Source organism: Pipistrellus hanaki (genome assembly GCF_964339955.1).
Source record: "Pipistrellus hanaki genome assembly, chromosome: 2".
Taxonomy (NCBI): domain Eukaryota; kingdom Metazoa; phylum Chordata; class Mammalia; order Chiroptera; family Vespertilionidae; genus Pipistrellus; species Pipistrellus hanaki.
Window position 1 is genome coordinate 84,751,912 of NC_140504.1, and position 144,179 is coordinate 84,896,090.

Below are 144,179 nucleotides of genomic sequence, written 5' to 3' on the forward strand. Positions count from 1 at the left end.
CAGGACTGCAGGCTCCTAACTGCTCACCTGCCTTCTGGCCTTATTGGCCCTAACTGCCCTCCCCTACTGGCCTGGTTGCCCCTAACCACCCCTGACTTGGCCCTTACCACCATGGCTTTGTGTAGAAGGACATCAGATGGTCTAATTATCATATTACCCTTTTATTAGTATAAATGGTCCTTTTCTTTCAGTCCTAAGCCTGCTAATTCTAAGATATGGTTTATAATATTGTATTTCTTCTAAACACTTAGCTATTTTGGGGGGGATTTATTCATTTTATTAACTTTTATGCCAAACTTGGGTACTTTCTTTGGATGTGGCGCAAAATGGTGTCAATGTTATCTCCCTTCTTCTCCATCTTACTAGCTATTTCCCTATATTGTGCTTAAAAAGTCTTTTTTTTTTTCCTATGACTAACCCTCAGCATTGTGGCATAAACAAGTCCAATCACCAAGCTGCTCTAATGATTAAATTATTCTAGGAACAATTATCTATGGTATGTCCCTGACATTCCTCTTTATTGTTGCTTTATCTAATAAGGAAAGATAGCAGTTTCTTTCTTTCCTTTTTTTATTTTTATTTTTTACCAAAAAGTGTTTTTCTTCTTCCTCTACATGTTTCTCATTGCATTCTTTCCCTATTCATTTGTTCTGGAAATAACCTGATCTGGCTAATATATTTAAAACTGATGAAGGATATTTTGTTTTTGCATAATCCTTAAATTTTACTACATATCAATTTACCTTCCTATAAAATAGGTAATAATGCTTATCTAACTTCATGGCCTACAGATGTTTATTATTGACTAAGATCTCTGGGTCACATGAATGCAAAAAGGTCGTGAATTCCAATACATTATTACTGTTGTTATACAGCCAAATGATATTAAAATACAAGTGTATCTTAACACTTCCCCTGGGTCATGGCTCTTTATTTCCCACTCTGCTCTGTGTAAGACAGCCATGAGTAAAATTTCATAGTAGATCAAAGGCTACTAAGCACAATGTGTGTGCTTGAAATACCCCCTGTAAGGCAAAAATTAGTTAAGCTTCTTGGTCTTTTCCTCCTAAATTTATAGAAGATCTGTGCCTTTTGTAAGTATATTTTATTTTTATGGGAGTATGACTTAGTCGGCATATTTAAAACTACATGGAGATACTGAATGTGTTGGAAAGATAAAATATGTTAGCTTAAAATCTAATTTTTCACATGAATTACTTGCCTTAGTAGACTGGATGATGCTTTCTTAAATCATGCATGACAGAATTTTATTTTCTCTTTTCAGCCATTTGCAATAAATGTTTTGTTATGTAATGGTTTTAATATCAGTGCTTATAGATTTAGAATACAATTTTTAAAATACACCTAAGAGAGGAAAGTTTATGGATTGGCATAATTTTAGATTACATTTTGACCCACATTTGCAAGAGATACTTGATTACATTTTGTTATTCCCCTGGTTTCCTTTCAGAGCAATAGGTCCTGATTACTTGAACAAAGAGATGGTTTTGTGTAAAAAAATCAGTTGCCAGGTTGCTTGGATAAGAATAGCAATCTCTCCAGCCTCCTGAGACTGATGGGTGAGGTCAAAATGTGCCTATGAATGTCAGAAGCATGGACACAAATTAGTTAGGAAAGGAAAAGAGTAAGAAATCTGTGTAAAGAGTTTCACACAGTGAGAGACAGTAGAATTAACATTAGTGATTTAGTTTTGAGTGCTACAAGTTTCATGAATTTCAGAGGAAATAAAATAATGATGCATATTGTAGATTAATATAAAGCTTACAGTTTTTAATTTCATTTCCTTTGTGTTTGACATTCAATAATTTGAGATAAGAAAGAAGGGTTTATTCTTTAAGAAAGAAAAAGTTTGATTGCTATAAGTTTCTTCTTTTAAAATTATTATTTAATGTAATTTCAAATTTTTAGAAAATTGCAAAAATAGTTCAAAACGCTTTATTAATTTCTTTTCCAATGTTAACACTTTATTATATTTGAGAATAAATTGTAGATAAGGTGCTCCTTTGGCTTTATATACTTCAGTATATATTTTCTAAAAACATGGGCCAACAATGTAAAACTCTTTTACATTATCACAGTACAAGCAACAATTTCAGAAAATTAACCTCAGTACGGTTCTATTTTCTAATATACAGAGATTATTCAGCTTTTACCAAATGTCCCAGTAATGCCCTTTAGATCAAAAGGAAATGCAGGAGCAGGTATTACAGTCAATTATCATGTCTCTTCACTCTTTCCATCCAGATAGTTATTCAATCATTAATTTCTGTTTCATGGATTGATACTTTCAAAGTTCAAAGGCCATACATTTTGAATAGTGTCCCTCAATTTGGGTTTCTCTGATAATATTTTATTATGATTATATTAAAGGCATGCAGTTTTGGCAGGGATACTTAGCAGCTCTCTGTACTGTGCTCTCCTTTTGGGAGACACAGGAGGTTAATCTGTTCCATTCCTGGTAACGTGAGCACTGGTCACCTGGGCACAGTGCTGCCTGGTGTCTGTGAAGTTAAATGTGAACATCTTTACAGACAGTTTGTGAAAAGATCAGCCAATCCTCTTTCATCACCCCAGCCAAAATCATTCCTGGTTCTATCCACAGTGTATGTAAAGATAAGGTACAACAGATATATTTTTAAAGTTAATAGTGTGAAGAAGTACAAAAAAAAAAAAGAGAAGGAAAGGAGAAAAAGGGAGAAAAAAAACAAAACAAACACGTGGCTTTGGATTTAGGCAGATCTGTGTTTAGATTACATTTTGCTACTATGTTGTCAGTTTTTTTGTTTCTTTTCTTTTTCTTCTGCTATATGAGGATAAGGTTTTCCACTTTACTGGGCTGTTTGTAGATTAAAAATCAGATATGACAAGAAGATGGGAAAAAGCAAGTGCTCAGCTCTCAGTTTCATATGTTAGCTATCACAAGTATTGTGAGCTCTGATAACTTGCCAAAATAATTAGAATAAAAATAGTGTGAATTTATATTTTAATCTCAATGAAGCAAAGATACCTGAAAACACCCAGCAGAACTTATGCTTTTTGAGGTTCCTTTGTTTGTCCTGAGAATTCAAGCTGGAAAACACATGTGTTGAGCAGTGTCTACTGACCATTACTTAAAAAAAAACCTTTTATTTCTTTTGCATCTGACCATTTGAAATATACCAAAATATGCAACTCTTGCCACCTTAACATTAAAAACTCATGGCAAACATATTTTAGCCATGAAATATGATAACACCATAACTCTCCTTTCTTTAATTTTCACCTTGGGACTTCAGAAAAAGATGATACACAACTTTTAAAGTATTCTCAATTTTGTTGCCAGTCAGTGTGGCTCAGTGGATTGACCATTGTCCCATGACAATGCTCACCATCACCAGTTTGATCCAGTGGAGGGCACATAACTGATTTTCAGGCTTCATCCCCAGTCGGGTGCTTTCAAGAGGCAGCTAATGGATGTTTTCCTCTCTCATTGATGGATGTATCACTTTCTCCCTCTCCTTAAAATCAGTAAAAACATATTAAAAAAGTATTTTCATCTTTTGTTATAAAAACACAAAATATATAAATATTATTTCTAAAGTAATAAAATATCCATGGGAAGTAATAAAGTTAAAAATATGGAGGTGGACTCTCTTTTAGATTTCAAAGAAAAATGTATAGAATATGTACATAGTTGTGTAATAAATAAAAAAATATGATCAGTTTTTCAAAAAGTTATTTGTATTATCTAAACTAAAATTAGCAAATTCAATGTACCTATCAAAGTAACTATCAAAAATTCAATATTTTTATTTCTTTGTATTTAATTTATACAGCATAATACATTTAAACTCAGATTAGATGCTTTGTAAAAATATTGAGCATGTGGTCCAGCTGACATGGCTCAGTGTTTGAGCATCAACCTATGAACCCGGTGGTTGAGACTTGATTCCCGTCAAGGCACATGCCCAGGCTGCAAACTCCGTACTCAGTTTGGGGAGTGCAGATGAGTGATTCTCATCACTGATGTTTCTCTCTCTCTCTTTCCCTTCTTTTCTGAAATCAATAAAAATATATTTTTAAAAAATGGAGCCTATGATAACTGTAGTAGTGTTTCATTTAGAATTCCTCAAAAGCTAAATGGCAATTCTCTATCCCAGGGGTCCTCAAACTTTTTAAAGCGGGGGCCAGATCACGGTCCCTCAGAGAGCTGGAGGGCCGGACTATATGAACTACTAATTCCTACTGTAACACCTCGGCTGCGCTCACTGCCCAAAAAACCTGGCGGGCAGGATCAGACACCCCTGGGGGCTGCATGTGGCCCGCGGGCTGTAGTTTGAAGACACCTGCAGTCTATTGAGTTACATGCAGCAGAAAAAATTATTGTAAAGTTTATCAAAATGATAGAATTTTGATGTATTTTTCTGTGCTTACTTGAGGATATTATCTGGCATACATTGTTGGTAGCTTTCCAAATGTCCTCTTTCTTCCTTGCTAGCAAAAATACATACATACATACATACATACATACATAAATAAATAAATAAATAAATAAAATCACTTTTTATGCCAGGTGGCCATAGCTTCCAAGAAAACGTTCTGGTTCCAGGATATAAGTTTTGATAAATTAAGACTAGGAGTGTCTCACAATAATGAGGATATGATGCATTTCTGTCCAATGTGTCAGGAGGTGATGTGTGCTAAGACCAATATAAAAAAGATAGAAGATGTGATATAAGTTAACTCCCTATGTTGCTGCAATTTCTGTGACCACAGAAAAAACAGCTAGAACATTAAATATGTAATACTAAGGATAACAAAACAGAAAGATCTCAGGGCCAGATAGAAAATCTGAGTAAAATACTTGAAAATGTTAAGCTGTTTAATGAACCAATCCTAGAACTGAGACTTTTAATATAGGAATTTGGAGGCCCAGTGCACAAGTTCATGCATGGGTGTGGTCCGGCCAGCCTGGCCCCAATCAGAGCCGGGTCTATTGGGAGGAGGAAGTGTCAAGGCAGGATGTTGGCCAGATGGCCCACTCCAGATCAGGGTCCAATCTGGAGTGGGCTGTTTGGGAGGAGGAACCATGGGCGATTGGCCCATGGGCCCTGCCCCCCAACTGGAGTGAGGGTGCCCATTGGGGGTGGGGCTGGCCATGAGGAAGTGGGTGGTGGTGGGCCAGCCCACCCCTGTCCCAAAATGGGACTGGGAGAGGGTCCATGAGAGGTTGGCTGGCCAGCCCCACCTGATTGGTAAGGGGGGGCCAGTGGGGAGAGGGGGAAAGGCCATGGGTGGTTGACTGGCCGGCTCTGCCCCTGATTGGAGTGTCCCAGCCAATTGGGGACAGAGATGGCTGGGGGGAAGGGCTCTGGGTCAATTGGGTTGATGGGCGCCTATTGTGGGTGATGCTGGCCTGGCAGAGATGCTACAGGAGGATGGCCAGCTGCCCCATCCCTATTGGGTTGGGGGGAAATCACAGGTGGGGCCAGCTACGGGGAGGAGCTTCAGAAGGTTGGCCAGCCCTGCCCCTGATCAAGGTGGTAGGGGCCCTTCTGGGTTGGAACTGGCCAGGGGGAGGGGCTGCAGGATGTTGGCTGGTGGGCCCCACCCCCTATTGGAGTAAGGGGGTACAATGAGGGGGTGGATTGGCCAGGGGGAGTGGCTAAAGTTTGATCAAGGTGGGGCGGACCCATGGAGGTGGGACTGGCAAGGGGGAAGGGCAATAGGGGGTGTCAGAGAGGCTGATATGGGATGGGGCAAGCTTGGAGGAGGGACCACGAAAGAGGCTGACCAGCTGGCCCCACCCCCAGATCAGGCTGGTTCACTTGAGGCAGTGGGTGTCATAGCAACCAGTTGTTAAGGTCCTTAGGGCATTTGGGTGGCTGGTTTTTTATTTATACAGTATAGATGATATAGTCTTACTGTCTAAGTCATTTATGGTTTGCATTTTTGTTAACTGCACCCAGAATACACTATTTCAGATGCTTTGGTAAAAAAAAAAAAAAAAAAATAGTAAAAAGATAAATGACATCATTCACTCAAAAATATTTTGAGTACCTATTCTAGTTGCAAATCACTTTCTAGGAGCTAAGGATGTATTAGAATAAGACATTCCTTTAGCCATATTCTGGTTTTCCTACAATTAAAACAAAAATATATAAAGAAAAAATAAGAAGTACACATTAAATTTTTTTAAAAGTCAATGAAGGAACATAATATTGCACAACTCTGAACTAGTTTTAAAAGGAATTAAGTGAGATCATCTTGTAAATTTCCAGGCATACCTTGGCATATGGTACACATGGAGGTAACTAATAATAGTAACATTTGAACTATAATTATTACTAGGAAGAACTTTTGAAATATAATGATGAATTCTGAATTGGATAAGAAAGTTCTTTTAAATATTAGAAAAAGTCTGTAAAACTGTAAACACGAGTTTAAACTATACATTTTAAATGAAGTGTCGCTTTTGAAAGGAAAAGACTGTCAGCTTGAGCCACACTTTAAAAATCCTGACCACTTAAAATTTAAACACTGTAATAAAAAATGTGCAGTCTCTAAAATTAGGGTGGTCTTATGCAAACACTACATGAAGTTCCATGAGGTGGGAGACTATAGAATTCCAAATATGCCTTACAGAAAATATTGCATTTGTAGTTTCTCCAGGTAGCTTGTCTTTTTTGCATAAGCAATATTAATAAGAAAAACAAAACAAAACAAACAAACAAAAAAACCACATTGAACCTGTAAATAATTTTTATGAGTTTATTTGAACCAAACTGTCTACATATGCAGGGAAGCAGGACCTCAAGGAATTGAGATAATGCTCTGAAGAATGGCCATTACATTTCTATTTATACATTGCAATCAAAGGAGGGACATAGGTGGGTTACATGAAATTCATTGGTGATAGATTAAGGGGGTGGGATAAAGCAAAGCTGAGAAAACCCCTGGGATTGGATAAAAAGTAAAATGATGGACTCTTACTTAGGTGAGTGCAGGAACAATTAACATGATAATGAAGGAATTTGTGGTATCTGTCCTGGAGCCCACCACATTTGGTTGTGCCCCAGGGGCTCCAGAAAAAAGGGAAGTTACAAGTTACCCAGACATCTTACAGATACATTATCTTAGAGGCAAAAAGGCAAATGGGCTCAGGAAAGATCTAAGTTGATCTTTGTCAGGGAAAATATTGACCTAGGACATGACTGCCCACTATAACCTGTTTGTAGTGTCAGACCATCTTTTGTGGTTACTTTAGGTCTCTGAGTTTGCAAGACTGCCATGCAGGCCTCCCCTGAGCCTGTCAGGTTAGCATGTGGCTCCTTTCATCCACAGCAACATAGTAGCCTTCTCTAACATGTTTTTTCAAAATCTTGCATAGGCAAGTAAAATTAAGGCACTCTCTGATTCTAGCAAAAGAATAGTAGTGTCATAAATAGTAGTATCAATGAATATTAATTTAATATTAATGAATCACTACACCATAGGTGGAAAGATAATCGTACCATAAGATTATTGAGTGCTTTATCAAAACTACCAAATATCAGAATTTGCATTTCTGTTTATATTTCCTTCTGTCATAATTGGTAGTTTGTCACTATTTCTTAACTTGCTTGGAGGCATTTTTCTAACTGAATACATTCTGCGAGTACAGAAGAATCCTCACTCATCAAGGCTGTCAATTTAGCCAGCTCCTCTTTTAGTTTTTCTTGTTAGTTACCCTCCATCTGCTTTTACTTACTTAAGTCATGTCACTCACTCAGCAGATGCACTGACAGATATTTGACTGACGTGTGAATTTAGTCACAGAAAAGAAAAGAACATTTTTGTTCTTGTGTTTTATTTTTATCTCTGTGTGCCATCTTTATTTGACATATTATAAAGCTATATCCATATTAAAAAGCATCTTTAAATAAAAAGCAATTTGCCATATCAATATTGCCTTCCACCTCTTTTATTTCTATGGCCTTAGAAGGCTCACTGAATATAACTCTTCTCACATTTAGAGACAGTAACCCAAGTAATGGTGAATAGCCTCCCTTTCTTTTTCTTTCTTTCTTTCTTTTTTTTTTTTTTTTTTCTGGAGGAGGGGCTTATTTCTGACTTATTCAATGAACACAGGGAAAATGTGTTGTTTTCCTATACCATGGAAACAAGTGGATTGGAGATTGGCATACATTTTGCTTGCACTTTTCTAAAATGCTTTAAGAGATTACAACTCATGTGCATAGGGAATAAAGTAGTCAAATTCAACAACTTAAGAACAGGAGTCAAGAAGAAAATCTGAATTATATCTAATTTAAGAAAGATCACACACACACACACACATATGATATATATATATATATATTTATTTTTACAGAGAGGAAGGGAGAGGGATAGAGAGTTAGAAACATAGTTGAGAGAGAAACATCCATCAGCTGCCTCCTGCATACCTCCTACTTGGGATGAGCCCACAACCAAAGTACATGCCCTTGCCCAGAATCGAACATGGGACCTTTCAGTCCACAGGCCAACGCTCTATCCATTGAGCCAAACCAGTTATGGTAAGGAAGACCTTTTATAAAAGTAGAATCAAGCTATCCATTATATGTCAGTGAAATTGGAAAAAAAAAGTTTTTCTATAATTAAAATATATAGGCTCTATTTGTTTTCTTTAACAATTTTATGTGTGGGAGTTGAATATTGCTTTTTGTAAAATGGTGTTTGAAAAAGATATTTTCTTTATATTTAAAGAATGTATATTTAGTGTAATTATCATTTGAGAAAGAAAAATAACAGACCAACATGCTCATAGAATCAGTCATCCTGGATGTTAGAAATGAGCTGTGTAGACACGTTCACTGCACACCTGTTAAGCCAAAGGCAACAAACACACAGCACTCATGGATAGTCTAGTAGATCTGAACACAAGTAGAGTAAATAATGTGAATATTTATCAGATGCCATAAATGACATTTTATTCCATTAAGCTAATTCTTTCTGTGATTAGTAATGCTCAAGTAGTCCTCAAAAGCTAAAATGTCTCCATTTGCCAGCCCACTTAATTCTTTCTAAATGTCTTACAATTTAGATATTTAGGGGTTATCTCAGTCAATATGATAACTGATATGAATAAATGAGCACTCTACCCAGTATTTGTTAGGTATGTCAGAATAGTTTAACACTTATGTAACTTTTCATAGAGGTATTTAATTTTGGAGCATGTTTATTTGACCCTGAATCAGTGCTCTAGGATCAAGAAACATCAAAAGTTTCACATATAGACTTTACATCATCACAATGTAAATGCATTGTAGATAACTCAAAAAAAAAATCTGAGGATAATTAACATGACTTAATATAAGATAATAAAATTGAAAAAAAGATTAACAAAGTGTTTCTTATAAGTGTATAAAGGTTAAAATTGATCTTTTGTTTAACATTAAATCTTGAGTATATAGTGCACATGTTGCTAGCATAGAGTAAGCACTTAATTAATGATTAAGTGAATGAATAAATAAGTTCATTCAAAGCTACATTTTAAAAAGACTCAAACAATTCACTGTCAGGTTAAGTTCTTATTAATTTATCTTTTCAATTTGCAATAGTTCAGTGATCTTAAAACTAAGTAAAATAATTATTAGTTTTTTACTTTCATTTGGGTAACTCAGTAGCAAGAAAAGGTATGCTTTTTTTCAGAGTTCTGTTATCTCTGGTACTCTTTACGTAAGGTTAAAATCACTGCTTGTTGGAAGCCAATTCCAACATGTCAGCAGGGCTGAATCATCTGGAAATGGCTGAGGCCATTTCCCCAAACCTGAAAACGATGCATAAAATGATTGCTTGCTGCCAGACAGCTGAGGGCATTTCAATCTACATGTTATTGCCTCCTACTGGCCAACCACCTGAACAGCTGAAGGCAATTCTTCCAATCTAACAATGGATCCTGTGTGCCAAACCCTGTCCTTTGATGTATATCTACTTTGCCTTAGGTTTGTCTCTGGATTCTTGATTAATTTATACACAGTGCCTTCTCCAGATTCCTGAACCTAGATTCTAGACTCTGGATCAAGACCACCAGGCATTAGCTGCTCCAATAACTTATTCACATTTTGGACAACTGATTAACCTGTTTTAAAGAATTTGTTAAAAGAAAGGACCAACAAACAGCAATCATACTTATTTGGACATTATCCTTTGAATACATGTTGAGCTATTGAAATCTGTCTTCAGAGGGCCCAAATGAAAATCCTAACATGAGGCAATGCAAACATGTTACTAACAATACACAGAGTTCGTTTTTTTTTGTTTGTTTGTTTGTTTTGTTTTGTTTTGCTGTGTGTGTGTGTGTGTGTGTGTGTGTGTGTGTGTGTGTTTTCTGATTCTAGATTGGCAAAAGAATTTGCATCTCAACTTTTAATTACATTATTTTTCCTGTTACCTGGAGACATAATTGTGAGCTGATACCTGTCAAGTTTTCCTGACCCTTTCATTCAACTCATTCTCCTGCTATATTTGTAGTCACACACCAGCTGTGCTCATAGAACAACTGATTTCCTGGGCATGGCTGCAAATGCTTCCTCATGCACTTGGATAGGAGTTTTACATACAAATTAGTGAAGCAGTCATTTCTTTTGCATGAAAAATGTCCAAAACCTCACAGTTGCATGATACAACAAAATGACTTATGAATTATAATTTCTAAGAAAAGCTGACTTGGAAAAAAAAATAAATGTACCTCATGATACCTATATAGGCCCAGTTCCTTGGTATTTACAACATTTCCATCCCAAATCCAGGGTTAAATTCATCTCATTTGTGACCATTTTTGTAGATAGTGCCTTCATGTACTTATTTCCTAATATACATTGCTTTAACAATATTTGTTCACTGTGACTTTAGTATAAATATTTGTTTAATGTTTCTACAAGAGTTCTTATTCAGGAAACTATTTTCTGAATAATTTTAGAAATATTTTTAAAATAATGGCTTTATAGAGGAAGAAAATATTGTTTTATAAAGGAGTTGAATACTTTATATGCATTTGTGTGATTTTTTAACATTTGTTATTGAATATTTATTCATTGCAGAATAGGAGAGTAATGAAGAAAAGTAGCAAAAAGAAAAAGGTATATTTAACAAGTTTGTTCTTTCTGTTTATTTTCTTTATGTATATACATTATCAAAATATGGCAGTAGTTATAATGTGTAAGTGGGTATATCTTACAAAAACATATTGCCATTTTCCCATGTTATTATATATTTCCATTAGTGCCAACTTAATAATTTTCATTGCACTTTTTTTATGAATGCTACATACAAGGTGGGGCAAAAGTAAGTTTACAATTGTGAGTATGCAAAAGAGTTTGTTCCTGTATTATTAGTTATTAACTAGAGGCCCAGTAAATGGAATTCATGCATGGGGGGAGTGTCCGTCAGCCCAGCCTGCACCCTCTCCAATCTGGGACCCCTCACAATGCAGGACTGCTGGCTCCCAACCACTCACCTGCCGGCCAGCCTGATCACCCCCTAACTACTCCTGTGCCAGCCTGATCAATGCCTAAATGTTCTCCTGCTGGCCCGATTGCCACTGACTGCCCTCCCTTGCTGCCTGGTCCCCCCAACTGCCCTCCCCTGCAGGCCTGGGTCCCCTTTAACTGTCCTGCCTCACTGCCCTGATCACCCACAATACCCCTCCTTGCCAGCCATCTTTTGGCAGTCATCTGTGTCCACATGGGAATAGCCATCTTTGTCCACATCGGGGTGGCCATCTTGTGTGTTTGAATGATTGTCAATTTTCATATTATCTCTTTATTATATAGGATTGTTGTATTATTTCTATATGAATAACTGTAAGCCTACTTTTGACCCACCCTGTATTTCTAATCATATTTGTAGTTCCATAACTTGTTCTTTCTTTTATAATTAAAACTATGATTTTTTTCTTTCTTGTATTTTCTATCATTTTTATTTCTAGAAATTCCACTCTCTTCCATATTTTGTCTTATTTTTGTAACAATTTTATTTAAAATATTTAATTATTAAATGCGTGTGAAATTAGTTTAACTGCAAATTGTTGATAAAATTTCTAGCTAGGTTGAGAACCAAGATGGCAGTGTAAGTAACTGCTGGTACTTGCCGCCTCCCACAACCACATCAAAATTATAACTAAAATACAGAACAACCACCATTCAGAACTGCCTGAAAGTTGGCTGAATGGCAGCCCTACAACTAGAGAACTAAAGAAAAAAACATTGAGACTGGTAGGAGGGGCAGAGGCACAGGACGGGCTGGACCCGCACCCATGTGTGCTGCTTTTTTAATCAGGAGGGAGATCATCTCTGTGGAGACCCCCGGAGGTGCAAGGGGTCCCAGGCCCACACCAGATTCCCAGCCCAGGCTTTGAGAGTTGGGAAACGAAGTCCAGTAACTAAGGGCTGTAAAAACCAACAGGGATTTTGGCTGAGTGACAAGGAGGCTGCTGGAGACCCAGGTGTTCCTCTTAAAGGACCAGCACATGAACTTACATGGACTCACTCCCTCTGAGCTCCAGTGCCTGGTGCAGGGCAGTGACTCTAGGGGACCCAACACCTACCAGGAGGAACTGGATTATCTGTAATGGGGCAGTAACTATCAATAGTAACTTTCTCCCTAGAGCCTTGCTTCACAGCTGGGCTTTGCCTGGGCCCTTCCAAACCCAATGCAAATGGGTGGCCCTAGACAGTGGCTGACTTTGCAACTCCCTGGAGACCCAAGAGCCAGCGCAACCAGTGGTCAGAATCAGACCATTCCAGATTACAACTCTACACATCCATAAGGGACACACTCAAGGGGCAGACTCAGTGAGCACCAAAGTCCCACTGAAGCAAGTCCTCAATAAGAGCTCCTGCACAGCAGCTCTCCAACTGAAGCCATACCTACTCCTTATAGCCAATTGGCCTGTAGGTCAATTCCTCCCAGTGACACCAACAGCAATCAAGTTTTAATTCCAATAAGACTATTCACATAGCCTACAAAGGAGTGCACCTAGAGTTCTCAACTCAGGTGACTACTCTCCCGTGGGGAGGCTAAGCCACTGGGCCCTATAAGACTCCTACTACACAAGGCCATTCTACAAACTCCAGGAGATATAGCAGCTCTACCCAATACATAGAAACAAACACAGGAAAGTAACCAAAATGCAGAGATATAGAAACATATCACAAATGAAAGAAATGGAACAAAACAAACTACTAGATATAGAGTTCAAAACCAGGGTTATAAAGTTACTCAAGAATCATCTTGATACTTTCAAGAGACTTAGTGAGATTTTCAAGGAACTTAGTGAGAATGCCAAAAATAATTGGAAAAGGACCAGTCAAAAATTAAGCATTCACTAAGTGAAATAAATAATAATGTACAGGGATTCAACAGTATAGTAGAGGATTCACAGAATCAAATCAACAACTTGAAATATCAGGAAGAAAAAAAAATAAAAGAGCAAAAAGAACAAAGAATAAGAAAAATATAAAGATAGTGTAAGGAACCTCTGGGACAACTTTAAGCCTATCAATATTCATCTTATGGGGATGCAGGAAGAAGAAAGAGAGAGCAAGATATTGAAAACTTACTTGAAGAAATAATGACAGAAAACTTCCCCTACCTGGTGAAATAAATAGACTTATAAGTGCAGGAAGTACAGTGAGTCCCAAATAAGAGGAACTCAAAGAGGACCATAGCAGATACATCATAATTAAAAAGCCAGGGGCTAAAGACAGAGGGAATCAAATGCAGCAAGAGAAAAAGCAGTTAGTTACCTACAGAGGAGTGCTCACATTATTGTCAGCTGCTTTCTCAAGCGACACTGTGTAGGCCCAAAGGGAGTAACAAGAAATATTCAAAGATATGAATATCAAGGACCTACAACCAAGATTACTCTACCCAGCAAAGTTATCATTTAGAATTGAAGGTCAGATAAAGTGCTTCACAGATTAAAAAGAAAAAAAAAAAAAAAAAAAAAAAAAGCTAAAGGCATTCACCACCAAAACAGCGTTAGGAGAAAAGTAGTCTTTAAGAAGAGGAAGAAGAAGATAAAGAAAAAGATAAAACATATAAACAATGACATTGCAATAAATACATATCTATCAACAATTGAATCTAAACATTAAAATAAACAGATAAGAAATCTTATGAACAGAATAAACATGAATAAAATAGAATCAGAGGAATGGAAATGTAATAGTCTAATGATTCTCAGAGGGAATGGGGGTGGGGGAGATGAGAAGAGATTAAACAAAGATTTTATATACATATATGCATTACTTATGGACACAGACAATAGCGTGGTGAAGGCCTGGGGCAGGGCAGGAACTGGCTATAGGGGAGCAATGGGGCTGGGGGGGTTGCGGGGAGGGGCATCTTTAGTACCTTCAACAAAAAGATAAAAATAATAATTACAAAATGAAAAAGACAGCTTAAAAAATATAAAACCACACACAAAATAATTCTAGATAAGTTAATATAGGTAATATACATTTTTCTTTTTCCTTTCACTGACATTGCTATTGAGATTTTGAAGTAATGTTTTACACAGGGTATTCTCACTGGTACTCTAATGTATGTAGAAATATATTTTGGTTTGTGTTTATTATTGTTATATCTATATTATGAATCAGATTCCTGATTTATTTGATTATTTGAAGTTTTTGGTCATATACCTATGCAAATAACATGAAACCTTCTCCATTTTATAGTGTTTGTTAGCATTCAAAAGATAAAACTCTAGCTTTTACTGTGTAAGTCCAGATTTACTATTGTTCCCATTTTTTGTGGGTGTTTATTTTGAGTTATTTCATCAGGAAGTTTATTTGTTTCTCTGTGTCTAGAGCAGTGATTCCCAAAGTGGTCTATATCGACCCCTAGGGGTCTATGACAACCTGCAAGGGGTCTATGTCAGCGAAAAAAAAATTTGGGGGTCCATGAAATGAAAATGGGGGTCCACGATAGTGGATCTCAACATACACTGATAGTACCTATTTACTTACATCATATTATCTTATAATATAAAAACATATAAATTATTTATAAAAGTACCTATGAAGTAAAAAATTTATTATATATGTTTATAAAATTGTGTAAGTTGTAGGATAAAAACCTGCACATAATGATATACCAGTATCATCTTGTTACAAGCAGACGCGCAGTAAACATTCTTGCCAATTTTTGTCTCAAAGCTTCGCGAACTTGCACCGACTTGTTCAATTCGTCACTCTATAAATATGAATGTGAGAAAAATACGTTCATTCGTTTCCTGAATCTTGAATAGGAAAGTGCTGAGAAAATATTTAAAAAAATATAAACTGGTAGTTTATCATACAAATTATAGTGAATCAGTGTTATTTTGTTTGAGAATGCCGGAGAAAAGTAGGTGCATTATTTTTTATTAAATTTTAACACTAAACTTCACTACAGTTAGAAATTTACAAAAAAATCAATATCAGGTAAGTAGGGGGTCTACCCAAAACCGAAAAACATGGCAAGGGGTCTACGGCACAAACAAGTTTGGGAACCTCTGGTCTAGAGTGTTAGTATTCAACCTCTCAAGATTGAGAATTTTAGTGTAATATAATGAGCAAAGACACCCTTGTTAGTAGATAAGCATATAGTTAAAACAGAAATCAAAGCATTTGTTCCTCAAAGTGGATTCCTCAAGAATAAATATTTAGAGTTATTTATTCTTTAGTTTTTAAATAATTAGAGTTGGATTTGATTCCACAAATAATAAAAAAAAACAATGATAGGTAATTTATAGTTAAATTATTTCACATTTTTATTTATTTATTTATTTATTTATTTATTAAAAAATATATATTTTATTGATTTTTGTACAGAGAGGAAGGGAGAGAGATAGAGAGTTAGAAACATCAATGAGAGAGAGTCATTGATCAGCTGCCTCTTGCACTCCCCTCACTGGGGATATGCCCACAACCAAGGTACATGCCCATGACCTGAATTGAACCCGGGGCCCTTCAGTCCCCAAGCCGACGCTCTATCCATTGAGCCAAACCAGTCCCGGCTATTTCACATTTTTATATAATAGGACAATAAAATAAAGGAGCAGAGGAAGCAAAAATGCTTCATATTTTTAATGTTTTTTTTAAGAACTCTTTTAAACAATCAAATCCATTGAAGAACTTCAAAACAGATATTTGTGTAAATAAACATGTTTAATTTGTGATTTTATCACATTATTAAATAAATTAAACTGTGAGCAGAAACTCAATTCAAACTGGATTTTTCACCAGTCTAGTGAGAATAAAAATGTTAGCTTTGACTTTGCCAATTATCCAACAACTACTCTTTATGTGGCTCTATGTATTTTCACTAAATTATATCATTTTAAGTCATTTTAATTAATTACATTTTTAAAATACTTTCTGGGAATTTTAAATAATAGAGTGTTTTCAACAATATTAAATGCTCATACACTTAGTAAATATATCAAAAAATTATTTTTTACTAAAAAAGATATGAACAATATACACTACCAAATAAATCACAAATAATTATAAAGTGCTTTAGGTTACAAGGATGTTTGAAAAACTTACATTTTTAGAATATTTTCAGAAATTTTATTTCTGAATTTCATAGTTAGCCCATATATGTGCTTAGTATTTTTCAACAGATCTCAAATCTCTCCATACAGAATTATCTTCAGAAAGCATTGTTTTCAGGAAACATGTTGCAAGTAGTGTCTGTCTGGTGGTTCTGCCTCAAGGCTACACATTAAACTACCAATTTCTACACCGAAAAGTTTTGCCTAAGTATGCTAATGACTTTACTTGAGGGACAACAGTAAAAATAAAGATGATGCACCCATTCCTGGTGTGTGTCCATACACCTACTTCCCCATTTTGTCTTCTCCAAATGAAGCTCAGGTTCAGCCTTTACATTGGTTTGATTCCTCAATCTTAAATAAAATATATCTCAGACCAAACTAAGACCTGAAGAAAATCAGAAGAGTTTTATAATCTGGTAGCCAAAGAGTGTAGTATTTATATAAAGGTTTGAAAAGAATTGATACTGTCAGATGACTTTCTAACTAAAGAATAGTACAATATGAGAAGAATAGTTTTATAAATGTTTTTTGTTTGTTTGTTTGTTTCAATGTTATTTATATGGCTTTACTTCCTACTGTTAATAAAATATTTCAACTATCCACCCAATATTTTAAGTCTTTGGACTACAACTCTAAATTAAAATCCATATACTTAAATTATTTAAAAATTGTTCACATGAAAGTATTAATTATTTTTAATCTTGCATAAATGTTGAATTACATTAAGTAAGCTATCAGTTAAAATATTATTTGATTAAAATAAAGCTTTATAAATATACCAAACTAGCTCATTAATATGAGAGACTGGACTTTTTTGTCCATTGTAGCATATTATTTTCTTGTTTTAAATTGTGAGAATGCACTTCTTTAAAAAAAAAAAAAAAATATATATATATATATATATATATATATATATATATATACATATATATATATAATTATTGAATTTTTACTGAGAGGAAAAGAGAGAGATAGAGAGTTAGAAACATCAATGAGAGAGAATCATCAATCAGCTGCCTCTTGCACACCCCCTACTAGGGATGTGCAGGCAATCAAGTTACTTGCCCTTGAGCAGAATCAAATCTGGGCCTTTCTGTCCGCAGGTCAATGCTCTGTATCTACTGAGCCAAACCGGTTTCGGCGAGGATGCACTTCTAATATTTTCTCTCCTGTTACTATAAACAGAGTCTTAGAAATCATATTTTTCTTGCTATTAATATTTAGGAAACCATATGCAATATTTTCCAAAATCACATCTGTTTAAATAAGTATACTATGCGATAATGTTTAGTTTTGAAATATAAAGTTGGTGTTTTTGTTTCATTGTGACTAAATAGGGCACACACCAGTTTCATATCAATAAATAATTCGTATAATGTTAACACAATTAGTGTTGTATTTGACAAAGTATAATAAACTTCTTTTAATATGATTTTAATGCTTATTAAGGTTGTTATCAGTTTCTAAATATATAAGGTCCCAAAAATATGTACACACCTAACACCTTATTACATTTTGAAAATGAATGTATTTTAACAAACACTGCCTTTATAATCATTCAAAATTTGTATACATTGTGACACCCTACATATTGTTATTAATTATTGATAAACACTTGATGAACCTAGCTAAATTACTTCATTTTAGAAATCACTCACTTATTTAGTAAATATTAACTGCACACCTAATGAAACTGAGGGTCCTTATGATTTTGATTAAAGTTTGTTTTAAATCATAGCTCTAGAAATAAGATCTTGCTCTCTCATTCTATACTCTTCAACATTCTAGCCTCCCTCCAGATAATTAGCAACACTGGTGGCAGCCTGGACATGACTAATGTTCACAAAGTTCAGACCTTGGCAAAAGATAGCATCTTGACCCAAGTTATGTTTCAGCTCATGAGCCATAAACTGGCACAACCCCCTGCTACTTTTCTATGAGACCAACAAAAGCATACTGGAAAAGAACTCAGAGTTATCCTTAAGACCTATAGAAGGTCCTGGCTGTGTAGCTCAGTTGTTAAGAGCACTGTACTGATATACCACGATTGTGGGTTTACTTCCTGGTCAGGACACATACAAGAATCAACCAAGGAATGCACAAATAAGTAGAACAACAAATCTATGTTTTTGTTTCTGTTTCTCTCTTCTCCTATTCTCTCAAATCAACCAATCAATAATTTTTATTATACAGATTGGTTGCTAGGGACAGAAAATCCAACCCTAAGTGGCTTAAAAGGAAGCTATTGACTCATGTGATGAAAAGTCCAATGGTAAGTTGTCTTTGAGGAGAGTCCTTATCCAGAGGCTCAACAATATTGCCAAGAGAGAGATTAAAAATGGCAGCAGAGTAAGTTGATGTTTCATGGACATGCTCCCAGGAACAAACTGGAATTACAACTAAAACACAGAAAATATTTCTAAATAATCAACAGAAGACTTGCTGGAGAGAACCCTAATAAATGAGGACCAAAAGTGGAAACTGCATAAAAACTGGTAGGAGGGGCGAGGTACAAAAGGGCTGCTTGGTTCTGTGAGACAGAAATTGAAGTTCTGGAAAGAGATCTGAGTTGTTGGGTGTGGTCACTGAGAGCTACTGAGACTCGTCAGCAGAGAGCACCAGAACTGAAAAGGGGGCCCACATAACATCTGGCTGTGAAAAGCAGTGGGGTTACAATCTGCCAGGGAGATATGGCTGGAAATTCAGGTACCCTCTTTATGTGCCAACACACAAAATTCCCTGTGGAGCCATCCACCCTGTGCTCTGGCACAGAGAGGGCACAGTGTACTGGAGCTGTGTAAGCAGAATCCAGGGTCAGGGGCTCTGAGGATAGAGCTCAGAAGGCAGACAACCTTGTTTCCTATGCTGAGTCATTCCCTCATGCTTCAGAGGTCATCTTTCTCACAAAGACATTTGCTACACAGATGACTTTCACTAAGGGGAAGATAGTTGATCCACCTTATTGGAAAATACCATGCCCCACAACGTGGAGTTGCTCAGGTCATTTAGACTGAGAATAACAATTAGCCTCCAGGCAAAAGCAATTGTCCCACCCTATTGGAAAAAACTCTTGCCTACAGCTGTAGACAATTGCCAATGGGCTATTCAAGACAAAATCCTATCAGTGTGTAGACAGAGGTGGTCTCAGGAGGCTTTGAAACTTGCCTGATCTAATTAATCAGAAAAATCATTTGACACTGTCCTGCACTAGAGATTGAGAGATGTAGCAGATCTATGTAATACATTCATAAACCCAATCAGGCAGCCAAAATGAAGAGACAAAAAAACAAAACATAGAAAGAACAAGAGAATCCTCCAGAAGAAGAGATAAATAAAATGGAGATAAGAAATTTATCTGACACAAAGTTCAGAATATTGAGGATAATGTTGCTCAAGAGCATGAGAAAAGATACAGTAACTATGAAAACAGAAATAAAGGATGACATAGTACAAATGATGATCACCTTGGAATGAAAGCACAACAAATTAGAGGAAGCCAGGGATCAAATTAGTGAATTAGAAGACAGGGTTGAAAAAAACCACCGAATCAAAAAATCAAAAGTAAAAGACAATTAAAAAAATAGTAGGACAGCTTAAGGGACCCATGGGACAATAGGAAAGGCAACAATATTCAAGTAGCAGGTGTTCCAGAAGAGGCAGAAAGGAGAAAGGAATAAAAAATGTGTTTGAAGAAATAATGGCAGAAAACCTGGTAAAGGAACAAGTGAAACAAGATAAAAATGCACAGAGAACTCTAAGAAAGAAGAACCCAAGCAGTCTCATGCCCAGATACATCATAAATAAAATGCCAAAATTAAATTCAAAGAGAGAATCTTAAAGGTAGTGAGAGAAAGGCAAACTGTTACCTACAAAGGAGGTCCCATAAGATTCACACCTAATTTTTCATTGGAAATTCTACAGGCCAGAAGAGAAAGGCATGAGTAATTCTTTCTCATTATTGATGTTTCTCTCTCTCTCTTCCTCTCCCTTCCTCTATGAAGTCAATAAAAATATCCATTAAAAGAATAAATAGCCGAGACTGGTTTGGCTCAATGGATAGAGCGTCGGCTTGGGGACTGAAGGGACCCGGGTTCGATTCCGGTCAAGGGCATGTGTACCTTGGTTGCGGGCATATCCCCAGTAGGGGGTGTGCAAGAGGCAGCTGATCGATGACTCTCTCATCGATGTTTCTAGCTTTCTATCTCTCTCCCTTCCTCTCTGTACAAAATCAATAAAATATATTAAAAAAAAAAAGAATAAATAAACATCTTGTGAAAAGCCATAACACACACACACACTCACACACATGCACACACACACACACATACACACACACATTATGAAGATTTTTTAAAATTGATTTCAGAGAGCCAAACCCGATTTGGCTCAGTGATAGAGCGTCGGCCTGCAGACTGAAAGGTCCCAGGTTCATGGGGGTGTACAAGAGGCAACTGATCAGTGATTCTCTCTCATGAATGTTTCTAACTCTCTATCCCTCTCTCTTCCTCTCTGTAAAAAATCAATTAAAATATATTTAAAAAAAAACACTTTATTTAAAAATAAATGAATGAATAAATAAATAAATAAATAAATAAATAAATAAATTTATTTCAGAGAGAAAGGTAGAGGGAGAGAAAGATAGAAATATCAATAATGAGAGAGAATCATTGATCACCTACTAGGGATTGAGCCCAAAACCCAGGTATGTGCCCTTGCCTCAAACCCAGGTATGTGCCTTTGACTGGAATCAAACTCAGGACCTTTCAATCTAGAGGCCTACACTATCTACTGAGCAAATATAAAGCATGTATTTTTGTATCATCTTTTAGTCTGGATCAGAAAGCTCTTCTTAGAGCTTTGAAAACACTTCTATCAGAGAACCATAGGATTTTATTCAAATCCTACCTAATAAAAGAGTAATATGCAAATTAAGCATCACTCTGCTACACCCACCAGCTACGCCCACCAGACACACCCCACCAGCCAATCCGAGCGAGTATGCAAATGAACTCCAACCAAGATGACTGTGGCCACAGAGAACAGGAGGGAGGTTTGGCAATGGAGGAAGCCAAGCTTTTTGCACACCCTGGCCTTCACTCAAAGGTACAAAGTTTCAATTATAGAAGGTAAATAAATTCCAACAGAAATGGCTGCTGCCACTGGGTGAGCAGGAGGCTTGGCTCTGCTCTAGGCTACAAAGTTTTAATTGTAGAAGTTTAATAAATTCCTGATACCAGGGCCGCTGCTTGGGTCGCTGGGGGGCATGGTCAGCCTGCAAACCACCACAGGCCCCTTGCCCAGGCTTCCCCACACCCCAAGGGCACCCCCACCCTGATCCGGGACACCCTTCAGGTATTCCCCACCCATGCACCAGACCTCTATCTTATTGGATAAAATGTAATATGCAGATTTACCATCACTCCAGCGCACAAGATGGCTGCCTCCATGTGGTCAAAGATCCTGCCCTAATATGGAAACAAGATGGCCACCACAAGATAGCCAGCAGAGGAGGGTAGTTGGGAGGGATCAGGCCTGTTGGCAATCAGGCAAGCAGGGGAGGGCAGTTGGGAGGCACCAGGTTTGCAAGGAAAGGCAGTTGGGGGCAATCAACCCTGTAGGGAAGGGCAGTTAGGGGTGACCAGGCTGGCAGAGGAGGGAAGTTGGGGGCAAACAGGCTGGCAGAGGAGCAGTTAGACATCAATCAGGCTTGCATGGGAGTCCTTAGGGGGTGATCAGGCTGGCCAGCAGGTGAGTGATTGGGAGCCAGCAGTCCTGCATTGTGAGGGATTCCAGATCAGAGAAGGTGCAGGCTGGGCTGAATGACACACCACCACCCTGTGCACGAATTTTGTGCACCAGGCCTCTAGTGTAGGATATAAACTGAACTCATAGATATAGACAGCAATATGGTAGTTACCAGAGGAAAGTAACGGGGACCAAATGTTTGGTAATGGAATATGATTTAACTTTGGGTGGTGGATACACTATGCAATATGATGTTTATATGTCATAGAAATGTACCCTTAAAACTTATATGATCCTATTAATCAATATCACTCCCAAAATGTAATAAAAAAATAACAGTTCTATCACAATCCAGACTATGCTGTACTGTAATTGTCATTCTATTTGTGAAGAGTTAAGTATATTTAGAATTTATTATTGTATCCTTATTTAAGCCATTAGCATTTGGAACTCATACTGTGCAATAAATATGTGATAAATGAAAGAAAAGAAAAAAACAATGCACAGATCTCTATCATTTTGGACAAGCTACTGTTTAACCTACAGCTTCTAAATAAATTAATTTGTAGCTCAAAGTCTGAGTATATAGAAAAAAAAATAAGTAGCACATGTGTTTTGTAACTTTGGCAAGTTGCTTCACTTATCTGGGTTTCAATATGTTTCACAAAGTGAAAAAGAATTTTTAAAAAGTACTCAGACTGATTACATTTATATCTTATGCTATTTTGGGAGTGTTTTTATCTATTGCTTTCTTTGACCAATTATGTGTTGGTTTTCAGATAATGTTTAGTTATGTTGATAGAAAACTGTATTTTAAGGTGTTATGTCTGCCTATATGACATTATGGTGATTAAATACTAAAAGACTTTAATTAATGAATATTATATTGTATTATTTTGTGTTATTAGACATTTCCTAATGACACACCACCACCCTGTGCACGAATTTTGTGCACCAGGCCTCTAGTGTAGGATATAAACTGAACTCATAGATATAGACAGCAATATGGTAGTTACCAGAGGAAAGTAACGGGGACCAAATGTTTGGTAATGGAATATGATTTAACTTTGGGTGGTGGATACACTATGCAATATGATGTTTATATGTCATAGAAATGTACCCTTAAAACTTATATGATCCTATTAATCAATATCACTCCCAAAATGTAATAAAAAAATAACAGTTCTATCACAATCCAGACTATGCTGTACTGTAATTGTCATTCTATTTGTGAAGAGTTAAGTATATTTAGAATTTATTATTGTATCCTTATTTAAGCCATTAGCATTTGGAACTCATACTGTGCAATAAATATGTGATAAATGAAAGAAAAGAAAAAAACAATGCACAGATCTCTATCATTTTGGACAAGCTACTGTTTAACCTACAGCTTCTAAATAAATTAATTTGTAGCTCAAAGTCTGAGTATATAGAAAAAAAAATAAGTAGCACATGTGTTTTGTAACTTTGGCAAGTTGCTTCACTTATCTGGGTTTCAATATGTTTCACAAAGTGAAAAAGAATTTTTAAAAAGTACTCAGACTGATTACATTTATATCTTATGCTATTTTGGGAGTGTTTTTATCTATTGCTTTCTTTGACCAATTATGTGTTGGTTTTCAGATAATGTTTAGTTATGTTGATAGAAAACTGTATTTTAAGGTGTTATGTCTGCCTATATGACATTATGGTGATTAAATACTAAAAGACTTTAATTAATGAATATTATATTGTATTATTTTGTGTTATTAGACATTTCCTACATATATTTTGTGTTAGTGATGATCTAAATTGAAATGGTTTGCAAGTCACTACATAATAATTTTCTTAATTGTTCTGAAAAATATTAAGAAATAAAAGCTATATTTTTACAAATAAAGGTGTTTATACATTATCTACTTTATGTCATATTAACCTACTCCTGCTAAAATCAATATGACATTGAGACCTAAAGAAGATTCAGGCTTACCTCATATCACACAAAATTGTCATGATTTATTACACTTGGAATAATCTACAAAAGGAATATTTGTAGGTATAGTCTAAGAGATTTGATGAAGATTATTTTCTTTTCTAGTTGATGTAAAAGAGATACAAATTTATGATTCTGACAGTTCAATGAGAATGATTCATGATCCTTTCTAATGAAAGGCTAAGTAATCATCAAGCCCTCACATGTGATGCCCTCATGCCATCACAAGATGGCTGCTCAGAAGGCGGGTACAGACTATTTCTTTGGGCAATCCATTGAGGAGCCCCAGATAGGTGAGTGGGACCTACCTCTTTGGGGCGATTGATCGTGGAGCTCCTGCTCTATGAGAGAACACAGGCCAGACTGTGGCCCCCGCCCCCCCTCCTTGAGTGCACGAATTTCATGCAGATGGCCTCCAGTATTCAAATATTAAAATTATTTTTGCAGTGTTACTACTTTTTAGACCAGGATGGACTCTAAGACACTTTACCATTTAAAAACTGATTAACTGTTTTGTAACTTAAAAATAAAAAATTGTATCAGATTTAGAAAATCTGTTTCATGGATATTTATTGTGCAAAAATTCATGATGGAGCAAAGAGTAATAATCATTAAAATTTTATGTTGAAAATCAGTGCTTCATTGTTCTAATACAGATAGAACATGTGCTTTTTCCATGTTGGAAGTCCACCCTCAAACCCAGTAATACAGCACTTAGTTCATCACTTCTAGCAGCAGGGGTATGTTGGTGATTGGCCACTGGCAGGGAGATCACATAGATTCGCCTGAGCTTGGAGTTTTGCAGACTTCCTCTTGCTGTACATGTAAATTTATGGATGTACCCATATAAGGTGCAGTTGGTGCATGAATTAAAGCTCAGGACTATCAAGCAGCTGTCCTGAAGGACAATGTTTAGGAGGAAATTGAAGTGCTAGAAACAGACACCTAAAGATCCATCATGAATAATGCCTTAGAAATGTTGTGCTTGCAAAGTGGAAATTGAGGTCATTTAAGAGACATCATTTTAAAAATATAGCTAAAAATAATTCACATTTCCTGCACTTTATATTATAAAAAAACTAGTGGCCTGGTGCACAAAATTCATGCATGGGAAGGGAGGTGTCCCTCAGCCCAGCCTGCACCCTCTCCAGTCTGGGACCTCTCAAAGGATGTCCCACTGTCCATTTAGGCCTGATGGGATTGGGCCTAAATGAGCAGTTGGACATCCCTCTCACAATTCAGAATTGTTGGCTCCCAACTGCTCATCTGCCTGCCTTCCTGATTTCCCCTAACCGCTTCTGCCTGCCACTCTGATCACCCCCTAACCACTCCCATGCCAATCTGATTAATGTCTAACTGCTCCCCTGCCATCCTGTTTGCCCCCAGCTTCCCTTCTCTGCTGTCCTGGTCACCCTTAACTGCCCTCCCTTGCAGGCCTGGTTCCTCCCAACTGCCCTCCCCTGCTGGCCATCTTGTGGTGGCCACCTTGTGTATTGGAGTGATGGTCAATATGCATATTATTCTTTTATTAGATAGGATAGAGGCCTGGTGCATGGGTGGGGGCTAATTGGTTTGCCCTGAAGGGTGTCCCAGATCAGGCTGGCAGTTCACTTGGGCATGGGTCGCCAGGGCGAGAGGCCTGTGGTGGTTTGCAGGCTGACCACACTCCCTGGCAATCCAAGTAGTGGCCCTGATATCTGGGGTTTATTTACCTTCTACAATTGAAACTTTGCAGCCTGGAGTGGAGCCAAGCCTTCTGCTTGCTCAGAGGAGGCAGGGGATTTATTTACCTTCTATAATTGAAACTTTGTAGCCTTAAGCAGTGGCCTGGGCTGGGCAGGGCAGGTAGAAAGCTTGCCATCCTCCATCGCCTGGAAAACACAAGCCTCCCTCCTTCTTTCTCCATGGCTGCATCCATCTTGGTTGGGTTAATTTTCATACTGACTTTGATTAGCTGATGAGTGTGGCTTTTGGGTGTAGCAGAGTGGTGGTTAATTTGCATATTACTCTTTTATTAGATAGGATAATAAAACAAAAATAATTATTCAAATTTAAATGTTAAAGTGACTTATGGGCCACTCTATTTTATTTTTTTATTTTTTTAGAAGATTTTTATTATTTTTATTAAATTATTATCTGTGTACATATTTTAGAGAAATGAAACATTTTTATATCTGGTATTGTGAAAACAAACTTATTCTAAAAGTTTTTTTTTTTTAAATATTTTTCACAGCATCAATCAATGATTTATTTTAAATATTACTCAATCATATAAGGGAAATAAATAATAGAACGTGTCTGATTTTAATAGTTATACATGGTTAGTCCAGCCACTGTAGAAAGCAGTATAGAGTTATCTCAAACAATTAAAAATGAAACTGCCTTATGATTCAGTGACTCCACTTCTGAGAATATATATGAAGAAATTCAAAAACTAATTCCAAAAATATATACACCCCTATATTCATTGCAGCACTATTTATTTATTTATTTATTTATTTATTTATTTATTTAAAATATATTTTTATTGATTTTTTACAGAGAGGAAGGGAGAGAGATAGAGAGCTAGAAACATTGATGAGAGAGAAACATCCACCAGCCGCCTCCTGCACACCCCCTACTGGGGATGTGCCCACAACCAATGTACATACCCTTGACCGGAATCGAACCCGGGACCCTTCAGTCCGCAGACCAACGCTCTACCACTGAGCCAAACCGGTTTCAGCAGCACTATTTACAGTAGCCAAAAATTGGAAGCAGCCAAAACCGGTTTGGCTCAGTAGATAGAACGTGTGTCTGTGGACTGAATGGTCCCAGGTTTGATTCCAGTCAAGGACATGTACATTGGTTATGGGCACATCCCTGGTAGGGGGGTGTGCAGGAGGCGGCTGGTCAAAGTTTCTCTCTCATGGATGTTTCTAGCTCTCTATCCCTCTCCCTTCCTCTCTGTAAAAAATCAATAAAATATATTAGAAACCAACCAACCAAACAAACAAACAAAAATGGAAGCAGCCTAAGTGCCCATCACTAGATGAGTGGATAAAAATACCAATTCCATCAAGTACTTTGTTTCATACGACTAAATGTTTTTAATAATATAGTTGTCTTATTTGACTATCAAAACCACACAATAAATTCATAACAGTTAGTTAATAATGAGTCATAACAAAGGTTGAGATACAGCAAAAAGTATCTTAAAGTATTTGTAAAAAGCAAATATTTTCATCTGCATAAGGAAACAAAACAATATTTTCCTCCAGAAAATCATCTTGAGTTTTAAGAACAGTGAGATGTGTTTCATTTTTTAAGTAATCTACTGTTCAATGAAGAGCATAATTTCCTTCATCCTTGGTATGTTTATTAAATAATCGGCTGCTGGGATTTAGGCAATTGCAGTGACTGGAAGGAGGAAACACATCATGAGAGATTATTTCAAAAACAAGCACAAAAAAGCTGAGGGTGTCAGAGATAGAATAAAGGTAACTCTGTTTCCCAAGGAGATAATAGGAATTTGATCTTCAAAGAAGGAAGGGATCAATATTTAGATTAGATCTTACTGTAATCATGTCTAAGTTATCACTTTGTTTATATCATTATTTCATGTAAATTATATTAGTATAATTTGTTAGTTGAATATCCATTATTAATTTAGAAGAATTTCTAGCCCATAATCCTAATTTCATTACTCTCTACCATGGGAGTATAGTGACCTGTTTTTGAGGTCAGGTTTCCAGGTGGTCAGCATTGGCAAGGGATTTCATGAGGAACAAAGGAGACAATGGAGATAGGAATAGATAGATGATATAAATAGATGATAGATATAGATATAGGTATAGGTATAAATATAGATATAGATGTAGATGTAGATATAGTATATATAGATATAGATATAGATAGAGATAGAGATAGAGATAGAGATAAAGATAGAGATAGAGATAGAGATAGAGATAGAGATGATAGAGATAGAGATAGAGATAGATATGAAGCTCCTTAAAAACTAAAAAGGGAATAGTTGAAGAACAATGTTGTATTACTATTATTTTATCTTCTTTTTGAAGATATATCAATGCCTTAAAATTTCTAGTAGAATCTAAACCTTGATTATTATACTTATTCTTATTACTGTTTTTATTAGCATTTAATTTAATTATTGGCACAACCCTTTCATTTAATGTAAAAATATTCAATCTAGATCAGTTTCAAATTGTATTAGACTTTTTATAATCTTTTTTCTTATTATTAATCATTAATTTTCATCTCATTCTAGTCTAATTAACATAATTCCATAAAATTATAGCTGCAGAAATGACAACTTACTTTACTCATATCATATCATAGAAAATCCTAAAATAACATCATATTTCAATTTAATTTTATATTATAAAACATTTTGAATTTTTAATTTTTTATTGATCATTATATAGTTCTTGTTACAAACAAGAAATTAGAAAATAAATATTGAATATTTTCTCAAATGTTAATGAGTCAGTTTATATAAGACATAAAAATCAGAACCCTCCTATTAATCCAGATACAGTTTTCTTCTGCAAATATATACCACATTTTATCTGTTAGTTAAAATTTCAAAATATAAGGTCATAACAAAAATGGTTTATTGCACCTACTACAATTCTCTTCAAGCTCTGATATTTAGAAGAAACTGAATAAGGATTTTCAACACTAATCATTTTTTAAAACTACTATTTCCAATACTATTAAATGGGGGAAAAATAAGAAAGAAAGAAAAGAGCAATGGCAACTGTCATTTCATGGACATGCTACACACTGGAAAAGATAAAACCAAAAGGTTATTTGCTGATTTCATTTCAGGCTAATAATGACTGTGTTAATGGGCTGAAAGCATTTTTATAGTTTTAAAAGTTTTTATTCCCCTTAAAAAGTCCATCACCCCAAGAAAAAAAAAAAAAACAACAATACACCAACTAACTTAATTATAAAATGTCAAAACTCAAGATCAAGTGTTCACAAAGCACCATGGTGAAACTGCAATAGCTCTGAGCCCTGCTCAGGTTAACCTGCCAACTATATATTCTATTTGCAAGTAAAATTTGCCCTCTATCCTAATCAACTGCTCTAGAGCTGATTAGTTCCCATTTATTCAGTGCTATCTGCCAGGCCTCCCAAATGTTTTAGTCCTTATTTTAGGACCATCTCAGACTCATTAGCCTTTTGCCTGACAGTGCCAAAGTGACTGTCTGACAGTCTGAAATGTGGAGACATTATGCTATTGAGTGTCAAGATCTTTCCAGGAAAACGTATTTAAAAAATATGTGAACATATATTTAAATAATGCCAATTTATACAGCAAGGGAAGAAAGTCAAGTATTCTATATCATCATGGCTGATATATCAGGAAATTATTATTATTTTAAAATTCAACCAGAATAAAATAATGTTTGTTTTTCATAATTCTGGAAGCAATATCCCTTTTGAATTTTTTCACAACCAAGTGTTTTTGCAAGAAGTTATATGCTACAAACCCTATGTAAAATAATTAGTTTTGATTATATTAAGTTCAATAATATGCAACTACACATCTTTATCTTTCCCCAAATGATCAAATGATAGCATTTTCATTATTCAGTTCAATATACTACATATGAACTATATTATAGAGATACATTTTTGACATTTATAGATAAATTTTAATTTCACATGTCCAAAAAATTTTCTATTTGCTAGCAAATTATTTTACATTTCTTAAAGAATCAAAATGAATCCATCAATGATTTAAACTAAGAAGAACTAAGCACAATAGGAAAAAAGGGCTTCATTATCTAATTATGAAATTATGAGTCACTGAATTTTAATTTTGATTCAGACCTACAGAAATTAGCCATGTGCTTAGTTCATTTAAATTAGGTTTTCATGATGTCTGGCACTACCAGCAGTTACCCCAGATTGATAACCTAAATCTTTTTACATTATTTTGATCTGGGAGGAAAACAAGTCAACTTGAGGAAAATAAAACCTTACATTATGTCGTAGATTTACTTAAAAGAACTATAAAATTCGCACTGGCTTACAACTTTGTCCCAGCCACTCTGAGCATAATTAAGTAGAGCTTCAGAAATGCTAAAGAACCTATCAAAGGTTACACATGTAATCTTTGCTGCTGAAATTAGAATTAGGTGTTCCCAACCCTGCATCTCTTCATGCAACTCAGATATTTTTTTAAAAAATCTTCCCAGATGCATCTGCTGGTGAAGAGTATAGTTAAGCTGCCCCAGGGTTTTGTGGCCTGGCATCCTTTTGGTTTGGATAAGCACCCTGCAAGGAGCTTTAAAGGGCATTAGCCATTCATGCAAGCAGATGCCCCTAGACAGCTGCATTGTCACAGCAACTCTTTTTTTTCACTTAATTCTTATTAGGACTTATCCAACAACCCCTACGATCAACAGTCTCCCCTGCCTCCTAGAATCTGTATGCCTTGTGTATCCTGTAGATAAGATCCTTGAAAGACTTATCAAAACCCCATTATGACCCTCTCCTCTCATCTCTCTCTCCCTTTGTCTCTCTCCCCTCTGCTTACTTCATCCAAGTTCTATGAGTTGTGAATAATAAAGTTCTCTATTTCAATGTCTCTTGTGGTCTATAGTTGAACTGTGACTCATCATCTAGCATCCTGTATTTCACTTAACAAATATTAATTTAAAAAAGGGGGAAAATAAAAGTTTATCTGACCTGACAACAACTATGTATAGGAATATAATTAAAATAATTTAAAACATAGGCCATAAAAGCACATTACACATCAGGTTGAGGATTCATAAGGTGCATTTTGTATGCTTCTCAAATGAAGCACACTCTTATTCTAAGTTCATTACTCAAGTATATTCAGACCAAAATTTTGCTTGTTATATGAGTTGTGGACCATGTGCCAATGATATATTGGTACACAATTTCAGTAACTAGATAAAAGTCACTGGTTAAAACATGTTCCAAAAATCACTTTGCACAGGAAAATAAATAAATTTCAAATGGGAATCTTAGGAGTATAATTATCAGGCAACTATAATAAAAATCAATCAATCCTATATAATAAAACCCTAATATGTAAATTGACAGAACGGTTAAATGACTGGTGGAACAACCTGTTCCTATAACATGCAATGCTGTGCCCAACCCCCCCAGCAACATGCAGCAGTGATGAGGGGGGCGGGGTCAGCCAGTGGGTGGCACCAGGCTGCCAGCCAAGGTAGGTGCAGGTGCCCCTCCCCCATTATCCTGCCCATTGGTTGCCCACTGATGGCCCTGATCACCGGCCAGGCCTAGGGACTCTACCCTATATATTGGGAACAGTCTCTCAGATTTAAAATTTAAAACCTGGCAAGGCTACTGTAACAATGAAAAAACAGAATGATGCAGCGATGAAATACATGGACTCTGGCTTGCACATTTTGTGATCAGCCCTGATTCTGATACTTATAACTGTGACAAAGCCAATTATTTAACTTCTCTCTGCTTCAGTTTTTTTTTTTTCACCCATAAGATGGGGAAAATGGTACTACTGCCTCAGAAATATCATGTTATGTACTACCTTTTTATATTCATGGGATAAAAATGTAGCTGCCCATACAAGAGCAAGATGCCTTTCACCTGTATGAAAGTATGGTTGTGGGAAGCCGTGTTCCGTGGGGCCCGAGGGCAAGGATGGAGCATAGGGTAGGGACGCCTACCTGCTCTCCTGCAGGGGATTGAGCGCAGGGTAGGGACGCCTACCCGCTCTCCCCTAAGCCTTCAGGGTCAACCAAGGACAGGGCAGACCATAGCCCCATTGTTAGAGAGTGAGCGTGATGCACGACTTATCTGGATGTTCTCAGCTAGGCTGTTCTCAATGATATCTAACCAGACGCTTGCTCTATGTATCTTTTCCAAGAATGTCTTGAGGGGCTGACGGGCGGCCTTGTCCTGGGAAAGGGGCACTTGGAGAAATGCCCAGAAAAGCCTCATAAATGTATGCTTGCAACTAATAAAGCTGCTGCAGTCTCATCATGGACTAGCAGTCCTCCTGAAGTCCCGCTTTCTCTTTGTCTTTATTTCTCTTAAACCTCCTAGCCCTACCTCCAGGACCTGTGATGCCGGCTGGATCCGGTATATGGTCACTGATGCATGTAGTATTCCAGATTATGATAGGGATGTCCAGTTGCCGGTTTGGGTCCAACATCCCCTGAAGGGTCCCAGATTGCAAGAGGAAGCAGGCTGGGCTGAGGGACTCCTCCCCCATGCAAGATTTTGCACCGGGCCTCTATCTTACCTAATAATAGACAAATATGTAAATTGACCCTGCTTTCGCTATGCCTATAGTCAATCAGAGTGACTATGCAAATTAACCCCAAAATATGGTAGTTAATTTGCATACATAGGTGCCCAGGGCCTGAGTCCCAGGAATATCCTGGCACCAGGTCACTGTGAGGTAAGGCCTGGGCAGGAGTGGACCCCCTGCAACTGATTGCAGGAAGCTGGGGCTCTGCTCCTGACCAAGAGGCGTTTGGCCTGGGCAGAGCTGGGCAGGGGCTGAGCTGGTGATCAGAGGGAGCTGGAGGGGCCCTTCCCAGGCCTCAAGCTTCAGCCAGAGGCTTTATTCCTGGGCAGGGCCCAGCCCTTGATTGGTGTGAACTATAGAGGAAACACCTTTTCTGTCTGCACATTGGCTAAGCTCCCTGTATGCCACTGGTGATATTCTTAGTAACTTGGGTAATAAGAATCCAGAAAGGTGATCTAAGGTTCCCCCCCCGCCACATTTCTGGAGGAAAAAAATGAAAGTCTGCTGCTGGAGGGCTAAGAAATGTCATATCCTGCCCTAGCCGATTTAACTCAGTGGATAAAGCCCCGGCCCGCAGACAACAGGGTCTGGTTCGATTCTGATCAAGGGCATGTACCTAGGTTGCAGGCTTCTCCCTGGCTGGGGCCCAGATCAGGGCTCATGCAGGAGATAACCAATCAAAGTGTTCCTCTCACTTTGATGTTGCTCTCTGTCTTTCCATTCTCTAAAAGTCAATGGAAACATATCCTCAGTTGAGGATAAATAAAAAAGAATGAAAGAAATGCATATCCTATGAAAGACACATTTGAAAATGCCTAAAGAAAGTTGTAATTTTTTCTTGGTGAAGGGACAGGAGTCCATGTTGATGAAAACACTTTGGTGGTGGTGGTGACTGGCAGTGGCTGCAGCAGCAGGGTGATGGGGCTGGTGCCTTCCCCTGATCAGCCAGGTTGCCTCCCACATATGGAGGCCAGACTGTGGCTTAGGACATCCCCTGAGGGCTCCCAGTACGTGAGAGGGGCCAGGTTGGGCTGAGGGACCACCCACCTCCAGTGCACGAATTTCATTCACTGAGCCCCTTGTTATAAATAACAGAGAACCAGTGAAAGACTAGTATAAATTCAAAATACCACAGTTAGCCAGCAGAGTTAAAAAGCTTAACAGAATAATCCTAAAATAGATGTTCCAATATGGTTCCTAGATGCAAATACAAAGTACTCTTATGATCTTTAACAGTTGAGAAATTAAACTGCAACTTACAAACATGGTAAAAATGTTAAAAATAGGTGAAACAAAGTTAAGGAAATACAGTAAGCAGATTACTATAGGAAATTTTAAACAATAAAACTCTAAACCAATTTGAACCAAAGTAGTTAATAAGAGGAATTTGAAAAAGTGACATGTCAATATATTTAAAATGATTTTCAATACACAAACACGCATAGATGCATATATTATGTGTATACACATATACCTATATATTTATTTATGTAATCTGTGGAGTAAACAGAAAGATAAAGATGAGAACCATTTTAAAATTGATCAAAACCCAAGAATCCTTTTAAAGGATATCTGCAAATTCCATTCAACAAATACATCGATTGCACAAACATTGATTGTTATAACTCTAACAGTACTTAGTAATATATTATATTTACAGTGTCAACTCTAAAACTGACAACAACAAAAAAGATATAGACCTGGCCTGTACCATGTTTCGGAAAGGCAACAGCCTAAATTGGCTCCAATCTGATAAACTTTTCAAAAAATGGTCCTTTTTCTATAATTCTTTTAATGCTTGCATTCTATTTCATTTTCCTTTCTTCTCCCATTTCATGCCATTGCTTACAATTGTGGCACAGTTTTGTTTTCTTATGTAAAAGTTATTTACCAATGCTGGGCAGGTTTTTGGTGTCCCTGCCCTTCTCTCCTTTCCTCTGGTTAGCTTAGGACTCACACTACCATGTCAGGAGGGAGGATAAAGGCCAGAGTCATGCTCACCTTTGTGCTCCCTGCAGAGTCATTATGGATAGGCTTACAGCAAGTTCAGGCTAGAGAGCTGTGAGCACCCTGCTTCACACTGAGAACAAAGTCACCTTCACAGTATGCAGAAACCTTCTGCCACTCTCTCTTCCCCTCTCTGTGGAGAGGTACCTGCCTGGTGAGTCTCTAACCCTGACCTTCCAGCGTGACAAGACAATCTTCAGGATACCATGCTGCTGCTAGCATGGCTAAAGCCACTGCTTCACACTGTTTGGACTCTCACCCTTTGACACACTACACTACCTTCAGAGTTTAGAAATTTAGTATTACAACGGTCTTGCCTTTTTATAAATTAGTCTGTTATGGTCTTTGCCTTTCTTAATTTTAATGGTTAAAAAAAATATTTCACATCTTAGGGGCATGATTCTCAACCTAACAAGCTCATAAGAAGCTATATAGCCATGGCAAATAGCATAGCCTTATACTTCTTTTAATTTTGCTAATTAAAAAATACTATTATATATATATATATATATATATATATATATATATATATATATATATATTGCTTTCAGTGAAGATGGAGAAATAATACTTAGATTTACACCTCTGCCAAAAACATAAACCAATAATAAAACAGACAAGATATAAGCACAATGTTTTTTAACACAATGAACATCAAACAACAAAGGTTAAAGAATGTGTATCCACACATAAATGTTATAGCAACTTCATTTTAATGGACAACTTGGATGTCCATCAATAGGTGAATAAAAAATGCTTTTGTTATATTAATATAATATAAAATAAATATATTTAGCATATTAATAAAATATTAAGTAATCAGCTACTGAACCATGAATTTTAATAAAATATTAAGTAATCAGCTACAACATGAATGAATTTCAAAATAAATTTGCTGAGTATAAAAACCAGATCAAAAAGTACAGTTTATTTAATTACATTTATAGAAATATCTAAAAATGTAAATTAATCTATAGTGATAAAGAGCAGATCAATTTTTCTTGACAGGAAGAACAGGGAAAATGGAAATCATTACAAAGGTCACAAGAACTCTTCTTGGGGTTCTAGACAAGTTCACAATCTTGATTGTGGTGGTGAGTTCATCACATATATCAAAACTTTTCAACTTCTACAATTTAAATTTAATGCATTTTGCTGAGATTAATACCTTAAATAAACTATAAGAAATACTATTTAATAATGAGCACTTGTTTGTAGCAACTCACTATATACATAGTTCTGTGTGTCCTAAAAAAATGTATTAAATTTTGATATAAAATCATTTACCTATATTAATAATATTAGCCATTTTTTCTATACTTTAAGATTTATTTTAATTTTATAAACATATTAAAATTTTATATGATGACTGGACTCTACATAGTCGAAAAGGGAAAAATGAATATTTATTATAGTGACTTTGGAAGGTATTTTATTTTCAAGAGCAATATATAAAAATTATCTTTTGTAACAACTGTATGGTTTTTAAGGTTTAAATAAAATCTTAAATACATTATTAGATTTGTTTTGGTTTCTGATTTTTAATGTAATCATTTAAAAATAATATAATAATTTAAAAGGTATGCAAATCTGGCTTTAATAACATAAATCAACATGATGAATTCTAGTTTTAAAATAAAGTATCCAATTTTTAATAAAAGATGGGATTATATTTAGCATTCAGATATGCTGGACAAAGACAATAAGGATGTTGACATAATTCCTTTGCTATTATATTATAAAAATATGAATGTGAAATGTATAGGTACATTGTTGAAATTACAATTTGCAATTTTAAAAAATTTACAAAGGGAATAAAACACTCACATTGATTTACTCAAAGGTTAAATAAACACATAAAGAAACAAATGAATAAGCATTTTGGTCAAATAAAAATATTTATTTTTATAAGAATTAACATATAAATAGAATTATAATACACATATATAAACACATTGCAGGATAATCAGTTCTGTCACTCTGTAAAGGGATCACTATTTCCATTCTATATATTTTCCTATCTTAGATATTGACTATGCTATATTACTACATCAAACTTTGTTATTTTATATTTTATCTTTAATAATTTAAACAAAGTCAATTTTGGGGAGGGTTAAACTGTTTTACATTAAAAATTGATACATTCAGAGGTGCTTAAGACAACATAATGTCTAATATAATGTTGTATATCAATTATCTATACTAATAAAAGAGTAATATGCAAATTGGCCAGGATGCCTTCACAGTAACAACTGAATAGCAGGCTGTGTGGGGTGACCTGCTGGCAGGGAGTTAGTGAGGGATGACCAAACGACTGGACAACAGGCTGCATGGGGCAACTAGGCTGTCGGGGGGAGGGGGCAGAAAGGGGCGACTAGGCTGCCCAAGGGGTTAGTGAGGGGTGACCATGTCAGCAGGGGCGGCAATTGTAGGTGACCAGGCCAGCAAAGGGGCAGCTGGGGGCGACCAGGCTGGCAGGCAGAGGCAGTTAAAGGTGATGAGGCAGGCAGGCAGATGAGTAGTTAGGAGTCAGTGGTCCCGGATTGTGAGAGGGAAGTCCAACAGCCTGATTAGGCCCAATCCCCAGCAACGGGCCTAAATCAGCAGTCAGGCATCCCCCGAGAGGTCCTGAATTGGAGAGGGTTCAGGCTGGGCTGAGAGGACCCCCCTTCTGTGAGTGAATTTCTGTGTCAGCCTCTAGTACTTTAATAAAAGGAAAATATAATCATTTATTTTCTTTTCTCTATATACCATATACATTGTATATGGGGGAGGGGCTATGGGTGGTTGGACAGCCTGCCCTGCCCCTGATTAGAGTAGGGTGTTGATTGGGGGTGGAGCTGGCTGAGGGGAGGGGATGCAGGATGATTAGGTTGGGTCAGGCCAATCAGGGGCAGGGCCAGTCAGGGGGAAGGGCTGCAGGGAGGTTGGCTGGTTGCCCTCCACCTCCACCCCCATCAGAGTGGAAGAGACCAATTACTGGTAGGGTGGCTGGGAGGAGGGGTTGGCTGGCCAGCCTCAACTCTCGGTCGGGCTGGTTGGCTGGCTGCAGGGGGCATCATAGTGACTAGTCATTCCAGTCATTCCCGTCTTTCCAGCGTTCCAGTCACTGTCTTTAGATAGATAGATAGATAGATAGATAGATAGATAGATAGATAGATAGATAATGGAACATCAATAATTTCCTTGATTACAAGGCTATTTCTGGACATACAAATAAAATTTATTTTCAAAATAAAAGTAATGAATCACTTTAAGAGAAGACAAGAGAAAAATAGGTAATTGATGTATCTTTTTTTTGTCAAATCTACACTCTACTTTTTGATATATGATACTATTCTTATTGGCTGGTACCTCTCAAAGAATTAAAAGCAAAATCTAGACATTATTTCCAAGAGCTCTGCATGAAACACCGAGCTGATCCTGTTAAAGCATTGTCTGCCATGACCCAGAAACTAAGTAACAGAAAGAAAATGAAATCCTCTTATTGACATGTGCTTCACATTATCTGATGCAATCTGAATCCCATATTGAGACACCGTATGTGTGACATTTTCTGCTTTTTATAAAGTATTCGAAACACTAATAAAAATATCAGGATTATGTAAAAGATTGTCAACTGTAAGAAGATTCATTTCTGTTGAGTTTCTGTTCCCTAGGGGAAAAGTAATCACCTGAGTCACATTGTACGTGTTTGTCACCACAGCCGGTATGAGGACTTTTACTCGCGATGATTATTAACATCCTATCTCTGATTTGGAAGCCAATTTGAGCGACAGGTTGTTGTTGTTGTTTTCCTCTGTATCCACAACTGTCAGATGTTCAAAAAAAAAAATAATTTATGACATGTTTGTATGTTGCTTTATGACTTTGAAATAAATAAAATTCTGTATCATTTAGATGACTTAAAATGTCTTCTTGATGCTTCTAAACCTAAATGAGTTGTATGAAATTTTCCATTTGAAGTTAGTTTCCTTTCCCTTTAGCATTCACACTCTGCTTTTCAACTCCTCCAGGCCCAGAGGAAGTGGAAAGCGAATGTGTCAGCTTTGTCTCTTTTCCTTTATTTCTTGACTAGTAGCCCTGTGCACGAATCCCTGCGAGAGTAGCTTGCTGCTTCCTGCCTCAGCTGGCCACCCCGTTCACCACGGCTCATAGCTCTCCGCCACACATGGCTCGCTGCCCCTCCCTCCTGTAGCTCTCTGCTGGTCCTTACACTTCATGGTGGAACAACATTTGCATATTACTTCTTTATTATATAGGATGAGTGATCTGGAGTAGTCTATATTCGTGTTTTTCAGTGGTCTCACAGTAACTATTTTAATCAAATAAATGAAAACAGGGATGATTCAACATCATGTAAAGAGAAGAAGAGTAGGCTCTATGGACTAATAAGTGAAGGTTAAAGTACTGTGTGTGATCTTTCAGGCTTAGGGGCCATTACAAAGGTTATACTGGTCATGTTTGAGGGGCAAGACTGCCCTTCCCGCAACAGTCTTGGTGTGTGGCTTTGCACTGCAGTCTTTGAAGGGAGTTGTAAATAAGGATTTGGGGACCTCCTTTTAGACACAACGAGAGAATATTGAAGATATTCAGTGTCCACTAGTTCTCTAGTCCTCATGCTTACCCCCTCTCCCTCCTCACTGGCCCTTGGCAATGAAAAGACGCTTGTGTTGTGCAGCCCACCTGACCCTGGCCCAGCACTGTTCCCTGGGAAAAACTGGATAGTGAAAATGCCAGCACTTTTGATCAGTTTAGCCTCCCTCTTATAGTATGGGAATGAGTGATTAGAAACTTGAGGGTAACTTTCGGTTTGGTGTTATAATTGATTACTCCTACACCTGGCAGCTTCACTCAGCTCAGATCCTGAAAATATGGAATTACAAACACCACACTGATTGAAATAAAATAAGTAACGATCACCAAAATGAAAAAAGCTAAAATTAAACAGTGTGCTCAAAGTAATATTTATAATAATCAGATTTTGAGACTATGCTAAAATTTTTGGGAGGAAGGGAATCTTTTATTTAAAATGATTAAAATAAAGTTAACCCAAGAATAACTGGCTTTTTTCTTTTTCTTGTGCATACAAGCAATTGTATCCTCCACTTAAACTATTATTGAGTAATAAATACTTTACTGGTAACAAATCATTAAATGTTACATATTAATTGAATTTTAAAATATAATTATATAGTTATATACAGTTGTGGAAATAATATATAAGATTTGGTATGCTTCTATATTATTGACTCAGTTTCCTCCAATAATAACATCTCGTAAAATATAAAAACCAGTATACTGACATTGATGTTGATGCTGTCAAGATATTGAGAATTACCATCATCACAAAGATCCCTCCTGGGGTTCTTTTATATCTTTGTTTATTCACTCCCTTCCAAATCCTACTCTCTCTTAACACTGGAAACTACTAATCTCTCCTCCACTTTTATAATTTAATCCTCTCAAAAATGTTATATAAACAGAATCATATAGTATGTAACCTTTGGGAATTCACTTTTTTCACTCAGCATAATTCTGAAGAGACCCATCCAGCTTGTGGCCTATATCACTGGTTCTTTCCATCTGTCATTTGAAAAGCATCTAAGTTGTTTGGAGTTTTATAGATAAAGCCATTCTAAAGATATTCTGGGATAATGTCCAGGAGGTCAGTTGCTGGGTTATATACTATTTGCATGATTTGATTTTAAATAAACTGAGAAAACTGTTTCTTCTTGTTGTTGATTTGGAGGCAAAAGATAGTGATATTGATAATTCTACTCTACATACGCATATTTTAACAAAAATGTTTAAAAATAAAAGAAAATTAAATAGGAAGAAAACAGAATAAGGATATAAAGAAAACATATTTTGGTACAACTATAGAATGTGTTTTTGTAACACAGCTTAAAACAAGAGTCAAAAATTAAAATAAAATTAAAAGGCGGGGTAGGAATGGAGGGTAGAGGGAAGAGATTAACTAGGGAACTTCACCACACTGACATGGATAATAGTGTGGTGAAGACCTGGGAGGGATGGATCAGGGGTAGAGGTGGTCAATGAGAAAAAGAATTGGGACATCTGTAATACTTTCAGCAATAAAAATAAAGTATAAAAATAGTTGATAAAATAAAATAAAAAGTTGATAAAGTAAAAACAGTATAGTGAATTAGGATTAATTTATTACAAAAAAAGGTAGTATAGCCTATGTACACAGTGTTAATGTACAATAGTGTACAGTAATGTCCTAGGCCTTCACATTCACTTGTCACTCTCTCACTTCCCAGAACAGCTTTCAGTCCTGTTAGCTTCATTCATGATAATTCCCTATATACCTGCCATCCATGGTAGGTGCCCTATACCAATTTTTAATCTTTTGTACTGTAATTTACTGCATTATTTTCATGTTAGATATGATTAGACACACAAATAACATCAAGTTATAATTTTCTATAGCATTTAATTTTCTATAGTATTTAACACAATAAGATGCTATATAGGTTTGTAGCCTAGGAGCCACACAATAACATATAATGTAGACGTCCTGGTTTGTATACATACACTCTATACCTGCACAACTTCAAAATTACCTAATGATGCAGTTCTCAGAATGTATCCTGTCATTAAGTGACACATGACTTACTTTCCAATGTGACTTTATCTTAAACCTATATGAAGAAGAGGTGTGCCAAGTAAGGTGAAAGCCAGTCAGGGAAAGACAAGTATCATATATGTCTTAAAGAATCCAAGTCTTGAGGGTTATTCCAAATGAGTATACTCACCATAAATAATTTCACAAGAATTTTATTCCTAATATAATACATATCATTTATATAGCTCCATATAATAGTTTGAGATTCCTTTATTAGCTCTATGTAGTTCACATGAGAGGAAAAAAGAAAACACTCCCCCCTCATTTGCATTGGTATTGGTAACAAGAATAAAGGATTTCATCAGCATTTTCTGGTCTATTTTAGAAGATGAAGCACTCATCACTTCCATTTAGAATTATATCACAACTAATCAGGTAAGAAATTGGAAATCTATTATGGAACTGAGCCAAATTTTTCTACTCACAGCTTCCCCTGTGCCTGAGACCACATAAATCTCCTCCCTACTTTCTGCTGCCACTATTTAATTACGATGTAGTGATTTTCACTTTTAAAAATAAAAACGAAAGAGAACACTGAAACTTTAGCAAAATTATGTTATTGCTTTAATTCAGCAGCATGATATAAATAGCAAGTGCATCTCATTTGGTTTAATATATAATAAGTATAATGACATGAAAGTTAAGCTGAAGTTTTAGAAATCAAGTCCAAATGAAACAATAGTATATGGAAGATTATTTTATCTTTTACTACAAACACATAATTTCCACTTTTGTTGGTCTTTGATACTGCAGTTCTTTGATCAAAACACAGGAATATGTATTTAACTTGATCACATGTTTGAAAATTATTTCCAACTTGCTTTATGTGCGACTGGTGGAGTTTATGATGTACTTGTGAATGTGAATCTGTCTTTAAAGCTAATAACCACAATAACAATTATTTTGCCTTTGACTAATCATGCTAATCATGGCTGTTTTGGCATTGTCAGCACATAGCATAAAGCATTAAAAGATACAAAGTCACAAAGAGCTACCGTAATTAAACATGATTGTAGATCCTGGGGCAAGAGTGTATATTATACTTAACTCCATTTAGGCACATTTCCCTGCACTGGTTCCTCAGCTGTAAAACAAAAGATTTTGTTTGTTTGTTTTGTTTTGTTTTTTAATCTATGCGGTCTGTATACTTCTATCTAAATTGAAAACTTTATAAATTTAAAAGATAGAAAACTAGAGTAATGAGAAGAATAGAAACCATGTCACCACTGGAAAGGAATTTAAAAGACTGTAAATAAGGAAGGTTTTTGGCAACAGAAGATACCCACTCATTCTGCCTCACAGTTTGTAGTATCTATGGAACTAAATAGAGGTAAGGATTTGTTATCTCTCCACGGGTAACACTGTTCAACCCTGTAAGATCTTTTATTCCCTTTTGTAACATCCCTTTCCTATCATGAAGTGAGTCACAGATAACATAACCAACCTAATCATTTCCAATATCCACATTGATATAACACCCTGTCAGTAAAGCGAAAGAGATGTATAAGGCATTCTGCAATAAAAAACCATGATGACATAGTGAAGTGCTTAGACTTAATTCTTCAGTTGACAATGCAGACAGGTGTGGTCTTCTTATGATTCAAATCTTTTGTAGGGTAATACTATTGATGTAAATGACATGGCCAGAAAATTGTGACAAACCAAAGGGACAATTTGAACAAAATCAAGTATGAAATAGCCTTGATTTTAATTGTAGCTTGAAAAAAATTCTTATTTATTAAAATTGTATAAGATAATTTATTTTAAAATATGAATTATTATTTTATAGTCTTAATAAGCAAAAATTTTACACACACGCACACAAATGGTGATCTTTTGTTCACATAGGCTGCCATGATCATTGTGAGTTGTCTACCAATGTTGCCTTCCAAAAGATATTAGTCAAAAATATGCTAAAAATTTCCTAAATTTCACTTTAGGTGGTTGTATTAGCCCTACCTGACTGACTTATTTCACTTTTCACATGATTTCACTTATCTGTGGAATCAAGTGAACAAAATAAACTATATGTGAAATCTGATGAACAAAATGAACTAACAAACAAAATAGAAACAGACTCATAGATACAGAGAACAGAATGGCAACTGTCAGAGGGGAGGGGTTGGGGGCTCTGTGAACAAAGTGAAGGGATTGAGCAAAACAACAACAAAAACAAACATAGACACAGAGACAATGGTATGGCAATTACCAGAGGGAAAGGGGTCATGGACACATGAGGAGGATAAATGGTGAAGGAAGGAGACTGACTGTGTTCTTTGTTACTATTCTAGTGGGTTGAGAGGTTGGGAAGGGTCACTCTTTATTGCCTAACAAGAGTAAAACTCTCCCCTCCCCAATTAGTCATTAGGAACTTGCATCTGGGTACCCTATAATTTTTTTGTTTGTTTGTTTTGTTTTTTGTTCTGGTTTTTGCAATAGAGCATTTGTTTCCAAAAGGTTTATGTCTTGGTACATTCCCCTTTCCCAGTTACCTAGTCTACAGAAAGGAAGCTTTGATTTAGCCTTTCTTTGTCTCTGTCCACTGGCATTTCCAGATTACTGGTGTTATTGTTATAAAAGGACACAATATTCTGGCACTTCATAGAAAATGCAGGCAAAATGCATACAAATGCAGAGAGTAGTCAGAAAATTTTAAATGAGACTGATCATTCTAGTAAGTAGTGTTTTATATTCCACCTTATCAGTGTTATCTTTTTGGGGGTAGACTAGTAGGTTTCAGTATTTTCTAAATGAAATATCAAAGCAGTTATTTAAACATATCTCTAAACATAAATGCAGAGATACTCCCAATTGTATTGTACTATTTTTCTTCAACTTTCTCACACATGTTTATATAATAGAACTTACTTACCTTGACTTGCCAAGGATGAGTGGCTGAGAGAGTTAAAGTATTATAATAAGAAGCTTCAAATATTTTGAGCACCTTCTGCTTTGTGGTGTAATTTTTTTTTCTTTCACTAACTTTGCCATTCTAAGAAAATGAAGCTCTTGATGATTATAGAGCAATATTTTCTTTCTGTGAAAACTAACCCACAGGATTTGTTTTGATATTTTACTTTTGCATTTTGCAACAACTTTACTTCAAGGGTGTATTATATGAAATATGTCAGTAAGTCTAATAATATTCCTTTGGGATATGCAGGGGTTTTGGTTGTGGTAGCAGTAGTGTGTGTGTGTGTGTGTGTGTGTGTGTGTGTGTGTATGTGTGTCTATATATGTGTATACAACTAGATTAAGCTTTCCAGAGATTTTTCTCTTTATAATATCTTGGTATAACTTGTTACTTTTTTGTCTCTCTTTCTCTATTGCTCTTAATCTATTTTGAACATAAGGAGAGAATGTGGGTTCTAGGAAAACATCTCAATTCTTAAATAGCCTCAGATTCTTAATTTTGTTAATATTGCAGCCTTGATTTTTTCAAACTGCTATAAAGTTTTACATCCTGTAATTCCCACTGTAGTTCCAGCTGAATTGTGCCTGTCTGCTTAACTGATTCAACATAAAAGACTTGGCCTTACCCACTTCAATTAATTACTACTGCTCAAGTGACCTTGTATTTCCAAGTTCCTTGTGGAGGTGCCCACCTTATTAAGCTGCCAATGAAAGCCCATATGCCAGTGGGAAGAACTGGATTTATTCCAGGCTTCACATCTCTTTCCACATTGGATCTTTATATTATTGCTTGAGGAAAATAAGGTACTGGGAATCTAAAAAGCCTCTCAAATAGGTGATATTCCTTTAAAATTCATTTTTACTAATCAAGACAGGAGCCAAGGTGGCATATTACAAATTTAATTTATTAGGTTGTTTTTTCTCATACTTTCTCCTTATAAAAGGATTCAAGTCTCTTGTCCTCTTTTTCAACAAAATCCCACTAATTCACATAGCTAATTCTCATATCTGTTAGATGATATTTGAGAAATCTATTTATAAGGCTAATTTATATTCTGCTTGCAAAATAAAATTAACCAATATTTGTATGTGTGTTGAAATGCTGCATGCTAAAAAAAAAAATGGTGTTTTATGCAAAATTATCAAATTAAGTAAATCCCGATACTTTACTTCTTTGACTATTAGAAAGGTGAATTTATTTTGTCTGAGAAAAATTGAGTGACTATTGTGATATGTTATATAGAACTACTGAAAAAAACATAAAATAGGGGTCAGCAAACATCATCTGTGAATGGCCAAATAGTAAATACTTTATGTTTTGCATTTACTTAAGCCACATGAGACATTTAGAATGAACCCTAGCCAGATTGTCTCAGTGAAGAGAGAGTTGGCCTGCAAACTGAAGGGTCCCAGGTTCGATTATAATCAAAGGCACCACATGCCCAGGTTGTGGGCTCGATCCCCAGTGTGCAGTTTGCAGGAGGCAGTCAATCAATGACCTCTCTTATCATTGATGTTTCTCTCTCTCTCTCTCTCTCTCTCTCTCTCTCTCTCTCTCTCTCCCCTTCCTTTCTGAAATCAATAAAAACATATTTTAAAAAACATTTAGAATGAATTTATTCTATGACAAACAAAAAAAACCCCCTGAAATTTGTCAGTTTAATGATCACAGTTTTAAGACCCTTTCTTCCATGTAGTTTTCTTCATTAGAAATTAAACACTAAATGAAAAAAAATATTTAAAGTATCCTGCTTATTTGTAATGACATTATGTAAATGATTGCTTAGATACCATGTAAACAATTAACTTTACTAAGCAAGTTTTTGTTCCCTGAAATATTTTCAAATTACTTGAATGAACCTCCCAATGCTATGAGTTGAAATTATAATTCAAAAAAAATTACCTTTGTTCTGGCCACACAGATGCTGTTGACGGGAAGAATAAGTGTGTATGATTAAGATTGTCCTCAAAACTTAAGTATTCTGTTTACCTTTAATGACATATATCTTTTCAATCTCCAAAAATATTTTTTTACAAAATGCCTAAAGCAGTGCCTGACATATGCACAGAGGTTGTTGAATGGACATAGGCAATTGAAAATAGAAAACATGAGTAGTTAAGACCTCACACATGATTGGTGATAATAAGTGTTAATATTTACACAATTCCCCAAACATAATAAAACATTTTAAACTAATATCTACTTTAAAATGGTGCTTTCTTAAGGTTAGTGTAAATAAATCAAACCCCTCTAATATTTACAATTTCAATTATCTTCCATATCTTTTTTAATAGACAAAGGTCTTTTGAAAACAGGTGTATCTATTTATTCCTGCCCTATGATTGGCTTGTCAGAAAGCATAGGTCTCATCTTCTCAAGCCAGTTTTTTATCTTTCCTGGGAGATTAGTAGGATCATTCTCACAATTTCTAAAAATTAGCCTCTAATTGGTTTCATTCCTCCTAGGGTTTGTAAGACAGCCTGAAGTGCTTAATAGATTACTTATTGTGAGGACATGCAAGTTAAATGAATGACTGGATGATGAAAAGGAAAATTTCAAAGTGATGTAGAAAACAGTGCCAAGAAAGAGGAAATATTAGGCAGAAATATAAATAAGATGTTGCTGTAGAAAATACTAGATCATTTTTTTATTTGTTTGGGAAATCCAGCATCTTTTCAGCAAAATATAGAAAGAGGGGGATAAAGATATCGCTTGTTCTCTTAGGCTCCAGTATGAGAAGCCTGCCCTGTGTACCATGAATTTCTTGGCCTGGATTCTAGGGCTTCTTACACAGCTCACATCTAAACCTCTCTCCCAGGCTGACTTCCCATCACAGTTGGGCCCATGAGATGATGCAGTCTATGGCAGGGACATTTGTAAAACTTCTTGAATGTTTATTCTCTCATTATCATTTTTCCTTAGATATCTAATGCTGGGGGTTTTGTCCAGCAGCTAGAAGGGTTAAGGAATCTGGAGAAGGTGCCGTGGTAAATTAATCAAGACTCCAAAGATGAAACAGATTTGGAAGGCATTTTGGGGAGCCAGAGAAGATTTAGCTAAAGAAACCAAGTCCCCCTGCATCTCTAGACCCAGAGCTTTTTATTAACACAAATTGTCCTAAAGCAAAGTAGATATAGACATCAAAAGCAAGGTTTAGTATACAGAATCCATTGTCAGATTGGAGGAACTGCCTTAAGGAGGCAATGACATGTAGATTGAATTTCCCTCAGCTGTCTGGCAACAAGCAATCATTTATGCATCCTTTTCAGGTTTGGGGAAATACCCTCAGCTGTTTCCAACAGGCAATACCATGTGATTTTTCCAGCCCTTGCTGAAGGCTCAAGGTCCACCAACTTTTGATGAACTTCTTGAATTTATGAACTGCTGAGATTAGCTTCTGGCAATCTAAGAGGCATTTCAAACTTTACATCATAATATTAAATTCTTTCTACCCTATACTGGGTCTGAAAACTCACTCCTTCCTTGATCTGTCACATCTCAGCTGCTAGTGATTCTATTTTCCAGTTGTTAGATAAAAAATATCAGATATACATTTGACACTAATACCCATTCTAACAGCAAATCTTTGGTCTCTCTAACAGATATCTTGACTCCCAATCCTTGACACTTCCATCACCACCATGTGAGGCTATGATTTTTTTTTTATGGGACAAACTGTGTCCTCTAAAAGTTCATATAAGAAAGCCCTAGCCCCCAGAACCTCTGAACATGACCGTATTTGGAAATAGAGCCTTTAAAGGCATGCAAAGGTAAAAGGAGGTCAGTTAGGTGGGCCCTACTTCAATCTGTCTGGTGTCCTTATACGAAGAGGAGATTCGGACAAGCAGAGAGACACCAGGGATATGTGAGCACAGAGGAAAAGCCATGTGAGGACACAGCTAGGAGGCAGCCATCTGCCGGCCAAGGAGAGAGGCCTCAGAGAGAGAAGAAGAAGAAGAAGAAGAAGAAGAAGAAGAAGAAGAAGAAGAAGAAGAAGAAGAAGAAGAAGAAGAAGAAGAAGAAGAAGAAGAAGAAGAAGAAGAGGAAGAAGAAGAAGAAGAAGGAGGAGAAGAAGGAGGAGAAGAAGAAGAAGAAGGAGAAGAAATAAAGACAAAACCCGTCAACACCTTGATTTTAGCCTTCTAGCCTTCAGAACTGACAGAAAATAAATGCATGTTGTTTAAGTCACCCAATCTGTGGTATTTTGTCACGGCAGCCCCAAAAGGCTAATACAGACACCATTATCACTCACTGATAATGATGTCTGTGTTGTATGGTGCTTCTGTTTTTACCTGCACTCTCAATATCCATACACCACACAATATCTAACATTAATCCTTTTTAAAAAATATATATTTTATTGATTTTTTACAGAGAGGAAGGGAGAGAGATAGAGAGCTAGAAAGATGAGAGAGAAACATGGAGCAGATGCTTCCTGAACACGCCCTACTGGAATGTGCCCGCAACTCATGTACATGCCCTTGATCGGAATCAAACCTGGGACCTTTCAGTCCACAGACATATGCTCTACCACTGAGCCAAACCGGTTTTGGCTAACATTAACCCTTTTAAAAAATTATCACATGACTTTCCTGTCAAAAAATCCAATTATTGCCAGGACTGGTTTGGCTCAATGGATAGAGCGTCGGCTTGGGGACTGAAGGGTCCCGGGTTCGATTCCGGTCAAGGGCATGTACCTTGGTTGCGGGCATATCCCCAGTAGGGGGTGTGCAAGAGGCAGCTGATCGATGACTCTCTCTCATCGATGTTTCTAACTCTCTCTCTCCCTTCCTCTCTGTATAAAATCAATAAAATATATATTTTTTAAAAATCCAATTATTTTCCATCTCACTCAGAATAAAACACAGTCTATTTCTTCATACTGCTGGGCTGGAAGATCTTCCCTGAAGCTACTTTCTGACCCCAGCTGTTTCCACGACCATCATCCTCCTCTTTCTCCTCTAACCACACTGGGTCCCGGGCTGTTCTTCTAACACACTTCCATATGCTCCTACCTTAGGGACTTGGCGCCTGTATTTCTGTCTGCTCTTGATTTCCCCTCATAGTCATCCATGCCCAACACCTTCAACTTTCATATCTCTGTTCTAAAATAAACACCAGAGAGGCCTTTCTTGAAAACCTCGCTCTAAAATAATAATTATCTTCCTACACATTCATATTTTATATTCCCTTTATCTGCTTCATTTCTTGCAAAGTATATTTATGTACATGTTTACATGTTTCTGGACTCTTTTCCACCCCCAAAATTAAGCTGCATAAGAGCAGACACCCTATTTATTTCACTCGCTGACTCAAATATTTAGAACAGTTTATAGCACATATTTAGTAGTATTATTAAATATGCAAATTATCCAAAGAATTTCTTATGAATAGTATCAGTATAGATCATCTGTTAATAAATTGCTCAGCCACATCTCAGAACGATTTATTTTCCTTAATTTTGTAGTCCTATTAATAGCTTTTACCATCCTACTTCTGTTCTACTTTTATCTAGAGTTGCCTATTTTATTCTAGTCTTTTTTATGCCTGTCTCAATTTAGAATCTATTCCTGAGATGACTTGTCTTCTTGGTTATAATAAATCATAATTGTCAAATATAATTTTAATTTTTATTAATTTAATCATCTAAAATTTATTTTATCTAAATTACTTATGGGCTGTTTTTATTTGTGATGATGTTATTGTTGCCTGCATGTTTTTGTTTTCTGCAACAACAAAAAAGTATTTGACTGCAAAGAAAATTTACAGACTGGAAATAGCTAACTAAAATACAGTATTGCTTTTTCCCCCCTCCTAATCCAATATAAATTATAGTTCAAACATTTCAATTTCCTCCTGCTGTTTCCTGGCTAAAGATTGTTTTTAGTTTGTAACATCCATCAATTTGGCACATGTCTCCTCACTCATGTTTAATATCTTTAAAAGGAAATATAAAAGTGTTGCTCATACAAAAACTGTGCCTAGTCCTAAGGAAAACAAAGAGATAATTATTTCATTTATAGATAGCAGTTGTGAAATATCTGGTGTATATACGTATACTGTCTGAAGCAGGTCTGACCTCAGTCTGACACCTATGTCCTACTTACATTTTAGTATCTATTGAAATTGAGATTTTTTTTACAAAACAAAAGTGAAACTTGAAAAGTGAAGCTTTTCATGAAAATTAAAAATTTAGCCTGTCAAAAGAAGCAAATATTTTTTCTAACATTTGTAATTGTGATTCTATTTTTTATAATAAGAAATATAATTTCTAATAAATTTTGTTTGGCATTGCACAAAATGTTACATCATTGTAGCTGCATTATATCACTGAGTTTATACATAAATGACAAAAAAATGAGAATAAAAATAAAATAAACAGCATGTTACAATACAAAATTTAAAACTTAAATTTTCAGATTAAAAGTTTAGCAACATCAACACTATAAAACAAATGAGGTCCACAATTATGACAACAGTAGCAGCCAAAATATTTACATTGTTCTTAGGAAAATGACTTCTGAAGTAATACAAGGTGTGGGCCTTGACTTTATGATCACGTGTGGGCCGACATGGGTGACAGCATGTGAGCTCAGAGCGAGGGATCAGCCTCTTTTGCCAGCGAGGGTCCCACTGTGGCTGGCTCCCAGGGTGCAGTGCTGAGCATTTCTACTGCTAGTGTAACAAATTACCACAAACTCAATGACTTAAAGCAAATGTGCTTACTTACATTACTGAGGGTCAGAAGTCTAAAGTCACAGAAGAGGTTCACTCTCTGCAGAGACTTTGGGAATGATGTTTCCCAGTCTTTTTCAGCAATTGGAGGCGCCTATGTTTCCTGGCTCATGGCTCCTCCCTGGAATCCCTCTAACCCCTCAAATCCTCACTTACTCTGATTGACCCTCCGGGCTCTCTCTGTAAAGGACACTTCTGATTGCAATGGGCCCACCTGGATAATCCCAGCTAATCCCCTTTATCTCAAATCTTTATCTTAATCACACCTTCAAATTTCCTTTATCCTGGTGAGGTAACAAATTCACAGGCTCCAGGCAGTAGGATGGAGCTACCTCTGCAAAGAAGTATATGCAGTTTACCACACATTGGAATAAAATTTGAATAGTCATGCACACATATAAACATGTATAACTTTATGTATATGTATCGTGTTGCTCACATAAAGCATTGGATGCATTCGGTTGATTGAGTTGCATTACACAGTACTAATAGATAAGTATGCCAAAGATAGATAGCCTTTTTGAGAGTTTACATTCTGCGCTATTCCCAGAATCAACCAGTCTGTAACTTATTTTATTTTATTTATTTTTTGTCTATGACAGTCACATTGCAGATTTCCTTGTTTGTGCTGGGAGAATTCTCATGTTACATGGTAGGCACACTGGGTAGTCAGACACATTAGTCACCCTGTGGTATTGATTTAATTTTGTTATATCAAAACTCACTGTACATCTTAGCCTTAGATTTCAACACATCACCAGGTTAAAGTTGCATCAACAATCTTGTTGTTTCATTTTTTTACACTTTTTCATTTGTTATTTTGACTATCCTATACCACAACATAACAATACTTAATACTATAGAAAAATGTGAAACATGTTAGTATCAAATTTGTCAAAGTTTGTGTCATAAAGTCATTCTAATCATTTATTTGATAAATTCAATCTATTATATGAACGTTCTACTACTCTTTTTATTTTTAGTGAAAAGGGACACATTAAATCCCAATACTAATGCTTTTTTCCTTCCAGTCCATCTTGTGTTTAAAGATTTCACTATTTGGCAAACTAGATCCAGGCCAATTCTGCCCATGTCCATTTGTTTAAATATTGACCAGGACTGCTTTTTCACTATAGTGACAGAGTGAAGTAGCTGCAATAGCGACTTTCTACCTATAAAGCTGAAAATATTTACTATCTGATCCTTTATAGAAAAGCTTTCTAACCCTTGTTTGAAAGGATCAAAAGCCATCAGTAAGTAGACAGTGATGTTTTCAAGGACTTAACTAGATTTGTTATACACATACATATACACAAAATACTAGTATGCAAACATTTATATAATTCATATCAAGCTATAGTTTACTAGATGGCCAGTGCACAAAATTCATGCACTAGTGTGTGTGTGGGGGGTGTCCCTCAGCCCAGCTTGTACCATTTTCAATCTGGGACCCCTTAAGCCTAAACCAGCAGTTGGACATCCCTCTCATAATCCCAATCACTCACCTGCCTGCCTGCCTGCTTGCCTGCTTGCCTGATTGTCCCTAACTACTTCTGTCTGCCAGCCTGATCACACCCTAACCACTCCCCTGCCAGCCTGATCAATGACTAACTGCTCCCCTGCTGGCCCAATTGCCCCCTACTCCCCTCCCCTGCTGGCCCTATCATCGTCAACTGCCCTCCCTTGTCAGCCTGGTCCCCCCAACTGCCCTCCCTTCCTGAATGCCTGGTCAACCCCAACTGCCCTCCCCTTAAGGTCTCCCCCCCCCCCAACTGCCTTCATCTGCCTTCCTATTTGGCCCTAACTATCCTCTACTGCTGGACTGGTCACCCTTAACTTCCCTCTCCTGCAGGCCTGGTCCCCTCCCAACAGTCCTCCCTCCCCTGCAGGGCCAGTTGCCCCTATTTGCCCTTCCCTGTTGGCCTGATCGCCACCAACTGTCCTCCCCTGCTGGCCAGCTTGCCCCTAACTGCCCTCCCCTGCCAGCCATCTATGGTGGCCATCTTGTGACCACATCTGGGTAGCCATCTTGTGAGAGGTTGTGATGGTCAATTTGCATATTACCTCTTTATTATGTAGGGTTGTACCACCACTTGATAACAAGTAATAAAAACAGTTTAATGTTGTTTAATATATTCAGTCTAAGTTATCAATCAAGAATGTGGAAAAATTTTACATATTCCTATGTATACCACTGCATTCTATATTATTTAATCTCTCAGTATCTGCCCTTATTCTCTAGGGTTTTATTGAGAACTTGAACATACTTTTTGGCATCCCTAATTGCTTTATCCTCTAAAACAAGCAATATTGTTGGTTCATCCAGTCATGTGTATCTGTGTGTATGTGTGTGCATCTGGAAATATAGACGTATATTTATTACTCTGCATTTCCACTGCTATCAATCAAGATCAAGCCAACATTGCCTCTCAATTGTACAATTACTCCTCAATTCTGTGCTCCCATCCCCTAATTGTTGTCACAGAAAGGTAATATACACTTTGTATAACTTGAAATCAATATGTCCTCTGCTTTTGCTAAAATTCTTGACTGAATCTCGTTGCTCTTAGATAAAATCTATACTAATAAAAGAATAATATGCAAATTGGTCAGTACACTCTCACAGTAACGACAGAATAGTAAGCCGTGTGGGGTGACCAGGCCGGTAAGGGGGTTAGGGAAGGACAACCAAACAACTGATCAGCACGCTGCATGGGACAACCAGTCCAGCAGAGGCGGGTGGTGAAAGGTGACAAGTCCAGCAGAGGGAGCAGTTGGTAGTACCCAGGCCAGCAGGTGGGCAGTTGGGGGCAACCAGGCCAGCAGAGAGGCAGTTGGGACCATGCCAACAGAGGAGAGGCAGTTAGGGGCATTCCAGCAAGGTGGGGGCATCATCCCCTATTGGAGCTGGACCAGCTGAACCCCATTTGTGCACGAATTCATAAACCAAGCCTCTAGTATTCCATATATAGTAATTATAGTCTACTAGAGGCCTGGTGCACAAAATCTATGCACTGGGGGATGAGGGAACTAATCCCATCATGTGCCTGGGGTATCTTGGGAGATTCCCACCTGCTGGCTTAGCCCCCCTCCCCTGGGGTTCATGCATAAGCCAGCAGTGGGACATCCCTCCCACAGTCCAGGACCCCTCACTCCTTACCGCTTTGCTCACTGCTCCTTAGAGGCAGGTTCCTTACCACTTGGCTTGGCTCGCTGTTCCTTAGTGCTGCCATGGCGGAAGAGGCTCCCATCACCACCACTGCACTTGCCAGCCCTCAACCTGGCTTCTAGCTGATTGATGTGCCCCCGGTGGAGGTCCACTGACTACCAGGAGGCAGCTCCTGAATTGAGCATGTGCCCCATGGGTGGACAGTGGGCATCAGAGAAACCATTCCACCATAAAAGTAGCTTAAGCTTTTTTATTACATAGATTCTTTGACTTGTTAGAGTTACCTAACATTTTTCTAGTTTTACTACTTCATGTTTGATATTTTGAAGATATTTTTTATTATTTATAAGTCCTCCTTTCTATTTTGGAAACTTGTCTTCTGCTCAGCTTTTAGCATTGCCTTCTTATCTCAGGTGAGCCACTGGCTACCTTGGAAACTCTTACCCCTATTGGCTCCCTTAGCTATGTTTGTCAGGTGACCCAGTACACATATTCATGGTGTAAAAGATACATTTTCACTTTTTTTTTCTTCTTGAATCAACTGAAAGCATGTCTAAATGGCACAACTGAAATAATTTTTCAGTTGACTTGTTTGAACAAAAAGCAAAATCAGGGAGGCGATTAGAGGCATGAACAACAGACAGATCAGACACTCCTTCTTCCGATTTTATCATTTAGTAAACCCAATCCACACTTGCCAGTCAGTTATAAATGAGAAGAAATGGGAGAAAGAAGGACAAGTTATTAAAGTGGACCTGCTAGCTCTGTTAACCACCCAGATGATAGTTAAAAAATGTTCCTCTAATTAATACTTGTAGACACAGACAACATGCATTTAATAATTGCAACACTCCAAAGTAATTCTCCCTGGTTAAAAATATGTACGCCAAGGAATAATTCATCATTTTAATATACTGCATAAAACATTATTGAATTTATGATGCATATTTGCTTTATGCCAGAGAGCAAACTCAACTAAGAGCAAAGATTTTTATTTGTTTGTGTGCCACTGTGCCCAAGGTTAGTGGAACAGTACCTTGTACAAACTGGACACTCAGTTTAAGTTTTTTGTTGAATTATTGATATTGATTTTATAACATTTAATATTTTATCTGTTTCATGGGAAGAATCTTTTTAGCTAGAAGAAAAATAAAATCTCACAAAGTCAGTAAACAAATAAACCCCCTTTTCAAAACTTGATTACATTATTTCTTACACAAATGAATTGTAATTTCAAGAAACTTTAAATACATCCCAATTATGATGCACGAGCCTGTGATACTTATGTAAGATTATTTTTTTCTACGAAGTAATATATGTCTGAAATATATCAGTAGGAATTAAACATTCCCATAATGAAGAAGAGTGTCAACTTTTGTGGAAACTGAACTTTGAGGAGGGTTTTTACTGCCCTTTTTTCACGGGGCTCTGATAGCTTCATCCAGCGCTGTGGGGACTGACGACCAAGACAGGTTTCTCACATCTTCACTCTAGTTTTAGTGTTTCTCTGAATCTTATTTAAGCAATGGCATTTCGAACGAAAATTCTTACTCACACAAATCCTATAAATAAGCCATGATACAATATGCCAATAAGATTTGTTGAAAAGTAAAAATATGAATGTTTTGTGTGATTGACACCTAACTCACCCACTCTGAGGTACAAAAATATGCTTTGCTCTTCTCAGAAATTTTCTTTTAATGATCCAAAAAGTACTCAAATGACAGAATCCATGAAAAGTATGGCCTCTTTTTACTGAGGTGGGGATAGAAGAGAATTTTAACAGTTGACAATGAACAAAGGAAATGGATTTTAAAACATAAAAAGATAAAAAATCTCCCAGATCTATAAATAAGGTAAGTCACAAAGATGGAGACATGGAACAGACACAGCAGGGTTTCTGCCCTGGAGGCTGGTGTGGGGCTAAACAGAGGAACAGCCACATTGGGAAGTCAGGAATCAGGCAGTTAAATCCTCTTCTAGCAGGGAATTCTGTTACTCTTTCAGGAACTCTGCTACAAGCCAAGTCCACTTGTACTCTTCTTGATCTGAATTTTTGTCTTTGCATTTATTCACATATTTAATATCAACAAATAATTCCATATAGAGTGCTTTGTAAACATTCAAAATTGGAAGTTTTACTTTGTTTTGTGGGGAAAGTACTGATTGGAAATAGAGAAATGGGCATGTAGTGTGCGGACAACCACCACCACTGCGGGTGAAATGTGCTTGATGCTTGAGGAAACTGAAAAACAGGGTAAACCCACTCCTCTGTTATACCACCAGGGGAAGCCAGAACTCAGGTTTTATATCCCACCTCCCATTGGTAGTCAGTCAAGGCTGCTCAGAGGGTGTTAATTTTCCACCTCTCTGGCCTAACTCCTGGACAGGCAGAGCCCCTGTCTGACTTCAAAGAGAGCACCTTCTGGAAGTGATGCAGATACCGGTAGTGGAAAATCAGTAAAGTCCGAGGGAGTGGGTGATGCACTAGGGTGTACTACTCTATGTTACTAGGGATTCTTCAACAAAAAAGTTAAAACACACACACACACACAAAAAAAAAAAAAAAAAAAAAAAAAATAACCCAGGTTTTAATGAAAGCATAGTATTTCATCATAATTAAAGCTTAAGTATATTAAGCCAACACCTTGTTTTGTTTCTGAATGACCTCAAATATCTGTGAAAGTGTTAAAGTTCAGTTTTAGCTCATAGATACAAATGTTTAACATCAGAATGAATGAATCAGTAATTTAAAAAAAAAACATTTTTTATTTTTTATTTTTTTTATTTTTTATTTTTTTACAGAGAGGAAGAGAAAAAGATAGGGAGCTAGAAACTTTGATGAGAGAGAATCATCGATCAGCTGCCTCCTGCACACCCCTTACTAGGGATGTGCCCGCAACCAAGTTACATGCCCTTGACCGGAATTGAACCAGGGACCTTTCAGTCCACAGACAGACGCTCTACCACTGGGCCAAACTGGTTTCGGAAGAAAAAAAATTCTTAAATCTTTTATATATACTGCAAATTTATCTTCCTGGTTATCTTTGCCAAGCAGTCCTTAAACATCCAGTTGTAACAGATGAGAATATAGTCTTCGCAATGCCCATAGTGGATTGTTTATTTTATCCTTGCAAAATTGAGAAGAAAAAAAAAATTATCTGATCATTGTTTTAATTTGATTTTATTTAATTACTAGTATTTCTTATTGTTGGTATAACACATTACCAAAAAATTTGTAGCTTAAAAAAATACAAATTTATTATCTTATAACCCTGAAAGTAGAAGCATAAAATGGGCCTTGCCAGTGTTTCTCAGTGGTTAAGCATCGACCCATGTACCAGGAGGTCACAGTTCCAATCCAGGCCAGAGCACATGTCCCTTGATTCCTAGGAGGAAGCATTTAGGAGGCAACTGATCAATGATTCTTTCTCATCACTGATGTTCCTATCTCTCTCTTTCTCTCCCTTCCTCTCTGAAATCAATTTTTTCAAAAGTTTAAAATGGGTCCCTGATCGGTTTGGCTCAGTGGATAGAGCATTGGCCTGTGGATTCAAGGGTCCTGGGTTCAATTCCAGTCAAAGTCATGTACCTTGGTTGCAGGCACATACCCAGAAGGGAGTGAAAACAGTTGATGGATGTTTCTAACTCTCTATCCCTCTCCCTTCCTCTCTGTAAAAAATCAATAAAATATATTTTAAAAAATAAAAATAAATAAAATGTGTCCCAAAGTACTTTAATCAAATTATCAAAGAGCTGCATCTTCATGTATTATATAGAGAAAGGTCCTTTGTTTGTTTTCTAACTTCTAGAGCAGCATTTTCAACTGTTTTAATCTCACAGTACACATAAACTAATTAATAAAATTTTATGGCACACCAAAACATATTTTATGCTTTTTGCTGATCTGAAAAAAAATAGGTATAATTTTGATCCATTTACATTGGACAGATATTGTGTTGACTGTTGTCATTTTAAAATTTGACAATCTAAGGGAAAAGAGCTCAGTGCCCCAGACTAAACAGTTTTAAAAATTCTTGTGGCTCACTGTTGAAAATTGCTGTTCTAGAGGTTATTCACTTTGCCGGCTTCATTTATGCTTCCACCTTCAAAGCCCTTTCAGTCTCTCACACAGCATATCACTTTGACTCTTCTGCTTTCCTCTTCATCTTCTAAAGACTCCTGTGATTATATTAGGCCTACCCATAAATCCAGGATAATCTCTTTATTTTAGCTATTTTATTGGCTAGTGAGCAACCTTGATTTCCCCTGGCCTTTGTGGGAGAGGCAAAACTTTACCTCTACCCTCTTAGCATTTTTGGTTGGAGCTGATAATTAAACTGACATAAACAGGCTAAGAAGAGAAAAGCACTTGAATTCATTTACTGGTAGGTTTTATATGACATAGAAACCTTCATAAGGAAATAAAGGTTCAAAGAAGTGGCAAAAGTTAAGTGCTTATGTATGAGGTTAAACAAAGAGAGGCAATGGTGGAAAAGCAAATACGTGGTAGTCTAAAGGAATAAAAGCTTTATTTTAACAATGTGCATCTGTACAGATGTTCCTTGGCCTCCATTCCTAGTCTATAGTGGAAAAATGTTTCTTTCCTTATAGTATAGGGTCACCTTTCACACAGGAGTTTTATCTCCTTGTTTCAGAAAGAAAAGGGCGGAGTCAGAGCACCTCTTTGAATCTGCTGTATTTAAAGTGACTTTAGCTCAAAGTAATCCTTATGCAAAAGGGACATATATCTTTTTAAATATATATTTTATTGATTTTTTTACAGAGAGGAAGGGAGAGAGAGTTAGAAACATCAATGATAGGGAAGCATCAATCAGCTGCCTCCTGCACACCCCACAATGGGGATGTGCCCACAATCAAGGTACATGCCCTTGGCCAGAATTGAACCTGGAACCCTTCAGTCTGCAGGCTGACTTTCTATCCACCGAGCCAAACAAGCCAGGACAAGGGACATCACCCTTCACCCTATATAAGCACAACATATCTACTGGTGTCAAATATTATATAAACATTTTTGGGGAGAGCCATTATTCTTCTTATCAATACTAGTAAAGCTGAATATTTAGCATATTTTACTCTCAATTTGCACTTTTTTTTTTCTGTGAATCCTTTTTTCATGTTTTTTTGCTATTAGGGAGTTCATATCTTTGTCTTGTTTTCTAAATTTATCTTTTTTTATTTTAATATATTTTATTGATTTGTACAGAGAGGAAGGGAGTGAGATAGAGAGTTAGAAACATTGATGAGAGAGAGTCATTGATCAGCTGCCTCTTGCATACCCCCTACTGGGGATATGTCCTCAACCCAGGTACATGCCCTTGACCGGAATCAAACCCGGGTCCCTTCAGTCCCCAAGCCGATGCTCTATCCATTGAGCCAAACCAGTTTCAGCCTAAATTTATCTTTTTTGTGTTTTGTATATGGTAGCACTGTTTGCAAGTTCATTAAGGATATATACTGTGTCTTTTATTTTGTTTTCAATACTTCTGCTATTTGATAAACAATGGTCACTTAAAATATACTGATAATTTTAAAAAATCTGATCATATTCACAGACTTTCTTAGCTAAGATATAATAAGCTTCACAGATACTTTCAAAAACAATACCAAATCACAGAGAAACTATGTAGTGTGATGTCTTTGTATGTTTCATAATTATGTAAAGAAGACATGGTGAGAGTATATTTGAATAAAATTATTTAAGTGTTAAGCTGAGACATTGAAGGGGAAATGAATTATACATTTTTAAAAGTAGGAATTTTTTGAAGTGAAGATTATAATTCTTGTTGATTTTGTTTTAATTTGAAATTGATTTAGTTCCATAAGAATCTATTTTAGGAATTAGAAAAAGTAATTTAATATATATACATTTTCAGTTTAGAATTTTATTTTTGGAAAGTAATCTCAGTATAAAGAGCAATAATATAAAAAATGTATCTTGAGCCTTGGCTGGTGAGGCTCAGTTATTTGAGCATTGTCCCATGCACAGGAAATTTCCCCAGGTTTAATTCCTGGTCAGGGCACATGCCTGATTAGTGATTTAATCCCTGATGGGGCCCATGCAAGTGTCAAACTATCAATGTTTCTTTTCCATGGATCTTTCTCTCTTTTCCTATTCTCCCCTTCTCTCTCACTCTTTCTCTCTCGATAAAATTTTATTAAAAATACATCTTTATTGAAATCACATCATGTTGCAAGATTACATGTTATATCTAATTTTGCCCCAGTTATTTCCATTATGATTTATAAATTTAATTTATTAAATTACTTAGATTATTTTCAAAAATATAAAGCTACTCTATAGCTATTCTTTACTTTTACACTTCCTGAGTTAATTTAATTTTGTTAATCTCAGTATATTTGTTCTCTGTTTCATTTAAAGGAATGATCATGATCATCCTCTGATTTGAAAATGAATGGAATTACTAATTTACTAAGTTTAATTGATTAATGTGCACATTTAAAATATGATCTATGTGATTATTATTTTTAGAATATGGAAATGACAAATGTTTCAGAAAATTTCTCTGAATGAGAAGTTAAATGTAATTTTAAACAGATTTGTGTGTGTGTGTGTGTGTGTGTGTGTGTGCGCGCGCGCACATATGCACAAATAGAAAAATCTCTATATAGGTATACTGTACTTCCATGATCAATTTAAAAGCATGAACAAATGAATCAATTTAAAAAACATTTATTTATTATAGCAATGACTATATTCTAGTGAGAAAAGCAACAAGAAAGCCCACTGCATGGGAGAACACATTTGCCAATGATATTTCTAATAAGGGTTTAATCTCCAGCATTTACAGGGAACTCATACAACTTAACAAAATGAAGATAAACAATCCAATCAAAAAATGGGCAAAGAATCTAAGTAGATACTTTTCAAAAGAGGATATAAGGCCAAGAGATATATAAAAACATGCTCAAAGCCACTAATCATCTGAGAGATGCAAATCAAAACAACAATGAGAAACCATCTCACACCTGTCAGAATGGCTATCATCAACAAATCCATCAAGGAAAAGTGTTGGTGAGGATATGGAGAAAAGGGAGCCCTTTGCACTGCTGGTAGGAATGCAGACTGGTGAAGCCACTGTGGAGAACAGTATTGAGTTTCCTCAATAAACTAAAAATGGAATTCCAATTTGACCCAGCGATTCCACTTCTAGGAATATATTCCAAGAAACCAGATAGAAACACCTATCAGAAAGGATATATGGACCCCTATGTTCATAGAAGCACAATTTAGCATAGCTAAGATTTGGAAACAGCCTAAGTGACCATCAGCAGATGAATGGATTAAAAAGCAGTGGTACATCTACACAATGGAATATACGCTGCTGTAAAAAGGAAGGAACTCCTACCATTTGCAAAAGCATGGGTGTAACTGAAATAAGTTAGTCAGAGAAAGATAAATGTCACGTGAACATAATAATTTTTGGATGATACTTACCAACATAAATTGATGAACTAAAACAGATCCAGAGACAGAGAAGCATTGATCAGATGCTCAAACTTCAGAGGTGAGGTAGGGGAAGGTGGAAGTAAGGGGGGAAGATCAACCAAAGGACTTGTATGCAAGTATCCTATATAATAAACAGAGAATATGCTAATTGACCTTGATACCATTGCAAATATGGCAGCACCCTCAGCCAATAAGGATGGGATATGCTAATTAACTGCATGCTCTCAAAGGTGGCAGCACCCATAGCCACAAGGGTACCCAGTACACTCAGCCCTACCAGAGTTCCCATCTCCTCAGCCCCAAGCCACCCAGGGCTGGCCCAAAATGCAGGTAACCAGGGCTGGCCAATTCTTGCACTGCTGGCAGTGGCAGCAACACAGGTGTGATGGGGCATCACCTTCCCTTGATTGCCAAGTTCCCTTCCACTTTAAGGGCTTCTAGATTGAGAGAGGGGGCAGGCCAGGCTGAGAGAACCCCCTACAGTGCAAGAATTTTCATGCACCTGGCCTCTAGTATAGGAATAAACAATGGACACAGACACCAGAGGTTGAGGGCATGAATGGTGGAGGAAAATGAGGGAATAAAGTTACATATGTTATACCTTAATCAATAAAAAAAATTACTTACAAGGTATTATTTTAGGACAAGGTAAGATAGGACATTAATAAGGGGATGTGTGAAGAGTGCAAAAGAGGAGGCAAGGATTAGAGAAATATGCAAGATTTAGGAAATGAATATATGATGAGACTGCTAGTTAAAAGGAAGATATAGAAGCAATAACAGATCTATTTTAAATCAGCATTGTAAGCTTCATCATTAACATTGACACTAATAATTTTTGATTGATGAGTGGGCTAGATGGAATAAATTAGTCTTTTGATTAACTGATTTGAATAGCAAGATATTCATTTAGGTGGAGATGGCCAATTAGGAATGTGAAAATACTGTCTTCCTTAAATTAGGCATCTAATACTATATTTGACCATTTTTTGTACATAATAATAATAGTTACTAACACTTTGAAAATAGACATAATTATTTAGGGAGTGTAGACCAAAAAATCAGTGTTAGGTGCAGAACTCTTAAGAATTCTTATATATTTTGAGGAGCAAGCAGGAGTGGTGATTAAGGACAACTATTTTTAGCTCTATCAGAGTACTACTTGCTTTTAAATCACAGAGAGAGTAGGTGGTATACATGAACAATCAAAAGATGAAGAAATCTAAGTATTATTACATAAACCTTTTTGAAATTTAACAATAATATTTGAAAATTAATTAATGATAGTTTGTATACTTGTACACAGGCAAACTTAAATATAAGTTTTATTGTTGTTGTTAAGAATTAAAGTTTCTTGAGTATATACTAGTAAGTAACCTGGGGAGGAGGAATTAGTGGAGAAGGACAAATTGTAGATACACAAGAGAGAGGTTTGGTCAATATATAAAATTCCAAAAGAGAGAACATTGAAGAAATCAACATTTATTTTTCAGTTTCACAAATAAAAACTTTAATTTTACAATTTGAATTCTTCCTATTTTTTAATGATCATCTCATATAAAAATCTGGAATTCTGTCCTTGACAAATTCCAATAATTATGTCAAAGCATCTTGTTTTTCACTGTGTGTTTTTACTATAGTAATCTATGTATAATACAAAACATTGCTATGAGCGAACTATGTTCCAGGCTTCTCAGGTACAAAAAGGGGATAACAATATAATAACAGATAAATTAGTAAAATGTCTTAAAATGCATATGACAAAGCCATTTTGTTAAGACATTAAACTCCATATTGTGTGAGGGTTTAATTGATTAGATCCCTCTACTTTTAGGTAGATTAAAACAAAGCTTGGCACATAGTAAGTAAATTGGTATTATTGTTTTATATTGTACTGATAAGGATATTTATCATAGACTTCAAAAATTACATATAAGTACTTACCAAGAGAAATGAAAACATACATCCATACAAAGTCATGTATATAAATGTTTATGGCAGATTCATTCTTATAAAATCCCTAAACTAAACTCAAGCCAGACATTCATTAAGAAAATTGATAAACAAATGTGATTGTGCCTATCAAGGTAATAATGGTCAGCAACAAAAAAGCAAAAACTACCAATGTGCATAATTCAGATGGAATAAAACATATTATATTTAGGAAAAAAAATAAGTCAGAAACAAAAGAATATATCCACTATGCAGGTTCCATTAAAAAAATACAAATCTGATCTATAATGTGAGAAAGAAGATCAGTGATTATCTGGGGCAAGGTACGGGTATGGCCTAAGGAAATACTTTATGAAATATTGCATTTCCTATCATAATAAAGAGGTAATATGCAAATTGACCATCTCCCCAACACACAAGATGGCCACCCACATGTGGACACAAGATGACCACCACAAGATGGCCAGCAGGGGAGGCCAGTTGTGGGCGATCAAGAAAGCAGGGGAAGGCAGTTGGGAGAGACCAGGCCATCAGGGGAGGGCAGTTTGGGGTTACCAGGGTGGCAGGGGAGGGCAGTTAAGGGCAATCAGGCCCACAGGGGAGCAGTTAGGCACAAATCAGGCTGGCAGGGAAGTGGTTAGGGGGTGATCAGGCTGGTAGACAGGTGAGGAGTTGGGAGCCAGCAGTCCTGATTGTGAGAGGGATGTCCCAGATTGGAGAGGGTGCAGGCTGGGCTGAGGTATACACCTGCCATGCATGAATTTTATGCACTGGGCCTCTAGTTATTTTTTGTTTTTTGTTTTTTGTTTTGTTTTGTTTTTTTATAAAATAGCATTGTTGAGATATAATTCATATCTCACAGAATTTACACATTTAAATTTTCTTTTTTGTATGTATTCCAGATATGAGCAATTATGATCATAGTCAATTTTAGAGGGAAGGAAAGTGCAGTCTTGGTTTATATGACCAACACACTAGGATATATTTCTACTCTTTCTGTTCTTGAATAAATATTTCTTTATTTGTTGTATGCCTGCAGGACCAATTGCAAATTTTTTTTAAAATTAAACATATTGGGATATTGATTAATAGAAACATATAGGTCTCAGGTGGGGTTTCTATATAACAAAATCTGTATATTACATTGTATGCCCACCATCCAGAGTCAATTCTCCTGTCACCATATATTAGGATCCTTTTACCCCCCATCCCCGCCCTCTGGCAGCCACCACACTGCTGTTTTGATCCACAAGTTTCAGTTTTATATCCCATATATAAATGAGATCATAAGGTTCTGAGCTTTTTTTCTGCCTGAATTATTTCACTTAGTTTAATTTTCTCAAGGTCCATTCATATTGTTGTAAATGGCAGCATTTCACCCTTTCTTATGTCTGAGTAGTATTCCAGTATATGTACCACATCTTCTTTATCCAGTTCTCTGTCATAGGACACTTTGGTGTTTCTATGTCTTGGCCACCATGAATAGTGACACAATGAATATAGGGGTGCAAATATCTTTGAAAATATGTGATTTTGAGTTTTCAGGTATATACCCTGGAGAGGGATTGCTAGGTAGTATGGTAGTTCTATTCTTAATTTTTTGAGAAATTTCCAAACTGCTTTCTGTAGTGGTTGTAACAGTCTATATTCCCACCAGCACTGAATGAAAGTTCCTTTTTCTCCACAACCTCTCTAACACTTATTACTAGTCTTGTTGATAACAACCAATCTAACATGCATGATATCTCATTGTAGTTTTGATTTGCATTTCTCTAATTGCTAGTGAGTTTGAACATATTTTCATATATTTATTTCATATATTTATTTCATATATATATTTCATATATATATTTATTTACTGTTTGCATGTCTTTTTGGGAGAGGTGCCTGCTCAGGTCCTTTGCCCATTGATATATATAATGGTCAGATTATTATGATCTCTGAATGCATAATAATCTGACTACTCAGTGTATATCCTATATAATAAAAGGCTAATATGCAAATTGTCCCCTCGATCAGGAGTTTGATCAGTAGGCAGGCTGGCCAATCGCCCATGTTCCCTCCCCCTGGTCAGGCTGCATGGACCCCACCCATGCACAAATTCATGCACTGTGTATATATACAAACACACACACACACACACACACACACACACACACACACTGAGTGGCCATATTATTATGAGTTCAGAGATCATAATAATCTGGCCACTCAATATATATATATATTGATTATAGAGGGTGAGGGAAAATAAGAGAGAAACATCAATGATGTAAGAGAATCATTGATTGACTGCCTCACCCCACACAGGGGATGGATTAAGCCCTGACCTCTGGTTCATGGGATGATGCTCAACTACTGAGCCATGATGGTTGTGCAATGACCAAGTTTTTAATTTTCCCTTTTAAGAAGTCCTTCTGGAAGTTCTTCCTTTGCTTGGAATTCAGTCACAAGGATGGTAAATGATGCCTTTTAAAACCTGAACAATGGTTCCATTACTATAGCAGACAGAAGAATAGACATTAGATAGGAGACTTGGAGACTACCACACAATAAATATATTTGCTCCTTTGATACTACAGTCAGCATATTATGTTGTGAAATTGTACTACTTCACATTATATCCCTAGCACGTGGCTCAGTATTTCAAGATATGGAAGAACAGCAGAAACCAGTTTGGCTCAGTGGATAGAGCGTCGGTCTTCGGACTGAAGGGTCCCAGGTTCGATTCTGGTCAAGGGCATGTACCTTGGTTGAGGGCACATCCCCAGTGGGGGGTGTGCAGGAGGCAGCTGATTGATGACTCTCTCTCATCGATGTTTCTAACTATCTATCCCTCTCTCTTCCTCTCTGTAAGAAATCAATAAAATATATTTTTTTAAAAAGATATGGAAGAATAAGAATGAATGAATAAGAATAAACAACCTTATCTTTTTGGAAACTGGCTTTATGCTAGACAAACTGGTTTGTTTCTTTGGTTTTGAGTTTTGAGTTATTAATATATTTTGGAAATTAAACCTTTGTCACAGCTACTGCTTGCAAATATCACCTCCCATTAGGTTGGTTGCTTTTCTGTTTGTTGTCAATTTCTTTTGCTGGGCAGACTTTTTTTTAGTTTGATATAATCCATTCTTTTTTTTTATTATTGATTATTTTACAGAGAGGAAGAGAGAGGGATAGAAAGTTAGAAACATCGATGAGAGAGAAACATTAACCAGATGCCTCTTGCACACTCCCTACTGGGGATGTGCCCGCAACCAATGTACATGCCCTTGACCGGAATCGAACTTGGGACCTTTCAGTCTGCAGGCTGAAGCACTATCCACTGAGCCGAACTGGTTTTGGCTAATCCCATTCTTTTATGTTTGCCATTACTTCCCTTGCCTTTGAAATCAAGTTCATAAAATGTTCTTTATAACCAAGGTCCATAAATTTGGTATCTCTGTTTTCTCTATGTAACTTATTGTTTTGGGTCTTATATTTAGCTCTTTGACACATTTTGAATTAATTTTTGAAAGTTTATTTTTAATATAATTTTTCAGCAGTTTTTAAGTTATGCTACTTCAGTTATACTTTTAAAACATTTATTTTTAATATCTTAAATTTTGAACCTAAGAGGAAAAGAAAAGAACACATTTCAAAAGCACCGAAGTATCACTCTATTAGTAGTTTAAATGGTAACATAATTAAAGAATTTCACATAATTTTATTGTGAAATTAAAGGGATGGACTTTGAGGCCTCTACCTTGCCAAGAGTGTGTGATGCTGTTGCTATGTTACTGGGATGTGTTATTTTCATATCCCAGATTATATGTCAAGAAGTCAAGTGTGGGACCAGAATTTGTGGGACTGAATTTTGTACAAGTCAAGATTGCTCTTTAAGAAAACCACTCAAACATATCATATATTGTAAACTTTGCAAATATGTTTGCTATTTACTTGTGAGCAATGTATGACCATGTAAATACAACTGAAGCTTGAGCTTTATTAACGACATGTCATACTACCTCTGCCAGGGATAATTGCTGTGGTTATCTTTTGTCCCAGGACTCCCTTCCAAATGCTGGGTGTTTTCTGAAAACCTTGACTATGTGGGAGCAGCTAATATTATGATGTCCAGTGGTGCTCTGTTAAAGACATAAATAAGAAACATAATTCTGTGACATCTTTAACTTATCACTATTCCAATATTGCTTTTGGTAAAGACATAAATGAGGAACTTATTTATGTGACATCTTTGATTTACTAACATCTAAATGAATTCATTTGAATAATATTATTTGTATATAAAGACTAAATAATTCTCAATTATATCATGGTGGTAGAGAAATCATGTAACATGATTTCTTTTTAACTAACCCAGTGTGTCATTCTTCTCCAGGGGAAATTAACTTATTAAAAGTTTAGAACTCTTTAGTGTAATATATCCCTTTATAATATGATGAAAATTACCTGATTAAAAAAATATATAACATTCAAAATCATTGAGAACTATTGTATGAAGGCCAACACATAAAAACATTTCAAAAGTGGGAGGAAATGTATAACCAAAATAGATGGGATTACCCATTAATATAAAATAAGGAGTTTGAAAAATTTCAAAGAGGAAAAATAGGATCTAATGATTATGTTTCAGGGTAGCTCAGCAAGGAAAACTGATAAAAGGACATTTCTTCAAATGTAATGACTCACAAAAATCATAATATTGTCAAGCAAACACTATTATGGAGTGTCTGAAACATCAAATAAGTAAACCTGAGACATTAAAATTAAATTAAATTAAATTAAATTTTATTTATAAATATATTGCTAGTTATTTTCTGCCAGCCTGTCTCTAGTTGTGGTTTGACTGCAATAAAGTCCCATGAGGCAAAGAGTTAGCCTTTTCTCTGACTAAAACACTAGGATATGGTTCTACTGTGAAAGATCAATGTATGGTTTCTTAAAAGTTCTAATGAATCACTTCTAAAAAATATCTGTATTGGTATTTTTTTCTGTTTGTAATCCTCTCTTTTTCACTTGAGCAGCATAAAATAAGACAGCAATGGTTCTCCATTATAAAAAACATAGATCATATTTTTCCTGTGGACCAATTAGGATATTAAACATATGTACTCTCTGGAAAATAGTTTAAATAGATGATTTGATTATACTTCCCCTTGTCTGTTTTTAATCAAATGCCCCCAAAAGGAAAGATACATTCAAGCTGTGTATCTGACCTGAATGACTGGAACAACTGGAATGACTGGTTGCTATAACTCATACTGTTGGAGGCTGGCCCTGCCCCAATGGCCCCGATTTGGGCAAGGCCAGCCAGATCCCAATGGTACTCGAATTCATGCACTGGGCCTCTAGTAAGTTATAATATTCTTTGTTGGTTATATTTACATTTTTTAAATTTTCATTTAAATTTTACTATTATTTGCTGTGTGAACTTAGGCAAAGTACTTTATGATGCCATTTTTTTAAAATAAGAAAAAAATTCTCTATGTTTGTCAATGTCTTTAAGCATTTTTTTAGTATATATATATATATCAATGCAGGGCTTAAGTGTAAATGTTATTTATATGGAACCTATTGTGTTGCAGCATTATATAAGCTCTTAAGTAACTTGACAGCATGGTGATGAGCTCAAGCTTTTATGTCAAGTTGCCTTGGGTTTGAAATTTAGTTGCAATATTTACTGAATCCATGATGTTGAAAAAGTTAAATACCTTAAAGATTTCTATGAAATATGGGCATGATGGTAAGGATTAAGTAAGCTTAAATATGAGAGGTCAATTAAAAGTCACTAGTTCTTCATTACTAGTACACCCTATACTCTACATTAAAAAATCCCTTAAAATACAAGTTTTTCTTTTATTTTAGACCATATTGATTATACATAAGAGAGAATAAAAATGACTTCTTTTCTTTTCTTTTAAATTTTTAAACTCATCTTTCTTGCCTAAAAGATTTTGCATGAAACATTTCTTGCTACAACAAACAAACCTGCTAAAACATTTCAGAGTATATTTATAAGCTCCAAAATTCATCATCTCTTTGGAAGCAAAAATGACTTGGCCTATAATCATCCATTCCTTAGAGGAGAGACTACAACGATATTTTCACCTCATTTTTTTTTTCTTTTCTGTGAGACATTCTGTACAAACGCACTTTTTCCCTACAAGTAAATACTGTTGAAAAGATTAAAACACAATCAATAGGGTTATAATGTATTTAAGATAAGTGCTAAAAATTAGAATGGAATTGTGATAATTAACTTAATAGTATGTGCCTCTATAATTCCTCAGTGATCAACATAGAAATTTGCTAGCTTGGGACCACAGGAAACTGCCTTTTAGTCTTGGAAATACAATAACTATTCTTAGAATTTTAAGGAAAGATGTCACTCAACTCTGTATGTCATATTTGTTCTCAGGCACAGAATTCTTTAGTAACTTATATCTGGCTCTTACTGCTTATATTTCACATCTTGCATATTTGCTTTAATTTTAAACTTCAATGCAAAGCAATGTTACATCAATATTTAGAGTGCGGATGATAGGCGATGGCTATAGCTCAATCTTGCATCAAGAAGTTTTGACATTTGATGGGGACCAAATAAGATCAATGTCAACACATAGCTTACAAATGACATGATAAACCCTTGGCACAATAATTAGCAACACTTTTCATTCATCACTGAAAAAACATGTATTTCCTTGTAAACTGTTTTGGGTGTTAATCTAATACAGTGTGGTCCAGGTTCATTTTTAGTTAATTTCTATTTGATGACAAGAGAGACAGCTAAAGAGAATGTTGTATTTCCTGAATTAGATGAGGAAATAACAATTTCGATAATCTAACCTAATCTGAACTCATAAGGGAACATAATCTTGCACATTAAAGAAAAATAAGCTCTTTGAGCCAATCCACAACAATTATGTCAAAACAGACTGAGATTAAAATTTTTCACTAAGGAGAAAAACACCTGGGTGTTTTCCAAGAATTATGGTTGAAGATGGTCATGAAAGAGAAGAAAAAAGAAGAAATCTTCCTGAATATGATGCAAGGTAATTTAACTCCATTTCACTAGGAATCTCCTTTCTCATTCAAGCCAATATTTATATAGTATACATGTACCTTCTTGTCTTTTATAACGCAGTGTAGCAGTAAAATGAAATGAGATGTAGGAAATGCGCAAAGAAATATTAAACTTAAAAGGGTAAATAAATTAAATAATTTTAAGGATATTCCATTTTAAAGCCAGGTAAAATGACCTCTCTGGACTCCATTTCTGCTCTTTGCATTTCCTATTAAAAGGCTTATTTTTTAAGAAGGCCTACAATTTTAATAATAATTAAAAATCATTCCATTTAAACATTAAACAAAAATGTTTTTCATTAAAATTGATTTTTCTCTAAATGCTCATCATATATTTGTTCTCTTTAATTCTGCAATGCATGCTTAATTTCATCTTTTATATTCAGAAATATTTCTCCACAATCCAGACACAATTATGTCACTGTTGAAAATACTTGTAAAACCAATGTACTATTATTATACTAAATATTGGGTCGGCAACTAAGTAATTACTGGTTTCACACATATATGGCTTCAGTTGAATTTTTAGGTTTGCAGACGTAGTACAAATGTAAAACACATTTTGTTATTTGATAGTTGGCTATTCAACTGTTAATCAGTAAAAAAAGTTTTTTGATCTGTTTTGTAGTTTTCGTTTGGCGTTCATTGAAAAATGGAAAATCAAAAGGAACATTTTCGTCATATTTTGCTTTTTTATTTCCGCAAAGGGAAAAACGCATCGCAAGCTCATAAAAAGTTATGTGCTGTTTATGGTGACGAAGCCTTAAAAGAACAGCAGTGTCAAAATTGGTTTGCCAAATTTCGTTCTGGTGATTTTTCACTCAAAGATGAAAAACGCTCTGGTCGTCCAGTTGAAGTTGATGACGCCCTAATCAAAGCAATAATCAATTCGGACTGTCACAGTACAACACGTGAGATTGCAGAGAAGCTTCATGTATCACATACATGCATTGAAAATCACTTAAAACAACTTGGCTATGTTCAAAAACTCGATACATGGGTTCCTCACGAACTGAAAGAATCACAGTTAACGCAACGCATTAGCAGCTGCGATTTGCTAAAGAAACGTAATGAAAATGATCCATTTTTAAAACGACTGATAACTGGCAATGAAAAATGGGTTGTTTACAACAATATCAAGCGGAAAAGATCGTGGAGCAGGCCAGGTGAACCAACTCAAACAACATCAAAAGCTGATATTCATCAAAAGAAGGTTTTGTTATCAGTTTGGTGGGATTACAAAGGAATTGTCTACTTTGAACTCTTACCACCCAACCGAACGATCAATTCTGATGTCTACATTGAACAACTAACGAAATTAAACAATGCAGTTGAAGAAAAGCGGCCCGAATTGACAAATCGAAAAGGTGTTGTATTCCATCATGACAATGCAAGGCCACACACATCTTTGGTCACTCGGCAAAAATTAATGGAGCTTGGTTGGGATGTTTTGCCACATCCACCATATAGTCCTGACCTTGCACCATCTGATTACTTTTTGTTTCGATCTTTACAAAACTCCTTGAATGGTAAAAATTTCAATAATGATGATGATGTCAAATCGTACCTGATTCAGTTTTTTGCTAATAAAAACCAAAAGTTTTTTGAACGTGGGATTATGATGCTGCCTGAAAGATGGCAAAAGGTCATTGATCAAAATGGGCAATACATTACAGAATAAAGTTATTTAGTTCCCTGAAAAAATTGTCTTTGATTTTCTTTAAAAAATCCGCAATCACTTAGTTGCCGACCCAATATGTTCATTAATGTATTAAGAAAACAAAATTGTGTTTTTCTACTACTATTTAATTTTTTAGTAGTAAACAATGAGGTTATTATTACATGATAACTATTTGAGACACAATTCATTATATTAACTAGGGGCCTGGTGCATGAAATTTGTGCAGGGGGGGAGTCCCCTCAGCCCAGCCTGCCCCCTCTGACATACTGGGAGCCCTCAGGGGATGTCCTACTGAGTCCTCAGGGGATGTTCCCGAGGGGAGCAGGCCTAAACTGCAGGCTGGCCTCTCTTTGTGAGAGACAACCAGGCTGATCAGAGAAAGGCACCAGCCCCATCATCCTGCTGCTGCAGCCACTGCCAGTCACCACAGCCATCAAGGTGTTTTCATAAACACGAACTCCTTCACCATGAAAAAATGACAACTTTCTTTAGGCATTTTCAAGATGTGTCTTTCATAGAATATGACATTTCATTCTTCCTTAATTTTTCTTCCTTTTATCCTCACCTGAGGATATGTTTCCATTGATTTTTAGAGAATGTGGAAGAGAAAGGGAGACAGAGAGAAATATCAAAGTGAGAGGAACACTTTGATTGGTTGCTTCCTGTATGAGTCCTGATCTGAGCCCCAGCCAGGGAGGCGTCTGAAACTTAGGTACATGCCATTGATCAGAATCTAAACCGGACCCTGTGGTTGCCAAACCTAGGCATTATCCACTGAGCCAAATCACCTAGGGCAGGTTATGACATTTCTTAGCCCTCTAGCAGTGGACCTTCATTTTTTTTTTTTTTTTTTCTCCAGGAGTGTTGTGGAAAAGCCTTGATTACATTTTTGTATTCTTATACTCAAGTTACCAAGAATATTACCAGTGGCATACAGGGAGCTTAGTCAAAGGGTGGTCAGAAAAGGTGTTTCCTTTGTAGTTCACACCTATCTCCTCCAATATCCGACTCCACCCCTGCCAAGGCCTAAAGCCTCTGGTCCTGCGCAGGGGACCCCTGCTGACTCTGATTGCCCCGTTCCACCCCCAGCCAAGGCCAGCAAGGGCGGGTGGAAAGCTTGGCTTCTCCATTGCCAGGGAAACGTAAGCCACCCCTCTGCTCTCTGTGGCCACAGCCATCTTGGTTGGTTTATTTGCATATTCACTCCTGATTGGCTTGTGGGTGTTACTTGTGGGCATGGCTTATGGGCATGGCTTGTGGAGGTATGGTCAATTTGCATATTACTCTTTTATTAGATAGGATAACTATTCTCAAAAATGTTTTATATAATCCATATTAGTATATAATTTCAAAAAAAGAACAAGTACTATCATAGGCTAGTTTACCAAATTTTAATAAGTGATCCAAAGTATCAGAGAGCTCCTGCCATAAAATCAGAGCTATACTGCTGTGCTTTGCTTTTCTGAAATTATCTTGAATGTGAAGATACTACTGAGAAGGCCCAAATAATTTTGTGCTAAGAAGTTAAGAGTTGCAGAATATAAAATAATTATATAATACTGGTACACAAATCACTTCTATCAGTAAAAGTAAGTTTTATCAAAACAGGGTATGTAAGAATTGATTAAGTGATTTGTGAACTAGGCATTGACATTGAAAATTAGTCAGATGCATTATTTATTGGGTTGTCTGATAATTATATTATGCTATTTTTCCTTCTTGGATTTAGTATAGGTACTAATCTAAGCATGTTTACAACAAATCACTATATTTTTATACTCAGCCCACATTCTAATTAGCACATTCTAATTTCTAGTTTTAAAAGAAAATCACAAATAGCATGTGACTTAAAAGATTGTATTTTTAACAACTAAGCAGTATGCCTCCCTGTAAGAAAAAAATTAAATCTTTGCTTTGATTCAGCATTGCTTTGTGACTTCTTATTTTTATTGGATAATTAAATAACTAAACAAGATGAAATGAGTTACATAATTTTTTTTTAAATAAATTAGAGATAGTTTTTAGAAACTTTTCTGAGCATTGGAATGTTTTTCTTGTGTCAAACTATAGATAATATCATTTTGCTTGCAAAGAGAACATACACTGTCAAGATAAATAAAATAAAGGAACATTATTATAATCACTAGAAGCCCAGTGCACAAATTTGTGGAGTGTGTGTCCCTCAGCCCAGCCTGGGGAGTGTGTGTCCCTCAGCCCAGCCTGCAATCTCTCCAATCTAGGACCCCTCATAGGATGTCCAACTTCCTGTTTAGGCCCAATCCTAGTAATATTGGGCCTAAAAAGGCAGTCAGGCTTCCCTCTCACAATCCAGGACTGCAGGCTCCCAACTGCTCACCTGCCTGCCTTCCTGAATGCTTCTTAACTACTCCCCGCTGGTCTGATTGATGCCTAACTGCTCCCCTGCCAGTCTGATTGCCCTTAACTGACTTCCTATGCAGGCCTGGTACTCCCTACTGCCCTCCTCTGCAGGCTTGGTCCCTCCCAACTGCTCTCCCCTTCAGGCCTGGGTCCCTTACAACTTCCCTTCCCTGCAGGCCTGGTTGCCTCCAACTTCCCTCCTCTGCCAGCCTGGTCCATCCCAACTGCCCTCCCCTACTGGCCTGATCACCCACAACTGCCTTCCCTTGCAGGCCTGATCCCTCCAACTGTCCTTCCCTGCTGGTCATCTTGTGTATTGGAGTGACAGTCAATTTGCATATTAATCTTTTATTAGATAGGATGGAGGCCTGGTGCATGGGTGGAGCCCAGCTGGTTTGTCCTGAAGGGTGCCTTGGATCAGGGTGGGGGTTCTCTTGAGGCATGGGGTGGCCTGTGGTGTTTTGCAGGCTGGCAATGCCCCCCAGTGAAGCAAGCAGAATCCCTGGTATCTGGGATCAAACGGCAGAACAACTGTTGGAATGATCGGTTGCTGTGATGTGCACTGAATACCAGAGGTCAGATAATGTAGGAGCTGCCTGCAGGCCCCAGGAAAGCCAAGGCAGGTGCCAGCAGGGCCCCCAATTACCCTGCCACTTGCCCCACAGATCAACTCCTGATCGCCGGCCAGGCCTAGGGACCCTACCCATGCATGAATTTCTTGCACTGTGCCTCTAGTCTTCTATAATTGAAACTTTTTAGCCTTGATCAGAGGCCAGGGAAGGCCAAGAATATTGGCTTCCTCTATAGCCAGGAAAACCCAAGCATCCTGCTCACTCTGTGGCCATGCCATTTTTGGGGGATTTATTTATCTTTTATAATTGAAACTTTTTAGTCTTGAGCAGAGGCCAGGGCTGGCCAGAGAAGGTGGTAAGCTTGACTTCCTCCATTGCTGGGGAAACACAAGCCTTCTGCCGCTCTGTTGCTGCAGCCATTTTGGTTGGGTTAATTTTCATACCAGCTCCTGATTGGCAGATGGGCGTGGCTTGTAGGTATAGCGGAAGTACAGTCAATTTGCATGTTTCTCTTTTATAGATATGTGAAGCTGTGAGATTACAGTTGACCTTTAATCAACATGGGTTTGAACTAGGTCCCTTAATATGCAGATTCCTTCAATAAATATTATAAATGTATTTTCTCTTTATTATTTTTTTTCTTAATAACATTTTCTTTCTTGTAGCTTACTTTTTTGTAAAAATACTATATAATACATATAACATACGAAATATGTGTTAATCACAGTTTATGTTTTTGGTAAGGTTTCCAGTCAACAGAAGTCTGAGGTTAGTTAAGTTTTGGGGAATCAAAAATTATATGTAGACTGCATTGAGAACTAGTACCCCTCACATTGTTCAGCGGTCAACTGTATTTGCTTAAAAATTTATGAAAACAGGATACATAATAGAACAGGCCAAATAAAGTCTAAACCAAGAGAGCAGTTCAAGATTCACACTGGTTCAGGGCTCTAGAGAGAGCAGTTTTCCAGACTTTGCTGTAGCTCTCTGCTCATAAGATGATTCCATTGACAGGAAAGTAACAATGCTTAGCATCTATAGTAAAAAGATAGCAATAAGTTCTTTGAACATTATATGGATCCTCAAATTTCCGTACAACATTAAGGAGATATTAGTTCATTTTATCAGGAAGGAAATAATATATTTTCTAATATATTTGTAACTTTTATTTTTTTAAAATTTGATAGAGGACATAAAAATTAAAATTTCTAATATATGACTCTAAATTTCAAATCTTTAAGTATAAGATAAAATGCCTGTAGCATGTGTTTTTTTTTAGTTTTGTAGTCATACCTATACTAATAATAGCCTAAGTGGTCGTTACGTCATCATAATATGGCCATCACAAGTTGGCTGTCACAAGATGTCCATCACTAAATGGTTGTCATAAGATAGCTGCACACATAAAGGAGGCGGGGCCTGGCTGCTACTCCTCTTGTTGAGGCCTGGGGGACCTGTAGGTCAACATAGAGTGGAAGAGGCCAGTCCCAGTGTCTTTGCACCTTACATGGAGGAGGCAGTTCATAGCAGGGGAGGCCAGTTGTGGGCTATCAGGTTGGCAGGGGAGGGCTGTTGGGAGTGATCAGGTTGGCAGGGGAGGGCAATTGGGTTTCATCAAGCAGTTAGGCATCACTCAGGCTGGCAGGGGAGCAGTTAGGGAACTATCATACAGGCAGGAAGAAGCAGTTAGGAGCAATCAGACAGGCAGGTGAGTGGTTAGGAGCCAGTGGTTCCAGATTGTGAGAGGGATATTCGATTGCTTGTGGAATCGGGCCTAAACAAGTAGTTGGACAACCCCTGAAGGGTCCCAGATTGGAGAAGGTGCAGGTTGGGCTGAGGGACACTCCCCCATGCACAAATTTTGTGCACTGGATCTCTAGTAAGGAAAAAAATAAGAACATGACTTTGGCCTAAATGTTGTTTTAAATTGAAAGTAATATTAAAATACATACACATGCTTAGCTTAGCTTTAAAAGTATAAAAATATTTTATATTTTAATCACTTGATTGTCATTTGCTAAAACTTTGTTTCCAATATAATTTTGATTATTACTAGGTTATATAATAGAAATTAACAAAAAATGTTAGTATAGAGCATGTAGATAGAATTTTAGGAAAAGAGACTATAAAAAAATTTAATTTCAAAAATGTATAAAATCATTTTTGGAACAAAAATAAAATGTTCTATATGACTTTTTTTTTTTTTTTTTTTTTTGCCATAGAATATAGGTTCATGGTATATTGTAGAGGGACACCTGGGAAGACACATGGACATTCTTTAGATTGTTGTTGACTGGGCCCAGAATATTGGCAGTCATGTCAGTTGCACTCTCGCCCTGGGAGTGCAGAGATGTTCTTAGTTCCTGGCTTGTGTTAATCCAGGAGGAAGGAGTAGGTGGGTCCTGGGCCCTCCTAGGCTCCTTGTTTTCCTGTGAAACCCCTTGTTGGATTGGAGAATAAATAGATGTGCTGTGTGGCTCAGGAGGTCGTCATCTGTCTCTCTAGCAGAGGAGTTTGGCGGCCCTCCCAGCTCCCAGCTTAAAATCTATCTCTGTGGCTTCTCTCTTTATTTCTAATATTTCTCAATCCCTGACCACCTTTACTTAGAACAGGTTCATTCATTTCTCTTTCCGTGCGGGACACGGAAAAGGGAGATCCCGCCGCATTAGGCCCCCGCAGGATATTTTTCCTATGTAGTAATATCTTATATTTTTTAATTTCTATTTTATTTTATGTTGAAACACTCAAAATCATATATCTGGCACATGGCATGTGGCTTAGAAATTCCTGGTAAATCAATGTTATTTTTTCATATTATGAATAAGGAATATCTCCTCTCTAATGAAAATCTATATCCAATCCCTGTTTTCTCATTTTACTAACCATTACTTTTCTTCTGAGTCAGCTCCTTTTCTTACACTTTAAATATCAGATATTTAAAAAAATTGAAATGAATAAACTAATATAATACTTAACATGGACCACTTGAAATAGTTTGACACTGAATTCCCTATGTGAATTTTCCCTAAATATACCATGGACTCTCTTATCATTGATATTTTTTCTTCTCTCTTATAACCATTGATAGTATACAAAAAAACCCAAATAAACAGTTCCATGTCTTCAGTTTTTACCAATAGTTCTTTAAAACATCTTATGCTTTCAGTTACTTATACAAAACAAAGCACTTTATTTGAAATCTAAAAGTTTCCAAATCTCTGAGGAAATGAATAATAAAATCATCTTATTATGGATCTTATCAAATAATTGCCAAGTCATCTGAAAAAGCTAAAAACTTTCCACAAAATAAATCTGTGGTGCTAAATTAAAGATATTGAGTCAGTGAAATGGATACAACCATCCAGGAGAAAGAAGAAAAGAGAACATGAGTATTTGGAAGGAGGCCTCCAGCACTCATTAATAAAAAACCGCATTGACTCCAGCAGAGTGATTAGCCAGGTTCCTAGAAACATGACAAGTTGTGCTGATGCTTTATTCAATTTATTGTCCTATGGATTACATGAAGTTTATGATTTTCTGCCTCCCTTTTCTCTTGTTCAGTTCTTTCAAGTAATTTCCCCTTCAATAAGTCTTTCCAAAAAAAAAAAAAAAGTCGTTGAATTCAAATAAAACAGCATGTAGTAAGAGAGTAATATAGCATAACATTCTGGATTCTTATACTTGTCTTGTTTGCATGACTAAATTTAGGTTAGTATTTCTAAATCACCAAAATTTTTTGAGAGATTACTGGCAAAACCAAGTTTTCAGACTTTACATTTTAATAGTCAGACTGAGAACTCTAGTAGCATTGCTATTCCAAGAGTGGTAGGTGTGAGTTCAACCTGAGCAACTTCCTGGAGTTCTCAGAAATGTAGAATTTCAGGAACCATCCCAGACCTTCTGATTCAAACTCTGATCTTTCTGAAGACACCCAGGGTATTCTTTTGCACATTACATTCTAGGAGTTCAGCTACTCTGAAATCTCTGGCAGGCACCAAGCTCTACATGAAAAGACAACCTAGCTAATTACAAAAAGTCTCCAAAGCATGGAACTGGTTCATTGAGAGATATCAACATTATACCATATTCTTAGCCTTTCAAAATGCTTTTAAAAATACTTTTTTTCTCATTATGCTTGAGCCAGGTCGTTCATCTTATCTAATAAAAGAGTTATATGCAAATTGATCATACCTCCATTATACCCACAAGTCACGCCTACCAGCCTATCAGAGCAAGTATGCAAATTAACCCCAACCAAGATGGCTGTGGCCACAGAGAGCAGAAGGGAGTCTTGGGTTTCCCAGGTAACAGAAGAAGCCAAGCTTTCTTAAGCCTCCACTCAAGGCTACAAAGTTTCAATTATAGAAGGTAATCAAATCCAAAAAGAAATGGCGGCAGCCACAAAGCAAGCAGAAGGCTTGGCTCTGCTCCAGGCTACAAAGTTTCAATTGTAGAAGGTAAATAAATTTTAGATACCAGGGCCTCTACTTGGGTCTCTGGGGAGCGTGGCTGGCCTGCAGATCACCATAGGCCCCTGGCCCAGGCCACCCCACACCCCAAGGGAACCCCCACCCTGATCTGGAACACCCTTCAGGGCAAACCAGCTGGCCCCCACCCATGCACCAGGCCTCTATCCTATCTAATAAAAGAGGAATATATTATACAGATTGACCATCACTCCAACACAAGATAGCTGCCTCCATGTGGTCAAAGATCCTGCCTCCATGTGGACACAAGATGGCCACCACAAGATAGCCAACAGGGGAGGGCAGTTGGGAGGGACCCTCCCTGCAAGGGAGGGAAGTTGGGGGTGATCAACCCTGCAGGGGAAGGCAGTTAGGGGTGACCAGGCCAGCAGAGGAGGGAAGTTGGGGCAAACAGGCTGACAGAGGAGCAGTTAGATATCCAAAAACGATCACACTATTTGATTTCCTAGGGAGATGCTTCCAGTTCTTGTTGATAATAGTGTTATTTCTGTCAAAGCTCAATAAAGCTGTAAGAGGGGGGACAAAGTCTAACTATTAGGGGCATTTTTTAATGGCTTTTCAAGACATTTTCCCCTAGCATTGTGGTTGAGTTGCTATTACTGGACAACACACACACACACACACACACACACACACACACACACTCACTGTATATCCAAATCTACAAAATAACGTCTTCCCATTTGAAGAATTTATTATTTTTGAAAATATCCCTAGTCCCTATTTCATACAAACAACAGCTAATCCATTTAAAAAAATATATATTTTATTGATTTTTTACAGAGAGGAAGGGAGAGGAAGAGAGAGTTAGAAATGTTGATGAGAGAGAAACACCAACCAGCTGCATCTTGCACACTCCCTACTGGGGATGTGCCCGCAACCAATGTACATGCCCTTGACTGGAATCGAACCTGGGACCTTTAAGTCCACAGACTGACGCTCTACCACTGAGCCAAACCGGTTTCAGCGTAATCCATTTTTTTGTGTAAGGATTTTCCAAATCTCATAATCAATATTATTTCTACACAGTAAGAAGGCAAGCAAATATAATTTCCTTTGATTTTCAGAGTGTCTCCTAGTCTAGCTGAAACCTTCTCTTTAATTTTTCACATAATTTCCATTAGTTTGCACACATTTAGCCATAAGCCAGAGCTCTCACACAGGAAAACTCAGCCTGAATCTAAATGTCTGTAAAGTTCTTTCTTTCTAACCTCTCCAGCACCAGTTTCTGCTACTCTAATCAATCACACCCAAGAGCACCAAGAATCATTTCCCAAAAGTGTCATTTTGATAATGTCACTCTTTTTCTCAGACTCTAAAGTATGTCAAGGCAGACTTTGAGGCAAAGGAGTATGACTTTGAACTATGATAAGCTCTGTAAATTGTGTCTGCTGTACTAAAATGGCTTGTCAGTGTGTAATCTAGAAATATATTTTGATCACTTACTGATCATTGAAAGCCATTAGTCAGTCATAAGGCTCTTCCAGTGAGAATCCATAATCAGTTTCATGAAGTAAACTACAGGTACAGTATAGAGGTGTCTTCATAAGGAAAGAGTAAATAAGCTCTTTCAAATTGGATTTAAACAAAAACCTATAAGGTACTGTCATGATGCAAGCATTTATCGTTCTGCCATTCTAACAAAGAGTGAAAGATGATTCTGTCACTAACAATAAATAGTTTTTCATATGCCTAAAAAAAAAAATCTATCATCAATGGATATTTCTGTCCTCTGTTTTCACTCTCACTGAGAAGAATTAAGGTGACTATTAGCCAATTTCTATTTTATACATGCAGTCAATATATTTAATAGAATATAGAATTGGGTTAGAAATATATTTATTTTAATATGGCTGATGCTATCTGTAATTACACATTGTACCAAATAGTTCTTATATAAAATATGCAAAAACAATTCACTTACTGAAAACCCTGGTAGACTGAGCTGTTCTATATAAATGGTTTTCAGGAAACAGTTAAGTTTATTAGGTATGACGATTTGCTCTAAAATACGTGAGACATATTCCTGCTTTATGACATGTAACTCACTGGACTTAGTTTTAAGTTTTTTTCATGATTTGATCTTATAATTACACACTTTATTACTTAAATTCTGTGGAAATATATAAATTGTGACATGGTCTACATAATGGATATGTAAAACTGTGAATTACCTTAAAATGGTTAATAATTGGCATACCTGCGAGACTTTTTGCTAGCTCAATAGATTTTCATTTTCTTTAGTCACCTCTGTTTATTTCCACTTTCTTTCATTTTGATAGTGTGTTTCTCTCAAAATTATTATCATTAGACATTTTATCTCATTATTATACATGGAAGATGAATAAACTGTGACCCTAAGTTTGGCCTGGGGAGATTGATGTTTGAGTCGGTACAACAGTTGAATTCACAGCATTTTCAGGTGGCTATTGTCAGGGGATGTTGAAAACATTTACTTGCGGAAGTTAAAAGAGTCTACCTAATCTAGGTGTTTCCTTAAATAAAATGAAGAACTTATGGTTTCAATAGGAATATGTAAAGTCAGAACTTGAAAGTCATTACTCCTATCCTTACATTAAAAACTATTAAACTCTTCTTGGATCCATCAAACTTCAAACTATCACCCCAAAATCTTGAGTGGCAGGAGAATGAATACAAAGATTAATAACTGAGACCTGACTACCTAGAGTAGCAGGGGACATATAACTGATATAACTGCTCATCTGGGCAATTTGCTGAAGTCTGAGTATGAACTAGTGTGAGAATAAGAAAATCTTTGGTGCCTCAGCCTTAGGGGGACCTCTACATCTATGTGTGTCTCATCTCCAGGAAACTCACCAGGTCCTCATGGTGATGAGTCAAAAACAAACAAACAAATAGAAACCCCTCACATATCTGGCAGGAGTAGGGAAAGGGGAAACTTCTTTTAAAGTTTAAAGTGAAAAAGTGTTTATTGGTGAAGCTTGAGACCAAGAGTGGCTACTCCACAGACAGAGCATCAAAGGCAACATGAACTCCAGTAGATTAAGTTTATGTCCAAGGGGGAATTCTTGACAATTCTGATACTGAAATATGCATACACTGGAAGTGCAAACTCAAGTAAATGGATGGCAGATTATGGAAGCCAAGTTATTGAGTGTTAGAGTGAGAATTCAAAGATAAGCAAAGGGAGTGAATTAGAATGATCCTTCTCTGGTAATGAGTGTGGGAGGCATTAGTAATAATTCATGTTTAGCTTAATGTAGATACAGAGGTTTACCTACATAAATATATGTTAGCATATACAGGTTTGTATACAAACATATATTTCCTTACTCTTGTCAGCTTAGAGGACCTAAAAGGAACTAATGTCCAGTAGAAAATATCACACCTGGCACCCCAATCTTAGTTTTGAATTCTAGTCTCCAATAAAAGAAACCACACACACACACACACACACACACACACACACACACACACACGCATATAAAATACCATACAAAATAAGAGTATGCCAACTGAAAGAGCTTCCAATGGCCAAACCTAGAACAATTTAAGCAATAAAATAAAATAGTAATGGACTATAACCCACAGGATAACATAAATATCTATGAACCTATAGAGATATAATTAAGTGATTAAATTAATTAATAAGTGGGAAAAATGCAAATTTATATAGAATTCCAAAGAATTTACATAGATAATCTGTACAAAAGAACTAATATAACTTTGTCTTAAGTGTATGATGCACATTATTAATTTCTTCCAAACAGCACACTATAAAGATGGGGGGAGGTCAAATTTACCATGGAGGACCCTTCAAACACCACCTCAGCCAGGCAATCTAACATCATCATCATAAATTATGCTGTATTTTTACCTTTATTCTGTATATACCAATGGCACTTTACCTCTCCAATCATCCTACCAATAATCCACAACCCTGGTCTTATAAGAAAAATATCAGACACATTTAAATAGTAAATTATCCTAGAAATACTATTATTTTTCAAAACTGTCAAGGTCATAAGAATAAGGAGTCTGAGAAACTGATACCTTCCAGAAGAGCCTAAAGAGACATGATTAACTGTATTAAATGTAATATGGTCTCCTGGAGATTTTAAAACCATAAAAGGCATTAGGTAAAAATGAAGAAAATCTGAACTACTTGATAATAATGCATTAATATTGGTTTATAATTACAACACATATATACCATGTTAAAGTAAGATGCTGATAATAAGAAAAACTAGGTGTTCTGTTTATAGGAAATCTTATTTTTTTTTTCTATTTTTTTCTGTAAATATGAAATTGAACTAAAAAAAGTCCACTAAAAGTAAGAAGATGCTCTTTTGGATAAAGACTTTATAAAGTAATGAAAAGACTTGACTTATACTGGTTAACTAAAGGAATAATTGTGCACCTATATATACATGTTCACCCATATATGTAGGTTATATATGTATACTTACACATGCTTGTATTCATGTGTTATATATGCATATGCATACAAATAAATATTCTAGAATTTACTTCGTTAAGTGAAGGGTTTATCTAACTTAATATACTGATAGCATGTAAATAGATACATTGAAATAAAAAGGAAATATAAAATGCTTGGGAACAAATAGAAGGGGCACTTGACTCTAATCCAATGGGAGCTTGGTGAAGTCAATATATCAAAGCTAAGCCCTAACCACAGTTGAATAGAAGTTCATCAAACAGAGAGCCATGGAAGTAGACCAAAACATAGAACCATAAAAAATGGGGGGAATGTAAGAGCTTGGTTTGATGGAAGAAAGCTGAAGGCTTTCTATTTGATTACCTTTTCACTGTCTTTGAATTAATTTATACATCAGCTGAGAATCAATAAGGATATCATAGGGTCAGAGGTTTAAAAAAGGGAAAAAATGATTTACTATGATAGTGCTGTCAATGGAAGATTATTTGGTAGAAGAGAAGTAAAAGATAAGGGGAAGAAAGGATGTGTCATTTTAGTTAGAGTGGGATGAAAATACAATTCTGACACTAATTCCAATGTGTTTTTGTTTTGTTTTTCCAACACACCAACTTATTATTGGACAACAGTTAAGTGTGCTATTAATCAATTGAATTCTGGCACTATTTACCTGGAGGTAAAGTCATATCCCACATGGTAAGGCCACAGTGCTACAAGACTGCCCCTACCCACACAACCCCTTCAGGGCCAATGGCAAGTCCAGGGGTCACCTTCACTTTTCACTTACAGACTATAGATTGGGGATTCCAAAACCCATTTCTTGGCTTTAATTAATTTGTTAGGACAGCTCCCAGAGCTCAGAGAAACATTTTACTTGCTAGATTGGCAATACACTATACAATAATATACCTCAGGAACAGCCAAATAAATAAATTAATAGGGCAAGGTATGGGGAAAGGGCTTGAAGTCCCCATACTCATAACAAAACACAACATTCAGGCTCCCATCACAGGAAATTCCAAGGGTTTCAGGAATTTTATACCAGAAACAGGTCAAAACAAACTACATTTTAAAAATTATAAAACCCAATATCACAGATACAATTAATATTTTAGAGGTGTAATAACTTGTGGGAAAGACGAAATCAAGTTTGTGGGTATAGAAGGATGTGGTTGAAATACAGTGGATGTGGAAATTTCTATTCAACCGGATGACTTTGGTGTGTGGATCATTCATGTGGAAAATAATGTCACCTAGAAGATACAGGTGTTTAGATAAATAGAAAGACAATGTAACTGCAGAACTAGCTCAATATGATTCTATCCTATTTAACAAGATAGCGAGTTGCTTTTCAGACATAACATATCAAAACTATAAGTCATAAGGCCACAGCATGGGCAGAGGAGAGAACTTTGACCTCCAGTTGCATACAAAACCAAAGTTTTGCCTCCCCTCTCACCAACATGCACACACACCAAAGTTCCAGGACACAGCAGAAACTTAAACACCAAAACCTTTAGAAGCAAATGGTACCTTGTTCAGGAAGATCTGGAGTTGACACACCTTTAGCATAAATGGACAAATTCCATTGTCCTCCATTCAAAGCTTGTCCTACTAATGCTTCCACATAACTGCTCCTCCTAGCTCCTTAAAAACCTGAACTCAGTCCAGTGAGCAAGATGGATTTTTTTAAATAATATACTTTATTGATTTTTACAGAGAGGATGGGAGAGGGATAGAGAGCTAGATACATCGATTAGAAAGGAACATTGATCAGCTGCCTTCTGCACACTCCTTTCTGAGGATATGCCCACAACCAAGGTACATGCCCTTGACTGGAATCAAACCTGGGACCTTGCAGTCCGCAGGCTGACACTCTCTCCACTGAGCCAAACTGGTTTCAGCTGAGCAAGATGGATTTAAGGCACCATTACATCTCTCATCTTCTCAGTTGGCGCTTTCTCGATCAGTAAACTTTTCCTTATTCCAAACTTTGACATTTGGGTTTTAGTCATTTGAAGCCTCAGGCACATGGATTGGTTTAGTTAATCTATAATAATATAAGCATAATATGCTAATTATCCCAGATGTCCTTCCAGATGACCTTCTGGATGAAGCCGGGGCTGCAAGGGAAGCCCAGGTCTCAGGTGCCGGCAGCCAGGGGAAGGACCGCCTACTCATTCACAAATTTCATACACCTGGCTTCTAGTAAAATTTCTAACACTGAAAGGAAGTAACCAGGGTGTTAGATGTTACTGCATGGGAGAAGAAAGGTGCTGGGTGTGGGCTGAGCATGTGACTCAGAAGAGGTGGGAGAGTAACGGAAGTGGCCAGGGGAAACTGGAGGGACATGAATGTTTTCCAAACTTAAAGTACACATATTTAGAGAATGTACATCCCTCATCACTCCAGAGGAAGTGGTAGATTCCAGGGGTGACCAAGGAAATGGAGAAAATATTTGTAACTATAATATAGATAATTGTGAATGTGTGTGTTATATTTGTGTGAGGGGTGCCTAGCATGTGTTTTTTTTTTCTTCTTCTTCTCCTTTTTATCTATATTTTACAGACATTAAATTTAATTACATAATATTTAAAAACTTTAATATAATGTACTTTTTAATATTATAAGTATTTAATATTCCTGAAAGGTATTAGAAAACTTGTAGACACATTGTATTTTCTGTTTATCTTTATTATTTATTTACTTATGTATTTATTTATTTGTTTTAAATAGGAGGGGAGTAAATTTCTTCCTTTATTTAAAAAAAATTTAAATTAATATCAGAGAGGAAGAGAGAGATAGAAACTTCAATGATGAGAGAGAATGATTGACTGACTGCCTCCTGCACTGCCCGTCCCGCCCCCCCACTTGGGACCAAGCCTACAACCCAGACATGTGCCCTTGACCGGAATTGAACATGGGACCTACAGTCTGAAGGCCGAGACTCTACCCACTGGGCAAAACCAGCTAGGGCTTCTGTTTATCTTTAGCACAGCATCTAATTTCAGAGCCAGATATGTATTCTAGCTGGGCCTGACATCTTACATAAGTTAATATGAAGTTATAATTTTGGTGGATTTATAGTGTGATTAAATTATTTTTAAAACCAATGAATGCAAGACACTTGCGGGGGTGGGGTGTGTGTGTGTGTGACTGCATGTACTAAGGGTTAGGGGAGGCCAGGGGGTGGTCAATGGAGAAAACTAGGAGACATATGTACTACTATTTGTAATATTTTAAACAATAAAATTAAATTAAAAATAAATAAACTCAGGCATGTATTGATCCAAAGAAAAAAGGAAGGAAGGAAGGAAGGAAGGAAGGAAGGAAGGAAGGAAGGAAAGAAGGAAGGAAGGAAGGAAAGAAGGATGGATCATGATATTGGAAAAAAAAAACAAAACACAGACACACACACACAAAAACACACACACACACACACACACACACACAAAAAAAAAAAAAACACAAAACCTCTATTTGAAAAAATTGAATATGGATGGCCATAGGTTTTATTTGTAAGTCAGAAGTTCCGGTTGTCCATTGCAAAAAGTATGTCATTAAAAGCAAACCCCTCATTAGAAAGAATTGCTTTTTCCATTCTTATCCATCATAAATTCAGCGTGACTTTTAAAGTGATATTAAAATTTTTAGCAGCAGTGAACAAAGAGCATCAAATTTTAAAAAAGGATGCCTTTGGGTAATTAAAAATTCAATAAGTATGTGAATACCTGCAGAGCTGGCAAGCCCTTTCTATTTTTATTTTACCATACTTCATAGAAAAGTTCCCAAGATGTTTTACGCTATTACCTTAGTTCTGACTGGGTATACTGGCATGTCAACTGGATTTAAAAATAAATTTTTCACACTCTCCTCTTTGACTTAACATCGCCTTGTTTTTTAAGCTTTTTGACTTTTTTGGTGGTTAATAATTCTTGAAAGTTAAAGCTGCTTGTCTTCATTGATTCCTTTCCCCATCAGCTGTTCATGTTGCTCTTCTGTGCTTTTTGGGTTGTTTCTGTGAAGCATTATGGCCATAAGGTGATCAACTGGAAAAAAAAAAAAAGAGGAAAAGAATGCATAAATTTTTTACTAAATGAAAGCGAATCTGGCTTTCCTACTGTGTTGTGCCTGACTTTTGTTTTCCACTGTGTTTCATTTCTTTCCTTGTTTTTCACATACCTTTCAGGTGTCAGTTTTTATCTTTTTCCTTCTCCTATGTGTTACTTTATCCAGGAAGAGTGGCATGATAATCTGACTGACATGCATAGCTTTCCTTCACTGTAATGCTGAGCCAGGTCAACCATTTATTTTATGTTTGTCTTTTTTGCCTTCGGTAGCTTGCAGGCAATGCTGCTTTGTTTGATTTGAAAACTACTTTCAGAAGTATATCTAGCAGAACAGCAATTTTGTCAAATCAGCCCAGACCTAACTCTTGACAATTCCATGTTGTTGAATCCTATTCAGTAACTGAAGTAGTCAAACAATGAGAGCTTTATAAGATGAAGTTAAAAAAAAACAAGATATACAAAAAATGAATATTTTAAAAATAAAAAAAAACAATTTTCTAGGAAAAAACACACATATCTTCCTTAATATGTACATATCAGGTTTCCTTTCTGGTGAGTTATTTATATTTTTAATGATGTTAATTTTGACTAGGTTTTACTCATACAGTGACAGGACTTCTCAGGGACAAGTCACAGTGTGATCTGCCTCAGTTTTTGTCAGTCTTAGAACTGATATTATTATTTTCCTTGAGTTAAGTACTGTCATTTTTCTCTGTTTCCACTGTTAATACTTGGGGTGCATAATATCATCACCTTTAACACAAATATGTACCACAAACTCATAACTAATTCCTAAGTCTTAATTTTCCTTCTCATCATTGCTAGACTATTTTTTTAAAGCAAAAACAATTTAGAAAAAATATGTAATTTCATTGATTGCAATCTTTTATTAGTTTGAATTTCCCATCCCACTAAATTCATTAATTCTTTAAACAATATTCTAATCTGATTTTCTCACATCTGCTGGAAGATAATGTAAGCATTTATTTTTGGTTCCTATTAGTTTAATATTCTTAAATTAGCCTTTCTGATTCTGCATGTGCACATTCATGGATGCTTCTCTACTTACTTGTGAATTTCTCTATCCAACAACCTCTGTCCACCTAAATCCTATAAACTCCCAATCCTTCTAGAAAATCTCTCTATCTCTTTCTTGGACTTCAGTTTTTATTGATATTAACATTCCTCAATGCCTAGTTATAACAATTAAGCCTAAACCCTCTTGCACTGCTGGTGAGAATGCAGTCTGGTGTAGCCACTGGGAGAACAGCATGGTGTTTCCTAAATTAAAATTTTTAAAAAAATTAAAAAAATTAAAAATGGAACTCCCATTTGACACAGTAATCCCACTCCTAGGAATATATCCTAAGAAACTAGAAACATCAATCAGAAAGGATATATGCACCCCTATGTTCATAACAGCACAATTTATAATAGTTAAGATTTGGAAACAGCATAGGTGCCCATCAGCAGATGACTAGATTAGAAAACGATGGTACATCTACACAATGGAATACTACGCTGCAGTAAAGAAAAAGGAATTCTTACCATTTGCAACAGCATGGATAGAAACAGAGAGCATTATGCTGAGCAAAATAAGCCAGTCAGAGAAAGATAAATCTCACATAATCTCACTCATTTGTGGGATATAATGAACAACATAAACTGATAAACAAAAATAGAACCAGAGACATAGAGGCAAGGGGTAGCGGTAAGAGATCAACCAAAGGACTTGTATGCCTGTATAGGAACAAAACTAATGGACACAGACAGTGGGGGGGGGGGGGGGGGGTTGAGGGCTTGTGATTGGGGGAGGGGATGGCAGGGGAGAGATGGTCAACAGGGGGAAAAACGGGAGACTCATGTAATACTTTAAACAATAAAGAATTTAAAATAAACAATTAAGCTACATATTTAGCAAATTTATTTCCATGTATTCTGTTCTTATATAGTGTAAAAATTTCTCAGAGCCACACTTACAGTTTATCCTCTTTAACCTAACAATCCAGTTTCTTACATTTTTGTCTGCACGTATGTCTATGTGTATTTTACTGATCTTGCTCGAGGTGAAATATATACCAATTATAATATATTCTACTCATTTAAAATGTTTTCCTCTACATTATCTCAATTACTATTCATAGAATTTGGGTCAAGAAGTTATTACAGTTTCATTTTACAGCTTTGGAAATGAAATCTCAAAGAAGTTGAGTGAATTGCCCAAAGCCCAAGGTTAGTACTGATCTAACACATAAATTCCAAGTCATTATCTTAGAAAAGGAATGACCATTGAGTCTGTTGGAGCAACAACAAAATAAACCATTGGCAGTTTTACTAAGACATCAATTTAGGTACTATACTCATTAATATTCTTTTCTTAAAAATTCAAGTGCATCAAATTCAAAACACATTGCCTCTCTTTCTCTTCATCTCCTAACTAACACAAACTCTGAAACCCCCTTTTTCTTTTCTTAATTTGCCCTAATAAAATGAAATTGATAAATGTGAAATATTTTAAAAGACAGCCTCCCGGTAAAGCTTGGACATTTCATGTTTTCCTGTTGTCTGATATTTGTGCCAGAATTTTAGCCTTGGGCCTAGGTAGTAATAAAACATCAAGTGGCAACATCTCAATATCAGTGAGAACTGGGGGTGAAATTTAGAAGGAAATTAAAGGGTCTGGTCAGCTGACACTGAGTTCAGTGGGATTGTGACACTGAACTGAAAAGGTATGTGTATCAACTCAGTTGGAGGGAGTTGTGCAGGAAAAGCTTTTGATAGCCTCCCACTCCATTAGGGAATGACACAGGATTATTCATTTTTATAGTATGAAGCTAGGAAAACAGGAGATTTCCTATACCCAACATTGTCTGATTAAATAAAGTAAACCATAGTTTTTCTGAAAATTAACTATAAATTCCAGGGGAATATTCAAATTTAGAAGACATGACCCTAATAGTTTTTCCCAACTCCTCAAATAGTGCCTTTTCCTTATTTATCCTCTACAGAATGCATTTTTAATGCCAGTAGACTGCATTTGTCTATAGTTTATGGTACACAGTGCTTTCATATGCATTCTGCTTTGTGAAGTAGTCAGGGCAGGGATTCTTAGGCATGTTTCTTACTTATTGAAACAGAATAGGAGGTTGATGAATGAAATTTGTTTCAGGATCACAAAGAGACAGAGTTTAACTCATATTCTCTGCTCTCCAACCCAGTATTTTCACCCCATGAAGGGAATGCTTCTGATGCAACCCTCCCACTAACTCTTGCCCAAACAAAATTCTAACTCAAATATAATAAAAAGTATTTTAAAATGTCACATACTAGGAATAACTTTTAATGAGAGAATCCCATTGTATCACTTAATTGAAAATGGAAAATTCAATAATTGATCATTGATTTAAATACCTATATATAAAATAGAGAATTCAAAGTCAGGTGAAAAAAAAAAGAAAATTAAACTGATTAGATGTATATGTTTAATGTAGAACTACCAAAATTAGAGAGAAAATGACCCTAACTATCCATAAAAATTACTTGCTCTTTTTTTTTTAAAGTGCATATATTAGGCAAAAAGGGATAATCAGAATAAATTAACTTACTTTGACAGGTAAGGAGAACTACTGATAATAGGCAGCAATAAAGCTTTCAGTGTTTGAAGAAAGCTGCTACCTGGACCATGGAATGAGAATCAGGCTGAAATGAGAAAATACCTGCTGGAAAAATGGAAAGAATTTTAACCAGGACATCCTCCTGTCATGTGCCCTGAGGATAATTAAGAAAATGTCAGATGTCATTGATGAAATACTTGCCATTATCTTGAGGAAATCATGCAGGACAAGGAATCCTTGAGGACCTGAGAAAGGAAAATGTTGTGTCCATCCTTATTTTTCTTTAATGATCTTGTTATATATTGGTCAGCTGAAAATCCACTCTAGAATAAATCAATCCCCCAAACTCAAAATTAAATCTTCTTCAAAAAACATAGAAAATATATATAACAATATAAATGCTGAATAAAAATTTAGATTGATATTCTATTCAAGACCATGGTTTGCAAGACAAGTATTTTAAAAATAATTTTTGAAATCAAAATTTTAGACACACATTCCTGCAAGAAATATTCTGACATTACAATAATTTGAACTGTAAAAAAAAATCTATTAAATGCATCAAAGGTTTTATAGGTTGATTAATAAATAAGCAGATTATTTTATTCATTAAAACATTTAAAAAACACTTATAAGTAACAGATGTTTCAGTCATAAATTATATTAACTAAAAACAAACCACAAACAGTAGAAAAATATAAATAAACTATGAAACATGTACAAACCTTATTGTTACAATAATTAAAATAGATTAATAAGAGCTGTTAAAATAATTAAATGCATTTATATAAGGTTTATATAAGGGCAATTAAAGTGAAACATGCTCTCTGAATTTCCTACATTATCTCTCTAAATATTTGTGTGCAGATATAGATACAAATTATAGTAATATAAATATGTAATATATTCACATGTGTTAAGGACTGTGCATTAGCCTTGGGAAATTCACACCACACTAAATGAGTGTTTTTATTAAATACAGAAATTAAAAAAAAGAATCTAGAAAACACAGTTAAATTTAGACAAATATGATAGTTAAAATACAAGCATAGTTTATTTTTCTAAATTAATAAACAATTTATATCTTGTAATCATAATTTTCAACATTAAATAAATTATATATGTAAAAGTTCTAAAGTTTTTATGGAACATAATAACTAAATAAATTGTGATGATTTTCATTATTATCCATTTTCTTTTGTAATAACATGTACATAACATACACAAGAACAAAGTAATCAATTTAATTGAATTCTAGAAGTTTGAATAGATGTTTACTTTGATATGCTTAGTTAACTTTTATATTCACTTTTGTTACATATTTAGTTTATTTTATTAACAGAGGCTATTGTCCTAGCTCTTGCCTATGAGATTGCTTGGAAACATACTCCTAAACGTCCTTCATAAAGAGATGGAGAAGGACATTCCTATCACACTCAATCTCTCAGGCTTTATTGGAATAATCTGTGTCCCAAAGCTGTTTTAGTTCCTCACTTGAAAGGCTAGTAGGATTTCTATATTGATAATTACAGATCAATATGTAAATCTGTCCTGTAACAATGTGGTTGTTACCAACTGCTGATATAGAGTCTGGGCAGTATCTTTGTTTAGGATCTTCCTTCTTACCAGTTCTGAGAATACTGCTCTTCCTTGAATTAATGCTACTTGATTTAAAAAAAAAATGTTATGATTTTGTAACTTATCTGTTGTTTTTTTTCCTTAGATAGTAATAAGGAAGGGAGCAATACTCTTTCCAGTTTTTTACATCCCAGACAGATGCAAACACAATTCTGCTTTTAATTCAGGTCTATTGACTATTGACTATAGGCAAGGAGTAAAATTTAGCATCTCTGATAAAATAGTTTTAGTAAATATTCCAGCATTAATAGCCTATGCTTAAATATAATCTATTTCTTAATATAAATTAGCCACCTGTTTTATACTTTTCTGGACTGTCTTGTTTTTTACATCTTTTTTAAAATATGATCAATATTAAAACTGTTCTAATAAGAATATATTATCATAATAGAATAAACTAAGTGCTATTATATAATAAATGGTATATAGAAATGCATTTATAAATACATATTAACCAATAAAGTGAATGTGGAGAAAAATAATCTTTTCTATGCTGATAATTTGAATTTAAATTAGTACAGATACTAAATTTCTAGAGACCCAGAAAAGTTTCTTCAGGATATACTTTCTAGGGGAGTCATGCATATATGCACAAGAAAATAAGAGTGCTTCTTACAATATTTTATAATGTTGAAAACTTAGAAAAAGTCAGGCAAAATAGAAAATGTTAAGAAAAATATGGCTAGCTCATAAAGGAAGATTACTCTTAAAATGAGCTATAATTATATGAATAATGTGTATGAGTCTCAAAATCATAACATGAGTGTAAAAACAACTTTCAGAAATATATGTTCAATATGGTAACATTTATGGAAAATTTGTACAATACAAATATTATTACTCTTTTGAGATTTTGGTATGTACATGTGTGTTTGTGTATGTGTTTGTAATCTATCTAACCTATCTAATAAAAGAGTAATATGCAAATTGACTATACCTCCGCTACACCCACCAGCCACGCCCACCAGCCATGCCCACTAGCCAATCAGGACTGAATGTGCAAATTAACCCAACCAAGATGGCTGTGGCCACAAAGAGAGCAGGAGGGAGGCTTGGGTTTCGTTGGTGATAGAGGAAGCTTTCCATTTGCCCTTGCAGGCCTAGGCCTCCACTCAATGCTATAAAGTTTAAATGACAGAAGATAAATAAATCCAAACAAGAATGGCAGCAGTCAAGGATTTGGAGAGAGCAGGAGGCTAGGGTTGCACCCCGGCAATGAGGAAGCCAAATTTCTGCAGCATTGGCATGCCTTGGCCTCCACTTAATGCTACAAAGTTTCAATTATAGAAGATAAATAAATCTCGGATACCAGAACATCAACTTGGGTTTCTGGGGGGCATGGTTGGCCTGCAAACCACCACAGGTCCCTCTCCCAGGCCACCCCACATCCAAAGGGAACCCCTCACCCAGATCTGGGACACCCTTCAGGGCAAACCATCTAGCTCCCACCCATGCACCAGGCCTCAATCCTATATAATAAAAGAGTAATATGCATATTGATCATCACTCCAACACATAAGATGGCTGCCTCCATGTGGTCAAATATGGATGTCCTCATGTGGACACAAGATGACAGCCACATGATGGCAAGCAGGTGAAGGCAGTTGGGAGGGACCAGGCCTACAAGGGAGGGCAGTTGGGGAAATATATCCTGCAGGGGAGGGCAATTAGGGTGACCAGGCCAGCAGAGGAGGGAAGTTCAGGGTGACTGGGCCTGCAGGGAAGGGCAGTAGGGGGGGACCTAGTTCTGTATGGGAGAACAGTTGAGGGGGACCAGGCCTTCAGGGGAGGGCAGTTAAGGGCAAACAGGCTGGCAGGGGAGCAGTTAGGCATAAATCAGGCTGGCAGGGGAGTGGTTAGAGAGTGATCAGGCTGGTAGGCAGAAGCGGTAAGGGGCAATCAGGAAGGCAGGCAGGCAGGTGAGCAGTTGGGAGCCAGAAGTCCTTGACTGTGAGAGGGATGTCCCATATTTGAGAGGGTGCAGGCTTGGCTGAAGGGTACCCCCTTCCATTCACAAATTTCATGCACTGGGCCTCTATATATGCCTAATATGCTAAGTGTTCGACTATCCCAACTGGTTGCTATGATGCACACTGACCACCAAGAGGTCGATGCTCAACACAGGAGCTGCCAAGCTGCAGTGACTTGGCAGTGACGGTTCTCAGGTGACGCACCCTAAAATAAGACAGGCAGGAGCACAATTTCTCATGGGCCCATGACATTCCACCTTCAGACATGGGTACTGTTGCTGGGGCACTGTCAGCCTCAAATCTGGTTTATTGCATGCTTGCATTTGCATTCCACACCCTGTATGACAGCAACTTTGGACAGTGCCTCTAGCACTCTGGGACCCGTTGGGGGATGTCAGAAAGCCAGTTTCAGCCTGATCCTCACAGACCAGGCCAAGGGACTCTACCTGCCAGAGGGACACTGCTCATTCTGCAGATTGGCTCCAGGGTATGTCCAACCCATTTCGCCCAGTCCTGCCCCACCAGCCACCTTCTAATTAAGTTTCTTTCAATGTGCACAAATATGTGCACCAGGTCACTAGTGTATTGTACAAAACATAGACTTCACAAACCAAATTCATTATCTCCAGATAGTTACATTGGGTGAAATAGCTTCAAGATATTGGAAGGATTTTAGAGATAGAAGAGGCAGTTTAGGAGAGGGCCAATGGGAAAGGACTGCATACATGATGGGCAGAGACAGCGCCAAGGCACCATATTGCTTACAAGAATGTTACAAGAAACAGGGAAGAAGAAGAGGAGGGCACCTGGTGAGCTTTATAACTTTGAAATTAATACCATACAGGGAAACAGGAGAAAAGTGTCCAAGAAGGAAAATGGAGACATAAATTAAGGAAGGGTCAAATTAGAAAGTCATGAAAAGACAAAGAAACTTCTAGCATTTATAAGCTCTTAGACAAAGAGACTCAGTGGAACAGGTTTATCCCATTTTAGAGGAGAGAGCAGACTTTCCAATTTAGGAACCCCTCCCCACGGATCCCCCTATGGTAAACCCTCCCCAGGAGGAATTTGTATACACTTCCACATGTTTGCTTAAAATCTTTTAGTTTGAGAATTTTATTTTTCAAACTTCATAGGACAAGAACCCGCAAAGAGAGTCTGAGCTTGCCATTCAGCATATCACTATAACTGTTGGTCATGAACAATTCAGCCCATAGCAGACACTTTTTGGGTGCCTTTTTCTACCAACTACATCCACAAAGACTAATGATAAATAGTTCACAATAGGAAAAATAATTAAACACTCCTGCATACCCCCCCCACCCCCCCGTGAAATATACAGGGCAGATTTTGACTACCATAGGCAGAAGGAACAAGATCACTGAAAGACCTACCCTTATGCAAACATACCTTGCCCAAGTCTGGGATGAACCAGGTATCCACTTTGGCTGACCGCCAGGTAAGCATGGAAAAAACAGCAACAAAAGTGTACCAGTGGAAGAGGAGTACCTGCAGAAAGGAAGAGCCCCTTAGTGTCACAGATGCACAAAAAATGGCTGAAAGTTGAAGGTGGAGCAATTTTGAATAAAACTCTCAGACAAAAGAGCAGTAGTTCAGAGTCATCTAAATCTAGAAGAATTTGAAGCTTTTTGGACATTGGAAATGTACATAGAAATACAAGAACTGAAATGCAGCTAACTCCTGACTACATTGGCACCATCTCCCACAATAATGACTTAGCAGAATTGATAGGTTTATTTCTATCAAAAATAGTGTTTGTCTCAGTCTCTACTATTCTACACATGTTGTCATAGTGAAGACCAAAACACAGAAATCAGAAAACCACAACCTGCTATCAACATTCAAAGCAATACACAGAACCAAACTCACATATATGGCAAATATTTAGAATTTTCAGAGAATTTACTCCTCCTCTTCATCAACTCTCTTCTCCCTCAGCTCCTCTCCTACCTCCTCCTCCTCTCCCCCTCCTCCTCCTCCTCTTCATAAGTATTACACCATCCCAACAATTCTAATGAAAATGGTGGTGACATGTATGTTCATATGAGCATGTTAAGCAGAGAGATAGAATCTGAGTGAAATAGTTGCTAGAAACAAAACAAACAGAAAGAAATAAAGAATTCCTTTAAAGTGCTCACTAGTGGTATAGATAAACTGAGGGGGGGGGGAAATGGTGACTTTGAATCTATTACAATGAAAATTACCAAACTGGGGGAAAATAGCAGTTGAAAAGCATACATGTAAATAGAATTGTGAGAGGTGAAAACAGAATAATAACAGAAGAAATATTTGAAGAGATAATGTCTGAGAATTGTTCAAAATGAATGAGAGGCAGAAAATAAAATAAAAATCCAAAGAAATCATAGAACTGTTAATAGTAGAAATACCCAAAACAAAAAACAACAAAAAAATGCATATCCAAATATCATATTCAAAATGAAAAACATAAATAAAGAAAATTATTATTTATGTTTCTAGAAAAAAAATTTTTTTCAGAGAAATAATAAGAATCCTAGCAGACATCTCATGAAATCAAAGGCAATGAAGGGACTTTTATTGGTATAAAGTATAGAAAGGAGAAAAAATACAGACCTTTTAGTATTCAGGGGCCAATTATTATGTGTGGATTATTTCCCCACACCAAGCAATTCTTCGATGTCAGCTTGGTGTCCAACAATTTACTTCAATTCTCACACTATATCCAGGCAGATTAAGGGCTCAATACCTTGACATTACCCCCCACTCTCTACTCAACCCTAATTGCAAGTCCAGGTTGTTACCTGTGCCCTGGCCACTAGATAAAGTTTGGAGATTACATGGACCCTTCCTTGGGTTGGATTCATTTACTAGAGTGGCTCACAGAACACAGAGAAACATTTCATTTACTAGATTACCAGTTTATTATAGAATGGAATAATTCAGAAACAACCAGATCGGATCCACAGAGTAAGGTATGGGGAAAGGACATACCTACACCCATGTTCCCTAGTGCACTCCCCCTTGCAATCTCCATCTGTTCACCAACTCAGAGCCCAACTCAGAGCTCTCTGAAACCCATTTTTGGGGACTTTTATAGAGGTCATAACATAGTTATGGTTGATTAAACCATTGGCTATTAGTTATTGATTCAACCAACCCCTCTCGCTTCTCTGAAGATCTGGGCCTAAGACTATAACTTCCAAATCTCCAGTAGCATGGTGAGTCTGCTAGCACCAACCCCTGTTCTTAAGTGCTTTTCCAAGGTCACCTAATTAACATAAACTCGGGTATGGTTGACCTGTTTTTTTGTTGTATGTGAATATTAAGACACATTTATCTCTCATCAGTTAGAGCAGATATTTTCAACTCGTGGGATGTAAGAATTTTTAAAACATGCAATACTCCTTTGTGTAGATGTACCACAGTTTTCTAATCCACTCATCTGATGAGGGCACTTAGGCTGTTTCCAAATCTTAGTCATTGTAACCTGGAGAGCATCATGCTAAGCAAAATAAGCTAGTCAGAGAAAGATAAATATCAGACGATCTCACTCATTTTTGGAATATAATGAGCAACATAAACTGATGAATAAAAATAGAGCCAGAAAAAGGAAAATATTCTCGAATATAATAGAAGTAATTCTGTTATTTGCAGATTTTTTAATATTTCCTACAACTTTTGTGACAGCATACTATGTTAGTACAGTTTGAGTAATATTATTAAACTTAAAATCATTTTATTCTTAAAATATTAATGTTTATTGCATGTTATATTATTATATGTAAGACTATTTTTCTTGAATAATTGGCATTTATTGCATATAATATATTTAAAATAGTTTCCTGAGCTATCACTTATTGCATGTAACATTATTATATTTAAGGTCGTTTTTCTTGAAATATTATTGCATTAATGTTATTATATTTAATTTTTTCTTGAAATAAAAAAATGAAAAATAAAAATATTAGAGTAAAATAAAATTTAAAAAAATAAAATGAAATAAAAAGTATTAAACTGGGAGGACTGGTCAGATTCCAGCCAGCTCAGCAGCACAGAATCTCCCTCCTCTCTGGCATCTGTAGAATGTGTTTGCTCATTTTCCATGTTAGGAGCTCCTTAAGGCCAGATTTAGGCAATGTTTTTTACACTTTACCCTTCTCCTCAACTCACCAGGAGGTCTGCTTCTCTTCCAATAAAAGAAAACATTTCTGCATCAGAGTTTTAAAATCAAACTCTTAAATCCATTTGGTTCTATGCCTGTCATCCATCCAAGACCTCCACCCACACTGTATCCTCATTTGCTCTCCAGCTGACTCGTCTGCTTCCTGCTAACCTTCCTCCCAATACTACACCTCCTGGAAGCCCCATCTACATCTTTGAAAGGTGCTCTCTCTACCAACTTGCTTCATCTGATGCTGACCTTTTTCAGGACATCGTTTTTCTACTAGCCCCCTAGAACGTGGAGTGCATATATTTCCATGCCCTACATTCTATATTTGTCCCAGCTTTTCATTATTAGTTTTGATCTTCCCTTGGGATTCTCATGCTATCTGCCTCTCCTCATAGCACTTATGTCCTCACTGCCTAGTAATTCTCAGGACACTCATCACACTTTGGAAACTGGCTCTCTCTGCACCTTAAGGATCCTGTTCTGATCCTAGGGGACAACCTGCTGAGAACCCTGGCCTCATTGCCCCCAGGTCCATTGTCCACATGGGAACTGCCAAAATGCTAGCCTCTTAGACTCTAGGTCCCACTTCCAGTGAAAACACCCTTTCCTTGAAGCTCTCTTGCTCTCTCTTCCTACTCTACTTTCAGCTTTACACAGTGCCCCAGGCCCTTGAAAAGAAAAAGCAGAAAATGTTAGAAAACAATGTGACAAATAAGTTTTCAATAAGTAAAGTGTAAAACAATCAGAAATAAAGTACACCATGTTGCATGATTATAAAACTACTTCTCAAACTAAGATACTCACACATTTCAAGCTATAAATTACAGTGGAAGAAAATATATGAAACCCATAGGATTAAAATGAAAACAAACAAACAAAAACAACAAGCACATGTGATACTTGCCTATACAGGATCAATAGCCTCTTTTCTCTTAATTTGTCAGATTAAAAAAAAAATGGCAACAGCCAGCACAATAGCCATCAGATGTCAATGCCCTGTCTTGAATAATAAATAGAGGCCATTTAAGAGAATTGCATTTTATTGGTCATGCTGCATAATAAGATTGTGGACTAGAAATCCTAATGTACAAGTTTAGGCACTTTTTTTACTTATTATTTATTTTTTAAATGTTTATATTGAATGTATAGGGGTGACATTGATTAGTAAATTATACAGGTTTCAATTATATAATTCTACAAAACATAATGTGTATATTGTATTGTACGTTTACTATCCTAAGTCAAGTCTCCGTCAATCACCATTTATCTCCCCTTACCCTCTTCTATATTCCCCCACACCTTCTTCCCTCTGGCAATCACCCTACTGTTGTCTGTGTCCATTAGTTTTTGTTTTTTTCTTTACTTAATCTTTTTACTCTTCTCACCCAGGCCCTCAGTCCATCCCTTCTGACAGCTGTCTGTTCTTTATATCCATGAGTCAATCTCCTCTTTGTTAGTTTAATGAGTTCGTTAGATTCCACATATGAGTGTAAATTTATAGTACTAGTCTTTCTTTGACTAGTTCATTTCACTTAACAAAATACTCTCCAGGTCCATCTATGCCAGTGTTTTTCAACCTTTTTTGGGCAAAGGCACACTTGTTTCATGAAAAAAATCACGAGGCACACCACCATTAGAAAATGTTAAAAAATTTAACTCTGTGCCTACATTGACTATATATAAAGTAATTCTCTTGAATAGGAATCAAATAAACACAAAGAAAGTATTTTATAATTACTTTATTATGAAATATTAAGTAAACAAAATAGTGAAAAATTATAAAATTCTTGTCTTGTCTGCACCTACGGCACACCAGGCAACATCTCGCGGCACACTAGTGTGCAGCGGAACAGCAGTTGAAAAACGCTAATCTATGCTATCACAAAAGGTAAAATTTTGTTATTTTTCACTGCTGAGTGCTGTTTCATTGAGAAAATATATCACAGCTTTTTTGCCCACTCATCTACTGTGCAGCAATGAACATAGTGTTTCGAGTTTCAAACTCCCTGAAGTGAAATTGCTGGGTCATAAGAAAGTTCTATTTTTCATCTTATGAAGTATCTCCATAATGCTTTTCATAGTTGCTGCACCAATTTGCATTCCCACCAACAGTGTGAGAGGGTTCCCTTTTCTCCGCATACTAGGCAACATGTTTTTATTTTATTTTTTCCATCACCATTTATCGCCTCTATGCCCTCTCCCACCTCCACCCATCCCCCTCTGGCCCTGCAATCACCACACTGTTGTCAATGCCCATGAGTTTTCTCTCTTTTCTTTTTTTTATATTTGCATTTCTTTGATTATTAGTGACAAAAAAAATCCTTCCATAGGTCTATTGTCCATCTCTATGGCTTCATTGGAGAAGTGTCTATTCAGGTTTTCATTTCTTAACTGGATTGTTTGTTTTTGTATGTGGAGTTTTCTAAGTTTCTGATAAATTTTTGGTATTATGCCCTAATCAAATATATAAGCCAGTATGTTCTCCCATTCAGTGAGTTTTATTTTCATTTTGTTGATGATTTCCTTTGCTGTGCAAAAAGTTTTTAGTTTGATATAGTCCCATTTTTTAAATTTTTCTTTTGTTTCCCAAATATATAGCTCTAAGAAATGTACAAGATGTTACTGCCTATGTTTTCTTCTAGGATTTTGTGGTTTTAAGTCTAACATTTAAGTGTTTAATCCAACTTTGATTTTATTCCTGTGTATGGTATAAAAAGGTTATCTAATTTCATTTTTTTTCATATATCTTTCCAATTTTCCGAACACCACTGAATGAACAGACTGTTTCTACCCCATTGTATTCTTTTACCTCCTTCTTCAAATACTAATTGACTATAAAGGCATGGATTTATTTTAGAGCTCTCTATTGTGTTCTCCTGATCTATATGTCTGTTTGTATGCCAGTATCATGGGGTTTTGAGTATTATAACCTTCTAGTATAGATATCGAGTACTATGATTGCTTCAACTTTGTTTTCCCCCCTCAATATTACTGTTGGCATCCAGGGTCTTCTGTGTTTTCACATAAAGTTTTGGGGTATTTGTTCTGGTTGTATGAAATACACCATTGGTATCTTGATAGCCATTGGTGTTGAGTCTATATATTGCTTTAGATAGTATAGTTATTTTAATTATGTTAATTCTTCCTATTCATAAACACAGTATCTGCTTCCACTTATCCATTTTAAGTTATTCCAAAAAAAAAAAAAAAAATCAAGAGGACAGAAGACTTCCAAGATTATTTTATGAGGTCAGCATTATCCTAATTCCAAAACCAATGAAGACATCACACACACACACACACACACACACACACACACACACACACACACATACACAAAGCCCAAAAGCACAATTAACAATATCTTTGATGAATCCTCAACAAAATATTAGCAAACCAGATGTGGTAACACAATATAGTAAAAAGACTATACAGCATGTTCAAATATATATATATATATATATATATATATATATATATATATATATATATATATATATATATATATATATTTGGATTATGGGCAATATATATATATATTGCCCATAATCCAAATGAAGGATAAAAATCACATGATTATATCAATAGTTGAAGAAAAAAGCAATTGAAGAAATCTGGCACCTGTTTATGATAAATTGGGAATAGAGAGAACATACCTCAGCATAATAAAGGCCATATATGGCAAACCCACAGCCAACATCATACTCAGTGGGCAAAAACTAAAAGTATTTTTTAAGATCAGGAATAAGTTAGGGATTTCCATTTTTACACTCTTATTTAATATATTACTAAAAGTTCTAGCCACAACAATAGATGAAAAGAAGATATAAGAGGCATTCAAATTGGAAAGGAAGAAGTAAACCTGCCATAATTTGAAAGGACATGATGCTGTATATAGAAAATCATAAACATTCACCAAAAATCTACTAGAACTGATAAATAAATTCATTATAGTAGCTGGATACATAATAAATATTCCAAAATCAGTTGCATTTTTATACACCAATAATGAACTACCAGAAAAGGAAAATAAGAAAACAATCAATTTTGCTTCAGAAATAAAATACATAGGCGCAAAATTAACCCAGGGTGTAAAAGATGTATACTGAGAAAATCATAAGGCATCTTTTTTTTTTTAATCCACTTTGGAGAAAAGCGGATTGTAAATTGATTATTTTTCATTTTTCTCCAAATTACACCTATTTTTGTTAGATTGGCAAAAAAAAAAAAAAGATAGCATATTATTTTGTGTGCTACAGAATTTTAGTAATTAGTTTATGTGTGCCATTAGATGAAAAAGTCTAAAAATTGCTGACTTAGGACATTTGGAGGGTTTAGGAGTTATATGCTAGGAAACAGGAGGAAGAACAAATACATATTTCTTCAGTAAATCACATCACATTTGTCAATCTCTGAAGTTATTAACCTGAGACATTTCTTCTTTTATAGTACAGACCTTCAATTTTCTAAATTTCCCTTAACATACTGCTTTACCAACATTCCATTTATGTTGACATTATGAGTTATTATTTCTTCTTGGTGAAAAACAATTATAATTTTCATTTTAATTTTATCTTTGCTATTTAGAAGTGTACTGTTTAGTTTCCAAATATTTGGAGATTTTCTAGATATAATTTATATTATGGATCAATCAAGCATGAAATATTTATAAATATAGACCATACTTGGGAACATAAAAGAAGTTTAAATAAATTTGATATTATTCATTATATTATGGAATTTTAATTTAATTTCATTGGAGTCAGAGAGCCTATTTTGTATAATGGATCCATGTGTTTGCCCCATCTGCCTCTTTTGGGTGCTGATTTCCCCATCGAGGGTTGTGTCTTTACCTGCATGTGGTGATCCTATTTAGCTAAAGACTTGGAGAGGACCATTGCAGATCTTCCAAACTGTTTCCAGAACTTTCTCCTCTCCACTTTATTGCCATGCCATCCATCCTGTGAGAGCTCTCTGGATTTTTTAGTTCTCTCCCCTCAACACTTAGATCCTGACAGGTTGCACCTGGCTCCACCTTCCTGAGCTGTGACCTGGAACTCTCTCCACTGAGTGTTGTGGGGCAATCATAGTGCTCATAAAAACTGCTTCCCCTCTCTCATGGGTTACAATCCTGCACTGCCTGATAACCAATGTCTAAATCACTGTTTACTACAGTTTCCCACCCCCTAGATTATAAAGTGTTTCAGGCAAAAATAACTCTTATCTCTGTTTGCCAAAAAAGGAAGTCAGTAATGGTAAACTACACCATAGGTGAAACATACCTCAAATGATCTAAATTTGAAAAATAAACAAATAAGTCATTTTTTTTTAATGGGAGAAAGAAAGAAAGATATTACTTGTTTTTGCAATAGCTATAAAGAAGAAATTTTTTAACACCTAGGTGAAAGCACTTTGGAATGAGAAAATGTATGTTTTACTAAAGAGATATTTATGTGAAAAGACTCATATGAACTAGAAGGTTAGACTCAGTTGTACTAAGTTATTAAAAATGAATGTTAATAGCATGAAATAAAGTAGATAGGGAACAATCTCAGTTACACAGGAAATTACCTAGATTCAATAAAGATTATCTGGGTTAGAAATGTTTCTCATTAAATAAGTGAACTCGTACCAGATATTTAAACCTATAATTCATTCCCACTTACTGATAATTATTTATTTAACCTAAATATATTAACTGTTCTGCACACTAATTTAATGTAGACTAAATGAAGTGCGTTTTGTTAAGGAGAAAGGCAATGAAGAGTGGACTGATTTTGTAATCAGCCAAAGTGGTGGCCTTAGGCAGGCAGGGAGAATGAGAGTTGTACAGAGATGCACTAAAGGGGTCCCAATCTGTTTTTAACCCCTGATTTTTTTTCCAGGGGCTTTTACCATAAGACTTTGTCTATTAAGCCAAAACTGGTTTGGCTCAGTGGATAGAGCATCAGCCTGCAGACTGAAAGGTCCTGGGTTCAATTCTGATCAAGGGCATGTACCTTGGTTGTGGGCACATCCCCAGTAGGGTGTGTACAAGAGGCAGCTGATCGATGATTCTTTCTCATCGATGTTTCTAACTCTCTATCCCTCTCTCTTCCTCTCTGTAAAAAATCAATAAAATATATTTTAAAAAATTACAAAGAATTTCTCTATTCAGTAACATTTCTTGGACAATCCACAGCACTATACACAACCTGTTTAGCAGAACAGGGTTTTGCACTCATGGAGTCAGTACCTGCTCCCTGACTTTATTGTTTATCTCTTTTTGAAAATTTAGTAAATCAGCTTGATCTGGTTCGCCTCAGTGAATAGAGCATCAGACTGTGGTGTTCCAGGTTCGATTCTAGTCAGGAGCCTGAATCTCAATTGCAGGCTTCTGGTCCTGGTTATGGGAGGCAACCCAATTGATATGTTCTCTGTCTCTCCCTCTCTTTTTCACTCTTTCTAAAAATCAATGGATAAAATATCCTTGTGAGGATTAAAAAAAAAAAGTTCAGTAAATCAGAGCTGCATTGGCTACACAAGGAAGACATGCTTATTGTTAGTAATATAACATAAGAAATATATAAGTGAAAAAACTAAAGTTACTGACAACAGCTTCCCTATGTCTCCACAGAAAGCCATTATTGTTTCTCTAGCAAAAATACCAGTGCATTTATATTGTACATTCAGTTCATATCCTGATTTTTTGCAATTATCCTAATTTATTACAGCATGTATATATTTAATAAGCATTTTAATAATTGCATAGTTATCCATGTCTTAATTGTGGAAATTTAAATTGTTTTCATTTTTTGATGTTACTAATAAAGTTGTGCTAATCTAATTTCTTCCTCCCCTTTTGAATAGGAAAATTTGTACATGCTGTTTTAAAGTTAAAGTCCAATAGAATTACTGAAGTAATTTCCAGGTTTGTTGCTTTACTATTCTTAAGTATTTTTTATCATTTGTGATTGTGTATGTTTACCTATATATAATTATTGAGATTATTTTTAAATAATATGCATGAACCTTACATATGAATTAAAATATTTACACCTCTAAATAATAATGTTCTTTTTGAATAATATTTACTACAATTAGCAATTTCAAAAATGTACATTTAATTTTTTTAATATACAGAGCTGATGATAACAAAAACACACACAACATTTATGTAGGTTCTGGTAAATCAATCAATCAATAAATTAATTAAGTTTTTAAAAGAAAAAAAATCCAAAAGAAAAGCTTACATAGTGTATGGAATTTCATGTGGCCATGTACTCTTATTTATATTATAATGTTATAAAGTAGAAGAATTAACATGACTTGGGTTAAGTAAATTTTACTCAATGCCTTAAAATTGCAGTTGCCTGATAACTATAGAAAGTAGACACTTGCAATTTTCTAAATTACTTGAGTGCTTATTTGCAGAGAATTTTTCCCCTGGACCTCATTAAATAAATTAGTGGTTTTTAGCCTACACACAGTTTCTTTGTGCTTACCCAAGTAGCTTTGGAGAGACAACTCCCAATGAAAGCAGACAATTGTTAGCTTCATGAGTGGTGAGAATAAATAACTCCCAGTGGTTCTTTTTACACAGCATCATTACGATATCTCTCATTTTGCTCCCGGAAAAGACTAAACAATTCCATGAGGATATATAATTTAACTCACTCTTACTTTGTTCATAGTTTTTTGTTTGTTTGTTTTTCTGTTTTACATAAAATAGAAACATCAACATATTCAGTAACCCTTAATAAAATATTTTATATATATTTAATATGCTCTACTTTTAAAAACTGTCATAAATCTTATGTATGCAAGGAAAACTTCTCCAACATATTTAGCAAGACATAATAGGGAAACAAAAAGACTTTGCGGCACTTTTATTATTTGAAATGTCTTTTTTCATTGATTTTCAAAAACAGGAGAGATGTTCATCAATAATTTAGAAGCATCAAACCAACATCTGTGCATATTTGCAACATGAAAAAGAGGCAAATAGCCCTAGCAGGTTTGACTTGGTGAACTGAAGGTCTCTGGTTTAATTCCGGTCAAAGGTATATGCCAGGGTTTTGGGCTGGATCCTTAGTAGGGGGTGTGCTGGAGGCAACTGATCAATAAATCACTTTTATAATTGACCATTCTCTCTCTCCCTCATCCTTCCTCTCTTAAATATATCCTATATAATAAAGAGAAAATGTGCACATTGACTCTCACAACATGGCTACCCCCATGTGGTAAAAAATGACCACCCCAAGATGGCTTGCAGGAGAAGACAGTTGGGCATCACCAAACCTGCAGGGGAGGGCAGTTGGGAGGAATCGGGCCAGCTGGGGAGCAGTTAGGCATTGAACATGCTGGCAGGGGAGTGGTTGAGGGGTGATCAGGCACCCAGGCAAGTGAGCGGTTGGAAGCCAGCAGTCTCAGATTGTGAAAGGGATTTTCAACTGCCAGTTTATGCCCGATCCCATTGGGATGGGGCCTAAAGACAATCGAACATTCCCTGATGGGTCCCAGATTGGAGATGGTGCAGGCTGGGAGGAAAGAAACCTCCTTTTCGAATATATATATATATATATATATATATATATATATATATATATATATATATATATATATATATATAAAATAAACAACCAGAATGACCAGAGACCAGAAAGACCATGGTCCCTCACCCTGGCCAGTCACCCCCAAGGAGTGGTTAGGGTCGCTCAGGCAGGTAGGCAGAGTGCTTAGGGGCAATCATTCAGGCAGAGACAGTTAGGGTTGATCAGTCAGGCATGCAGAGTTGTTAGGGGCAATCAGGCTGACAGAGGCGTTTAGGGGGATCAGGCAGGCAGAAGTGGTTAGTGGCAATCAGGCAGGGAACAGAGTGCTTAGGGTTAATCTGACAGGCAGGCAGAGGGGTTAGGAGTGATCAGACAGGAAGGTGAGTGATTAGGGGCAATCAGGCAGGCAGGCAGGCAGGCAGCTAGGGGCCAGTGGTCCCAGATTGCAAGGGGGATGTCTGACTTCCAGTTTCAGCCCTATCTTCAGTGGAATCAGGCTAAAATCTGCAGTCAGACATCCCCTGAGGGGTCACAGATTTTAAGAGGGTGTAGGTCAGGTCACCCCTCCCTGTGCATAAATTTCATGCACTGGACCTCTAGTATATATACACTGAGTGACCAGATTGTTATTATCTCTGAATGCCTAATAATGTGGTCATTCAGTGTATATTCTATATAATAAAAGGCTAATAACGAAAATTATCTCCTCAACCAGGAGTTTGACCAGCAGGCAGGCTGGCCAACTACCCATATCCTCTTTCTCTGTCCAGGCTGGCCCAGACCCAGATTATCCCCCCAGGGGGTGGGGCCAACACTAAGGGGCAGTGATCCCAGATTCTGGTTAAGCAGCACTTCCCCTCCTCACTCAGTCAGATGCTGGGTTCATGGCTGTTGAGTACAATGGAGGTGGCTTGAGCCTCCTCTCCTGCCTCCACAGCAGGCAGGCAGTAAGGAGCAAGGGGTCCTGGACTGCGAGAGCCCCAGACTGTGAGAAGGATGCTGAGTGCCAGCTTAGGCCCAATCCCCAGGAGGTCCTGGGCTGTGAAAGGGCACAGGCCCGGCTGAGGGAACCCACTCCCAAGTGCAAGAGTTTCGTGTACTGGGCCTCTATTGTATAATGAATGAGACCAATGTTTACCAATAGGCTTATTGATATAAACAAGAGTAAAGTTTTTATGGGATATCTCTAGTTACAGAAATGTCAGAAAATGTCTAAGTAAAAATCCAAAAATATTTTAATACTAAACATTGTAAAATAAATGTGACCTATGTATGCATTTTTAAAAGATTAATAAATACAAGTAATATCACTATTTCTGCTTATTCTAGTTCAGGGTCTAGGGGTGGTCAGACTCTCTCCAGGCAGCTTAGGATGTAAAATGGTAACCTACCCTGGACAGAATGATGCCCTTCCATCAGAGGGGCACTCACACCCACTTGCACTCTCAAACTGGGACAATATAGTGGTACCAATAAATCTCCTATGCTCATCTTTGAGATGTGGGAGGAAACCATGGATCCAGTGAAAATCCATACAGACATATGGAGAGCACACAGACTCCACAAAGACAGTGGCCTGTCAGAAACATTTTCATCATCCTTGTAATAAAATGAATTAGAACAAGACAGCATTATACATTACATGGACCTGTTGTACATAGTACATCTTTAGCAACAATGTAACCATACACACACACACACACACACACACACACACACACACACACACATATATATATATATATATATATATATATATATATATATATATATATATATATAGAGAGAGAGAGAGAGAGAGAGAGAGAGAGAGAGAGAGAGAGATATCTCAGCTTTGGGGAGTTGCCTCTGCGAACTCTGTGATCTAACCCCAGGCTGGGCATCCAACTAGAGAGCACCAGAACCTAGAAGGATACCCATATAATATATGGCTGTGAAAAAGTTTGCTCTGTACTAGGGATGACAATTGAAAGTTCAGGCACCCTCTTCAGGGCCAAAACACAAAATTCCCTGTTGAGTCATCCAGCTTGTGAAGTCCTAGACACAGCAATCAGACAGGAAGAAAACATAAGAGGCATCCAAACTAGAAAGGAGGAAGTAAAACTATTCAAAGATGACATGATATTGAACATAGAAAACCCTGAAGACTCCACCAAAATACTAGCATATTTAATAAATGAATTAGGCAATGAAACAGGATACAAAATTAACACCCAGAAATTGATGCCATTTTTGTACACCAATAATAAATTCTCAAAAAGAGAAACTAAACAAATAATCCTATTTATCATTACAAGAAAAAAATTAAGATATTTAGGAAATAACTTATCCAAGAAGGTAAAATATTTGTATTCAGAAAACTACAGAATTTTAAAATAAAGGTATGAAGGAAGATATTAAGTGGAAGAATATACCATTCTCATGGATTGGAAGAATTAACATCATTAATATACTATCCAAAGCAATCTACAGATTCAATGCAATTCCTATGAAAATGCAAACAGCATATTTCACAGATTTAGAATAAATAGTAAAAAAAAAAAGCAAATGGAACCAAAACGACCCCAAATAGCCACTGCAATCCTGAGAAAGAATAACAAAGTTGGAGGGATCACAGTACCCGATATAAAGTTATACCACAAAGCAATTTTAATCAAAACAGATTGTATTGGCACAAGAACAGTTGCATAGATCTTGCATAGAACAGAACAGGGACCTGAGAAATCAACCCAAGCAATTAAGGGCAATTAATATTTGACAAAAGAGGCAAGAGTATACAATGGAATCAAGACAATATCTTCCATAGATCCTGTTGGGAAAATTGGACAGATACAAGTTTCACATGATCTCACTTATATTTGGAATGTAATGAACAAATTAAACTGATGAACAAATATATCCATTGACATAAAAGCATGGGATAGACTCTTGGATCTCAGAGAGAATGCGATGGTGGGTGGGAGATTGGGAAGAGATCAACCAAAGAACTTGTATACATTTATGCATAACTTGTGGATGCAGATAATAAGATGGTGAAGGCCTGGGGCTAGGTGGGAACCAGGGGATGGAGGAGTAAGGGGAAAATAAAATAAAAAGGGGGACATCTATAATAATCTCAATAATAAATATTTTTAAATTCCTGTTTTAAGGCTACTTTCTCTAAGGAACTTTTTAAATTAATCATTATATAAAGATTACATATATATTTTTCACAAATGTAAGTGTGAAACAAATCACCTCCTTGCAAAATCTATACATAGTTAATTGGTTACAGAACAATGAAGCATAAATATTCATCAGGATAATGGAGATGAGCTTTCACTTCTGAGGAAAGCACAAATATAGATTGATCTTAAAGTTCAAGGTTATGAATTCACTCCTTCAGGGTAAAAAATATATTTTATTTTGATGGTTTTTCAGAGGATTTGGCAAGAATAAAATTAACAAAGGTTAGTGAATGTACTTAAATCATTCAGTGTATTGGAGTGGCAGTGTTTTTCAGTGAACATGATAATATATTTAATGCATTTTGAAACTTTTTTTATTATGTAATTTACTTTAAAATAAGTTAATTATCATTTAAGATGCTGTGAACATCAGCTACTTTAATAATATTGAACAATTTTTCATTGTGAATGTCAAAACATATAGTAAAAAATAAAATATCACTGTAATTTTTAACCATGCGATTTAACAAATGCAGTTTCTAGGGACCAGCAAGAAGGATGAATGACTCAAAGCATTTCTTTAGTCAGAATTCAAGGGTTGATATATTATTTATAGCTCATATTTAAATGTAGGTACTATACTACAATTCTCAAACAGAATTGTGTATAACTTTACCGATATTTTTAGAACATATAAAGTTAGCTTATATTTTACACACTTTTTTTTGAAGAGCAACTTTATATATATATACTAGTTGTCCAGTGCACAAAATTTGTGCATGGTGGTGGTGAGGGGGCCTTCAGCCCAGACTGTACCCTCTCCAACTGGGGAAATCCCTCTTGGAATCTGGGACCACTGGCATCTAACAGCTCACCTAATTGCCTGCCTGATTATCCCTAACTGCCTCCGCCTGCCTGAATGATCACCCCTAAACCCTCTGCCTGCCTGCCTGATTTCCCCGAACTTCTCTGCCTGCCTGCCTGATTGACCCTAACTGCCTCTGACTGCCTGCCTCATTGCCCCTAATTGCTTTCCCTTGCCAGTCTGATCGTGCCCCAACTGCCCTCCTCTGCCAGCCTGATCTTACACCCAATAGCCCTGCCATGCCAGCATAATCTTGCTCCCAACTGCCTTCCCCTGCCAGCCTGATCACCTCTAACAGCCTTTGCTTTGGCCTCCAGCATCATGGCTTTGTCTGGAAGGAAGTTGGACATCTGGAAGATAGCTGGTTGACCTGATCTAATTAGCATATTATCCTTTTATTAGTATAGATAGATTTTATAGGATAGGATTGCTTAAATGTGGGGAGAAAGCCTTTTTCATCAGGAGGAGATGCTATTGGCAGACAAAAATATGTAATCCCTTTATCTGGACTGATAGCCAGCTATATGCACTATACAGCCAAACTGGTCATTTAAAAATTGAAGCTCTTTCTTACACCTTACACCAAACAGCGGTTGCCCCCAAAACCCCTCTGCAACCTCCATCTTAGTTTTGCCTTCACAGTTCACCCAGATTTGGTTTTGATTGGTTGGTTTCTATGACAGTCAGCATCAAAAGCTCCGCCTCCTAAGCAACCATTGGCTCCTTGCACTTCACCCAGGTTTGGTCGGTTTTTATACCAGTCAGTGTCTATGGACCTATCATAGGGCCTGATCAGAGAGGAAGAATTGATCAGCAGCCCCACCAGAGGTCTGAGATAAAAAGAGGCGTGGATACTGGCCAGGCCCAGAGTGAAAGAGAGAGGCAAGGGCTCATCAACAACTGCCATAGAGGCTATGGATCAGACCCTGCTTCTCTCTCCAGGCTTCTCTCTCCAGTCCCATCTAAAATATCAAATTCAAATCTATCTACTTCTCTATGTATACCACCACCACTGAATTAAAGCCAAGATTAACTGGACCTTGGAAATTGTTTCCTAATCATGTTCTCTGCTTTTGCCCTACTCTTTTTTTTTTTTTTTTTTTTTTTTTTATACAGAATCCAAACAAATTGTTAAAAGTGTAACTCAGAGAGTGCCTTTCCAGCTTACAACCTCTTAAGAGATGTGACATACTAAGAATAGAGTCAACAAACCTTATCTAGGTTTTCAAGGACTTTCTATATTCAGACACTCTCTATTCCCCTGTTAGAACATTTTTTGCTAAGATATTTATATAATGAGCTCTTCTATTCCATTCGTAGTTGAAATGTCACTTACTAAATTGGGTTGTCAGAAAAAAGTACAGAATGCCCCCATTAAATTTGAACTTCAGTTGAACAATCTTACCTAATCATAGACAAAGATGTAAATTGACTGGGCTGCCACTATGCCCACAGCCAATCAGTAATGAGTATGCAAATTAACCCAACAAAACTGGAAGGTTGATTTGCATATGCATATGAGTGACTGGGCAGGTGGGACACTTGCTATGAGGGGGAAGGAGGGAAGTGGAGGGAGCTACAGGAGTGGTGCCCCAGCCAGGAGCAAGGACTTGACAGCTCCCTGGTGGCCCTGGAGCAAGGACTTGCTGGCTCCCAGGGGGCCAGGAGGGAAGCCAGGGGAAGTAAGGCCTATTCTTGTACAAATATAATGCAGCAGGCCACTAGTTTTTATTTATTTTTGGTGAATCTTACAAATATTGCAAAGGACATAAATATACCCATAGAAAATGTGTTGGTAATCTGAAATTTAGATTTAACCTGTTCCTTGTATTTTTCTTTGTTCAGTCTGGCAACCCAACTACCAGAAGCCTTCTTTCACCTGCAGTATCTCAACCTATGTATTGCTTACATTGCACTTCACACATTTCATAATGATTTACATATTTATTTTAATGTATTCCAAGGCCTTTTTATTAGTAGAATAGTCCTTCTTGAGTGAGACATAGTATGACTCAACGCAAAATTACAAATGAATGAATTAATTCAATATATTGTTTTGAAAAGTGTCCCAGAGTGTAACCAGAGGACCAAGTTCTACCCTGGACTCCCATATTTGCCTACTAAAGAGTTTATGCAAATTGCATAATTTTCTGAGGGTCATATTTTCATCTTTATATTGAGAAAATAGTACCAGTTCTTCTGGCTCCACAGAGTGGTAAAAAAGACTAAATACTATGGTTATAATATTTTTATATTTTATAAAGTGCTAAAAGGATAAAAAGTACTATTATGAAAACATAATGACTATTATTACTATGTTAATACTGCCCAGCCCTCACTAGTTTGGCTCAGTGGATACAGCACCAACCTGCAGACTGAAGGGTCATGGGTTCAATTCCTGTCAAGGGCACATGCCTGGGTTGCAGGCTCAATCCCCAGTAGGGGTATACAAGAGGCAACTGATCAATAATTCTCTCTCATCATTGATGTTTCTATGTCTCTCTCTTTCTCCCTTCCACTCTGAACTCAATAAAAATATATTAAAAATAAAATAAAATGTTAATACTGCCCAAAGCAATATTATATTTTAATGTAATCCCTATCAAAATTTAAATTTCATTATTTTTCAGAAATAGAATAATTCTAAAAGATGTATGGACCTGTAACAACTTTGAATATCTAATGCAATATTGAGAAAGAACAAAGCTGGAGGCATCCTGCTCCCTAATTTCAAATCATATTATAAAGCTATAGTAATTAAAACAAAATGGTGTTGACATAAAAAAAGACACAGAATAATGGAACATAATAGAGAGCTCAAAAATAAACCCATGCATATATGGCTAATTAATTTACAAAAGGAGCTAGAAATATACAATGCGGAAAGAACAGTCTCTTCAATAGATGGTGTTAGCAATTGGACAGCCACATGCAGAATAATAAAACTGTACTACTATCTTATACCATACATAGAAATTAACCCAAAATGGATGAAAAACTTGAAATCTACAACCTGAGTCTTTCAACCTCCTAGAAGAATCATTTAAATTTAAAATATGACACCAAAAGAAAAGCAACAAATGAAAAATAAGTGAAAATACATTAAATTGAAAAGTGTTTGCACAAGAAAGAAACCGATTGACAAAATGAAAAGGAAACACACTAAATGGGAACAAATATATTTAAATGTGAGGCCTGTTACACAATATTCCTGCAATAATAGGCCTTCCTTCCCCAGGCTTCAATCCCAGCCTGCCTGGGAACCAGCATGCCATCGTTTCTGTCTGGAGCACCACTCCTGCAGCACCCTCAGCCATCCTCCCACCCCTCTTAGCAGGCATCCTGCCCCTCCCAGCTGCTCTACACCTGCATTTGCAAATTGATCTCCCATCTTTGTTTGGTTAATTTTCATACTCACTCTGATTGGCTATGGATGTTGTGGAGGTATGATCAATTTACATGTTTGTCTATTATTAGACAAAAACATGCATCTAATAAGGAACTAATATTCAAAATATTTAAAGAATTCAAAAACTTAATAGCAATAAATAAATAAGTAAATAAATAAATAAACAAAAAAATCCCATTCAAAACTGGGCAGAAGATCTGAATATACATGTTTCTAAATACAACACAGAGATGGACAAAAAGTATATGAAAGGATACTCTTCATTAACATCTGAGAAATGCTAATACAAACCACAATGAGTTATCAACTCATACCTGCCAGAAAGGCTATTGAGAATAAGATAATACATATCAAATGTTGACAAGAACCTGTTCCTGGAAATGTAAACTATTGCAACCACTATGGAAAATAGTATGTATGTTCCTCAAAAATTTACCATATGCCACAGCAATTCCACTTCTAGATACTTATCTGAAAAAAAAAGAAAATAGTAATTCAACATGTTACATGCATATCCATGTTCACTGCAGTATTATTTACAATAACTAAGAAATGGAAACAACTTGAATGTCTATCAACAAATAAATGGATACCAATATTTAGCCATAAGTAAAATATAAAATAGTGCTATTTGCAACAACATGGATAAAACTCCAGAACAATATGCTAAGTGGAATAAGTCACTAAGAAAAATAAATGCCATATGATATATTTTATGTGTGGAATCTATAAATAAAATTTAAAAAAGCATAGATACAGAGAATAGATTGGTCATTGCCAGAATCAGCAGGTAGAGAGTAGGAGAAATAGGTAAAGTGTTTGTGTGTTGTTTTTGTTGTTGTTTGAGCTTAAATAAATTGAAAATAGCTCATAATGTAATATATACCTCATTTTTTATTTCTGTCTCTGCATCCCCCATACATATGTATGTAATTAAATTTGGTTATTTTCTCTTGTTGATCTGTCTCATGTTAATTTATTTTTTCTCTTGTATTGAATTTATTGGAGTGACATTGTTAATAAAATTATATGGGTTTCATGTGTATAAATCTATTATGAATCAACTCTATACTGTATTAAAAACTTCATTTTACCAAATGCCAGAAAAAAACATTTCAAATTTCATTTTGCTTTCCCCCATTTTTATTGATATATAATGGCATACATTATTGCATAAATTTAAAGTGCACATCATAATAGTTTGATTTACATGAATTGTGAAATGATTACTGCAATATGATATTTTAGCATTCATCATGTCACTTGGGTGCAATAAAAAGCAAAAGCAAAAAGTAAAACAAATTCCTTGTGATGAGAACTCTTAAGAATTACAACCTTACCTTTCATACAGATCATATGATGATAACTATAGTCATCATTATGTATGTTACATACTTAGTACTCATTTATCTTATAACTAGCAGTTTTATCTTTTGAACATCTTTCTCCAATTCCCCTTCCTCCCATACCAGATTTTTATTTTCTTAAACTCCTAGGATTTTTGACAATGTTGACAACACACACACACACACACACACACACACACACACACCAAAACAAACACAATGAATACATATTGCTAATTTTAAAATGCCCAGTTTGCATACTGGTATCTGATAAATGAGAAGACATAAGTTGCATTTAATGTCATTCAAGACTAAAGATATAAATTTTACTATGTAAAAGGGTCTTCAACATACATTTAAAGAAAATATAGACTATGTGTTTCATTTATTTGTAACTTCTATCATCTTGAAAATAATCACCCCAAGGTATGTGGAACTAAACTACATGTGGTATATATTTTTCTGACTCTTCATTAGTTATTGGGTGAACAAGTGTCACATTAATATATTAGTTCAATAAGTAGAACTATTGATAAGTGCTGTCATGTGTGAGCATCACAGATCTGCAGTGAAGAGGAAGGTACGGTTGTAAAAGCCTCTGGAGCCAAGAAGATATGAGTCAATAGGCAAGATGTACAGTCACCTATTCCCATATTCTCTGGGCTATTTTCCAACTAAACTTGTGGAATGAGACAGCTGTGCCCTTTAATCTGTTCCCTATTGCCTCTTTATATGGTTAGTTCAAAATGAGATATTTTGCCTGGTACTTGGATTGTCACTTTATGAATTCATGTCTAGTTTTGTGGAAGCACAATGTGTTGGTTTAATATTTATATGTTAGTTAGGAGCAATACAGAAAATATACACAACACAGTCGTCAATTTATCAAAACATTTTTTAAAGTAAAGCACTATACATATCTGCTAGAAATATGTATTATATAAACAAACACACTACTGTTAGTATCTATTTTTAAACTGCATTTATCTAATAGGACAAATCATAATAAGTACTTTGGAACAAAGGGGTGATCAATAGTTTTAGTGAAACCATTCTCTTCTGCCACTATGGTTAGATTTCTCATGGCTTGCTTCCAGAATTGCTATTGGACATTTATTTGGTAACATTTTATTGAAAACAAATAAGACAAATATGTTTCTTTCAATATCTTTAGATGCTAATTTTCATTTTAAGGAATTTATTCATATTAGAAACGATTTACAAAAAAAATAGAAACTATTTTTCAGTTGATGTCATTAACAAATTGAAATGTGAGTGAATAGGAAATTAAGTCACAATGAGTACAAATGCTAATGTCCATAGTCCAGTATTTTGGCTAGTGCTATAAGAGATTAATTAATGAATTCATTACTATCTGAGGTGAGTTTAATTATTACCTTTTCATAGAAAAGGTAATGGAAGTTTCTCAAAATTAAGTAAATTCTTGCAGCAAAAAAGTCCCACAGCCAGACATCAAAACTCATCATTTGCCAACCTAAAACTGAAATTCCTCAGGAGTATCCTCCTAAATAAACGTAAGAGAAAAGATCTGATGACAATGTGAATTAAAAGCTAGATTTGAATGAGCAATGTACTATGGTAGTTTAAAAAGCAATGAGCCATGGGGAAGAAATGTTCAATCAATTGTGTTTATAAATTTCCCCAAAACACCTCACAGGAACAGACAGAACAGACAGTAATTTGGGTTGCAAGAGAGAAAAAAAAAATCAGTACACTAGTGACATAATATGCCCAAAGACTTCAGAATATAAGTAGGTTTTCTAAACCTCCTATAACTAGGAGGTCTACAAGCTTCACAGTGGTGGAGAGGACAGTGAAACGAAGGGTTAAAAAAAATGAAAAATAGAAAAAAAGAGCCGTTCATTCAGGCAGGGGGAAAATTATATGAAATACTGAACACTGGTTTAAGGCCATCCCCCAGACACGAAAGAGGCTGTCGCATCCCTGAGCTTTTGGCAGACCATCCACCAGTGTGTTGAGACAGCTATTTCTGGATGAAGGGACATGTAATGGGTCCAGTGAATTCCATGGGCTCAATTGCATTTCTGACCCTCCTTTATGTAAACTGTAGTTTTTTATAAAATTTTCTTTCCAGGACAAGTTGTATATTTTTATTTCTATTTTTCTTTATTTTATAGCAGTATTAGGGTCACAGTAAAATGAGAGGAAGGTACAAAATTTTACATATAGCCCCTGCCTCTGCCCAAACATAACCTCCCCCATTATCAACATCTCCCACCAGAGGTGCATTTTTTATAATTGATGAAGCAACATTAACACACCAGAGTCACCCAAAATCCATAGTTTACCTTAGAATTCGCTCTTACTGTTGTACATTTTATGGGTTTAGACAAATATCTAATAAAATGTATCTGACATTATAATATCATTTAGAGTATTTTCATTACCCTGAAAATCCTCAGTGTTCTGCCTGTTCATCTCTAACTCCAGCTCCAACCCCTAAAAACGACTGATCTTTTTGTTTGTTTTGTTTTGTTTTTTTTATTAAACTTATTGGTATGACATTGGTTAAAAAGATGATATAGGTTTCAAGTGCACAAATCTATGAAACATAGAGTGTGCCCACCACCCAGAATCAAATCTTCTTCTGTCACCATATATTTGACCCTTAACTACCCTTTTTACTACCTCCCTATCCCACTCCCCTCTGGTAACCACCAACCATTATTTGTGTCTATGAGTTTTTATTTGTTTGTCTTGTTTTTCCACTTGCTGCTTTCAGTTTTATATACCACATATGAGTGAAAGAATTTGGTTCTTAACTTTTTTGTCTGACTTATTTTGCCTAGCATGATGTCCTTAGGCTCCATCTATGTTGCTGCAAAAGGCAGTATATAATATTTTCTTATGGCTGAGTGGTATTCCATTGTGTATATGTACTATATTTTCTTTATCCAATTATAATCCAAGGACACTTCCATTGTTTTCATGTCTTGGCCACTATGAATACTGCTGCAATGAACACGGGAGTTCATATATCTTTGCAAATAAATATTTTCAAATTTTTTCAGGTAGTTGCCCAGAAGAGGAAGTGCTGGGTCATATGGTAACTCTATGCTTAATTTTGTGAGGAATCTCCCCACTCTTTTCCATAGTGGCTGTACATTTCCTACATTCCCACCAATAGCCAATGTGGGTTCTTTTAACTCCACAACCTCCTCAACATTTGTATTACTTGCCTTGTTGATAATAGCCATTCTAATATGTTTGGGATAGTATCTGCCCTTTTAACTGTCCCCATACACCTGGCTTTTCTACAATGTTATATAGTTGGAATCGTACAGAATATATTTAGCTTTTTCAGATTAACTACTTTCACATAATTTAAAATTACTCATTGTATTTTCATGGTTTGATAGTTCATTTCTTTTAAGCACTGAATATTCCATTATCTGGAAGTACTACAATTTATTCACCTAATAAGGGACAGATTAATTGATTCCAAGTTTTGAAATTATGACTAAAGCTATTATAAACATCTATGTGCAGGTTTTTGTGGGAACAAAGTTTTCAACTCTTTTGGGTAAATACCAAGGAGTGTGATTTCTGGATTATACGGTTCAAGCATGTTAAGTTTTGTTAGCAACTACCAAACTTTCTTCCAAAGGGGATGCTACTTTTTGCATTCCCACCAGCAATGAATATGAGGATATTGTTAGAAGTAATGTTGAGTGTAACACTGGATGTGAATAGGGCATTTCTGTAAGACTATACATGTGTTGCTGGAGAGAGAATTGAGGACTACAACGAAAATCTCATATCCAGAATAAACTTTTAATCCCATATGAAAAAAAAAAAAGAAAAAGAAAAAGAAAAAGAAAAAGAAAAAGAAAAAATGCACACTAAGAAAACAAACTTTACCTCACAAGGATGGTGATTTATGAAGAACTACATTTACTACAGTGTGTGTTCTATGTAATCTACAGTACATGTATGTAATGAAATATTACACCTTTAAAAGACGAAAGTGCTATTATTTGGGACAACATAGATGAACATAGAGGACATTGTGTAAATTGTAGTAAGATAGAAAGAGAAAAACAAATACTTCATGATCTTACTTATATGTGAAATCATAAAAACAAACTTATAGAAACAGTTAATAAAAAGTGGCTGCCAGAGACTGGGGGCTGGGGATAATAGGAGGAGGCTAGTAAAAGGCTACAAAATGAGTGAGTACTGAGATTCTAATGTATAACATGGTGGCTACAGTAGATAATACTCTTTTATAATTAAAATTGCTAAGATAGTAGAACATAAATTTTTTTCTCCACCCCCCAAAAAGTAAATATGTGAGGTGATGAATGTGTTTAATTAATTCAGTGGGGGAAATCCTGTGACAATGTGTGAGTGCATCAAGTCATCACATTGTACACTTTATGTAAAATAATTTTATTTGTCAATTGCACTCTAATAAAGTTGAAAAAAAAGTCAAGCAAGCACAAGCTCATTTAGATCATGACTCAAATGTGGATATTATTTTACAAAAATAATATCCACATATTAGGGGTCCCAGAAGGAGAAGAAAATTAGCAAGGAATAGAAAACCTGTTTGAAGAAATAATGACAGAAAGCTTTCCTTGATACAGAGAAGAAAAAACTCACACAAGTCCAAGAAGCTCACAGAATCCCAAACAAAGTGAGCTCCAAAAGACTGATGCCAGAGCACATTATAATTAAACTAGTGACCTGTTGCAGGAATATTCCTACAAGACTTCTGGCCTGCCACCACCACATCTCCTGCCCCCGCCCCCCCCCACCTCTCCCACTGTTGCGGGCAGGAATCGGGCAGGGCGTGCCCCACCTGTCCCACCTGCTCCATCACATCCACAGCCACCATCACCATCTGCTACCACTGTTGAGTGCCTTGCCTCTCACACCTGACCTGCCGTGCCTGCTGCCGCCACCTCTGGGCCACATGCACCACTGTTGCACTCCCCACCTTGCCTACCTGACCTACCTGCCACCCCTGCTGCCTCCCGCCACACCTCCATGGCCACCTGCCACCACTGCATGCCTCACCTGGCCCCGCCCCACATGTATTCACAGTGCTATCCCTCCAGCAGCCATAGTCACCTTGCTTCCCACTTTCCCTCCATCTTACTTCTATGCTATCTTCAGTCTTCACTCCTTCCTCCCTCCACCTATGCAAATTAACTGCCATCTTTGTTTGGTTAATTTGCATACTCACTGATTGGCTGATGGGCATGGCTTATGGGCTTGGCTTGTGGGTGTAGCTGAGTGATTCTTAATTTGCATATTACTCTATTATTAGGTAGGATTGGCAAATAACAATGACAAAGAAAGAAACTTAAAAGAGACCATAGAAAGACAGAAAGTTACCTACAAAGGATCCCTCATCAGATAAGTAACTGATTTCTCAACAGAAAGACAACAGGTTAGAAGGGAATGGAATGAAATATATAAAGTCATGCAAAGGAAGGGTCTGAATCCAGGAATACTGTAACCAGCAAGAGGCTATCAATCAAAATTTAGGGGAAAATCAATAGCTTCACAGACACAAAAGGACTAAGGGAGTTTATTACTACTAAACCAGAATAAAGGAAATGCCAAATGTTACGCTATAAAAAGAAGAAATAGGAAGCAAAAAAGGAACACAGGCATAAAGAATAAAAATGGTGACAAACAAGTACCTATTAATAATAACTCTTAATGTAAATGGATTAAATACCCCAATCAAAAGACATAGGGTAGATAAGTGGATAATAAAATATGACCCATATATCAGCTGTCTACAGGAAACCCACCTCAGAAAAAGAACTCACACAGACTGATGGTGAAGTAATGGAAAAAGGTTTTTCAGGAGTACAGAAATGAAGAAAAAAAAAACAACAACACAAAAATGCTGGGGTAACAATAATTATATCTGACAAATTATATCTCAAAGTGAAGGCCATAACAAGAGTTAAGGAAGGCCATTTCATAATACTAAAGTGAGCAATTCAACAAGGAGATATAACTCTGATAAACATATATGTACCCAATACAGGAGCACCCAAATACTAAAAAAAAAACAAAAAAAAAACAAAAAAAAAACAAAAAAAAAAAAAAAAAAACTTTTGGAGGATATCTAGGGAGAAATTTACAGCAATACAGTAATAGTAGGGGACTTTAATATCCCACTAACACTACTGAACAAATCCTCTAAAAAAAACATCAGCAAAGAAACAAATCTAAATGACTCACTAGATCAGATGGAATTAATTGACATCTTAAGAACATTTCACCCCAAAGCTAAATTCTTCTTAAGTGCACATGAGTCATTTTTAAAGATAGACCATGTATTGGGACACAAGCAAATTCTCTACAAATTCAAGGAGATAAACATATCAAGCATATGCTCAGATCACAATGGCATAAAACTAGAAATCAACTACAATAAAAACAATAAAAAAAATCAAACACCTATGTTATTAAACAATGACTGGGTTACCAAAGAGATCAAAGAAGAAATAAAAAGCATTGAGGCAAAAAACAACAATGAAAACACAACAATCCAAAATCTATTGGAGACAGTGAAAGCAGTGTTGAGAGGAAAGTTCATAGCTCTACACACCTACTCAAAATAAACAAGAAACAATGATAATAAATTATCTAACCCTACAACTCAAAGAGTTAAAAAGAGAGCAACAAGAAAAGCCCAGAGTAGGCAGAAGGAAAGAAATAATAAAGGTCAGAGTGGAGATAAAGCTCATAGATAAACCTCATAGATAAACACACATATATATATGATAAACAAAACCAAGAGCTGGTCCTTTGAATGGATAAACAAGATTGATGAATCTCTAGCCAGGCTCACCAGGAAGCAAAAAGAGAGGACACAAATTAACAAAATCATAAATGAAAGAGGTGAAGTAAGAATTGATCCTACAGATATATAAACAATTAGAAAAAATACTATGAACAACTCTATTCCAACAAAAGAGTAACCTAGATGAAATTGACATATTCTTAGGAAAATACAAGCTCCCAGTACTCAACCAAGAAGAATAAAAGAATCTGAATAGGCCAATAATTACTGAAGAAATTGAAACAGTGATAAAAAAAAAAAAAAAATCTTCCAGTAAACAAAAGCCCTGATCCTGATGGATTTATTTGGGAGTTCTACCAAGCATTCAAATAAGAACTAAAACCTAACCTCCTCTGCCTATTCCAAAAAATTCAAGAAGAAGGCACATTTGCAACCTCTTCCTATGAATCCAGCATTACCCTAATCCCAAAACTAGATAAAAACATCACAGAAAAAGAAAACTACAGGCCAATATCCTTGATGAACATAGATGCTAAAATCCTCAACAAAATTCTAGCAAATTGGATTCAGCAATACATTAGATAGATCATACACCATGACAAAATGAAATTTATCCAAGGTATACAAGGATGGTACAATATCTGTAAATCAATAAACATGATACATGACATAAACAAATTGTGAGACAAAAATCACATAATTATATCTACAGATGCAGAAAAAGCATTTGACAAAATCTAACACCCTTTCTAGATAAAAACTCTAAGCAAAGTGGGAATTGAGGGATCATACCTCAACATAATAAAGCCCTATATGACAAACCTACAGCCAACATCATATTCAATATGCAAATCTAAACTCACTTCCCCTAAGAACAGGAACAAGACAAGCGTGCTTGCTTTCACCAATACTATTTGACATAGTTCTAGAAGTACTAGTCATAATGATAAGAAGAAATAGAAGTCATCCAAATTGGAAAAGAAGTAAAACTGGCCTTATTCACACATGATATGATACTATACATAGAAAACCCTAAAGACTCCTTCAAAAACTACTAGACCTAATAAATGAATTCAGCAACGTAGCAGGATACAAAATTAACACCCAGAAATATATGGCATTTTTATACATCAATAATGAACTCACAAAAAGAGAAATGAAAAAATATATAGTTTACTATTGCACAAAAAAATTAAGATACCTAGGAATACACTTAACTAAGATGTAAAACATCTGTATGCAGAAAATTACAAGACATTGAAAAAAGATAGAGGAAGACATAAACAAATGGAAAAACATACCATGTTCGTGGATTGGTAGAATCAACATCACTAAAATGTCCATACTACCTATAGCAATCCATATATTCAATGAAATACCTATTAAAATAACATTGTCATAATTCAAAGATCTAGAACAGACTCTCCAAAAATTAATCTGGAATAATAATTTAAAAAAATCCAGAATAGCCACAGCTATCCTGAGAAAGAAGAACAAATTTGAAGGCTTCACAATACCAGATATCAAGTTCTATTACCAAGCCACAGTTCTCAAAACTTCCTGGTGCTGCCACAAGAACAGACATATAGACCAATGGAACAGAATAGAGAACTCAGAAATTGACCCAAGCCATTATACTCAATTAATATTTGACAAAGGAGGCAAGAATACACAATAAAGTCTCTTTAATAAATGATGCTTCAATGAATTTGGTAAGATACATGCAAAAAAAGAAACTAGATCATCAATTTACACCATACACACAAAAATAAAAACCTCAAAAAGGCTAAAGGACTTGAATGTAAGACAGGAAATCATAAAAATCCTACACAAGACTCTGTAGGCAGCAAAATTGCAGACATATGCCATAACAATATATTTGGGACACAGATCCTTGGGCAAGATATACTAAGGAGAAAATAAACAAATGGGACTACATCAAAATAAAAAGCTTCTGTATAGCAAAAGAAACCATCAACAAAACAACAATAAATCCCACTACATGGGATAATATATTTGCCAATATTATCTTTGATAAGGGTTTAATCTCCAGCATTTACAGGGAACTCATACAACTTAACAAAAGGAAGATAGATAATCCAATCAAAAAATGGGCAAGGACCTACATAGACACCATAAGAGATTATCACCCTTGTGCTAAGATCCAGACCAGTGTGCATAACACCACTATCTTCTCTTTGTATAATGTGTCCCCTAAGTTATCTGTGATATTATCACTCATTTAAAAATATCACTCTGTAAGAAAGCTTTTTGGGTTTCCTTATGAGCAGGAAGATAAAAATTGTGCAATATGAAAAATAAATTTGCTTTGAATGAAAGAGACAGAGCACCACCTAGATTTTCCTCTGGAATTCCCCTGAATAATCAGAATAAGGAACTTGTAGCATCCCACGAAATGCATCCAACCTCTTTGTTCCTCTTCTGCCAAACCCACTTTACCTTTGACAGAAAGATGTGCTATCTGCTCCATTACTTTCCCTTAGTGGGTTCATTAGAGATGTGCTGCTTTCCTTTGCTTTCTGCTGGCTCCATATAAGGCAGGGTTACTGCTATTAAATGGGCAATGTGATAACAGACCAGGAGGAATGACAGGATATAACTTGAAAAAAGGAGACAATGCTCCTCTAGGCATATTGTTTTATTTTTTATTGAAAAGCTTCAGACGCTCCATATAGTTTCTCTTCTCCCCTGTCTCATCCATTACTTCCTACAGTTTCTCCATTACATTTGCTTTCCTTCACCCCAATCATTATTTTCTTGGTGATTATCAGATATTTTTTCTTGCAATTATTAGAAGCCTGTGGTTTTCCTTCATCTTTTGCAAATGCTTCAAACCAAAACATGAAGCTGAAAAGAAGTGATTCATCATGTCCCTTAAAATCAGCACATGCTACAATAATATCATCCAGTAATTGTAGGAGAGACATGGAAGAATGGAACATAACTACAATAAAATATAGCTTTGATTATCAGTGTAATCACAGTTTTGAAAATGCATCTGACAAATTGAACATACCCCTCCCCAAGCGTCAGAACTCATGGAGTAGCCTTTGGTTTCAACCGAACATAGAACTCTGAATTTTTAGAGAAGACAGATTGCAAGATCAGTGTGTTTTGTTTTTGTTTTTGATCTTGATTTTTTTTATTTGTATTTATTTTTAAAATGTATCTTTATTGTTTAAAGTATTACAAATGCCCCTTTTTATTTTACCCATTTATCCCCTCTCTTTGAACCTGCCCATCCAAAGCCTTCACCACACTATTGTCTGTGTCCATGGGCTGGCTATGCATATATGCATAAAAATTCCCAGGTTAATCTCTTCCCATCCACCCCAGGTTTCCCTCTGAGATTCACAATGTGTTCCATGTTTCTATGTCTTTGTATCTATTTTGTACATCAATTTATTTTGTTCATTACATTCCAGGATGAGTGAGAACATGAAATACTTGTCTTTCTTGGACTGGTTTATTTTTCTCAGCAATAATACTCTCCAGGTGCCTCCATGCTGTCTCAAATGGTAAGAGACCCTCTTTTTATAAAGCTGCATAGCATTCCATGGTGTAAATGTACCATATCTATTTTATTCACACATCTACTGATGGGCACTGTTTCCAGATCTTAGCTATTGTAAATTATTCTGCTATGAACATAAGGGTGCATATATTCTTTCTGATTGGTGTTTTGGGTTTCTTAGTATAAATTCCTAGAAGTGGGATCATTGGGTCAAATGGCAGTTCTATATTTAACTTTTTTAGGAAACTCCATACTATTTTCTATAAATGGCTGCACCAGTCTGCATTCCCACCAGCAGTGTCCTAGGGTTCCTTTTCTCAACATCCTCACCAGCACTTGTCATCCTTGATGATAACTATTCTGGCAGGTGTGAGGTGATATCCCATTGTCATTTTAATTTGTATTTAGCTGATAAGTAACTTTGAGAGTTTTTCATATATCTCTTCCCCATCTGTATCTCTACTTTGGATAAGTGCCTGTGTAGGTCCTTTGCCTATTTTTTCATTGGACTGTCAGTAGTCCTATTGTTAATCATTATACTTTTGTGAGTGATTATTTAAGTCCATTTACAAAAAAAAAATATTCTCCAACTATTGTACTTTATCAAACACAAGATTATTTCACTCAAAACCACCCTTCTTTATTATCCCAAATACATCAAGGCTTATTAGGTGCAGAATTGTGCTTGAAGAAGATACAATGAGTTATTTTCCTTATATTACCCTAAACATGAAGAAAATGCTTAAAACATAATAGAGTTTGGTAAATATTAAATTGATGCACATTACCCATGCAAGCTTTAGTGAATTTGCAATTTGTTGTGTAGTTAGAAATGCATATTAAGATATAAAAAGTAAGGATAGTTAGTGAAATTAGCACTTTTTGGACCCTTCCTGCATCATGTTTTGATTTTCAATATGTATTCCATTTCTGTCTTATGTACAGTGACTAACAAACTAACAAACTAAGGCATGTGTTCCATAAGTCACATAAATTCTGCTCTGACTACTTACTGCACTTTGACTTCTGTTTTTTGTCTCTTTTATTAGACTTTTGTGTCTTGAGAACAGATGACTTGTCTAACTCATTTTTATTCTCTCCATCACCTAGCCTCATGCAATGTACAAGGAAGACACTGAATAGTTATTGACAGAATGTATGCATTAAAAAAATAAGTAAATATGTTGTTAAATTTTCTGCTAATATGAAAATAAATCTTTACTATGGTTGGATGTTTGATATTGTAGTATATTATAGTAAAAATCTCTAACATTGTTAAAATAAATGCTAATTATATCTTAAGCATTAGTGCCCCGATTAATTCACTATGGTTAGTTTTCTGATATGCCATTGAGACTCAAGTTATATACAAAAGTAATCTATTTTACTAGTATATATTTACTAGAGGCCCCCAGTACACAAAATGCATGGCATTTGTGTACTGGAGGAAAGGAGGTCCCTCATCCCGGCCTGCCCTCTCTTGCAGTCTGGGACCCCTCGGGGGTGTTCAACTGCCCACAGTGGGCCTAAGCCTGCAGTCGGACATCCCCCAAGGGGTCTTAGCACTGCCTTGAGGCAGGAGAGGCTCCCACCACCACAGCTGTTCTCGCTAGTCATGAGCCCTGCTTCTGGCTGAGCAGTGCCTGTGGGAGCATACTGACCACCAGGGACAACTCCTGCATTGAGCATCTGCCCCTGGTGGTCAGTGTGTATCACAGAGACTGATCCTTCTGCCATTCATTCAATTTGCATATTAGCCTTTAATTATAAAGGATAACCCTATAAGGTTATTTTCATTATTACTTGAACTTTTTAGGACTTTCTCTTATACTCATATTTTACCTTTGCAGGATGAACAAAAACAAACAAACAAACAAACAAAAAACAGTGCTATTTGTTATTATTATTATTAAATATTTGTGTGAAAAAAATAAAAGACTCTTCCTCGCCATCTATGTTTTGATTTCAAAGTCCTCTAAAGGTCTTTATAAATATATAATAATTATGTACCATATTAATCTTTGTTTTACTTGCACTGACATCATACATTCTTGTAGTTCTTCTTAGAATTATAAAATGAGCTGAACAGTTCAAGATTAATTTCTCTTTATAAGCTGTCATTTTAGAAAATATCATAATGTGCCCAAATTAATGAAATTTGAAATAAAATGTTAATATTCTGCCTTTCAAGAGTAAAAATGTAGTATATCCATGACACCGTTAAATTTGGAAAAACTTAGATATAGGAGAAAAATTCTTTATGTAAATTTAAATTCAGGTCCAAAGGATATTTTCACTATAGTTTCTTTATTAGATAATATGATTGTACCAAATTTCCTGGGCATATTTTAAAAGTAATATATAATTTAAATGTTAGTATACTTAGGAGTGAAGATTTAAAATGTCTGCAAATAGTTTAAAATAATTCAGCAAAAATTAAAGAGAGAAATGAAGCAAGAAGAAAAATGTGTGAATGTCAGCAAAACTATACCTATACTTATTTTTCCATCTTCTTGGCAAATATGAAAAATTTTAAAGTAAAATGCTGGGTGAAAAAGCTTAAATTATATATACTAGAAAAATGTGTGAAAATGAGAACCACTGCTATAGAAACATTTACTAATTGTTTGCACATGACAGAATTTTTTAAAGTGCCACTGATATTTCTTATACTATGCATTTAATTAGCACAATATTGTTATCATAAATTGTAAGCAGCAGCTTTTCCATAAACCTTGGGTATGAGTATTTTGCATTTTATTAATATATTTTTTTCTGATATTGAAGAGATACTGTTACACAGATCACTCTTCATAAACCCCCACTATTTTTACACAAATCAGTCCAAATAAACTTGTGATTTTATTATATATACTAGACTGAGAATTCTCAGCAGGAAGGAGGAAGGGAGGGAGAGAGATTAACCAAAGAAAGATTAACCATAATTTATATGCATATATATGAAAAAATCATGGAGGCAAACAATAGTATAATGAAGGTGGTGGACAGGGTAGAGAGAGTCGATGGGGAAAAAGAGGCACAAATGTAATACTTTCAACAATACAAATACATTTAAATAAATAATGATAGAAAATTTGGCACTGAAAAAAAAATAATAAAGCCAATAAGATCATATATATATATATATATATATATATATATATATATATATATATATATTATGTGGAGATGGGTATTTTACATGTGGCCACATTATAATGAAAACATGCAAATCTAGGTAACAAAAAAATCAAGATTTCTCAAGTGTTATTTTGGATTAAAAAGGACAACTAAAATAAGAGGGTGGTAATATTATTTTATGCTTAGATGGAATCTAAAACCTAATATTTCAAAAAGTATTGCAACATTTTTTGGTTGTTTATAGAGCCCTCTGTATATGGTATACATATTCAGAGGAATCTCAGATGTCCGGTGTTGAATCTTAATGTTCAAACTTATAAGGCTTAGATAAAATGAATTCTTATTAAAGAACTAGAAGCCTGGTGCATGAAATTCATGCACAGGGGTGTCAGTCCCTCAATCAACCCTTCACCCTCTCCAATCTGAGACACCTCAAGGGATGTCCCAGTAGGATCAGGCCTAAACGGGCAATCGGACATCCCTCTCACAATCCAGGACTGTTAGTTCCCAACTACTCGCCTGATTGCCCCTGCTTCTGCCTGCCCGCCTAGTCACCCCTAACCACTCCCCTGCCAGCCTAATCACCCTTAACTGCCCTCCCCTACAGGCCTGGTCACCCCTAACTGCCCTCCCCTATAGGTCTGGTTCCCCCAACTGCTCTACCCTGCAGGCCTAAGTCCCCCCCAACTGCCCTTCCCTGCAGGCCTGGTCACCTGCAAACTCCCTCCTCCCAGCCTGGTAACCCCTAACTTCCCTCCCATGCAGGCCTGGACCTTCCCAACTGCCCTCCTCTGCTGACCATCTTGTGGCAACCATCTTGTGTCCACATGGAAGCAGCCATCTTGTGTGTTGGAATAACCGTCAATTTGCATATTAACCATTTGTGAGATAGGATTATATGTCTTATGCCTTTAATTCTATGAAATACAATAGGCATAATAGATGTATATATACATATATACATACATATACACACACACACACACACACACACACACACACTCAATTATATACATATATGTATATAATTGCTGTTAAGTGGACATTTTTATTACAGATAAACTTAGCACATATTCCCTGAATGCCTACAATATACTGCATAAAGTATTTTTTCTTATTTTCTCTTTATAACAGATCTGTGCAATCTTTGTTATTCTCCCCATTTTCCAATTGATAAAATTTGCACGAAAAAAGAAAGAATATTTGACAGAACATTTGGTAGTTCTTTAGCAGAGGGCCTAGCAATAAGGGATTTTTTGAACTGGAACACTCAGTATTTCCCTGGGCAGGATGGTTCCCTGGGCAGATTCTTTGTCCTATGGAGTCCAAGAATAAACCCAAGATGGAAAATGGTATAGAGAAGGTTTGAAATGTATTGAAGAACCAGTACAGACTCCCACATGTGGATGGGGAAAGAATCTTGCAGCACAGATTCCCACGTGGGGACAGGGAAAGAGTCCCCCCAAGTTCCTTTTTTCCTCACTTTATACTGGTAAAGGCTGCAATTCCTGTGTCTTGATAACCCCTCTGATTGGTTGATATTGCTTTTGGTTTGGTCACTGTAGCAACTCCTGAGCTCAATGGTCAAACACCATCTGGGACCTGTGAGAGCCTCCTCTCTTGTGGTTCTTCCATTCCCTCTTGGCTTTCCTCCTCCTTCTTTATTTTGTAAATATAGATCTTTTGTTGCTCCCCGTTGCCTTATGTAAATGTAGCTATAGCTGCTCCTTTGTGTTACAGAAATGTACCTTCTCCCAGCTGGTTTGTCTTATGAAAATGTAAACTCTGCTCTGTAGCCCCTATGTTTTTTTGTTTTTTTCATGAACCCTTAAATTTTTAAAATTTCCAAAACCTGCCTATATCCCCTAAAAATCCCTATTTCATTAGGATTTAAATCTAGATATATATGCATGCAACAGAAATCCTATCTAATAAAAGGGTAATATGCAAATTAACTCACTCCATCACGAAGATGGTTGTGCCCATATCCACAAGATGGCAGTGCCCAGTCCCCTCAGCTTTGCCAGAGTCCCCCAGTCCTGGGTGGGGGGCGCTGACACTGAGAAAGGGCAGCGTTAGAGGCCTGGTGGAATGCTTACTTACTTGCCACAGTGATGGAGGCAATGGGCACAGAGCAGTTGTGGCTGGATGCTTGCTTCATTGCCATGGCAATGCCCTGGCCATGGAAGGCCTATGGGGGATGGGACTGGCCCATAGCCTCCATGGCCAGCTGAGTGCAGGCTGGAGAGGAGACAGCAGGCCCTGGAAGCAGGATGGTTCCTGGAGGCGTGATGCAGTTCCCACCAGCTCCCAGGGAAGCAGTGAGCAGCCTACTGCATGCGATATCCTGTGATGGGCAACTAGTTAAGGCATACATTTTCTATAGGTTCTATAATACCAACACTTCTTTCCTTCCAGATTCTAGTGTATCTACTGTATTTACTTCACAATTAGAAACTGATTATTCTCTATATAGTACTGGAATAATTTGATGTACTTACTTCAAAATCACATCAATAGATTCACTTATGTTCCAACTCATAGCATCTAACATAATTCTGTGCAAAGTGCAGCCATTAGATAAACAATAATACTTGTTTCCATTGTTATTTCAGCACAAAAGGTGGTGGCACTTCTGATTATGTTTTAATATTATCCTTTTAGGAAGTTTTAGATATAATATGGCATTTCTTATTTTTAATAGTTTTGAAACAAATTTTAAAATATTAATTTGTCAGACAATTCCCAAACAACAAATATATATTGATCATCCTCAGGGTGCAATATCTGAATCTTCAACAGTAATTTTCATAAAAAGGTAAACTTCTTTAAAAATAGATGTAATTATACTTGCTGGTCTAAACCTGCCTTTCTCCACAGATCAACACTTTTCATATGTACTTATAGAGATTTTCATTTGAAATAACTGCATCACTTCTAAATCATACTACCCTGATTCTCTGCTTGTCCTTGAGATTCCTTTATCATCCTCATCATTGTGTTGCATGTTCAGCCCTATTAGTTTTTAGCTTAATGCTCTGTAGTTTAGCTCTCTGATAAAAAGCTTTATTGTAGTGTTTTTAATACCTACAGCGCCTCTGTGATTTTGCACAAATTAATTGTTCTTTTGTAGCTATTTTAGCTTTTTAGTACTTCGACGCTGTTACTGAGGAGATAGGCAAGAAGGGACTATGGTTTACAACATTACAGCTTAATTTACATAGGCACTGTGAAGTGGAATGAGGAGGAAATTCAACTGAGGAAGAAAGAAAAATCCTGCGTGAGTGAAAAACATTTGTATTTGATCTGAATGATCTAGCTTGAAAAACAACTTGAATGGAACTACGCAGATGATTGCTTTGGCCTTCACCTAAATTTATTTGAATAAAAACTCATATTTCTTTAAAAAGAAAAACAAACAAGATTTATGATCTTAAGCAACACTGGATTTGAAGTGAAGGATGGGAAGTCATTTATAATATCTGGGCATTTTTCAAAGAGACGAAGGAAATATCCTGGCCTCGGTGCCTGCCCCTCCATGTGCAAGGGGAAATGGAGAGGGGCATCATTTTCCATCACCTCTGCCATCCAGTGACTCTGAGGAACACCTTCCTCCTACATTTCAGTGTCTCTGAAGCAGTCTTTTCAGATTTCACCAACTGTGTATTCACATATTTCATGTCCTCATAAGGGACCATATATTCAATCATGTGGAATGTTTTAATACTCTTTGCATAACATTAGTAATCATTGCAATGTATTTTTAAATTAAATCAGCAAATCATTTAGGTCATTTAACTTGATGTCAGGGATAAAAGAATGAGTGAAATAGGCACAACACCTGCTTTACAGGAGCTAACAATATATATATATATATATATATATATATATATATATATATATATATATATATATATATATAAGTTTAAAGATGCAACTATAAATTAAAATAGACAAAACTTATAGTATAAGTATTAATATCAACATAAAATATGTTTAAATATTATGAAAGGTTATGAATGTGTAGTTCATGGAAGCAAGGAAGAAGCTAAGGTAAGACAACTTAAAGGTTAAGGTTGTGATTTCCTATGTGATTTGGAGACAGATGAAAGGAAAGAGGTTGCTAGACTATGGGTATGTTTCAATAATAATAATTTTCCATTTACTTCATGTTTTGTATTATTTTTCTAGACCTGGACATGGGGCAGGGCAGGTCTGATAAGTACTATGTAGTAGTAATTGTAGTGATTTTGAAATATGTTTTGGGTGTGATGTGATTATGAATGTTATTTTTTTTCTTTTCAAACTATAAAATATATTTTATTCCCTGAACATCCTATATAATAAAACCTTAATATACAAATCTAACTAACGGTGGTGGAACGACTGGTCACTGTAACCCATACTGACTACCAGTGGGTAGACACTCGTCGAGGAGTGCCCCCTGGTGGTTAGTGTGCTCCCACAGGGGGAGCACAGCTCCGCCAGAAGCAGGGCTCATGGCTGGTGAGCTCAGCAGCAATAGTGGGAACCTCTCTTGCCTCCACGGCAGGCAGGCGGTAAGGAGTGAGTGGTATCAGACAGCGAGAGTCCCGGTCCCCTGAGTGGTCCCAGACCACTGCAAGAATTTCCTGTACCAGGTCTCTAGTTATAATATGAAAATTCATACATGTAGTTTTATAACTTTCAGTAAGTTTTCATTCTCTAATATTCGGTATGCCATGATGATTATACTTATTCACCATTTTACTTCTATGTATTAATGGCAAAGGTCAAATTAATAAAATAAGATTGAGGATAGGCAATATTTTTTTTCTGTAACAGACCATATATTAACATTTTAATTTGCCTATCTGATGGTCTCTGTCATACTATTCAGCTTTGGGATTGTACCCCAAAAGTAAACATACAGGCCTGTGTTCCATTATAAGTATTTAAAAAATAGGAGGCATTCTGAATACAGGCCCTACTTTGGAGACATCTTTACCTACCACCTGTAAAATATCAAAATTTAACAATTATGTAAATGCATGTGTTAATTTGTTTTGACATTACTATTCATTATTTGAGAATGTTAGACTTATCATTTGGATATCAGGTGATAAAATGAAAGAAGTAAACAATAAATTTTAAAACCAGACAGTCTTGAATTGTTAAAACTGCCAAATAATTTGAAAAAAGGAAAAACTAAGTAGGTTTATTCATGAACTCAAACTGTTAGCATTCCTGACATTTTTGTTTGCAAATTTTATGTAACAAATCTCTTTTCATTCATTAGTCTGCAGCTCTTATGAATCTCTAATGCTTTGATATTCTTGAGGATATTATGTTGATAATATTTCATACTTCCTTTTACATTAGATTTGCTTCCTGCAATGAAGAAGATCACCTTGTCTTTGCTGTTGGCCATTAGATAGACTCCCCCCTGCCACATCTCTGCCACCTCACCGCCTTAGTGACCTGTGAGAAAGATCACCCAGGTGTGCACTCTGTCTCTGTGGGCTGGTGAGAATTTCAAACATTGCAGCCCCCAGCCAATAATAATTCCCATTCCAGTTTAATTTTCTACCCACAACAAAACTCTGAAGCTGCCTCCCTCTTCCAGTCCTCTTTAGATTCCTGTGTGAGCTCTTCCTTTCCTGGGAATCCTCAACATGATCTAAGCACTAAAAAAACTTTATTCATATTTTCTGGTGTATGGTCTGATTTATCTGTTTCTATATCTAAATAAATTACAGGGTGGTGATCATGCTGGCTTTTGGACTAGCTTAGCAAATCAAATCCTTACATCAAAAGATATCCTGCCCTGACCAGTGTGCTCAGTTGCTTGAGTACCATACCATGCACCAAGAGGTTGCTGGTTTGATTCCTGGTCAGGGCACATACCCAGGTTGTAGGTTTGATTCCCCATTAGAGATGTGCAGGAGGCAGCCAATCTATGTTTCCCTCTAATATTGATGTTTTTTCTCTCTCTTTCTCTCTCTCTCCCTTTCTCAAAATCAATAAAAATATATTCAACAAAGATATATTTTTTAAAAGGGATCTCCTGATCTCACATGACCTTTGCATGTTATCTTTCATTTCCTGGGATACTTTTGCATGTGAGAGTCTACTATGTTCTACCTCTTACTTCAGTTCTCTGCTCAATTGTTCTTATGTGAGACAACGTCCCTGATCATCCTCTATGAATCAATGACTTTTGAAGAGTCCCTTTCCTTTACTCAACAGAGCACTTGCCATCTTCTAATATATGTTCTATACTTATTTGCTTATTAACACTTAGAATGCAGGATTCATAAATACAGGCATTTTCAACTATTTGTTTCTAAATATCCAGCATCTTGATCATAATAAATAACAAATGCTAACATGCCCTTGATAAATAGTCAGTGCATTGGAGTGTTGTGGATATATATATTTTTCTTATATATCTTTCCAATACTGTGGTATTATAATATTATTATATGTGTATTTTAAAATCAAAGGAAAAACACAAGAGAGCATTTAGATTGATGAAAAATTAAATTTAGCAATTCCCATCAATATTACATATATTTATATTTAGTCTCTGGTAATGCATTTAATTTGCTTTTAGATAACAGTTTCATAAATAATTTTCCATATATATATGAACATAAAAGCACTCTAGTGCTCCCAACATATCCGTTGGCTCAAAACACCTATTTCATTTCATATTTAAACTAAATAGCTCATTATTTTTGCTTCTGAATGATGTTGAAAAAATACTGTTAGTAATAGTAATGACATCTAGGCTCTCTACATATATCGCTTTAATATACATGTAATTAAATTGTATTTAATGACACAAAAGATGTAATTGATTGTAAAATATATCAATATACATACCACTAAAATTAAAATATAGTTCTGCCAATTAAAATATGAAAAAATGCTTTCATTAGAAAGTAAGTATAAGTAATTACACTTACAACAATTTAGAGCTATTTTAGTTTTCTTGTATAAATTTAGACATAGATATAAACATATATTAATATCAAGGTATATAGTAAATAAATTGGATAAGATATTCCTAGATGTCTTTTTGGAATCTAATTCTTCCAAATCATTTTTCTACTAAAAGTCATCATATTTATATTTATTCAGATGATGTTCACTGTGCAATGAAGATAAATAATTTTTATGGAAGTTTTTTCAATATTGTCAACTGGAATTTTTTTTAAGCTGTAACTCTTTTGCAAATTTTGAAGATAATACATTATAAGGACATAAGCCAAAGCAATATCTTCACCGATACCACTCCCAGGGCAATGAAAATTAAAGAGAAAATAAACAAATGGGACTACACCAAAAAAAAAAAAAAAAGCTTTTGTACAGCAAAAGAAACCATCAACAAAACAACAAGAAAGCCCACTGTATGGGAGAAAAATATTTGCAAATGTTATCACTGATAAAGGTTTAATCTCCAACATCTACAGGGAACTTATACAACTTAATAAAAGCAAAATAAATGATCCAATAAAAAAATGGGCATAAATAGAATCTTTTTGAAAGAAGACAAAAGGAAGACTAAGAGACATATGAAAACATGCTCAAAGTCACTAATTATCAGAGAGATGCAAATCAAAACTACAATGAGGTACCATCTCATACCTGTCAGAATGGTTATCATCAACAAATCAACAAAGGACAAGTGCTGGCAAGGGTGCAGAGAAAAAGGAACACTCATGCACTGCTGGTGTTTCCTCAAAAAACTAAAAATGGAATTTCCATTTGACCCAGTGATCCCACTTCTAAGAATATATCCCAAGAAAGTAGAAACACCAATCAGAAAGAATATATACACCCCTATTTTCATAGCAGCACAATTCACCATAGCTAAGATTTGGAAACAACCCAAATGCCCATCAGCAGATGAGTGGATTAGAAAACTATAGTACATCTACACAATGGAATTGTACACTGCTATAAAAGAGAAGGAATTCTTACCATTTGCACCAGCATGGATGGACCTGGAGAGCATTATGTTAAGTGAAATAACCAATGAAAGAGAAATGCCACATGATCTCACTCATTTATGGAAAATAAAGAACATTATACCCTGATGAACAAAAAGATAAATACAGAGGTAGTAAAGCACCAAACAGATTGTCAAATTACAGCAGGAAGGCAGGGGAGTGTTGGGGAGGGAGAGAAAGAGATCAACCAAAGGACTTGTATGCATGCTCATAAGCACCACAAATGGACACAAGACACTAGGGGTGGTGGTGGAATGAGATCATGTGACAGGCGGTAGGGGTCGCTGGGGGAAGGTCAATGGGGAAAAACAAAGGAGATATATGTACTACTATTTGTAATACTTTAAACAATAAAAAATACATTATAAGGCTAAAAATCTTCATTAGAGTATTAAAAAACAAATAGTACTCACATTCAAATGTTTTTAAATCGTGTGTTGACTGAACTTAAAAGTTAACATTCATCCATTTGTGACAAGAAAAGTACCCAGTATATACATATACTAGCAATAACAATTACAGAATGGCTGGCCTGGGACAAGAGCCAAGGGAATTAAGATATGTTAAAATGAGAGGTCTTGAAATGGATCACATATGTCATACCACATGTTGTTAATTTTAAGATTCCCCCCAAATCATATGTTAAAACCCAACTAGATGAGGGAATTAAGACTTTACAAATTCATCAAGCTAGTCAGTCAGTAACTTATCTAAGACTAATTTTAGATCCCATACTCCTACCCTGGTAATTAGAATAAATTATAAATATACCTACCTTACTTAAGTCATAATTATTATGCAAATATTTATTTATAGTTAATTTTTGCTTTCATGTTAGGATTGTAAAATTTATGTTTCTTATATCTTTGAAATTCTACTTTTTTTCTTCTGATTTAAGCTTTTCTTAATCAATGGTTAAATTATGAAACATAAATTTAACTTTTTATTACTTGTTTAGGTTTTAAATTTTAGTCAATATATATATATATATTTGAGCTAGAAATTAAAAGCCATTATTATTAATCTAGATGATTCATTTAGTGGCAACACAATCAACCCTTGTTAAATCATTATCTAGGCAGAGATGATATTATGTGTCTTTGTATAAGGATACAACATGAAAACTTTACAAATAGAAGGAATCTTATCATTTTCCACTTTCCCAGTCAAGAGTCTCTGAACTAGAAAAGTTAAATAACTCTCTTATGTCATCCTGCTGGCTAGTCTCCACATCCAAACAAAATTTGAGACTTTGACATGAAGTCCAATTGTTCTTCCTACTACTTTATGGTGGGTTGATTATATTTGTAGATTTTCATTTCTGTGAATGCAAGTATTTTGTATTCAACATCTATATATCTCTAGCGCTTAGTATAATGCATTGTCATGCATTAGGTATTCCCTAGATGGCCAAATGAATGAATATGTTGACTATCTGATCCCAAACAATAGTTTAAATGAGATAAACTCTTTTGAAATACCAAAAGTTAGCCTAGAATAGAATATATTGTAATTTTGATATTTTGGTGTGTTTGGGTCATTGCTTATCTGTAAAAATAGTCAAAAGTTATATATGGTATCTATTTACCCATGTACAAAGTGTGTGTGTGTGTGTGTGTGCGTGTGTGTGTGTGTAATGAAATATGTTAGAAAAATTCAAGATTGGCTTTTAGTATGATGGAGTATCCTAGTGGATGGAGTCTGGGACCTCTGTATAAGATAGATGATGATAGCCCTAACTAGTTTGGCTCAATGGATAGAGTGCTGGACCATGAACTGAAAGGTCCAAGGTTCGATTCCAGTCAAGGGCAGGTGCCTCTATTGCAGGTTTGATCCCAAACACTGGCTGGGGCTCATGTGGTGAAAAACCAATCGATGTGTGTCCCTTATTTCATGTTTCTATCTCTTTGTCTTTCACCCTTCCTTCTACTCTCTCTAAAAATAAATGGAAAAATATCCTCGGGTGAAAATTAATAACAACAACAAAAAATATAGATGATGATAGATAAGCAGATACAGATAGATAGATATAGAACATATATACATAGTCGTTTTGACTATTATTATGGTTAAACAATTTTAAAATTAAATCAGTTAAAATGATAAGAAATATAATATTCTGATTTTGAGGGTATGAATCAGTGATTGAAGTTGCTGATCTAGAATGGGTAGTAGGGGAGGGTGGGGGTAAAGGGAGAGATCAATCAAAGGACTTGTATGCATGCATATAAGCCTAATCAATGGACACAGACCAGGGAGGTGAGGGCATGAGTGGGGGGGGGCAGTGAGGGGAATAAGAACACATATGTAATACCTTAATCAATAAAAAAATCTTTAAATTATTAAAAAATAGAATGACAGACAGATTTATACATATACATACATAGAATATTGATTCTTTTCTTTATGACATTAATGGTTCATTGACTTGAACATTTTAATATATCTATTTTGCTGAAAGTAAAATAAAAAGTGATTATATTATCTGAAATATTGAATCAAGATTATGGTTTAATTTTGTGTACTATGTTTATGCACCATTCAACTTCCAAAGTTATTATCCATTTATTTAGCCCATATCACGTAAGAAGGAAAATCCAGTTATACCAGTATATATATTTTTTATGTTTTCTGCAATTTAATAGGATTAAAATTGCAATGCCTTCTAATCAGACCATCAGCAGTGTAGGGGGAAATTTGCATAATAGCATTTTATTATATAGGACTAGAGGCCCGGTGCACAAAATTTGTGCATGGGGTGCCCCTCAGCCCAGCCTGCACCCTCTCCAATCTAGGACCCCTTGAGAAATATCCAATTATCCATTTAGGCCTGATCCCTCCCAGCTTTCCTCCCCTGCTGGCCTGATCACCCACAACTGTTCTCCCTTGCAGACCTGATTTTTCTCAACTGCCTACCCCTGGTGGTTATCTTGTGGTGGCCATCTTGTGTCCACATGGGGGCAGCAATCTTGTGTGTTGGAGTGATAGTCAATCTGCATATTAGATAGGGTAGAGGCCCAGTGGGATCAGGCCTAAATAGGCAGTCAGACATCCCTCTCATAATCCAGGACTTCTGGCTCCCAATTACTCACCTGCCTGCCTTTCTGTTTGCACCTAACCGCTTCTGCCTGCCAACCTGGTCATCCCCTAACCACTTCCCTGACAGCCTGAATGATGCCTAACTGCTCCCCTGCCAGGGGACTCTTCAAGGCAAACCAGCCAGCCCCCACCCATGCACGTTTACCCCTACCTGTCCTCCCCTACAGGCCTGGTGACCCTGAACTTACCTCCCCTGCAGACCTGGTCTCCCCCCCCCCCAATTGCTCTCCCGTGCAGGTCTGGGTACCCCCAACTGTGCTTCACTACAAGCCAGGTTACCCCAAATTGCTCTCCCCTGCAGGCTTGATTGCCCCCAACTGCCATCCTTTGCAGGCCTCATACCTCCCAACTGCCCTCCCCTGCTGGCCATCTTGTGGTAGCCATCTTGTGTCCACATGGGGGCAGGATATTTGACCACATAGGGGAAGCCATCTTGTATGTTGGAGTAATGGTCAATGTGCATATTACTCTTTTATTGGATATGCTAGAGGCCTTGTGCATGGGTGGGGGCTGGCTGGTTTGCCTTGAAGGGTGTCCTGGATCTGCAGGGTGGGGGTTCCTTTGGGGCATGTGGCAGCTTGGGTGAGGGGCCTGTGGTGGTTTGCAGGCCGGCCATTCCCCTTGGCGACCCAAGTGGAGGCCCTGGTATCTGGGATTTATTTATGTTCTATAATTGAAACTTTGTAGCCTGGAGCAGAGACAGGCTTTCTGCTTGCTCAGTGGTGGCAGCCATTTTTGTTGGGATTGATTTCTCTTCTATAATTGAAACTTTGTAGCCTGGGCTGGCCAGGGTGTATGGAAAGCTTGTCTTCCTCCATCCAAGGGGAAACCCGAGTCTCCCTCTTGCTCTCTCCTTGGCCACAGCCATCTTGGTTGGGTTAATTTTCATATTCACTCCTGATTGGCTGGTGGGCGCAGTTTGTGGGCATGGCTTGTGGGTGTAACAGAGTGATGATTAATTTGTACATTACTCTTTTTTTAAAAAACATATTTTATTGATTTTTCACAGAGAGGAAGGGAGAGGGATAGAGAGTTAGAAACACTGATGAGAGAGAAACATCAATTAGCTGCTTCCTGCACACTCCCCACCAGGGATGTGCCCACAACCAAGGTACATGCCCTTGACCCGGTGGAATCCGGGACCTTTCAGTCTGCAGGCCGACACTCTATCCACTGAGCCAAACAGGCTTTGGTTGCATATTACTATTTTATTAGATAGGAATTGTCACCTTGTTGCTGAGACAATGTTTGATGTTCAAGTCTATATCCTATTTACCCTGTGAACGAAGAACATATTTCCCAGTTTTTATTGCACTTATTGAATTACTGAGTTCTAGTCAATGGAGTGGTTTCTAGAATCAACATTTTCTACACATTTACAGATGCCTTCATTTTTCCTCTCTACCAGAAATGAGGAGCACATGAGATGGTGGAACCACATAGTAAAAGAACTTGGGACCCTAAATGACTACTCTGAACAGAGATCTGACCAGTATGATTTGTGACATGATAGTATAATAAATTATTTTGTTTCAAGCTCTGAGATTTTGATGTTTTTTATGTCAGTTGATGCTCAATCCTAATATTTACCATCTGAAATAGTATACATTATTAATTTATTATTTGCTCTTACAAGAATTTAAACTTCATAACACCATGATTTATTTTTTTTCACTACTAGATCACTATCTAGTATGAAATAGTTGTTCAAAATTTATTCAACTTGTTTGTAGAGTGAATGCATGAGGGAAGCTAAATATCAGAATCACTGAGGATTTGTCCCAAGAACACAAAAAAAGTGCAAAGATTTCACTGTGCTCTCTTAAAAGCATTACTCCCTTTAGCCCATGGACATAGGCAACAATGCAGTGAAGACCAGGAGGAGGGGAGAGTGGTATCTGGGTGGAGGTGGGCAAAGTGGGGGATAGTGGAGGGCATATCTAGTCATGTCAACAACAAAAATAAAATATAAAATATTAGAGTTCTACTTGCTTTCAATCACTCTCATAACAAGAAAGTGGTAAACATTTACTGAGTGTTCACAAGGCACCCAATATTTTCTAAAATCTTTCATAAACCATCTCATTTAATCTTTATAACATAGTTGTAAGATAGGCATTCTAAGTATCTTCATTTTACAGATGAGTAAGTTGATCCAGAAAGTGGACAAGTAATTCTGTCTTAGGTCACAGTTAATAAGTGGCCAAGCAAGGATTTTAACTTGAGCATTCTGGCTCCACTGTATTTTCAACTATTGTACTTCAGTGATGAGAGTTCGTCAAATATGATGGGGAAAATATAGAATGCTATCATGGTTATAAAACACACAATCCAAAAATATAAGGGAGGTTTAGAGAGGTATACATTTTAATTTACATTAACTTTAAAAAAACAAAAAACTAAACTCACTAACTCAAACTTCTTTTCTGTGTAGTAGCAACAACATAATTTTACTAGAATGGGGAAACTATTTACACTCTGTAAACTTAATCAAAACAGGAATCTTTCAATAAATTCAGTTTTTATTGTATCCTATTCCTCTCCAAAAAGTAACTACCCATGATCACATCTTGTTTGGGTTGCCTGATCCTCACTACCCCCCCTCCCTCTGCTTCACTGCTTCATAATTATTGGCATATATTCTCTGAATTC